The sequence below is a fragment of the Periplaneta americana genome, chromosome 3, assembly GCF_040183065.1.
Source record: "Periplaneta americana isolate PAMFEO1 chromosome 3, P.americana_PAMFEO1_priV1, whole genome shotgun sequence".
Lineage (NCBI taxonomy): Eukaryota > Metazoa > Arthropoda > Insecta > Blattodea > Blattidae > Periplaneta > Periplaneta americana.
In genome coordinates this window covers 107910776-108054954 of record NC_091119.1, presented here as the reverse complement: position 1 = coordinate 108054954, position 144179 = coordinate 107910776, and the positions used below count along the sequence as shown (strand labels likewise).

The following is a 144179-nucleotide window of genomic DNA, read 5'->3' as shown; positions in this document are numbered from 1 at the left end:
CCTAATAAGGTAATTAGCCCAAGCGGAATTTGAACTCATTCCCTAGCGCTACTTCTGAGCACGAGTCCCGCTCGTTAACCGCTAAACTGCGACAGTGGCCATGAAGTTGTAGATTTTCACCATCAAGATGCTGTAATAACAGTGCAATAGAAAATCTAATTGCCAGACTTTTACATAGTTGCTTATTGCTCATCATACGGATCTGAGTTTGAACTTCGGCAGATCCTGTGGGTTATATGGTCGACAAAGCGGCTATAGAGCACACTTTCTCTAAGTATTTCAGTTCCTTCGTCTACTTCAATTACATCTTTACATCGCAATAGCTTCATATTATTCTCTCTGATGAACTTCTACAGTTGAAAAGGAACGCTAAATAAAGAACTGCTAAGAAGTTCCTATCAAAATTAAAAAGTGGAAGTTTCCCAAGTAGGTGTCCACGCACGTCTGCAGATCTAGTCATTACCTACGCCGTATGACTTCATTTTTATATGAAAGAACAAGTTTATGTGGCATCTGAATAATTACTGTACAGCGGTTAGAATCTCTTTTTAAAGCAACAAATGAATAACGTTAGCATACTTTTCCAGCAAAGCAACATATAAGCTAATACTGTGCACATTATCATCTTGCAAGTGCCAATAACTCTGATAAATGAACTTGTTATTGCTAATATTAACTCAGTTGCGTTCTAAGATGCTATTTATTATTTAACATAAGACTGTGTGAACAAGAATCATAATTTCTTTATTATATATGTACATTCCAAATGTATCTGAATTTTATACAAATATTATAAATCTTCAGAAATTACTTTTCAAAAGTAACAAGCGACTGTAGCCACAACGAAAACATTTTTACTCAGGAATAGAAATTTAGACTATTAGATGAACTGTATGGATATACTTTCATTAGTTTGAGGAGTGGATTTCATAATGTTCATTTTTAATAGTAATCTTTTCATTGACAACTAAATATGTCAGAGATGATGTAACTTAGGAGGCAAATATCAATTTGTTCAAAAACAAGAGAAGTAACTTCTGGCAGTAACCAGTGGCTCAGCTGCGCGACTGTTACTTGTGCAAAGCATCTCGTTCACGCAGACCACACAGAAGCTACTACCTTGGCATGGCAGACGTGACGTGAAGAAGAAGCAGCAGACAGGAAAACTTTTAACAAAAAATTGTTAAAATGTTGACAAAAGAAAGGTGGACACAGACACAGCAAAAGAAGACAGAAGATGCGCCGGAAAGTTTTCGTGTGAAGCAAAAGTTTGGATTTTTTTGTTCTTTTTTATTGGTTTCGAGAAAAAATGAATGGATATATATTTGCTATGTTTAGTAGCCTGTGAGTTCAGCGAAGGTCGAGTCCAAGTCGTCGGTAATCGACTTGTATTTCTCCTTTTCACCGAACAGATTGTCTGCAACAGGAATGCAATGCCATTAATATGTTAGCATCAGCAGCAAGCTCGCTACATCTGACAAGGCTTCTCAAACTTACAGTTAGTCCAACAAAAATTATCCCTCCTCTCAACCTCCACATAATTACTTTACATTCAAAACAATAATCCCAGATACTCATTTTTAAAAAGGTAAACAGACTATTGAGCAATTCTGGCGAAAATTTATTCTCCTCTGCAAGAAATATAACTTAAGCTCTAGTAGAGTGTAGTTAGACGCTTTAACGTCTGAACTACTAGCCTCTATTCTTAAGATTTAATTACTTTCATAATCATCAAAGCATCATCTTTCGAGATCTGGGCTCATCTTGACTCGCTATATTCCCAATAATTTAAAATTTTATAGCAATTATTAGATCCTAAGTTGCTGGCTGGCCATTTGGTTAGAATGACACAAAAGTACCGTTGGAAGCAATACAGTAAAAAATTAATGACTCGCTACATTCCCACATAGTTTGCAATTTTACACCAATTACTAGAATCATAATTTCCTGGATGAGTACTTGTCTAGAATGGCACAGGAGTACATACCTACGAGAATTTGGAATTTTATACCAGTTACTAAAGTCATAATTTGCTGGCTGGCCATTTGTCTAGAATGGCACAGCTTACCATTCGAAGCAATGAAGTAAAAATTCTTGACTCGTTACATATCCACATAATTTGGAATGTTATACCATTTACTAGAGTCATAAGCTGCTGGCTGGCCATTTGTCTAGAATGGCACAGGTGTACCATTTGAGGCAATAAAGTAAAACTTCTTGACTCGTTACATACCCACATAATTTAGAATGTTATACCATTTACTAGAGTCATAAGCTGCTGGCTGGCCATTTGTCTAGAATGGCACAGGTGTACCATTTGAGGCAATAAAGTAAAACTTCTTGACTCGTTACATGCCCACATAATTTAGAATGTTATACCATTTACTAGAGTCATAAGCTGCTGGCTGGCCATTTGTCTAGAATGGCACAGGTGTACCATTTGAGGCAATAAAGTAAAACTTCTTGACTCGTTACATGCCCACATAATTTGGAATGTTATACAAGTTACTAGAGTCATAAGCTGCTGGCTGGCCATTTGTCTAGAATGGCACAGGTGTACCATTTGAGGCAATAAAGTAAAAATTCTTGACTCGTTACATGCCCACATAATTTGGAATTTTAAACCATTTACTAGAGTCATGAGCTGCTGGCTGGCCATTTGTCTAGAATGGCACAGGAGTACCATTTGGACCAATAGAGTAAAAGTTGAGTCATTACAACTACGCATAATTTGAAATTTTGCACAAATTACTAGAATCATAAGTTGCTGGCTGGCTATATGGCTAGAATGGGACGTTCAAGCAAACATTTAACAGAATAATGCGTTACCACTTAGTTTGTGTACTTGTTTATTTAATATTTTACTGTTGGCAAACTGGTCATTGAATACGTTTTCTATGTCATAGAACCGCATTCAAATTCCGATATGCCCAACTTATAAAATGTGATGGATAAAGAAAGATATTGCTTTGAATGGTACTGTAGGAGCTATTTCTCCTAAATAAGTTCTTGGCCTTAGCCTTGCAACCATCACCACATATAGCAAGATACATCTAATCAACTACTTGAACTGAATGTAGGTTGAGGTGAAGTTGTGAAATCATAACTGCATGTGAATTATATCTAATCACACATAAAATTAGTTTTTATTTGTGTTATTGTACGGTTTCATATACGAATTCAACCAAATGAGCCTTAGTGCAGAGTGAGATGGGATCTGCTTTGGAAAGTGCTTGAGGAATAATATCGCATTGTTAGCTAGCACAAAGGCGTTGCTTTGTCCGCAGCAATGCTGCTGACGTGGCCACATTGCGTGCATTCTGTTTAAAAAGCCTTGTCAGTATTAAAGACACGTATAGAAACATTGTAACCATATTTCTAAATTAAACTTTCAACACATATACATTAAAATAAGGCTGTGAGTGACACACTCCATGCAGATAACTCGTCAACACACAAGTTCTCCGTTTCTGTATTCAAATGTATATTTCAGTAAATAATATTTATTAAAATCCCATAATTTCTCAATAATCTCTCACAAAACTAAGAGTAGGTCAAAATGTAGTGATTTAATGATACAAACAAAGATTGAATTCATTTTACTGAATATCAGTGTGCAGTTACAGAGTATTATCACAGTCTAGTACATACAGTCACGAAGCTCAATACTTAGAGAATATGCATCCAATGACAGTTGTACGTTAGTTGCTAGCCACTAAGATCGCTACTATCATACAATCTATTGTTCCTAATACTTTCAGTTGCTAACCGGTTGGAGCATTGTATCGCGAGAAATGCAAAAAAATCACCTCAAGCTTCGTGACTATAGGTACTATACTGTGGTATTATACACAAAAAAATGCTTTCTTATCAAAGAACTACTAAGAGGTCCAAGAGACAGAGTTCTTGTTAATGTACTTCCATTATCTAATTTAAACCTCTTAGCTGTGCCCATAGCGCCTGGTAGTAATTTATTTTCAAATATATATATATATATATATATATAAATCTAAGTAGAGTAATTGGAAAGTAAAATTAATGTTGTATGGGCTGACCAATGTGCCTCAGAATGTCCTCTTAAAGTCAAATATTATTTCCTTCAAAAGAAAGAGGACTTTTAACCACGATAAACCATTATTCGACACGTTACAACACTTTAGTGAAATGCTTCAGAGAATGTTTGTCGATACATTGTGAAGTCTGTAGGCCTACTATCTCCCATATACAGAGCTGCACTCAATAGAAATATTACTTGTCAGCATGAATTTTTCAATTTATAGACATTAAGGGGTTAGGTACAGCTTACAGCAGTAAATTGTTTGGAAGTATTCAAAACTTTTTCCTCCATTACTACATTTTGTACAATAATGAAAATTGGTATGTATAAAACACTGTTCTTCTGCTATAGGAAAAAAAGAAATATTTTTACGATTTAAAATATGTATATATCTATTTTTTTTTTCAAAATTCAAAATCTTGGCAGTTCACTGTGCAGTGATGAAGCATTTCCCTCATAGGTCATAAACTTGTTAGTTTTTCATGTTCGCACTCTTTTATTTTATTACTGAAACTCATGTTTACAATATCATCCTCTTTCAACTACATTCCTTAATAAATAATATTTTTTTTTATTTTGTGTGATAGAAAATACTGATATTTAACCATTTTTAAAACGAATTTATGTTTTATCAGATAATCTATCAAAGATAGAGAAGTGATCTTGCATCTTGGATATGACATGCATAAATACACACAAAAAATTTCAACACAGAATGTTGGATAGTTTTTTAGTTATGTGGGAAACGCATCACCACTGCACAGTGAACTGAGTTTTGAAAAAAAAAAATAATAATTTTTTTAAATCGTAAAAATATATTTTTTTTCATATAGCACATACTGTGTTTTACACATACTAATTTTCATTATTGTACAAGATACAATAATGGAGGAAAAAATGTTGAATATTTCCAAACTTTTACTGCTGTAAGCTGTACCTAACCCCTTAACTTAATCTATTTTGAAACAAGGAGAGCTGTTACCTTAAAATCGAGTGAAGAGATACATTTCTGATTTGTTTCTCGGGGACATAAATTCATAACAGACTTATTCAGCCGTATATTGTATGTAATATGCATAGTTGTCAACGTTGTATTAATGTATGAAAAAATTGCTTTACTTATATTGTTTTTATTGATACCACGATTTGCCTAAAATTGGACATTTAATAATTCGGGTAATAGGTTGGCTGCTTTCTACACTGAACTGTGACTGTTCACTGGGTAAGCATTTTATCTGAACTGAGAGATGACTTCCTTTCCCGAAATTTTAATCAACATCATATCATGCTGACTTGATTAGATTACTACGTGTATCAATCGTCTGTGTGAAGTGTGTCACATAACTGGTATGGGTAGGAGAGGCATGAAGGGAGACATCCGATTATTAATGAAAAGTTCCTTTCTAAAACTGCTGGCGACGTATGCAGTTCTCCGATACTCCGTTAGGAATTTTACTCATTATAAACAATCGAAGTAACGAAACATAACATCATTATAACGGATGGTGCCAATATAGCTTAGCATTAATCAGAAATGAAGGACTCTGAAGCGGAAGTGTTGCAAAATACGAATATTTTATTATTTTGTGCAATTTCATTAATGCGTTCTTGAGTACACTACAGTTTCTGCAAAATAAATTATAACTATTGAAAAGAACAATTACCTTCAGGTATCTTCTCCTAGTATTCCTTAAAATATTTTGAATACCAGTAGGCCTACTTATGTGAAAACATTTTCGCATATAAATACAGGTCTTTAATTTGTACAAAATAAATTTACAACACTGCTACAAGCGCTGTCAAGAGACAGCTGGAAAGTATTCAGTTAAGGGGTTAGGTACAGCTTACAGCAGCAAAATTTTGAAAATATTCAACATTTTTTCCTCCATTACAATAATGAAAATTAGTATGTGTAAAACACTGTCCTTCTGCTATATGAAAGAAATATTTTTACGATTAAAAAAAATTGTTTAGATTTTTTTATTCAATTCACTGTACGGTGATGAAGCGTTTTCCATATAACACAAAAACTGTCCAAAATTCTGTGTTGAAATCTTTTGTGTGTATTTATGCATGTCATATCTACCAGATGATGCAAGATCACTTCTCTGCCTTTGACAGATTGTATGATAAAAAATGAATTAATTTAAAAATTGGTCAAATATCAGTATTTTCGTCTAACACAAAATTTAAAACAAAATGTAATTGAAAGAGCATGATATTGTAAATATGAGTTTCAGCAATAAAATAAAAGAGAGATAACGTGAAAAAGTTAACTAGTTTATGAGTTATGAGGGAAACGCTTCATCAATGCACAGTAAACCGCCACCATTTTGAATTTTGAAAAAAAAAATAAATAATATTTTTAAAATCGTAAAAATATTTTTGTTCATATAGCAGAAGGACAGTGTTTTACACATACCAATTTTCATTATTGTACAAGATACAGTAATGGAGGAAAAAAAATGTTTAATATTTCCAAAACATTTACTGCTGTAAGCTGGACCTAACCCCTTAAGAAATGTCTGAAATTTCAATTCGCATGATAAATTTCTCCTTTCTAAGAAAATACTACTACCGTCTCTTCTTTAAAGTGTCCAACGCATATTTTATTATCATTTATTTAAACAATATTTATTTACAGGCATTTTAAAGAATAAATTTATCTTCTCTTGTTTTATATTTTCATTTGTATCACAAATAAAGTTTAATAATAATAATAATAATAATAATAATAATAATAATAATAATTGGTGTCTTACTTGATTCTAAATTATATTTCCATGATCATGTGCAATATATTTATACCCATTCATTAAGAATGCTTGGTCTAATTAGATCTATACGGTAACTTATTCTTTTTCTACTCCTATGTGTTTGTTAATTTTATATTATACATTGGTCAGATCCAAGCTTGAATATGCATCTGTAGTATGGAACTCTATTACTTCCACTGACTCGGCTAAGCTTGAGAATATTCAAAGAAAATTTATTTCCCTTTGTTCTTTTAGATTTTTACCTAATTCTGATGATTATAAATATGAGATTAACTGCAAATATTTTAATTGCTGTAGTTTATTTGCCAGACGTCAAGATCTTGATTACTTATTTTTTTGTAAAGTTCTTAAGGGTGATATTGATTGTGAATCTTTCCTAAGCAATATCAGTCTTCGTATTCCTGCTAAGGGTTTAAGATATCATAAAATGTTTTACAATAGAAATTCTAAATCTCTCTCTCCGGTCTGCAGATGCATAAAATATGCTAATTTGCATGGATCAAGCTTGGATCCATTTAATGTGTAGTATATATTTTGAAGTTTTATATCAGTTTTCATTTATATCTTTTGTTTAAATATGTATTTTAATATTATCCTCGCTCATTATGCTATGTAGTTTAATCATCCATTTTATCCCGTCCATTCATTGTCATTATTGTCGTTGTATTATAATCTTGTATATCTTTGTAATATTATTTTATATGATTCCATTCTTCATTTATGATTCCATTGTCTCATTTGTAATTATCATTTTAATTAATTGTCATTAATTTAATTATTTCTTTGTACTTTTATTGTAAATTATTGCTATTTTTTTTACATTGTTTGTGCTGAACTGTAATTGGCCTCTGGCTGTTGTACAGCACATTAAATATAAGTAAATAAATAAATGAAATAAATAAATAAATTATTATTATTATAACAATAACCCGTGGCGCGACAGCCCATGAAGGACCATGGCCGGCCAGCCGACTGCTGGTCTCACGCCCACATACCTAGTAGAAGTGAACAATCTAAACCAGAACGGAGGTATCGTGTGGTCATCACAATGATTCCTCAGCGTTTTTACTCCGTAGATGGTTTTCGAAACCAGATTTCGCTACTTGTCGTAGTTCTCCAAATTCATCATGGTGTTGAGTAGTCACTGGTCCCATACACTGGACAAAATTTCATGAGAAAAATTTTCCCATTTAGAATTAAACCAGCGCTCACTCCATAACTGAAGTCCTAGACATGATGCCTTAGACAACGACACTACGGTGCAACACTACAAATTACGTTCACGTTTAGACTACACAAATTGTAATATTATTTGGAAGTTTACCAAAAAATCTTTACCATAATTCTATATTTTCACACTGAAATACCGCAAATTTCATAACATATAAATTTCCTCGTGTGTAAAATTCAAATATCTCTTAGCTAATAATATTTTTACTCCTACTAATTTCAAACGTACGAGTACAGTATTGCCCAGCCGTGCTTCTCCGCAATACACAGATGTCGGAGATGTTGCCTAACCTCATTACTACCTGCAGATCACGCACGGGTCAGCTAAAATGAAAGTACTGTAATTCATCGGAGCGTGGAACAGAGGTCCAAGGGTAGAACGACTTCAACTTTGTCCTCTCCAACCCTAAGCGCAAGATTTAGATGTCTTGTAAGGACGGAAACAACAGGATGCAAAACCAGAATGCATTACGGAAAGGAAGGTGAAATGAAGGTTAGCTTGTTTGGATTATTGAGGTTACGTCACAGCAATATAGAGAGGTTTAGTGAATAAGTGCCTTAGAATGCCATGACATTTCATAATAGATGCATTTAGAAGTTGCTTTATCAGGTGAATAATCAAGCAAGAATCCTCTTCACATTCTCCAGCACAGACAGATATCCTAAATTTTTCTGAAACTGATTTTCTGCTTATGTTACCAGAAACGGATATTGCATAGCCTACTGTCATGAAATTGAGAGTGTGACTGCGGGCAGTTTGAACTTGTCATATTCATATGCCTTTTTAATAATGCCCATAACGCCCAGATATAATCCGAATTGAAAACATTTGAGCTATATATAGATAACAGCAGAAATTTAGTTAAGAACATTGTAACAAATTCTGTCTGTGTTATTTTGATTTTCCAGTGAACCACTGAACATTAAGTTGTTAACAAAGCTAAAGTTTCTTGCTTTATTCTGCACCTGAAAGATATTTTTTCAGCATAGTGAGAGATTGTTTCAAACACTGAAGCATAGTTATTATAAAATGCTATAACATTCTAAGTTAATACTGGAATAAAGTACTAGAATAGCGTCGGTATTACAGCTATCTACTTTAAGAGCTATTACATTTATGTTTAAAAATCATAATTCCGTTATTGCCATGACTACAAATGCTGCCATGACTTCAAAAAATGAGCCAGAATACCGTTAAAATTAATTCATTAAGCTGCCTTAAAAATGAAGCAAAAAGCAAAAAAAAAAACAATGCCGTTCCATCTAGAAATCGACATGATCGTTCTTGCAACAAAATCCCCGGCCGCAATGATAGCAGAGGTGTAGAAATACTGACACATGTCTAGATTTTTGGGATATCTGAGGTCAGGATTTGCCCAGTGAACTGTTCAAGTGTAAGGGACTCATCTTCATTTCCACTTCAATCGCATGTTCACATGATGATGATCTGTGGTGGAAAAGATTTGAGGATACTCCGTGGTCTTTGTCATTATTCCACCACTGTTCTATATTGCATTGTCTCCCATATCATGGTTATAATTGATGAAGATAATGGTGAAGATGATTAGGGCCTACTAAAGAATATTATGGAAATAACATTAAATATGATGCTAACAACGATATAAAAATGCTAATGAAAATACATACATGATGATGATGATGATGATGATGATGATGATGATGATGATGATGATGATGATGATGATGATGAAAGAGAAAAGCTGATGAAAACTGCTATATAAAAGAGTTAGAAAAAATAGCCTAGACTATTTCGTTTCTGTATCAGTTCATCAATGCAGAGTAAGAACTAGCTGAATTGTAACCCATCAGATCAATCTATCACTGTAATATTGTCGATTTTATATTATCACTTTTGTTTTGTCATCGATGTCGCATTTGTTCGCTGCTTGATAGGCTACTCAAGTATTTAAAAGGTGATGGAAATTGCAGTGTATCCATTACAAATTAGCGAGGAACACCATAATGATCAATATAAAGTATATATAAATAATTGAACAACATCAATTTACTCAGCATCAAATACATTAAATAAATTTACTTTCACAGGTTTTCACTTCCATAATATTGTACGCGTAATTAAATTCCCATTTTTTTAACTGCATTGTATTCATAATAAAAATGAAATTTAAATTATTCCGTTGTTTCTTTCGGTCATAAGTAGTTAACACTAAATGGCTATGGTCGTATTTACAAAAAATATTTACATTCTTTCTTCACGAATACAATAGAACGTAACAGCGATTGAAATATGATACGATATGTAAGATGTATATCAAATATGGGTATATTGTCCAGTAATATTATGCGTCATTGCCTTCATTTTATTAATAATTAATTAATTATTCTATTAGCTAAATAATCGTATTAATACTACGCGAGAGTTTATTTTCCTTTGGAAAAATTTAAGAGCGCGACAAAATGGAAATATCTTATGAGATTACCTATGACAAAAATGTTAGTGGTAATAATGAAGGAAATGAAACCAGTCAAGATAAAAGTGGGGAGGTGATGATGATATTGAAAAAAGTGAAGCAAAAGAAACGCTAATGAAGATGATTATGATGATGATGATGATGATGATGATGATGATGATGATGATGATGGAGAAAAATAAATAAAAAACTGATGAAAATAAAAGTTTTAGTGAAAATCTGTTAATAATGAAGAAAATGTAACCAGTTAAATAAAGATGGTGGTAGTAACGATGACGATGTAGAAAATTAAAAAAGGAAACGTGAAGATTTGAAGATACGACGGAAAATAAATGAACTCGTGTAAATAACGACTATGATGATAATGGAGAAAAAATAATGAGGATGAAGTGAGTGGTATTCTTTATTATAATTATCATTATTATTATTATTATTATTATTATTATTATTATTATTATTACTGAAAATTAAAAACTTGATATATGTAATAATGGTGGTAATTATGATTATGAAAGGGAAAAGCAATGAAAATGAAGATCGAACGCAGTGGTTATTACAGTGTTATTATCATTATTATTACGATGATGAAAATAAGATGATAATGCTAATGATGAACTGATAAAGGAAGATGATAAAGAAATGTGGAAAAGAATTCTTCTACAATATAATTAGCTGTCACTTCCGTTTCGAAGCAGTTTCTAGATGTTTAGACGACTTATCTATATTTTGCACTGTCCTCTTAAGTTAGTTTAGTGATGTATGGTTTTGGACATACAGCTCATGGCTAGTGAAATCGTAGGGCGAGACCGAACAGTTCACCAGGTAAATTCAATGGGAGTTGTACACAGGGACCACAAGGATGGAGGCGTCAAGGCGCGGGGCGTACCTTCAAGCCTGTCAACCTCCTTCTGGAGCTTCTTCACGGACTTCTCAGCGAACTCTGCACGGGCTTCAGCCTGCAAAAATAATACACACTCATGTGGGTTTTCATTCGTGTTAGCAACGCGTTTAGTCGAGCATATCTACTGCATATCGGTGACATACTTCATTCATAGTAGTGAATATTTACGACGCAAATTCCATAAAAACAAAAACACTGAGTATAGCCAATCATAAGAGTTACAAAAAAACTAAAACAAGTCTTCTTCATACCCTTTTGGTGTATGGCTTTTTGTGTTAAATGCAGGTATCTCTCTGTCTTGTTTAACTGGTTCGTTATTTCACAATTAAAACTAGCCACAAAAACTGAGAGTTTACTTAAAGTTTCTGTCAAGGAATTGTAAAAGGCTTCCTTTAACATGAAAGCACCTACGTAACTTTCATAACTGCTGTTAATTTTCATCATGAATGAAGTCAAGATTTCTCATCCAGTGAGAATTATTACAGCGAAACTAAGAAATGTTTCTACCAGTATTACAATAGACAACATTTATAAACCTCTGAAGTGTATCAAAACATACAGTTGGCTTCACACAGAATTCAAGTGATTACTCAAACTTTCAGAAGTTTATTCTTATTGAACTCCATGAAGGCGAGTCGGAATCAGGAGAGTAAAGTTCTTATGCCTACTAGCAAGTAGTAGTAAGATATGCTTGAGTTTCTTTATCCACAAGGAAAAAAGACTAGTGTTCTCCACACCAATTTGGGAATTGATGCTAAGATAAAAATCATTTGCCATCTTCCGGGTTTGAACCGGTACCTTTCTAGTGCTTAACATGACACAGACTAACTGTCAAAGTAGTATATAAATGTGATAGTTTTACTCCAGAAATGCTAAAATAAAATTAAGGGGAAGCAGTGAAGTAACGTGGAACTCACCTCCTTCAACTTGACAGTCAGGGTCTTGATCTGGCGCTTGTACTCCTCTACTCTCTGGTTGGCCTGTAACACAAAGCACGTATACACCTCAATGTCTTTTATGTTGTTGTTTTCTAATGCCAGGCGTTTGATAATAAAGTCATTTGACCTCTTTCACTCCAATATTTTTCAAAGATATTGTCATAGTCAGTCACTGAAGCACAGATTGTGAGGTGTTTCGAATCCATTTCTTGATTTGAGTTGCATAATGGGCAGTTAGGGGACTGATATATTCCAATTCTATGCAGGTGTTTGGCCAAACAGTCATGGCCTGTTGCCAATATAAACAAGACATTAAAATTACCCTTTTCATATCGGTAAACCATGAAGAGATCTGCTTCTAAATTTTAACAAAATATTGAATTTTAACCTATTCAAAAAACTAAATTAGGCTACTAATGCACGTGAAATTTATGGACAAATCATCTCAACATATTGTACAAAAATTCTCAAATCCCGGTATTCGAGAGTAAAACAACATTATTTACAATTGTTTAGTATTGAGAAAATGCATTAATTTCTTATGGCTACTTTACGAACCGGCTTAAATTTTGTGATCGCTGTAATCACGTATATTTTATTAAGCTAATCTTGTACGGAGCTGCTTTACCTATTAATTTTGTAAGTAGCTGGATGACTTTGTCTCAAGATTATGGCCACCCTATAAGTTAACTTCAACACGAAACACATCAGTTACTACGTGAATAGACGCATATGTCTTCATTTTGAATATCTTTTGCCACAGATGTTAATTACTTAGCATTGCCCGGGAAGCTGTGGACGAGAGTAAATTTGCCTAAATAGACACTTTGTGCTCCAATGAATTCCGCCACACGTTGGAATAATATGTATTTATTTCTTTTAAATTTGTTCTTAATTTTCATGACATAAGTGACATAATTTTGTACTGTCAATTTTAATTGGTGCTTTTCCCTGTTATAAACAAATAACACGAAACGGATTGGCAGATCACCTGGTTAAGAAGGGTAGGCTACTGCACTAACCAAACTACAATTCCCACTAACATGCCAGCTGCAAAGACAGTGACGAAAAGAACGATAAGAAAACGCCAAGAACAACGCGCACGAAAACATAGCAAACGCTTAAATCTGGAAAGATGGTGACTGTACTTGGAAACAAGAACAAACTCTGAAGAGAACTATAGCTTTATTCCGTTTTAACACTTGCAACAACTGTCTTGCAGCCCACTTAATAGGATAAATATTTTAGAATCAGAAGGGTGTACGATATGCCAAAAACATAACACCAAACAAAGACAAACACCTGCTATACTGCAGAAAACTTGATCCGACACATAAGACCATGAAGAACATCAGCCATCAATACTGGGATACTAGAAAGCTGATGAAATGGACTCGATTAGCCATAAGCAACAACAACAAAAGCAAGATTCATATTTCTTCTCTGTGAACTGTGAAAATATGCTAAAATATGTAAATAATATTGAGAATTATGAATACTATATACCAAAATTGCATTATAGCAATGAAACCTAGGTTCTAAGAGAACAATTCAACGATCTTTCCGAAATCGGATTGGACATTTTTAGAGAAGTTTCCGGTTACAATTTAAAAGATACGCAATGTATTTTGATATCAGAACTACGGTATTTCAAAAACAAAATTTACTGGAAATATGTGTAGAAAAAATGGAATCATCATATTTACAGTATGAAAGAAAAAGGATAGAAAAACTAGCTTGTAACAATAAATCACACTGAGAGAATCAAAAAGAGATGAGATCAAAATGAAGGTTTAACCGACTTCAGACAGCCTACATGCTTTCAGTTTTTGATAATGATAATTATTACGAACTTACGAGTTTACAGCATGAACACTTGAAGCTATGTTGATAACATAAAATGTATATAATATGCTCGTCTTAATTTGATTATAGTCGACACTCACCTTCTCCTCAGAGACCTCCAGAGATTTCAAGCTGTTACCGACGACTTTCAACTCTTCCTCAAGCTCCATGATCTTCCTGCAAAGCGTAAAAGTACAGTTACAAAGTCGAAGTCAATGAGTCTAAGCTACGACTTGACACTTGGGAATCTTAACTTACGATTCTCCGGTCTTGACTCGGTCCTCAGCCACTTCCAGCTCGTCTTCAACGTTGGCCAGCTTCTGGGTGACCTGTATGCACAGACAAGCAATCACAACTCCTGACCAGAAGAGTGCTGCATTCACTACTCTCAGATCAGCAAAAAAATTGTAGTAAAATAGCAAGAGAAAATAAGTACTGGTATAAGCATTACGGGACAATTAGTATATGAGTTACCGGTGCGTTATCATTATGATACAAGTGTATACTACAATGGTGCCTACAGCTAATGCCCGAATTCTGGGAACAGTGGATAGATAAAATTCTTATAATTGTATGATTTAAAACTTCCAAGATGTGAAAATCTTTACAAAATTAAGCCAGACCTGGAGAATAGTTCTATGTATCCGATGAAATAGATAAGTTCTCGTTGCATTACTTTCTCTAATGATAGAACCGACACTTACGATGTTTCTACATCTATTACACTGTGTAAAACCCCAAAATTGTTGCACTAGTGGTAATTGATTTCTATTTTAAACCTGTTCTCCATATTTGATAGACACAGGCTTACGATGAAGCAAAAAACTAAATTTGTAGAGACTTTCTTACATTTCTTATAACAAAAGAACACTCTTCTTACCCTCAGGCAACGGAAAAAGTTGTTTTGAGAAGTAAATGGATTTAATCGATATTATTGTAACCATTCTAGCCGCATCTACAAGTAGATTTTCCTTTTTAACATAAAGTCATTTTCTTGTTCGAGTTTAAAAATTAAATATCTGTCAGTGTGTAATTCTCTTCAAGTATTATTCAAAACTGTGTTACTACAAAAATGTTATGGTCGTGGATTACATTAACAAAGAGAAGATCTAATTTCAGAGTAGATAATCACCTCGTCAGACTTGCCGTCGGCGTCCTCAGCCAGCAGTCTGGCTTCCTTCAGCTGGTTGGTCAGCTGGTCCATCCTCTCCTCATCCTGAAGGCTGCGGTTCTCGAATACCTTGCACATTCTGCAATCAGAGTTAGTTCGTTAATTAATAAAACTTACAAACTAGAATAACACAAAATCATGCATTACGTTTAGAGTACCAGTATATATAGTCATCGTAAAAAAGATCAGTTTCGAATAAAACGTATCATTATTATCATGTTTTCATTTTTAGTGTTGTGTTATTATTACATCCATTGTGCTAGTCTATTGTTGGCTAGAACATTGACATTAATTGTAATTAAATTAAATAAATTATTATTAATGTGATTATGAATTTCCGTAATTAACAAAGTGTTAATCAGTGCAATTATTATACAGGGTCTTTCATAAGTAACGAGTCTATCGAAAAATTAACTATTTTGGATAATTTTTTGATGATGTTCATCCTCAGGAGAAAGAACCCCTCCCGGTGCCGTACAGTCGATTTGATGTTCGAGCCTTGCTAGATGAAGTGTTTTCAGGCAGGTGGATCGGTCGCACAGCCCTAATCCGTTGATCTCCGCGATCACCTGATTTGACTCCCCTGGACTTCTTTTTTTTTGTGGATTCATCAAGGATCTTGTCTATGCGACTAAGCCAAGCACCATTCCTGAATTAGTGGAACGAATTGAACATATGATACAAATGGTTACGCCTGACATGCTCACCAGAGTCCATGAAGAGTTGATACGTCGCTTACATTTGTGCATTCAACAGAACGGAAGACATTTTGAAAATTGCACACCATAATTCATCAACAATTGAAATTGTTTTTACATTTATGTGTTTTAATAAAGGTTAAAACACTAACCATTATTTCGTTTAATAGCTCTGGCGGCGAGGGGAGGGAGTGATTGTTTCCAAATCGACTGTACGGCACCGGGAAGGGTTCTTTCTCGTGAGGATGAACATCATTTCAAAAAATTATCCAAAATAGTTGATTTTTCGGTAGACTTGTTACTTATGAAAGACTCTGTACATCACAAATTAGAATATTAGACTTGAAAATCTTGTGAGCAATAACCGGGAAATCAATTATTGATACGGCAGAATTCAGAACAGAACGATAATAAGGACGTTCAAGATTAAAATAAAAAACAGCGATATATGGAACATAACTAGAGTTGTTTACTGATGAATCCAACGTTTTAAAACGTACCGGCTGGCCTCGTCGGCGGCTTCGGAGGCCTCGTGCAGCTTGGTGAGGGCAGTGCCGGACCTCTCCTCAGATCGCTCCAGATCCTCCTCAATGAGCTGTACCTTCCTGTTCAGCGCCGCCATCTCGCTCTCAGCCTGCAAACATGTAATGTCCCGTTCTATGTTTAATCAATTTTCCAATATTTCATCCAAATGATTAATTTGTATGTTTCCTTGCATATCATGGGAGTTATTCATTTTATCATCGTTACTGCAGTAACAATCTGTGTGCTCATTGATAACAAGTGTAGTGGCAGCGGATTCTAAGCAGCGAGGAAACTGGGAATTGATCTGCGCTTTTATCACTTGTGTTAGCTTATATTTGTCCCCTTGACACAAGCTGATAGTGATTGCATGAGGATAACACCGCTAAGGTACTCTTAAATGTCTAGTACTGGTGCAGATTTTTCCTTAAGATGATTTTGATGCTAGTGTTAGTGGTGATAGTCGTGATGATGGTGGCAGTTGTGATGATGATAGCAGTGGTAATGTGATGATTGTGGTAGTGGCAGTAATGTTAGCGATGCTAGCTGTATGTAATAGTGGTGCTGATGATGGTAGTAGTAATAACTGTGGTAATAACGGTGGTGATGGTGGATGTAGAGGCGATGATAGTGGTGGTAGTGGTGATAATGTGGTGGTAATGGTGGTTGTAAAGGCAATGATGGATGTGATGACAATTGTAACGGTGGTAATAGTAGTAACGTTAACGTTGGTAACGTTAATGGTATTGATGATGATGGCTGTCGTTGTGGTAATGGTGGTGGTGATGGTGGTGGTGGTGGTGATAGTGGTCATTGTGTTGATAATTGTGGCAGTGGCAGTAATGTTAGTGATACTAGCGGTAATAGTGGTGCTGATGGTGGTAGTAGTGATAACTGTGGTAATAACGGTGTGATTGTGATTGTAAAGGCGATGATAAAGGTAGTAGTGGTGCCGAAGGTGACAGTGGTGATAATTGCGGTGGTAATAGTGGTTGTAAAGGCAATGATGGATGTGATGACAGTTGTAGCGGCGGTAATAGTAGTGGTAGCATTGGTAACGTTAATGGTATTGGTGGTGGTAATTTAGTGACCATGGCGATGATGACAGATGATAAAAAGGACAAGAAGGATCAACTTCAAATTATTTTAGTCTGACCCTTTTCTGCTCTTAGTAGAAATGTAATCAGTAGCCAATTTCCACGATTCGCTTAATTGTTTGACTAGTTAGTCAACATCGTATATATTTATTTGTATGCAAATTCCACACAGCCCTCAGGCGAGCTTCGAATTTGCGAGAGACTGCAGGGAGTTTAAGATTTGCAGAATTAACAACAAATCAGAAAGTGAGTGAGTGAGTGAGTGAGTGAGTGAGTGAGTGAGTGAGTGAGTGAGTGAGTGAGTGAGTGAGTGAGTGAGTGAGTGAGTGAGTGAGTGAGTGAGTGAGTGAGTGAGTGAGTGAGTGCTCTCACGTACGGCCTGCAGAGCCTTTTCCTTGGCCTCGAGGTCCTTGTTGGCCTGCTCCAAGTTCTTCTTGGTTGTCTCCAAGTCTGACTCCAGCTGAGCCCGCCTCTTCTCGAGGTCCCGGACATCCTCAAGGATCTGGAAAACACGACGGAAACACGTTAGCACCAAACTTACAAACATGTTTTCTGACACTACCAACTAGCGACTAAATTCTATAGTATTTAGAGGTAGGCTTACTTCATTCACCAAATGTGCACAATTCGACTTGCCCATCTCATGTGTTTCAGTCGTACGATCTGCTTATTTTTAGGAAATGTTTTATTTGTGACTGAGAAACTTATTAACTTTAAATTAATTAAGAAACTGGGAATATAATTAGTATTGCATATCTGTTATCAGAATACGAACTTATTTAATTCATACTAAAGTTTGAAAGACTGCGTATTTCTGTTAAGGACCAAAATAATCTTCGTTAAAAATTATTGACTTAATGAGAATATATCCAAATGCGTATTGCTGTCTATGTTTCTAGTTAAACCTAAAACATATAAATATTGTCTTCTTTAGACGGAGACTTTACAACTACTATACGTAGGGTTGACAATTCTTAGGTTTTTCTCCTAAGCTTTAGGCTTTTTCCTTATATTTTATGGACTGCGTTTTTCTTTTGCCCGTAAGACTGTTTCTTCCTTTCTGCAATACACACACATCAAAGAATTTTATTTTTGAAGTCCCGGAATATTGCAATTACAGTGACATTACATGGATGATATTGTTCCTTATTAATAGTTCTGTTAAATTTTTTGTGAGTTTTATGCCAACATCCTGCATAATCTTGAAAAATTCTACAATTTTACAGAAAATAATCAATATTGAAAGTTACATAGCATTTCATCGAGTCAAGAATTAGATTATTCTTTATTTGAAAATTAAATTGATTTTTTAAGAATTTGTGAACCTTGATGAACTATGTGAGCAATTTTGTGGGAGTAAGGTTGTTTTATTGAAACATAATCATTATCAAGGAAGCGATGTTGGTAAGTGTCTTTATTTATTTCTAAAGTTTATAAAGGAAGTGTTTCAATCATAAATGAAGTCATAATTAAGATTTCTATTAGAATTCCAACTTATAATGTCTTTATAGAATAAGTTTCATATGAATGAAGAATAAATGAACATTATTGTTATAAACAGGAGTTATCCTGAGCTGATCAAAGCAGAACTACAAGTTGTAGCTACTGAATTTGTCTTTCGTTTGTGAACATTTTTACCAATTTGCAAAAGAGGATGAAAAATTGTTAGGAACAGCTAAATCTCAAGAGAAATACTAGAAGGAGTAAATTAAATGTAGAATATGTAAACAACTCTGTTCTATTCAGTGTAATAATAATAATAATAATAATAATAATAATAATAATAATAATAATAATAATAATATATCTCATGGCAAACCCTCCTTTCTTTCTGACAAAAGCCTGGCAACCTTAAATATACGTGTGTAAGAAAGCAGTTGTGCAAGAAGGGTACACGTGCACAAGGGGGCTGATGAGCATTTAACAAATAGGAGAGCCTTTTTAAAGAAGAAAATCATAACCTTCCTTAAAGTGTAGTGTTTTTTCAATTGATCTTATTGCTGGTGTAATAATCATGATGAAGTTCTGGATCACATTCTTCTATATTGTCCATCCATAAACCACAAAAAAGTGAATTAAAATCTTCAGTACCAGTTGCAGAAGACACATCTCTGCAATATATATTGACTACACCCCAACTCTAGCTACTATCAACAGGCATCTATAATTAACACCGATCAAAATACCCCTCATTTTTCATGAAAAACAAAAATTGAATAGACTACAGTGGACTATAATGGACTTTATGTCGTCAGCAAACAGCTGGATACATTAAGAAGATTGATTGAACCCTTTTCTCCAGTTCACTTTGCGTTAAATGAGAGTCCTCTAAAAATGCTATAGACGGAGCCAGTGAACCAATTTTTCATAAAATTGTATTGAGCCTCTTCTGCACATTAGTGTGAAATTCAACATGAAGCTAATTGTGTGAGTTCAATTGTTTGTTCAACTGATTCCATGCAACATGTCGCAAAATAGCGTGAAAACTGACTGAACATGATGAATGATCACCATTCTTTCAGCTTAATTGTACACATTTTCTTACACTATCAAATAGTCATTCATCTAAATGATGATGAAGCCTCACTACATTTTATTATATTAATGAATGTTATTCATCCTAGCGGTGACTAAACACAGCATGCCCTACTGAATCTTTTTACATTTTCATACGTTCACCCATTCGAATGGTCGCCAAGCAGTACTAGTTATTTCCTTATATAGTCATAGGAGACGGCCTCCAGATATGGAGAGTAGCTGCGAATATATTGAATAAGCAGTAGCGGACAGTCGATGAGGACTGATCCTCCAGCTTGGGGGTTGGGCGAAGGACTAACAACCCATCACAGTAAAAAACAGCTTGTTACGAAACCTCAAAATAAGCCTCGGAATGGGACGGATGACAGAGGTTAAGGGTGTTTGAGAATAAGGTGCTTAGGAAAATATTTGGTGCTAAGAGGGATGAAGTTACAGGAGAATGGAGAAAGTTACACAATGCAGAACTGCACGCATTGTATTCTTTACCAGACATAATTAGAAACATTAAATCCAGATGTTTGAGTTGACAGAGCAATTAGCACTGTGGGCGAATCCAGAAATGCATATAGAGTGTTAGTTGAGAGGCCGGAGGGGAAAAAGACCTTTCGGGAGGCCGAGCCGTAGATGGAAAGATAATATTGAAATGGATTTGAGGGAGGTGGGATATGATGGTAGAGACTGGATTAATCTTGCTTAGGATAGGGACCGATGGCGGGCTTATGTGAGGGCGGCAATGAACCTCCGAGTTCCTTAAAAGGCATAAGTAAGTAAGTAAGACATTTGTTGACTCTACCGAGCAATGAACAAGAATAATTTTACTTTGCAGCATTTGCTTATAATAATCATTCTTCTCTCAACCAAGTGATGTTCAAACACAATGTTGGTTCTCTTAATTTTCTTGTATTACAGAATTGTTCCTGACCTTGTCTGCCTTGAGGTTGGCCTCCTTTGCCTGCCCCTCGCAGGTGTCGGCCTTGTCCATGGCACTGTCCTTCTCCATTTTCATGGCCTGCATCTTCTTCTTGATCGCGTCCATGGTGGCTGCTTGTTGTTTCTCCCCCTCTGTTCAAGAAACTTACAACTGCAACAGAATAGATAATATAATTATAACCTCACATAATTGAGTGCGTGATATTTGTACTGTCTATTAACAGTAATAACAAGTGAAACAGCACTACAGCTCAAATTTGCTACACATACGAGGAGAGTCAGTAGGTTACAAATTGAAGTAGCGACTTAAATGAATGAGACGCCTGAAGCTAACATTACTAGACAGTAGTATTACCATGTGCGCACAGCGAAAAATAAGCAGCAGTTGCAAAATGGCGGCATCTCCGCACAAGTGTTGCACTGGGGACTTCATTCGAACACTGATGCACCTTTTGTTTCGGACTGATATTCAATTTGTAACTCACTAACAAGCCTGCGTATTAATATTCTTTTAATTATGGTGAATTTTAAGGGTATCCAATTAGAAGAGATCTGTATCAGCACCTCGAACCTTGACAGGGGTTCCGTATTCAGATGTAAGGCTATCTGAATATTTTCTTGCTATGATTTAATTAATAAGATTCATCCATACATTTATTCCTTCATACATTTACCCTCGATTACAAAACTGAGTCAAGGTAAATAAATCACTGCTACGTGGTATGTGCAGTCTTTATAGATTCTTGCATTTCTTGGCAATTTTTCGCTATTCTGATCTGTTAGAGGTAAATTATTGTTGTATCATTACTTTGTTTTGAGCTGAAAATGATAAACAGTTCAGATAGAAAAATATTTATATTTATTTATATTTTATTTATTTCATCAATCTTTGTTCACGTCATGGCGGGTTAGATGTGTTCCAGTTCTTAATCCGCCATCACTTTCTATACAAACATTACAAGAACAACTACATATTGAACCTATAAGTATCCTCTGTACGTCCTAATAATAATAATGATAATAATAATAATAATAATAATAATAAACTAATAATAAGTATAGCTCTTGTATTTAAAACTCTTACTTTAGCTTTTTCACTTCTATACTCAATCTCTTAAAAATTATTCTGTTAACTTCATTGACTACTTTTCGTAGTTTCCTATCGTGTCCGACTACTCAACATTTATAATTCCATATTCGTTAGAGCTTTGACTTTCTCTTCCCATCTAATTTTAACTCTAAAAAGAAATTTTCCTAATTTATGCAGACTGCTGGCGTTAAGGGGACCATTCATTTTTATAAGCTACTATAGCGTTTATTTGTAGACATTTTTTTTATCCACCCAACTGTTTCTCAAACGCAATATGCATTGCATCTTCCGCTAGTCCACACAAAGGACATTTATCCTTCTCTACGTTCCCTCTCTTATTCTTGAGCTTCCAGATACCTAATCTCCACCATGCCATTCCTGTTCTCTCTTCCCTCGAATTTAGTCTAATATATTCTTCCTGTTCCCAAAACTATTTAACCTCCCTATAGTATTTCAGTGATCCTAGGAGATAGAAAAATATAATATATTTTTTTATTTAAATCGCAACAACTTAACAAATTTTCAAAATACATTTTTAATTACTACTATAATATATAAAATGAGTATTTGGAAAATTTCTGAGTTTTCTTTCCCATTTTCACGTATATATGCATATCCACGGCCCAGTTAAAAAGAGAGACAACTCAAAATTTAAATTTTTTAGAAACCTGCATTTTAAAGCTTCATGAAGGATCGTTGAAATTACTCCAAATTCTGTTAATGATATTTTATATACAGAGTGTTTCAGAAATACTTTGACAAACCTTGGGGGGGGGGGGATGTTTCTCACACCAAAACAAGAAAAAAAGTTCATATAAACATATGTTCGAAAATTCTTGTTTTTTTTTTAATTATTAATAAAAGAACATAATGAAACATGTTAGATATTGTCAGCTTGGTAGCAAGTGTTGAAACTTTAATCAATTCAGAACTCATAACGAAGAAAGTTTACGTTCAACGCGTTTCGAGGAGCAATCCAACAACTTAACTTAAGTTTGTAACCGATAATAATATTAATTTTGTTAGATAATCTGATGATGTTATCGATACAAGTCGATACCGTGTGGGAGCATTTGAAAGGGTGCGACAGTCCATGATCCGACGAGTGCATGCGTGTGTGGAAGCAAGAGGAGAACATTGTGAACTTCCGTGGTTGAAGAGAAATTCAGTGTCCTTTCAGTGGTATGTTATTAACACTCTAGGCCGGTTTGTCGTACGCGTGTACGAGCTTTCTAGGTTAGTTCTGTAGCTTGTATACATGTGTATCAACGAGTTAGATACTATAGAGAGGACAAATACCTCAGAAAGTTGAAGACAATTGAACATTGGTCCGCCATGTTTCGGTTAGTCAAAACAAAGGGGCGTGGCTCGGATGTTGTAGGAAATGACTGTGATGAAGTTAGTATTATTGTGAATTGAGTTACATATTAAGATCATGTTAATAAGTAAAAAGTAAAATACACACAAAACTTTACGTTTTATAACAGCTGTAGGCCTATGTTTTATTAGTTTCACTAAATATAGCCCAGATATTAAATGACAAGCTATACTCGATGCTACCAAAGCAAAGCACCTAAAGACGGATGAATTTAATCGGCAGAAGAAAAATGAATAATTTTTTGACTTCGTCACAAATTTAATTACCTTACAGCTAATCTAACCTAATATGAAATTATGTAATTCAGTGCTCACCAGGTGATTTCAAGAGAGACGACGTATGTAACTAATAGGAGTAAAATATAGCAAAGGTAGTGGCGAAAATTTAAAAAAATATCCAGTAATTAAGTTATTGAGAAAAATTCATTTGAAATTGGAATTAACACAGAGAACTTTTGAAAACTGCAATTATTAAAACTACAAATAACCTCTTAGCATGCAACATAATAATTAAAGAATGACACTAATAGAAAGTTACTCATGATCATAACTCACCACATTTATTGAAACGATAAGATACTTAAGATTAACATTGTTATCAGAAACAACAGGAGCCACAGCTAGGTACACTTCTTTTCGCGTGATGGAGACATCGTGTAGTCTAATATAATTTGAAACAAATATTGATCTCAACGTGTCTCGCAACTAGGCAGAGGCTTTCGCAGAATAAAACTGTTCTTACATTATTTTGAACAATAATGACAAATTGTGTGTGATGCAAGTGCTAACTTTCCTCTTTGTTAACAAAAAGAGCCCTAGGCATTAATAAAAATAAAATTGGAGTAGGCCCTATAAACACAATAAATACTAAACTCTTGATGGTACAAACTTATTAATACAGATATTTCGCTTATGCTCAGTCCGTCTTATCTTATATTCTCTGCGGCAGTGGTACCTGTATTGAGAGGGTTTAATTATCCAGCAACGAATATTATGATTTACGATACATTTCACTTAAATCCGAGGGAATGAGACATTTTTGGAAATTTTAAAGTCTTAATTATTACTTTTTCATTTATAAATCAGCTTTTTACAAAACCTATAGCGAAATGTTTAAATTAAATATTGATGTATCTGAAAAATATAATACATGTACCAACTCGTTGCAGTGTACCTTTGATAAGCACTCCTTGCGGAGGCTGGCGGTACTATAGACCGCCATGTTTTTTAGGGAACGATCCATAGTACTGTTGGCCTCCGCAGTGAGCGCTTATCAGAGGTCTTCAGCCTCTCTATAGTATCTAACTCGTTGATGTGTATGCATCATGAACGATTACTCAAAACTGGCCACAGTTCGTAATCTATTGGAGATATTTTCATACAGTTTTTTAGTGTTTTGCGAAAGTATGTTTTTACTGTCATATGGTTGTATTATGTTTAACTATTTCGAAAATATAAATAAATAGTGACGTCACGTAAATTAATTCTACTAGGGGATTTAAATACTGCTTCAGCGCTTAGCACCGGGCATTTTAAATACCGGGTTGAGGGTTGAAAGGAAGGATATGTGATATTAATTTAATTGGAGTTCGACAGAGCATGCAAAGAAAAGTACTATGTGCTGATGATGCTATGGACAGAGACATTTTGCGAAAGCAGATTGATTTGGGTCGAAGAAGAACCATTGTGTAGTGGAATATTCCTAATAAAAGTAAAATAATTTTTTCAAAGAGAAATATTAATGAAGAAATTATGCGATGGAAGGGTTAATGTGATAAAATACGGTATTTAGCAGTATTTCATGAAGTTTAAAACGACTAGCTGTTAAATATAGAACACGGAAATGTCAGATAATTCCTTTCCTCTTTATAAAAAATTTGGCTTATATAAAAAATATTCGTGGTAACTAGGAACATGAAAGTGATCGTGAAAAATCATAATACTCAAGAATAGCTCTCTCAACTCCAGATATACTCGTGATTTCCTTAGAAAGTTCGCCTATGGATTTCATGAAATTTATATTCTGAAGAATATAGTCGATTTTTGGCTTAGCTCTGGATTTAGAGAATTGTACTAGCACTCCAAAGCTGTGTTCGACTTCCACTCGCGCTGATTACGTGGTTGGGTTTTTCAGAGTTTATCCAAAACTATAACGCGAATGCAAATCTTCAGACTCATATCGCCGTGTACCATCTATCAACAATTTCGCCGACGATATATGCAACGTCATTAAATGACCGATTAAAAAAATTGAAGTCTTCAGAATGAAGACTAACTGCGCGTGGTCATTTAATTAATGATTCCGAATGTTAATTTTTAAAGACGGATTTGAATTTATTTTGAAATTTAGCGCACAAAATCCATTGGAGTATATATGACATTCTAAGAAGTTCTGATCGCGAACGGATGTCCCAGGGTGTCACAGTTGGCAGCAGTGTAGTTGGTGGCTGTGTGTTTGTGTGTTAAAAATACCAGCACGACCCATATTCGACGCCTTTCCGCGGCTCCAGGTGCGTAAACACCCACAACTCAACGCCTCAGCATTTTCTAGAACTAAAACTAACACATTCCACTGCTCGTCGTGCAAACGATTGTCTCTCTACAAATAATCTCAGCAAAACTTAACATTTTTCTTCAGGTTGTACAACTTCTCCTTCCCTCCCTTGTGCCCTCAATCGAAATGTCGTCCTTTCTGCAGTGAAATAATTGCGCTGTGATTTTATCCCATTGTAATTTATTTTAAACGCTATTATAGCACATCTAACGAATTAATATATCAGTAGACGTCTTCAGTATTTTTCTTACGAAATAATAGGGCCTGTGAGAGATACAGTCGCCATTAACGAGACCCACCAAGGAATTCGGAATCTAAGTTCCACTGCTAGTCTACCGAACTTGATCTCTGGATTTTTATCAATACCTCAATAATGCTTTCTCCATCTTGCTGAGCTTGTTTTCTCAAGTACCAGCGTAACGTAACTCGAAGAGATAAAATTTTCAACAAAAGGAATTGAGAAGACTTAGAAATATGTAATAGAGTGGATGATGTTGAGTATTACCAGGGGCAGGTATTTATGGAGATTAATTTTACCATTTGTGTGTTTTAATATTGGTGTCGGCGGAGATTTTTGAAGATTCATTTGTACTCTTGACGGAGATTAATGGAAATTTTGGAAATACAATTACTTTGGAAAATGAATATTATTTTCCAAATAATTAACATTAAAGGTTCATTGGATTCTAGTAAAGGTGCGGTATGGCCAATAGACAATATTTGTTAGATTGAGACTATATTTAACACCCATTCATTAAAAACGAAAAAGAAAAAAAAAAAACTTGCAAGCCCTCAAATTAACACTTTTCAAATTATTAGTGAAATGTTAAATTCTCCGTCTTTTGAGTTCACTAACGTAATCAGAACACTGGAATACCATGTAATGTGGGCTACTTGGATATATAACAAATTCAAGTGAAAAAAAAAATTAAAAAACTCAGAATATGAAATTCCCTTTTAAACGTCGCAATAGTAATAATTCGTGAATGTGTTCATATTTCGCTATTAATCTCTATTTTGCGATTTGTCACGATTGTTTTATCCGCATATAATTAATCAGAATCACTAAATTCTTAAATATTAGCAAACATCTATTGTATGTCTATTATATCGTGATTTTCGCGATCTCCATAAATACTCGGCCCTGAGTATTACCAAATAAAATGGAAATATCGTTTTAAAAAAAATTGATAAATTGAGGCTTCCCAAGCTAACATTTTACTATAGAGCAAAATTCTGAATCTCGAAACATGCCCTGAAGGCCTAAATCTTGGTAGGCAAAAGAAGACGTGTTCATTAAAGTTCAGTTTTATATATTCTAATATCAAAATTCTGCTCGAAATTCACAGCTATTTAAAACTATAGGCTTCCTATAGATGTAAACATAACAGTTGTAAAGTAAGAACCAATTCAACTTTATTAATTCGTTTCACATTTTTAAACTGCAGAAGTCTTTTTCTTACTCTTCATTCACCTCATGTGTCTGTTCAGATATAAAGCCCCTATAATATGCAGAAGGAGTGTCAGTTGTGGAGATATTAATGAAGTAATGATGGAATATTGGTGATCCTGGATGTATGAATTGCAGGTGGAAAATGAACAAACCCAAGTGCACGACCCCATTATGCTAGCTTCAGAATTTAATTCTGGAGGGGGAAGAAATATTCAGTAAATTTTATCTGCGGCCTTCATTTTCAGGAACAGGGCTATTTTACGTGCTGCAACTTTTTGATGTGGGTCTCTTACATTCATTTGCTTTTCGAAGGATGCCATGCCAGTGATTTTTATCATCCTCGGCCGGGTTCGAACCCGTGAACCTCTGATACTGTAGAAATCTTAGTAAGCACAAGATCACTAAACACCATAAATATGTAGTATTATGGCAGAGAGAACGGGAATAGCGCGAGAAAACTTGCACACAACAATCTTATAACATTAAAAAATCTCCTTGGACCTATCGGAATTTGAATCTGTGTCTTCCACGTATAAAATCGTCGGTAAAAATTAAATTTTATGAATTGGTGAGAGAAAAAGACAGATAGCAGTTTGTTCTGTTTATTTAAAAGTACTATTCAGGACCACGAAGAACCTTGGGATAATCGGGCGTCCCAGATATAAGGCCAATGTATACTATCCCGCTGTTAGAAACTTTGGCTTTGGCATGTCCATGGATATAATTGTAACCCTAATAATAGCCATAGAAAGTTTAGTAAGAGGCTAAGCAATGATTTCATTTGTTATTGTGAAACTGAATTGCTCCATGATGGAAATGTTCCACAGTATTGTCTTAAACATCAATCTTACAGCACACGTGGGTTTTGAGAATGCAGCGTCTGCAGATATGTTCACCTACATCTCCTTCACTTCTCCAAATTTTGCAGTGATAAATCTCATTTCTGGGATGGGAGACATGTCTAAAACCTGCATTACTTCTGTGGTAGGAACATAATAATGTGAAGACCTGACTACACGCCAGATAAGGAATATAGAGGGATGACACCTCAACCCACATTCTATCCTTACTATCCTCTGAAGTACTTTTGAAAAGTTGCATTCCAAGCAACTTTCAAGTCTCTCTCTCTCTTCTATTTAAATACGTACAGAACACTGATAATAATCAATAGAATCACTCCACTGCAAAAACTTCTGTCAACAATTGATTTTGGGACGCAACAAAAACCTACTTGTCCTATATAGTCGTTCACGGCTATTTTAACAGTAATTTGGTAATACTAATACCTGAAAATTTGCGTTGCAGCAGTCTTAATGTGGATGACAAACAACTAGTTAATTTTGCACGTGACTCTCTCAATCTCGTTAAAATTTTATTATTCTTTATGTGTCGTAAATATACAATGTGCCTCTCTATGTTTTACTTATCGTCGATCACCGAAGACGATATTTTGTATGCATCTGGCTTTCTGAAATTGAAACGTGAAAGATACTACAAGACGATGCAGAATTTTTAACTACTGTATGAGCAGATAGTAGTTACCGTAATCTTATACAAAGCAAATTGTTTACCCTAATCTTATACAAAGGAAATTGTTAACTATATTCTAATAAAGTAAATTATAGAGACAAAAAAAGTATGCATCAGGTGAGTCAAATGGAAATTACAAGCTGACAGACTGAAAGTAAGTTATTTGGAGTGGTAGTCTCCAATATTTCAGTTTTTCAAACGACAAGAGCCACTTAATCTTTGTGCCGTGACACAATTTTCATCACCCAAGTATTTTCACTGTATAAAAATCTTCACAGTTAAAACAATAAGCTTAAAATTTATTAACCTGACACCTGAATTCTAGATCCAGTATTAATTAAAAATAACTACAATTCAGTTTAATCCCAGCTTATGAAAAGTTTCAACATCTTTCAACAATGATTAGATGATCCCAGTCGTAAATCAGGTGTAATTCCCAGAATATCCTGCAGATCAGTGACACTATGAGATAGGATTTTGCTGAATACTTTGATATTTCCTGCCATTCTTAAGATTTTCTTTGTATCACTATACTACTTCAGCAGTTCTATCCTATGCAAAATATAGGATTTGTTAAATAAAATATTGTGTGTATGTATGCCTATGTATGTATGTATGTATGTATGTATGTATGTATGTATGTATGTATGTATGTATGTATGCATGCATGTATGCATGTATGTATGTATGTATGTATGTATGTATGTATGTATGTATATATGTACATGTATGTATGGATGTGTATGTGCATGTGCATGAATGCGTGTATGTGCATGTGAATGTAATGTGTCTATGTGCATGTGAATGTAATATGTGTATGTATGTACGTATGCCTGTATGCATGTGTGTATATATGGTATATATGTGTATGTATTTATGTATGTATGTATGTATGTGTGTATGTGCATGTATGTATGTATGACTGCGTATTCTTGTATGTCTGTATGTACGTATGTATGTATTTATTATGTATCTATGTATTTATTTATTATGTATCTATGTATGTATGCAAGTATATGTGTATGTGCATGTATGTTTGTATATACGTGTTATATATGTATGTATGCATGTATGTGTGTATGTGCGTGTATGTATGTAATTATTGTATGTATGTATGTATTATGTATGTATGTATGTATGTATATGTGTATGTGCATGTATGTATGAGTAGGCATAGGCCTATATGTATGTATGTGTATGTGCATGTGTATGAATGTATATATGTGCATGTGCAGGCAATGTATGTATGTGTATGTGCATGTATGCATATATGTATTCATGTATGTATGTATGTATGTACGTATGCCTGTATGCATGTGTGAATATGTGTACGTGTATGTATGGGTATGTGTATGTATGTGTGGATGTATATGTGCATGTATGTATGAGTAGGCATAGGCCTATATGTATGTAACCTATGTGTATGTGCACGTGCATGAATGTATGTATGTATGTGTGTATGTGCATGTATGCATATATGTATTCATGTGTGTATGTATGTACGTATGCCTGTATTCATGTGTGAATATATGTATGTGCATGTGCACATATGTATGTATGTGTGTATGTGCATGTATGTATATATGTATGAATGTATGTATGTGTACTATGTATGTAGTTTATGTATTTATGTATGTATGCGTGTGTATAAGCATGTATGTATGGATGGATAGATAGATGAATGCATGTATGTATGTAGGCCTAGTCTATGTATGCGCGCATGTATGTATGTATGTATGAGTGTATTACTAAACTTGATCGTTTTCATTCGCTCAGGGAAATGACGTAAGTCAATCTTGTGCTTGACCGATTTCACGTGATTTGGATCTGAACCATTCAGACAGTTCGACGGATCTGACGCGTCTGGAAATGGAGCCGCGATTGACTGCGCGGATTGCGCGGAAGAGTGTCGAGTTACAGAGCGGAGCCGCCATCTTGTCCGTGTGAATCAGTTAATATGTCTGCCGGCTGCTCACAAAAACTGACGGCACTATCCAGCGTTTGTTGCTTATTTTTAAATATCTAAAATTATCTCCCAACCCTAGGAAAAATCTCATCCTTCAACTGTTCGCCAGTCGGCGCTGCTCTCACTCACTGCATGCCGGTACCGAGTACAGAGAGAGTTGGAATTTCACCTCGAGATCATCACTCTGTTTCTTCCGACACCGCCGCGAAGACTGTCTCAATGAACCGATGTCAATTAAATAACGTATTAACATAGGACGAAATACCAAAGCGCGTTTATTCCTGTTGAAGTCTTGAGAAAGTCATCCTCACTAGAACGACTCTAAATTTATACAATTCACAATTTAATTATTTTTTTGTTTAATTTCTCCCTTTCGTATTCTAAAACTAACATTGGTCTGCGTGATATAAAGAGGCGACTTGGGCATGTCTACTTATTTTGAGTCCATAGGCATTAAATATGACTAGGAGAAGTAGGGCGAATTTTACGACACGCCGCTAAAATTAATCTTGACAGTTTCAACATCGACTGCAATCTTTTAATAATTTGTTTGTCTTTATAACTTACTATTACATCAAGAAAACGTGTAATGTAGTTACATATTGTATCCATTCCGGCAGCTCAGTGGTAGAGCGTGGTCTTATCATTCGGCGAACTCGTGTTCAATCCTCGGCGCTGACAGGAATGATGCTTGTGACGGACAGTATCGGCTCGAGAGGTTTTTCCGGACTAATTTTCCGTTTCTCTCAACTTCCCAAGTTTCATTGCAACAGCAGTTCACCATTTTTCTTATTTAATTTGATAAAAAAAATGTGAAAAGGTGGGGTAAAAGCTTTGGTTATATCAAATTAAAATAGATTACCGTTTTCTCTATGCAACGTTCACAATAAAATACTGCTGGCAGCCGGGGAAATCCATTTGACTAGAGTTAATCAATGTCAATCTAATGACCGTTAGATAACTTCCTGAGTCATTACTACTGTATCGCCAGGCCTGAAAGTTCACTTGTGGAAAGTTAATTCAAATAATACGGGATGTCATAAGCATCACTTGTGATAGTAGTGCACAGAAACGAGCCGTCTTAAATAGCTTTCTGTGAAATTTATACATATTCATAGGTCTTCTGAAACACTGTGATATGTAGGTACAATCTATACAGATATATTGTTTAATGAGTATAATTAAAATTGGCTATCTCACTTTGACTAGCTCACTAAGTGAGTTAATATAAACTATCCCTGTAATTATTCTTATCCTTACAGGAGACCTTTGTCTTTATGGGATTCTACAGTCTATTCTTAATGTTATAGTGCAAATAGTTTTAAACGATTTTAATTATCTTCAACTTTATTTAAGGCTTTTACTGAATTGGTTATTTCTTTACGAAAGTTTCAAACTACTGACTATATATATCAAAAAACGTAAAATTTGCATTTATAAAGTAATTTTAATAGTAATGCATCGAATTCTTCAAATTTAGTTTTTAAGAAAGATAGTTTTTATTCATCAGATTGCTCAGGATTTGCTAAATGAAAAGTTACTTGTAAGTGCTGGAATCCCTGAAATTTTGGTTGCCAATAATATTAGCATTAATATATGGGATTTTTTTAATTTAGTGCTCAAGATAAATATTAGCAACAAATTTTATGAAAATTTGTGAAACAGACGTTTCCTAATTGTTACATAAGAGTGCTTTGCCTTTATAAGCACAAGTTTGGGAAATCCTTATTTTGGTTACTATTGCCCCCCACCCATTTTCGTGGCATTACCACAGAAAATGCGATGTACACAATCTGTCTCGAGAGAAAACACAAGCGTGTATGTTTTAAAGTCAGAGTGCGAGTGCTGGAACTGTATTTCTTCCGACAGAACAGAAATAAAAACTTATAAATATTTATTAATGTAACTGTTTAGTGTTGCCATGTTGTTGTTTAGTCAACTGTCCGAAGACAGATTTGAACCTCATAAGTAACACCAATAAGGCATCACTCATGAAGCAACTAGGCCAGGAGATAACGGGGTAGGGTGGCCAGTTTCTTTCCCCCTCCAATGCATACAACGCCGATTAGCTACGTATTCCACTAATCAGACTTCAGATGCATACAAACAATTGAAGAGTTCAGAGCCATAGCGGGCCAAGCGCCATTTATTAAAAACGGAGAAAGCAAGAGTTAAAGTTAAGTGAATACTACAGTTTAATGAAGATTTACATATCATTTAGTTTTAATATGCATACTTTATATTACTTGGTTTATGTTTCCATTGAATTATGGTAATAACTTAATTTTAACTCTTGTCTTCTAAGTTTGTAATATATGGCGCTTGGCCCACTACGGTTCTGAACCCTTCAATTGTTCTTCCTCCGATACATATCGTCAAGTGAGATGTACTGCCTGATAATAGATGTATACAATGTATACATATCAACCAGAACCTCAATCAGAGGTAATGTTGCCATGAATATTAAGTAATTAATTTGTGAGAACAATCTTCTGCCTCTATATCACTGATTTAGGCCTGTCAGTTAATGTACAACTACAACTGATGTTCGTTTGTTCGACATCTCTTTTGAAAGAAAATAGCTATTTAAGTGTCATGATATGATTTAAATTCATTTCGAAGGGAACATTTTTTCTTCTTCTTCCCGCTTCTTATTCTTCTTTAAGAATAGGGGCTTTTGTCAAGTTCCTATATCAATTACATGGGGATTCCGATCTAACCTAAGACATTCTATCACAAGTAGCCGGATTCAAATGGTATGGAGCAAGATTATTAGTTCTCAAGAAAATATACAGGAACTATGCACAAAGCAATGAATACGGACACAGTGGAATCTTAAAATGTTGCAGCTCTAGACCAGACGCCAGCAATGCTTGGGGGTCCCCTCTTCAACCCAGAATGTCGTGCAACTTCATTAAAATGATTATGAATGCGCTTTATGGTAACTTAAAATCACTGTAAAAAAAAAGGGATCTTTTACTTGCTCTCAAATGGATCAATAATGAATCAACAACAATAATGTAGTTCACATGAAAACAATAAAAGCAAAAGTAAGTTGGAATCCTGAAAGTTTTCAAATTCCAAATTGTAAAACAGTACTATCTTCAATATTACAAAATTTGCAATAGATAACTCCATTTTTTATAATTCCACTTCGCGTGCTTCCACGGCAACAAAGCCTTGGGTGACATAATCGACGTCAAGTTCTTTTACGAATGTACTTTATAGTATTTGCTGCAAAACTGCCAAGCTGGACAGTCTCAAATATATAGAAGAGTTTCTCAAGTAGTTTTTCACTTTTTTTCATAACACTGAACCACTTCTCAAATATGCATTACAGATTTTCATACACAGGAATATTCTTGCCGTTACAATATTGATAAATTTGAACTAAAAATTCTCACAATTTTGAAACTCGCCCTACGCTGCGGTCTAGGTTGCCCAGTGATCCATCCACAATTGCATATGCGTTCTCTAAGGAAGATAGTATTCGAGAATACAGAAAATTAAAATGGTTGATATGTATTTAAATCAATAAATGGAAACACTTTTTAGACGAGTATCTAATCCAGTGATCCTCATTACACGGTCCGCGGGCCGCATGCGACTCTCAAAGACATTTATTGAAGCTCTTGGATTAATATTACTATTACTACTGTAGAGTATTCTTTTTCTGAGAATTATTTTTTTTTTATTTCTGTAATAATGTGCAACTAGACGAAACTTTAGTTATCCTGCATCATTACTACAGTATCCTACAGGTGTTTAACAATGACACGTATTTGTTTTCTTAAAGAAAGGCAGTCATGTCTCATGTGTTTCTTAAGTCTTGATATAATAATGGATTATAAATGTTTTATCTGAATACATATTACAAAAGCATGAATTAAAATGTTGATAAATATCCGAAACATTCTAAATCAAAAATAGAAAAACTGAAAATGTTAAAAATGTCCGTAATATCTGAACAGAAAGTAATGTATTTCACTGTAATACATGAAAACGAATTGACAACAAATGCATCGTATCACGTAGCAAAAATTAAGCTATTTATTGAAGCACAGAATTTAAGGAGTGCCTTCTAGCTGTATGCGACACTTTATTTGCTAAATTTCCAAAATTCAAAACAGATTACAGGTGAAATAAAACAACAAATCAACCTGTTCGTATTGATATGATTTTGCAGAAGAATAGCAGAGTTCGTCCTTAAATTTGAAGAACACCAAACTTATGTGTTAGTTATTTATTTTTGTTTATTTTAGTAGGTTAGTTACGACGCTTTATCAATATCTGAGGTTATTTTTAGCGTCTGAATGAGATGAAGGTGATAATGCCGGTGAAATGAGCATTTGCTCATATTGAATTGAGGGAAAACCCCGGAAAAAACCTCAACCAGGTAACTTGCCCCGACCTGGATTCGAACCCGGGCCACCTGGTTTCGCGGCCAGACTCGCTAACCGTTACTCCACAGGTGTGGACTGTATTAATTATTTTATATTTAAACAATAATAATAACAGCAGTCGTTCTAAATACAGTAATAAAAATTCACGTATTCTATTAAGTTTCAATACTGTGAAATGCATTGTGGCTTTTGGTAAATTATTTATCATTTTGGCTCTCTGAGGAATTTCTAGTGAGTACCACTGATCTAATCCAAGGGAGGTCCATCGCTATGGAGTAACCTGAAACGAGCGGGCTCGGGTTCAAATCCTGGTTGGAGCAAGTTACCTGGTTGAGGTTTTTTCGAGGTTTTCTCTCAACCAACTGAAACAGAATTGCTGGGTAACTTTCGGCTTTGGACCTCGGACTCATTTTGTCATCATAATTCCCCTCTTTCTTCATCATCTCCGTTTCTTTCTTAGATTTCAGGCTTGCTCCAATGTAGAGACGCCTACGAACCGCGCCGCTTAACTTGGACCCCGTTGATATGTGGTTATTCGTTGCTGGTGGTAGTGCTATGTACCGTAGGCTCTCCATTGGACTCACAGTAACTCTTGGACCAAGACGATAAGTTCGCAATCTCTCACATCACACATGGTAGACTTTACTGTTTCATAGTCGTGTGGTGCTATTGTTGTTCAAATTATCCTGCACTTCAATATATTGTGTCCTTCGCTTTCGCTTAAGTGGATGTTTCCGATTTCAAACCGAACTAATCCGAGTTTGATTCCCAATTCTGTTTGCCACATATTTCAACGGCGATCTTAGGTCACACTAACTATAAATCAGTACCTTTAGCTGTTTTTGAATAGCTAATGTTGATTCAGAATTCTCAAAAAAATTACACTTGAACGACCCGAGAGTTCCAGCCTTTTCAAAGATAAAATCTTTCAAGTTGAATTTTGATCGCAGTACTTTATAACAAATCGTCATTATTTATATCAACATGACATTTTAGCTGGCCAGCTGCATACTATCCCTGATCAGGGATACTACCACAGTCTAGTATAGACAGTCACGAAGCTCAGTACCTAGTAAATATGCATCCATAGATAGTTGCTAACCACCAGGATCGCTGATATCGCCTCATTACAGACAATGCGAAATAGTATCGGCACAGTATATTGTTCCTAGCGCCCTCACAACTCAAGCTTCGTGACTATATATATTAGACTGTGATACTACTGTACAATATAGTTTTGTAGCGCCATCGTATTATGTTTTCTTGAGTTTTCTTTTTAAAAACAAACTGTAAACCGATCCCAAGTGTCAACTATTGAAATGTTCTCATAATTTATTGCACACTATGCGCAGTCTTTAATTAAACCTCATAATTTTAATTGTTTTTTACAATCAGAACTAAAATTTTATGGAAATATTTGAGAGGGACCCAATGTTGTCATCTTAAAAGTAATGCATCTAGACTTTCTGTTAAATGTCATAACTAAGGTAACCACCTACGTAGGTGAAAAATGAGGAAGAAGAGTGTCAAAAAAAGAGGGACATTTCAGTACTTTGAGGGACATAGCAAAGCGTGAAACTGAGTCGTAATTCTACTGTCTTCCTTCTGTTATAAATACAGTAATAATTGTTTTATTAATTATTACACAGATTACAATTCGCAACAACCAACATCTGACATGAGCCATCAATGGAAAGCAGAAGCAGAAGAAGTGGTGGCAGTGATAAAAATTCGCGCCAAGCAATGCTGCCAATAGGCCCTACTACTTTTTCTTCATACCAAATAGTAAATTTTATAACCTACATGGCAGCACGAGCAACATATTATTGATTGTCGAAAATGAAGAAATAAGACACACGAATATTAGGGCTAACGAAAAAGCACATTTGCGGGCCAATAATGTCCTATTTAAAAAGTCTCAAATTGCGACACTGTCTCGAAGTTAATTAAACTATTACGTTACTTAATATCTTCGGAATCTCATATGAATCACATTTCACATAAATAAAAATTCGCGCCCTTTATTCCAATACTTCAGAAGTTTAATTGTCGTTTGTGTAGCACATGAATGTATCTTAGTTTATTATTATTTCTATTGTTATGTATGTTCATTTACTGATACACATACTATTGTAATTACTTAGTTACTGTAATTAGTGACTTCAAAATCTAGGATCACAAGAGAAGTTACAATATTAGGCTATAAAACAAGTCAGATGGACAGTAAAGTTACAAAGACAACAATGCTCGCTGGAACATGGTTAATGAATCTAATCAAATAAGGTATTAAACTAATTTTTTTGTTTTAAAATGACAGAACGAAGAAAATTGGAAGACCAAGACATAATTTTGTGAAGCAAGAATACATTTTATAAGACTAATCTGTGCAGCATGACATGATGATGGTAAATTACCATAATTATAGTATGTTGGTGTGAACTCACTTAACGTTAAAAATAAAAGAATTAAAGCATTATTGCTACATATAGATGTCATGATACCTGTGCGATGAAATGTTCGAACTACAATTGAGATAATTCTGCGTTACGTCAAACACGTCCCTCACCATTGCTATCAGAAAATCCCTGGAAGGTAACATGACAACAAATTGGCAATCTTGCACCCAGCTATCGTGTACTACGTACTACGATAAAGTCGGTGCACACAGTGATCAGAGTTGCCAACTGCACTACACTCTGGCGAATAGGAAAACAGTCAATATTTTCCATTTATGATCAGTGCTTGATCCAGTCTGTTTACAATATTTCATAAATACCAAAATATCATTTTCTGTTATGTCTGTTAAAATTGTAAATTATTTATTTTGTGTGACAAATCTGTCATAACTGGATATTGAAATAAGAAGATATTATTTTGTTTGTAGGCCTTTAGTGGACTCAAACTTCGTAAACCTCGCGGTTAATATTATGTAGATAATTATTACTATTTATGTGGCTTTATTTATGTCAAAAACGCCGAAGACTAGTAAATGAAATACAAAATCTTATGATAATATATAAAAAGACTGCTTATCCTAGCCAAGGACAGTAGTTCTCCATTCCAATGCACTTTATTAGAAAGAAAATTTGTGAATATGTACACCAGACATAATACAATTATTATCAGTATGGAGACCGGCTACTTTATTGATAGAGCAACTGTCTATGGACTGGAAAATTCCCGGTTCAGTGTCGGGTTGTAGTGGTATATTTCTAGTTGTCAAAACTTCCATAATGGCCCCAGGGTTCACTCAGTATTCTATCAAATTGAATACCGCAACCTGATCTTTCCCTGGATGAAAGGTGATAGGAACGTGATGTTCCATACGCCAATTCATTCTAGTGCCGAGATCATGAAAGCGTGGAGCTTCACCTCCACGCCTTTATGGCGTTTAAACGGGATACTTTTACTTTTATATTATTATTATTATTATTATTATTATTATTATTATTATTATTATTATTATTATTATTATTATTATTATTATTACTATTATTACGCCATATTCAAAAGCGTATTTTTTTTATCCTCTGGAATTAATAAGTCAATATTTCTTATTGACAGAAGGTCTGCATCTTGAGTGATATTTTAAATTGATATATTTATCTTACTTGAGTAGTCTTATTTGCATTTAATATAATGATCAGTTTTTCACAATGCGATATTTCTTTTCTTTTTTAATTTTAATTCGATGCTGAGAAATATCAATTAATAGTAATTCATCAACGTAACAATCGAAACTTGTCTACGATTGTCTACAATAATTTAACCTTGTAAATCCGTGTCTAGGGAGATTTTTTTTTTTAAATTCATTGTCAACTCTGTAACATCTCTTAGTGATTTATGGTTGTGCTCACAGATGTCGTTACTTTGTCAACAATGTGACATTGAAACATGTGTTCAGGTTTCTACCCAACATTAGTTCTGATAATAGCCTATATTGAATTTTTATTTTAAGGCTGGTGAATTAATAACCCGGCATACTATAGTCACGACGCTATTCCCGGCGTGACTCCTCCTCTTTGCTTACATCTTAGGAAGTGACGGCTCTATAAAGTCTAGGTAGGTAGTATCGTTCGCCATTTTTGTTCTTTCGTTGCCGAGCTACCATACGAGGAATCTATTTGCCACACCGTTAAACATTATCATGTCGTAGCTCCTATGATAATAAACCAAACGCACTGTAATTCAGCAAATAATTGAGCGGCAAACAACGTCTTCGTGTGCTTTCTGAGAACGCCAACGAAAGAGCCAAAATGACGGGCGATTATATTAAGTATTTATCGAGCCTTAAGAAATGAATAACATCTTCATAAGCGAATCACAAGACGCACACGTTTAAATGTAGCCGACCTGCAATGCGATTGGCTGCCGGAAATTAGAGCGACGGGACTATAGCAATCACATTCGCATTCATACAAATTTCCAGACTCTAGACATCCAGAGAACTTTTCTTTCTTCAAGCAAAATTCCCCGAAAGATCAGTCCGGGAATCGAACCCGAAACCTCCAGATCTGGAAGCCAGCATGCGTGACCACTATACAGAGAGATTTAAATTTTCATTTTACATACATTTTTCTGAAAGCGACAATTGATATCACAATGCACGGCCGAAATTGGCAACTCTACTACGGTTCTCGGGTATATTCTTTCTTCTATTGCGCCCTTAATGGAATATATAATGTAGCACATATCAGGAAATCTTCACTTCATTTGTCAAATTTTCTAATCTAATCAGTTACGTAAACGAACAAGACCTAAAGTAGACCCATACAACATTTTAACAGCTCGACTTTTCTATATAATAGCGGAATTTGAACACTTCGCCAACAAAAATTTGACAAAATTAAACACTAAAGAGATGTTCTACTTTGTTACATCATAAAAGAAATTAAGAAACTTTACAAGATTGATAAATTGCGTCAACTTTAGAAATAAAAAAAGAAATATAAGAAAAATTGGGTACAACATTTTTAAGAATAACAGAACCTCTTATACATTTTCAAAAAGAAGACTAGAAAGACTTAAAAGATCACACGATTTCATTTTTATGGCGACACGGACACCTAGTCTTGAATCGTGAAGGATGATGATTATTATGATAGAAAACAGCTTGCGAATTTTGGGTTTCTGCCATCTTCATTATATAAGGGGAAACTGCAGATATTTCGAGGGAAGAGAGAAATGCAAAATGTGTGTGGGTCGACAACCACGCAAAGTAACTGATATAAACATTCGATTTCCTTAAAATAAGCTTATTTTGTTCTTGAGTGAGAAAGTGTTTGTTATATTGCGTTATGGAGTATCTAAGAGCACTATACCTGCATAAAAGCATAATTAGACACTTCTTTAGCTTACATGCTTTTCATTATTCCCAGCAAATGTAGCATATGCGAGCGATCTCTACTTTTGACATACTTTTCATTCCTTCATCCAGTGGTGATATTCAGGCGGATCGCACCGTTAAATATTTCATATTGGTAATTGTAGTTTCAATATTCATATTTACTGTCAGGTCTATTAAATTTATAGTAATGTAATGCCACAATGGAGAAAATCCACAAACGATTTGGGAAAACACTGAAATTCTACTTGAAGCAAGTAAAGCGATAGGTTTGGAAGTAAATCCCGAAAAGGCTAAGTATGTGATTATGTCTCGTGACCAGTATATTGTACGAAATGGAACTATAAAAATTGGAGACTTATCCTTCGAAGAGGTAAAAAAATTCAAATATCTTGGAGCAACAGTGACAAATATAAATGACACTCGGGAGGAAATTAAACGCAGAATAAATATGGGAAATTCCTGCTATTATTCGGTTGAGAAGCTTTTGTCATCTAGTCTATTGTCAAAAATCTGAAAGTTAGAATTTATAAAACAATTATACTACCGGTTGTCCTGTATGGTTGTGAAACTTGGACTCTCACTTTGAGAGAGGAAGAGAGATTAAGGGTGTTTGAGAATAAGGTTCTTAGGAAAATATTTGGGGCTAAAAGGGATGAAGTTACAGCAGAATGGAAAAAGTTACACAACGTAGAACTGCACACATTGTATTCTTCACCTGACATAATTAGGAACATTAAATACAGACGTTTGAGATGGGCAGGACATGTAGCACGTATGGGCGAATCCAGAAATGCATATAGAGTGTTAGTTGGGAGGCCGGAGGGAATAATAACTTTGGGGAGACCGAGACGTAGATGGGAGGATAATATTAAAATGGATTTGAGGAAGGTGAGATATGATTGTAGAGACTGGATTAATCTTGCTCAGGATAGGGACCGATGGCGGGCTTATGTGAGGGCGGCAATGAACCTCCGGGTTCCTTAAAAGCCATGAGTAAGTAATGTAATGTCACAATACACATATTTATTTATCAGAAACAAAATCCCTTCCAATAACTTTTTATTCACTCTGTTCCTAATACTTGTGAGACAAACGGTTGTTAATGTTTTTGAATATCACCATTGCCTTCATCTACTACTTCATGAGTCAGTCTTTAACGGTATTGTTCTCTTATAGCTTATGATTAGTAGTAAAAAAAATTGCTGACTTTTTTTCTGTCATTAATTAAAAGTGGGAAAAATATTACAACTCATTATGTTTACTTATATATTGACTGATCTTTCCCCACAATGAACCTCATTCCGCATGTTATTCACATCTGATTTCCTACTTAATGACAAGCTTAATTAAATCCCGTTGTTACTGATTTCATCAACGACAAACGGTGCCAGGCATTTCATACACTAGTATTATTTTATTTAGTTCCTTATCGAACAGATAAATTTGACATTCAAACCATCATACGACTATTTTTGATGCAGACTAATTAACTTCCGTTAATTAAGGATTAAATTACCTCATTTGCATATCGCATTGTTTCTTGGCTATTTAATGTCGCTTTATCGACTACTGGGTTATGTAGTGTCGATGAGTTGGTGGATAGCGAGATGGCATTTGGTGAGATGAGACCGAGGATGTCGACATGTGATTACTTGACATTCGCACTACGGTTGGGAAAACCTCGGAGAAGAACCAACTAGGCAATCAGTCGAAACGGATATTGAACCCACGGCCGAGAAATCAGCAGGCAAATGCGCCTGTCGACTGACCTATATCGGTGACTGGCATTATGTTATTGCATTTGAACTTGTTCCAGACTCTGTAAGCAGCCTAAAGACTTCGTTGTCATTCTTCTACTGACAAAATTATTGTAACTAGCTAATGCGAGTTAGTTTCGTGTTAGATGTCAAATCATTAGGTAATATATAAAATTAGATGTGTTTTCTATTTTTATAAACGTCTTATTTTCGTTAGTATTCAGGTAAATCTAGTCCCATGTGTGCACGTATAATACGGAGGGGATATATATATATATATATATAAATCTTTTTTTTTTAATTTCTCCTCTTTTTGAACTTATATCAGTTAATAAAATTATAATTAATTTTCCATTAAATTTGTAAAAACATAAAATATTTAATTATAATTAAATTACATATAATTATCATTATTAGTAATAAGCAATAAATAAATTCTAGCTGTATTATTGACATAAAAATAAATTGTTGAGCCATTACAGCTTAATTTAATGAGTCTATTTTCGGGGCGGAAGAAAGAACTTTCTCTCTTCTGCTTCATTAACCTGAATAATAGGTATAACTGAAATTAGTTTCCTTACTCAGTCACATAATTGCATTTTCCTCTCAATTATACTTCCATCGCCGCTTCACTGCCGAGGCAATTTCCTCAATTTTTGCTCTTTATATTTCACATTATACTTGCTGCATTAGGAATCCTTTTTTATTTACATATTATATACATGCATAATATGTGAAAATAGAGACCACCTATATATATATATATATATATATATATATATATATATAATGTATTTTTCTACCAAAGTAATTTTAGAAATTTTACTTCTTTCTGTCATCTATTTATTTAATACATTGACGTACAAGTGACAGCTATGAGATTGAGATCTTCAACATACATACATAGGTACAAATTTTGGACACTTCTTCAATGATGATTTTATGACTGACAAAATAAATTAATTTCCTTGATTCAGCGGTACACATACAGTACCTGTGAGCACTGTACTTGTGCTCTAAACTTCCGAGTGCCGGCTTACCTGTTGGAATGGCGGGCTGAGTGCTAGATAGCAGCAAAGTCTCCGGCGCTCACGTCTAGAAGCCCCGCTAGCACTGGCGTCGCGGCGCGGCCGGGACCTGCCCTCCTCAGCGGCTCCCCGGGAGGGACCCAAAAATGGCGAGCCGACATCGGGAGGGAGGGGGCATGAATGACACGAGCTCTTATTTTTGGAGGACACTTTAATTCGCGTCCGGAGGGGAAGTGCGTGGCCCCAGCTTCTCGCAGGAGGAGAGTGACTTGACCACCCCTCGCTGGAGGGTGAAACAGCTGAGCGAGAAAAATTCTTCCAGAAGTCATCCAAAACAATTAAAGCTGACGTCTTCGATTGCCCTACACTCAGGGTCGTCCTTACAGTCACAGGACAGCCCGTCTCACTGACTTATTCATGAGGAAGACTTTGGTATTAACATCTTATGTAACAGAGACAAGAGAGCATCAATAATTTTCCGCCTAAAAATTGAATATTTATTTTTCATCTTCAACAAAAAATATAGCCTACTTCTTATATATTTTACTTTTATAAAACTTACCGAATTAAGAAGTAATAGAAGGAATTTTAGCAGCATTTATTCTGCTGTTTTCACTTCCTAATCAAAAAACCATTATTAATCATTTTGGAACTAATACCTTTGTTCTTGTGGCTGTTATTGCCAAATGAGCGGATATTGATCATATTCATTTACTTCTTCATTCTCAGTATGCCCCTGCTAGATCTAGATAAATTTTCTTAATTGAAAAATGTGATCTGGATCTCTATTACAAATTACATTATCATAACAGAATGATAGAAGGAGCATATTATTTTGTTGTCACTCCAATTCTAGGTCTTCCAACCAACACTCTATAGACCTACGTATTTATGAATTCACCCATACGTGCCACACGCCCTGCCCATCTCAAACGTCTGGATTTCAAAAAATGTTCCTACTTATGACAGGTGAAGAATATAATTCGTGCAGTTCTGCGTTGTGTAACTTTCCATTCTCCTGCGACTTCATCCCTCTTAGCCCTAGATATTTTCCGAAGCACCTTATTCTCGAACACCCTTAACCTCTGTTCCTCTCTTAAAGTGAGAGTTCAAGTTTCACAACAATACAAAACAACCGGTAATATAACAGTTTTATAAATTCTAATTTCCAGATTTTTTGAAAGCAGACTGGTGATAAAATCTTTTCAATCGAATAATAGCAAGCATTTCCCATATTTATTCTACGTTTAATTTCCTCTTGAGTGTTGTTTATATTCGTTGTTGTTACTTCAAAGTACTTGAATTTTTCCACCTATTCAAAGGATAAATTTCCAATTTTTATATTTCCATTTTGTACTATGTTCTGGTCACGATACATAATCATAAACTTTATTTTTTTGGGATTTACTTCCAAATCTATCTCATTACTTGCTTCAAGTAAAATTGCCGTGTTTTCCCTAATAGTTTATGGATTTTTCCTAATATATTCACACATAGACAAGCAGCTGATATAACCCGTTCAATTTCAATCCCTCCCTGTTTTCCTGGACCTTCCTAATGGCATACTCTAGAGCAAAGTTAAAAAGTAAAGGTGATAGTGCATCTCCTTGCTTTATCCCGCAGTGAATTGGAAAAGTATCAGACAGAAACTTGTCTATCCGGACTCTGCTGTAAGTTTCACTGAGACATATTTTAATTAATCGAACTAGTTTCTTGGGAATACCAAATTCAATAAGAATATTATATAAAACTTCTCTCTGAACCAAGTCGTGTGCCTTTTTGAAATCCATATATAACTGATGTACTGTATCCCTATATTCCCATTTTTTTCTCCAATATATGAAGCATGCATTTCCATAAACGTTGTAAGTGCCGAAACCGGGAGAATCTATTTTTTCACATATATCAGTTGTAGGTGCCCTGTTTGACAATATTACGAAAGGTTATGAAGAAAGTGCTGCTCCAAGTAATAAAGTTGTGCACTTTCAGGTTGTGCAAGTCACAGCGTTGTATGTACTGCATAAAGCTATTTTTTGTTCCTACTGTAAACTTTACAAATTGGCACTTACAACGTTCTGGAAATGCACGCTTCATATGTGGAATACAAAAAATCTTATTAATAGTCGATCTTTTACGCCTAAAACCACACTAATGATCTCCAGTAATTTCGTCTACATAAGAAGTTAATCTTCTCAAAAGAATAAGTCACATTACTTGCTTCAAGTAAAATTTCCGTGTTTTTCCTCATAGTTTGTGAATTTTCTCCAAACATATTCACGTCATCCGCATAAACAATCAGCTGATGTAATCCGTTACATCTCAAATCTTCTCTGTTTTCCTGTACTTTCGTAATGACATATTATTATTATTATTATTATTATTATTATTATTATTATTATTATTATTATTATTATTATTATTGCAGAATTCGAAACAAGCACGCTTAACCACCGCTTTGCGAGGTCGCTGGCCTTGGAGGAAGTGCGAGTCCCGTCGCATCTTTGAGCACCCGATATCGATGTTACGGAGCAACGTTGGCGCTGTTCTGGCAAGAAACCTGAGTTAAATATAGCTGTTCAACTCATAACTTCAATGAAGTGTCACCATCAGATCCCGCATGCGCTGCTGGAATACTTCAGCTGGAGACCGAGAAGCTTGCCGGTCCACCACTCCCCATTTAGCACAAGTTCATCTTGGTTTACTCTAACTAGAGTTCAGTAGGAGCATCGGACACCTCATCGCTGTGCTTTATAATCCCATACTTTTATTCCGTTCAGTAAACAGAAGGTTGAAGACCTAACGTCGATGAGTCAGCAGTGTAAATCAAACCGAGTTTTGTACGATGAGAAACATACAAATTGAGAACGTTTCCATGAACCGCATTTTCGAAAAGAAAATAATAACAACATGGCGGCACGCTAAACTTGCACATCTTCTGCCAAGATTTCACTTGGCATGGTAACTCTGTAGCATTACTGTTGCAACAGAGCAAGCGGAAAGTTACGTACTGGAATATCCTGAGTGTGGGCGTAACTTCATTCCGTCCATGAATTCAGGTTCTTTTCTCTAATTTAACTAAAATGATCGTCGTGATGTACAAGATCGAAGGATAATATTTTTCTTAGATTTCTACCTTTTCTTTAACTTTAAAAATATCGAGAAATGCATATCTTTACGTGTGGATGCGGAAGTACCGGTCTGCTGTCTTAACAGACGCATCTGCATGAACGGCAGTCCTTGTATTCCCCTTGTTCTCTTTGTCTACCTCTTTTTATCCTTGTATTCCCCTTGTTTTCCTTGTACGCCCCTTTTTCTGCTAATGTTTCCCTAGTTCTCCTTGTAGACTATATGAAGGGTTGAGAGCCATAGTGGGCCAAGCGCCATCTATTAAAAACGAAGAAAGCAAGGTTTAAAGCTAAGTGAATACCATAATTTAATGAAGATTGATACGTCACATAGTTTGAATATGCATACTTTATATCACTTGCTATATCTTTCATTAAATTATAATAATAACTTAATTTTAACCCTTGTTTCCTTCGCTTTTTATTTATGGCGCTTGGCCCACTATGGCTCTGAACCCTTCATATTTCTCTTGTTTTTATTTCATTTCCCTTAATCTCCTTAACTTCTCCTTGTTATCTTTATCTTTTCATGGTTCTCTCTGTCGTCCCCTTTTTCTTATTGTTTTTCCTTATTCTCCTCGTCTTCTTATTCTCCTTGTCTTCCGCTTGTTCTCTTTGTCTTCCCTTTCTTCTCCTTGCATTATCTGTAGCTTCCCCTTGTCTTCTCGTTCTCCTTGTATTCCATTTGCAGCGGCGAGAGGGGAATGCAATTTTATGTGACGGACAATTCCAAAGTACTCCCCCTTCATACGTAGTGAACAGAAAGACATAATTCTATGTAATCCAACACTCTTATTTTCACTTAACTTTTCCCTCATTTCATATAATTTCGTCTTATTACAAATAAAGTGCACAGAGAAGCATAAGAGTTTATTCATATTAGATTTATATGTTTCTCCGTAAAATGCTCACGACTAAGGGCCATTGCCGATGAAGAGGAAGCATGGTGTCGCAAGATCCATCAGAAACGCCTTGTTGGCGAGACCCGCTGATATGGTGAGGTGGCATGTAAGATCCGATAACCGTTAAGGAATTCTCTGAGCCTGTCTCCTTGATATCTCTGAGATAAAAATTGTTCTACAGTTCCTTCATCACACATCTTCCTCCATGAAGGTTGTATAAGCAGTAAGTCGCAGTACAGAGTTTCCGTCCACTTCTCCGCAGAAGATACTGTTAGTCTTGAAGAAAATTACCAAGATGCCTGGCCATTATTCGAGCAGCTAACGATTTTGTAATGAATGATCGAGTTTCGACAACCGACAAATTTTGTGTGAGAAAGCGGCCTAAAGCCAGGTTTTTTAAAATACTTCGATAATAAATAATTCTTTCTGAATTCATTTTTTTAACTTGAATGAATTCAACTAATAATGTTAATAACAATTCTTTACTTGTGTTCAGTTTAAATCCTAGCCACATATGAAGCGCCTTTAGAGAGGCCAAGACGCAGATGGGAGGATAATATTAAAATGGATTTGAGAGAGGTGGGATATGATGGTAGGGACTGGATTAATCTTGCTCAGGATTGGGACCGATGACACTAATTTTAATATATTCAGTTTTGTGTGTCGTTCCCTAAAGCAATTATACTGTTACATCTTGTTTTTCTTCTTCCAGACAATCAGTATTACTTTTTACCATGTTCATTATACACTGTGTTCACTCAAAAAGTATACAGAAGTAACAGCTTATATCGTAACTTGGATAAGGTTCATTAAATAAATTTCTTCTGCATTGTATAAAGTAACTGAAAAAGTTTTTATTTCCACTAGTAGATTTCAGCATGAGCACCATTTATAGCTCAACAGGTACCAAAACGATACTCAACCTCTCGCCAGGTGTTCACCAACATATCAGGTGTTATAAGTTCAACTGCTTGAATGATACGCTGTCTCAAATCAATCAAATTACGAACTTTTCTGTTGTACACAAAATTTTTAATAAATCCCCACGCAAAAAATCGAAAGGAGTTAAATCCGGGGATCTAGGCGGCCAGGAAGTTGACCCGCCCCTACCAATCCAATTTCTTGGGAAGGTTACATCCAAAAACATTTTAACATTTTGATGGAAGTGTGGTGGAGCACCATCCTCCTGAAATATTAAACCTGGAGGAAATTGCGGAATAGCAAAGTTCTCCATCATATCAAGGTACGTGACTCCCGTCACTGTAGGTTCCATAAAAAAGAATGGGCCAATTACTCCTTTTTTGTGCATTCCCAACTAGACATTGACTTTTGGCGAGACCCTTTCATGTTCAATCACTCTGTAAGGATTCTGAGAGTCCCATATGCGGCAATTATTACGATTAACCTTCCCGCAAACGTAAAAAATTGCTTCATCACTGAATAACAACAAATCGACATACCTGAGATTTTCATCGATACGCCGAATCATCTCATCACAGAAATTAGCTCTCTTGCAACAATAAGCTTGAAACGAAACATTTCAAACAACAATGGCCATGGAAAAGATATGAAACGAAATCTTGGAGAGTTTTTCTATTGATTGAGCTTTATCTTAAGGAATTATAATATACTGTTGTGAAATTATAAGCTATTATTTCTGTACGCTCTTAGTGTGGACACGGTGTACTTATGCCCACTAAATATATAAGATGTCTGATTTAAGCCGTTCATTTTTGTTTAGGCAGCCCAAATATCACTCCAGACATGTGGGCGGTATTTAATGATTTCGCAGGCGGAATCAGAAGTGTGTATAACGTCCACTGACATCGTCACGTGAATGTTACGAATTTTAGTTTTCGTCTGATAATTTTATGTTAAATATGTGCAATCAATCTGTTATGCTAATTATTTATTTTCTTTCGATTTTCCAACGTTCCTTATAGTCCCGCTTTTCATTGGATAGTGTTTTATTGAATCATTTACTCTCCTCATACCGGTACTATTTCTTAATACGTAAGTTACTGCCAATCCCTCAAATTAATTTGTTTTGTTTCATTCGGAGTAGATAACGGACATAATAAGAGGGTACCTGTAAATAATAGACAGCGTAAATTTTAACACAATTTATTCACTTGTTTAAAGTTATTTTGAATTTGTCACTTCCAGCGACATTATCATGAGAATGTCACAACTTGGGTAGGCCATGAAAAACGTTGGATTCAGACTATGACATACCAAATGGTATACGACATACGAGAGAGCTACTGCTGTGGAACATTCTGATTCATAAGTTGTTTCATAGATTACATATTTTCGTTTTAAAGTAGTATTAACTAGAACCGTCTAGGATCACCTGCTATCGAAGTTCAACATTGAAGAGTACGAAAAGAAGAACCGGGGATCGAACTCTCACAGGCAGTCGAAATATTCATAGAATCCATTACTCTGCTGAGAGCCATCAACTACCGTGAGAGATTCGCATATTAGAAATTAATGTTTCTTTACTCAAACGCATGGTTCTAAATCAACCTGTCAGCCGTCAATCAGTCAACCCATTCATATCTATTTATTATTTAAGCTGTTTTAAATCATTATTAAAACTACGAGTTAGAGAATTTCAACGACGAAAAGTGTCTACCCCTAGTCGTGTTGTACGTGATGCCTAAAACAATTTATGAACAATAATTTGAATCAGACACTCTGTATAGCATGAACATTAGAACATTAGAATGGCCGTACGACTTCATTCATCCATGGTATTTTATGAATAATCATTATCATCCCTGGCTCGACAATTCATTTCTATCTAGGCCGCCTCAAGAAATTTCCTTCATCTGTCGCTATCAAATGAAGCCATTTTTCAGTTCCTGAGTTCCAGATCATTGGTATCGCCATTCACCACAAAAATCCAGCTCATTCTTAGCCTCCCATTATTTCTTCGGCCCTCTACTTGAAAAGTTATTTTCTTCCCTTATTAGTTTACCTTTCTTATCACAAATTCTGTCTTTATGAATAGTAGTGCATTAAGAAATTGTCAAATAATGTATGTATGTATGTATGTATGTATGTATGTATGTATGTATGTATGTATGTATGTATGTATGTATGTATGTATGTATGTATGTGTGTATGTATGTATGTATTTATTATACACTACAATTGGGTATACACCCGATGGCAGTGATATATAATATACAATAATAACATTACAATAAATATTAATAAAATTTACAATAATTACAGCAATAAAAAAGTAAAATAAACGTAAATTTAATTCTAACTGTAATTAAATAGATGCAATAAACCTAGTACTATAAATAAAAACAATGCTCTAATAACGTCTACAATAAACAAAAGTAAACCTAACTTATAAGTACTTCTATTAAACCCAACTTTCTAAGTAATTACATATCACCTTAATTAATTACATATCATCTTAATTCATTACATATTAACTTGATTAATTACATGACCAACTTAGATAATTACACTGCACCTACAATTAAATTTTCAGTCTAATCTTCTCAACCTTTCCTTAAATGTATTGATTTTGAGAGAACCACCCTGAAAGATTGCCGTAGGTAAGCTGTTCCATTCTACCATTGTGCGGTTAACAAAGCAAAATTTTGCTACGTCCGTTCTTTGTTTTCTGCATTTAAACTTCCTAATATGATCAGCCCTGCCTAAGTATGATGGTGTTACTAATCTAGCATTGATGTCGGTCGATGCTTTGTGTCCCATTTGTGCCTTAAACAATGCTGTCAGTCTGGTTTTTCGTTGCCTCGATTTGAGAAATTCCCACCCTAAGTCTTTTACTATCTCTTCACCATGTCCCCTTCCTATTTTGACATGTTTTGCAGCCCTGCGTTGGACCTTTTCTATTGAATCGATTTGGTTTTTGTCAATCGATTTGGTTTTGTCGAATCGATTTGGTTTTGTCAATGGAAGTGGCAATGTACATAGGAATTCGCCGAGAAAACGTGCTCAATATTGTTTTTATACATAATCAATTCCACATAAACTCACCGGCACCGCATAACATAAACCTACATCGAGATTTAGTGGGTTGTTACTATTCCCGCCCTTCACTGAGTCCTTCTAACAGAAACTTTTTACTATTACATACTTACATACACACACAGCTACATACATACATACATACATACATACATACATACATACATCCTACATACATAAGTGTTCTGCCCATGGACAGGTCTTTCACTGCAAACCCAGCATTCTCCCGTCTTTCCTATTTTCTACCTTCCTCTTTGTCTCTGCATGTGATTCACATATCTTAATGTCTATACTTTTCATTAAGCTTGCAACTTATTCCTGCGTTGGTTTCGTGGTCTAGACCATTATCCTATCACGCAGGCGGTCCAGATTCAAGTCCCGGTCAGATCTGGGGTTTTTCATTTTAAATATTCATAGTAATACTTGTGATAGACAAGGTCGCAGTTGAGGTTTTTTCTTGGTGTATCATTTCAAATTCCTATTATTAAACTTTCTTGAAAAAAAATCCAAAGCTTTATTTCCGGGAGATTTTTCATAGAGATCTTAATAACTCAACAATAAACATCAGCATGTTGAGTAACAAAAAAGCACATATTTTGGGAGAAACATTAATGTAAGTCCTCACAACTGATTAATAAAACAGAAGTAGTTTTAATGTGAATGGGGTCTCTCACCTTTGGTGCCTTTGGACGGAAAACTACGAATGAATAAAATTCCAAAGAAATTACTATTTTTCTTTTTATCCGCAGTGGAATTTGATCATTTTTTCATTCTGAATCTCTTCTTGACTTGAGTTACCTGACCTGCTAGGCCTTTATTACGACTTCGTGACTAATTTTTCCCATTGCACTTGTAATTTAAAGTTCGATACGGAATTCTAAAGCCATCTATCCGAAGCACATACTTTTACCACTCAGTTCTATTTGTATTCATGTGTTATAGAAACAACACAAATTGCAATTTCTAAAGAATCTGTAGTCTTTTCTGCTTATACATACTCGGCTATTTTCCTTATAAATATAATAGTATTTTCTAAATGATTTTTCTTATTATTGATATTATTGATTGATGCTCTTTTTTTTCAAACTCTTCCTCTATTTTGTAAAAAGCACCTCCCAACCTTGTACTATTGAGGAAAGTTGGCCTGAAAACGCAGGAGCTAACTTGTTCAACTAGTTTATCATGTACTGAATGTGATATACTCGTATGTTTAGTTTTATTTTATTGTTTAACTTATTGGGAGAATCTCATAGAGGCATCTCGTCAAGACTTGTCTTATTTTCGAAAACTAGCCTAAATGTGTGAGAAATGGCATTGACGTATGTTCGGTTGCTGTGTGTTTACGTTCTGCAATGTGTGTTACCCTCGCCTGGCGTTGCACCGCGTCACAATAGTGGAGAGTTTCCATCAGGTCAGCGCGAGATCTGTAGATCGCGCCAGCTCCGCGTTTAGACGGCAGAAAATAGCGGTGTGACGTCACCAGATGCGCTCAAGTTACGAGAGGCGCCCCGCGCACGGAAATAGCGTTGACACAAATAAGTGACAAGCAACAATGCGCTCCCACGTCGCCATGGAGACGGTTTTGTTATGAGGCCATTTCTGCTTTGACACTCTATACATAAGTTCTACTTCGGGCTGCTTTCCAACGAAAAACTACTTGTAGTTATTCGTGTATTGTTCCTGGTTTGTCATTGGGTCGCCCTTAAGTTGTTTTTATTCTTTGTATTTCCTTCATACATCATTTATACTACCATGTTCCCATCATTGTGTTTGTTATTAGGCCTAATATTCAGGAGCACATATTCGACTTCATGTCATAATTTTGATTGTCATGCTCCGAGTCTTCCCGCATTCTAAGTAGAATATGTCTTTCCCCGCACCGAGTATGGACACCCATTCTGGGATCCATGGTGAAACAAGAAATGACAAAATTTCAAATATGTACTATAATAATACTATGAGCCACCACCGGATGCTAATATTATTAGTAGTTAGACCATGAACCAATGTAACTTGTATGACCACACCCAATGGCGTCACCTCCCCTCGCTACAGGTATGAGGGCACCGAAGTTGCATATAAAATTAGCCATGCAACATGGCCTCACTCAGTAATATCTCGGCATTCAGAGCAGGTACAGACCCGTATGACCATTCATTTGATTTGTAATCGCGAGTTCTCCAATATTAAGGTGATAATAGACACGTTAAACTTTGAATGAACCATAGTGAAAAATTTATCGTGAGCTGGAACGAATTTTGGAATGTCGTTTCATAGAGAAAATATATTACATGCCCTTCATTAACTACTTCTCTTATAATAGATCCATTCTCTCCATTTTTAAACTGGAACAAAAATAAAACATTCAAACCAACACAACTGAAGTTTCATTCCTAAAACTGGATTACGTACTTTATGTGGTGGCGTATCAGTGATATAGCACAGAATTATTTTTGTTTTTTTTTTATTTTAATTGAATAAAGTTATCATAGAAATTATTGTAATGCTGTAAAAGTCTGTTTCCAGTTTTTCACCAAAATACACGTTTCCGAGGCATCTAAAATCAGTAGATTTTGAAATAGGTACTCCATCACATCTATGAAAAATGTTTCAGAACAAATTACTTGATTGCCTTCTCATTGATTGATGGAAATATAATTTGAGCATAAATATGTATTAAAAAAGCAGACCTAACCCATAACAGGCTCCGAAAGGCCCTTAAGATGGTAGAATGTCAAGCCTCCAATTCCACTAGGCAATTGCACAGAGTGCCAGTAGGATGTCAGTCCTATGCACTGGCTGCTTTTGTCTCCAAGGAAACACACTGGTACTTATTTATTTTAGAGGCTGACTGAATCCTTGGACCATAGTGCAGACGATCTTTCAGCTTGTAGCAAAACACCTTAACAGCAAAGCTATTGCATGCCTCGCACTAGACATATTAAAAACAATTTGTGTATTTATTGTAATAATATTTTGTAATAAGAATAAATACAGAAGCGCTAAATCTATATAAAAAATCATTCCGTTTGCCAAATGATTAGGCCTGTTATTGTTATTTTTCATTGTTCGATACACTCTTTTAATACTTATAATCACTGAAGCCTAGGCTTCGGACAGTGAAGGATACCACTTTGAAACTAGTCAGTCAGGTAAATTGAAAAAGTTAACACAGTAAAGATATGATAAAGTTATTCAGTGATTATCATTGGTTTTCCTCAAATATCACTCCTATTTGTGACATAAAATAATAATTAAAAAACACTTAAGAAATGGAGGAAAATAATGAACTTCAAAAATAATGTTCAGTGCATCTGATATGTTTTAAAAATATATTTAAATGATTGGTTGATCGGCAAACTTACTCATGTTAAATTACATAAGTAACTGTGGCTTACAGCTGTTTTGGTGTTTCTTCACACCATCCTCAGAGCCTACTAGATCTCGGCGTCATCTCGAACTTCGCTGCCTGTTGTGGGGGTGCGTTTGCGTGTTCAAAAGTGTTGAGGCTCTGAGGATGGTGTGAAGAAACACCGAAACAGCTGTAAGCCACAGTTGCTTATGTAATTTAACACGAGTAAGTTTGCCAATCAACCAATCACTTATATATAAGTGTTAAAAGTAGTGTACGCAAGATTCAAGATGGATAAAATTATTTATGATCAAGTTTATCTCAGCAGTTAGGTTTTCCCCAGTTTGCTTAGAAAGGCATGATATATTTAACTAAATATGGCTTTATAATTTACAATATACACTACTTGACAACCTAAAAAATTAAAATAATATGAATGAATATTGTAGGAAATAATGTGCACTTAAAGTGTGAAGTACATTTAGCAAAGTGAGATAACAGATAATTAGTTATGATCTTTTTCCGCATTTGGATAAGAAACCACTTAGGTTTCTTTTCATGCCACTGAATTCAGAATGATATAGTGTATAACCATTGCAATGTTTCTTCCACTCTGATCACTAAAAGCGTATAAATATTGAACTAAACAATTCTACTAGAATTCTTTAATCTTATAGGAATCACTGCTCAGTCCCCTTAAGCATCACATGATTCTAATCAACTCTAGTCGAACAAACTCAGAAACAAGTCCAGAGTTTTTCTTTTATGTTGGATAATATTCGTGAGTCATTACGATGAAATAGGCAGATTTTCGCTTAACTCTGATGGAACTCCGTCTTTGGATCAGGAATTTGCAAGCGGAGGCTAGACTTACTGCCTATCGATCAGTGCATACAGGAAATTGGAAAAAGCAGTTATTCAACAACTGGACATACCTCCATTTTAAATTTCCTGGATATTCCAGTACTAAGTATGAGGTCTAACCTAATGAATACCCAATACTGTTTCTTCCTTCCATTCAAGGCAACACCCGGATTTCGGGTAACAGATGGATCCTGCATAGGGACACAGTCTGGTGTAGGCATCTATGGCCAGTCTCCTAGGACTAACATCACTATAAGCCTCGGAGATTATTGCACAGTTTTCCAGGCGGAAGTATTCGCCATCCTAAACTGCGCACTTAGAGGCTTGAGAAGGGTTACCATGGTAAACGAATTCTCAGCCTCACAGACAGAAAAAGTGCTTCAAAAGCACTTTCTTCAGACCAGGTAAAATTCAAATTGATATGGGATTGCCTGAATGCCCTGTTTTCTCATAACAGGCTAGAACTTTGGTGGGTACCGGGGCATCAATGCATTCAGGGAAACAAAAATGCAGACCAATTGGCCAAAAAGGGTACAGACATACCCTTTGCTGGACCTGAACCCGTGGCTGGAATCAGTTTACTCCCTGCCAAGACCTCGGTTAAGACATGGATCAAAGACAGACACCAATTTAGGTGGCAATCTTACCCTGGACAAAAACTGACCAGGAAACTGGTCTTAGATCCAGACAACTCTTTCTCCTCATCTCTGCTCAATTTGGACAGAAGAGGAGTGGGAAGTGTTGTTGCATTAATTAATGGACATGGTCGCATCAGGAAACATCTACGCACAGTGGGGCTCAATAAAGAGGAACCAATCCGTCGAATGTGAAAACAGGAAGAGGAGACTGCCTTGCATATCCTGTTTGACTGTCCACTCCTGGAAAGGAAAAGATTTTCCCTTCCGATAACAAGGAAAGACTTAGGAACGGACACTAATGCTGGCCAAGATACTGTTACTAGTCCAAGGAACAGATTTTGGAAGACAATGCTAGTGTCACTTCCAATAGGGATGCACAATAAGCATTTGTGCAGGAGGCCTTCAAGATTCCTTAAAAACTCCCCATAACCTTGGATCAGGAACAGCTTTAGGATTTTTAACCTGGAGGGCAGAGGTGAGGCGAGACATTAGCTTGAGGGTACTACCATAGTCTAGTATATACAGTCACGAAGCGTGAGTTTATGAGGGTACTAGGAACAATAGATTGTGCAGGTACTATTTCGCATTGTCTGTAATGAGGCGATAGTAGCCATCCTAGGGGTTAACAACTATCTATGGATGCATATTTACTACGTATTAAGCTTCGTGACTATATATACTAGACCAGTGGTCGTCAGCACTCGCTGAAATGTGCAAAAGGTAAGCGGAGCCATCCCATGTGCCCCGTCGTGCAGCAGGAAGAGGTAGAGAGCATGCCCACTAGCAGCTACGAGTGCACCATGTTGCACTGTGTTCTCCATGGGTAAGAGACGCAAGCTCCAGGGTGCTCTGTGCTGACGACCCCTGTACTAGACTGTGGTACATTAAAATACCATTGTGAAATGTTAGTGTTATAATAAGCTAACTATTCGTGTTTGTAAAATGCTCTTACATATGTATTTAATAATTTTTTATAAATTCTTCTTCTTCCTCTAACGTATTAACCTAGTGGCCTGTTACGATCTCACTCCATCATTTCAGCAGACAGCCCAAAGATCTTGTCCTAAAGGGCAGTAATTTAGTGCTTTACGTGGTATCCTTGTTGTAGGCATGGATTTTTTATAAATTAAAATATAGGCTATTAATAATTTATCTATCTTTTTAATTTTATGTCCAGATTAAAAAATGTATAAGTTTCTTACCTCAGTAGGAATGCTAGTATAGATGTGTCTGTTGTTCTGGAGAACATAAAATGTTCTACGACAGTGTCCATTTTGAGGTTCTCGGTTAATTTCCTTTCATTGTAAAGAATTATTGCCAGGCTGCTTAAGCGCTTGTTTGCCATCTGGTTACCGAGGTGTGTTTTATTCTTTGCATACACGAAAATGAAAGTTCGCACGAAGCACTACAAGATGGAATTGTCATATTTTGGTATTTATTCCGATAAGTTCGTAATTATTAAATTAATATGTACTTTATTTTCAGTCAAAATAACTTACCACATGACACCGATTGAAGCAGCAAGAAATTTCATTTTTCTATATAGGCGTAAGTACACTTTTAACACATATCACTGAATAAATTTCCAATTTCTTTACCGTGTTAATATTTAGGATTTACCTTCCTTGACTAGTTTCGAAGTCTTGCGCTTCACTGTCCAAAGCCTTTGGACAATGAATCACAAGACTTTGAAACTAGTCAAGCACGGTAAATCCTAAATATTAACATGGTAAAGAAGTTAGAAATTTAATCAGCAAGTTATTTCACTTTTACATGTATAATGTATGCAATGTAATATATTTGTCATGAACGTTTTCGCCTTGTACGACATCTTCAGATGAACAATTAGCAATATCCATTAGTATAATATATTAATTGTTTATGTAATATTTAGCATGTGAAATTAAAGTGTAAATGTATTTATAATACCGGTACAGTATATAATCTATGTCGAAGACAGTTTATGTGTAGACTATTAAAATAATAATTTAAAATTAAATTAAACTTAAAATTAAATCATTAGTATACATTTACTGAATTACAAATGTGTAAGTCTATATACATTGTGCTGAAATTCAGCAGTGCGTGACCAACTTCATGGCGCTGTTGGCAGTGCTGTAGTTGGGAAAACTTTTAAGTGGAACTCACCTTACAGTTTATTTCAGAAGGCCCCAGATTGTCTTATATGTAACTTTTTTCTCTGGCTGTCGTTTCCTACATGCTGTTTCATCTCTACTTCACCTTCCAACTCGCAACCACATTTATAGATAAGGGTGTGGATTGAATTCTTGAAGTGGAGGGCCAGCACCTACTTGCAGGGAAATTAGGAGAGCATTTCTGTTCTTTGATATTACTTCATTCCTTGTGCTGAATGATCTCACACTCTGATGTTGAAATTGGCAGTGTCGATTGTTCATTTTAAAAATCACCTCATACCGTGTGAGTTGTGAGACGAAGAAACAACACCATTCTTCACATTAGCAATTTGAAGATAATTTTTTTATAATTATGAAAAAAAGACACGCATGTTTATGAATTCATGGCTGTGCATGGTAATTAATGTAGTTGTAGAATATTGTCGATGTTAAATACGTATGCCTACAAAATATAAATATGGAGATATATTAAAGTTATATTAATCTAGTGATTAATTTAATTTAATTTGAGGATCAGTGAAATTTTTTTCGGTTTGAAAGGAATCCGTGATCAAAAAAGTTTGGGAACCACTGCCATAGAGCATGTTTAATTTTACACTTAAAGATTCCAACAAAATGGTCCAAGTCATAGCACTGGATGTTAGTTTCATGCTTGGCCACTTTATCTGCTCCTCCATTACCATATAAGTTACCTCACTGTGCTCTGAGATCCAAATGAAGTATACCTCATTAAAAGGGGTGATGTCAGCAGCAATTTCAAAAGAATCCATGCTGTTTACTTTGCGAAAACATAGGACAGGAATTCAAAATTGTAATTATATCTTTATGCTCGACCATGCCGAAATGTAGTAATTATACACCTGGTAGCAGCCCTTTAATGACCTCATTAAAGTACACCTATTCATTAAAGTTCAGGTGTTCCACCAATCAGAAAACACCATTGTAGCAATATGAAAGCGCAAGTATTGATTATTCTTGGATATGCAATCGAAAGACAACTAGCGAAACGTCACGGAGGCTGGAAATCCAATACTGTCGCAGAAGGTTATGTTTTGTTACTATAATAATTAGCGTTAATTGTAAATAATATTCAAATAAATTCAATTTGTCATCTCGTTTTTCAATGTCTAAATCAATTTCAAGGTTATATTAAGATTAATGTTTATTTTACTCTCTAAATTATATCAAGGTCAATGATATTTGTTTCTCGGAAAAAATCAATACTTTCGCGTCTGCACACATCTCACAATTTACGAGATATTGCACAAGGTCAGTTCCGCTCCCCAGTCAGATAAGAATAACATGAATACTTACGAATAATTTCAAGTTAGAAATATGGTCGAGCATAAAAAGTCGTATGAAACTTGCCTATAATGGTAATTAAGAAAGCTCGTATGAAAATTATGAAACGAGCACAAGCGAGTTTCATAAACACACTCGCGTCTTAATTACTACCATTATAGGCTCGTTGCATAATGTACTATTATGTCTCTGAAGAGAACCCAGTTTTTAAAGGTTGAATGAGGATGCAACTGGTGTTGTTTCTTTGGACTTCGAGTTAATGGAAGGCAATGAAAGAGACACAGTCTAAACAGAGGTCAGGTCTTTCAAGTTTTGAGATTCAATGTTTGGTTCACTATATCTTTTATTCTTAGAAGATGTTTATCCTTATTGCCTTTAATTTTTCAGGTCTAAAAAGAAAAAAAGTTTCCACACTTAAAAAACATGCAAATCAATACCAAGACAAGTGAATTTAATTTAAATCACTGCAGCTTTTCAAGTATTTAATGTTTCATGTTTCAGTATTATTCAAACAAAATTTTCATTTCACCTACAATATGTGCATTTTATTAACATATGCCAGAAAAGAAGTTAAATATTCATCATCATCATCATCATCATCATCATCCTCCTTCTCCTTTAATTCCTCACCCTCGGGCTTGTAATGTCTCACAATATGCTTCTTTGGTCTTCCTCTCCTTCTTTCTCCCTCCATTCTCACTACATGTCATAACCATCTCAGCCTAATAGATTTAATAAAGCTCACTATATTCTATTTATTCGTTCTTTTTCCCCAGTCTCCCCTATCACACACTGGACCATAAATCCTACGTACAATTTTCCTTTCAAAGATGAGAAGGCTATTCTCATCTTCCAGTTTCATCGTCCATGTTTCTGCTCCACAAGTAAATGAGTATTCTATATAGTTTAAGTTTTGTTCCTTTAGATAGCATTCTTGATGTGAACATGTATGAGAACGAGAAATAAGTTCTATTTCCATACATTATTCTTTTATGAATTTCATTCTCCATTTTACTTTCATTATTGATGGACGACCATTCATATGTGAATTCTTTGACACTTTCGAAATTATAATTCTCAATTTCAAAATTTACTACTCTTTCATTTCTCTGTTTATCCAATCTCATATATTTTATTTTTTCTTCGTTTACTTTTAGTTAAATATTGGTATGATTCTGTAAATGAAGACGAAATATACCTGGGTAATTGGTTGCTAATAGTTGCTGAACCTGTTATCTGCAAGAAAAATAGCGTAACTTATTTTCGACTAAACAGACATCTTACAGCTTTGGTAAATTAAATACAATAATATTTTACAATTTATTCAAGAAAAGAATTAATCTTCTATCACAGTTGAGTTAAAATTTTCATGAGTTGCCAAAAGTTTCTATTATGCATATACTATGCAACTGGATAACTCGTGTGTGTGTGTGTGTGTGTGTGTGTGTGTGTGTGTGTGTGTGTGTGCACACGTGTGCATGTGTCTGATCTGGAAGTAAAGTGGCGAACCTGGTGGAACTATTTGCTGCCTTTGGCATCGATCCTGGAAGATGGATTTACATTGCAGAAGAAGGGATAACGACAATATCCCCATGAAAATCTGTCCAAAACGCGGTCTTCGTCTACTACGTTCAACATCAAGAGTGCTATGAAACTCACTGGATTTCAAGAGCTTACTCACGATTGCTGATATCTTCTAAGGTTTTACGAATCACGGTCATGCATTACAGGTGAAGCAAGAAGAGATTTTTGCTCAAAAAATCTACACTTGGGGTTTCCAACACAGAGTCCGATTTTTTTGCATGTGTGTTTCAAAAGGTACAGTACACTGTTTGTAAGGATGATTACTTATGTGTATGTGTGTGTGTGTATCTAATGCTCTGGATTTAACAATGAAGTCATCATCTTCTTGCTTCCCAATATTTTGATGGAAGGTCCACAAATGTCCTAAGAGTTTCACAATTAGCCAGGTGCTCCAGCTCCATGTCCTCTTCTCTGGTGCACAGAAACTATTTAGGTGAATTCAGTACTCCAATACGATGGAGGTGCTTACTGAGGCAATCATGACCAGTAATCAATCTAAACATGGCCACGGCAGATTTTCGAGGTATATCAGGAATTAGTTTTGGATCTTTGAATGATTCTTTCCATTTTGAATTTTGATGTTTTGCCTGTTTGCTGTTACTGTTCCCCTCAGGGGAACCTGTAACGCCTAAAGGGCATGTCCCCAGGTGGCGGATCGGGGAATACCTCTCAGAAATGAGTGGTAGAAGAGAAATCAAATATCTCCCGCGAACCAACAGGTAATTATCTATGCTAGCCTGTCATGGCATAGAGATGCGTCCCACAGGAGGCAGAGGTGGGAACGGTCGGTGGACTCAAGTAAGCCCTCCCGGCTAGGTCTGAAGGACCCGCTGACCAAAGACAAGTGTGGTCCTCCTTTCATATAGGGGGTTGAGGAAGGACAGTACAAACGCCAACTCTTAAAAACATGGTGTCCTTCAACAAAATGGTTAAAATCAGCTCATGAAAATGTTGATTACTTATGTAGGTAGGTCTTTTTCAGCATTATGACCTGATAAGTGATAAGGATTTACTGTGGGAAATTGTAAGAGCATGTAATAATATCAGAAGTGAGGTAGGGAAGGACTGGCTAAGGAATGACTTACCACTTAAGAAATAAATTCCATTGGACAGACAATCAATGAACGCACTATGATCACAAATTGAGGAACTGTCATTTATTAAGTTATTATTTTCAACAGTCACACAATATAAACAATACAAATTTGCACCATTCATACTACGAACTCAAATATGTACAGATTTAACTAAAATATATTTGCGTTCAAGATGCTGAAGTCTTTTTATTACTAGGAGGTTGTTGTTCGTTCTCTTCCCATGGTCGTGGCCCTCGAATATTTTCCCAGTTATCAATATCCAGCTGAAAATAAAAAGTTTTATCACATTACCATCACCCTTTCTGTAAAACTGAGTCACTAGAAAATTTCTGCATTTTCCATTCCATTTTTTTCTTTTTGAGTATATTTTCTACATGAGATTTTCTCAATGGTTTCAAGTATTCAATTAATTTATTTACTTTTTTACATTTCGTCAAAGCTTTTCCTGAAAGTTCCTTTTCTGATAACAAACAGGACACTCACAGAAATTAAGAGAAATGCATTTCATCTCTCTAATTCAGTTCTGCATTTTAATTTCTTAAATTCACCAGCCTGTTGAAAGCTGTTGCTCGTAAAAATGATCAAAATGACAAGTTACACAACAAAAGAAAAACAGTTTGTCCAACTTACAGACACTTACATGATCAGTTCTATTAATGAACAAAATGATTTTAAATGTGTGGTCTGTCATTATATGTAAAGCTGTAGATATCTAAGAATAGCACAACGACTTTGTTCCTTTATTTACCCAGCAGCTGACAGTTCTCACCTTCTTGATTTTCTCATATTCACTTTCTAAAGTAACTTCACCAGGCTTTTTCATCTTCACTCCGTGCTTTTCTGCCATTTCAGGATTAATGGGACACTGCTTGGAAAACTCGTATCTTAAAAAATAAACAGAAAACATAATTGATTAGTTTTACAATACTATATCGGATTCAGTCCATTTTATTGTTACTGGTACCCCCCCCCCCAAAAAATAGAAAAATAAAAAGTAAAACTTTATCAAGGGAAAAGTGTCATTATACAAACCCATTAATGATTATTTTTGCAATTTCTTATTCTCAGTTGTTACATTTAACAGTATATTTACGATAACAAATATATCTCAAGAATCTTGGGCTAGTGGCGTAACTGACTGCATATGGGTCCACCTGCAAGAAACTCAGAGTAACGAGAAAAAATCATAACCTTATAGGTCTAAAGTTTACACTACTGACTAAGAGATTAGGCTATAAAATTACATAAGAACATAACTGACACTAGTGCTATGGAAAACAGTCACTAGAAATCAGGCATGTATCCGAAAAGGGTGGTCAGAATATCCAGACACCTCCAAACACCACCGAAAACTGTTGCTGTGAATTTTAAGAAAAACGTGAAATTTAAAAGTAGCCTATTCTTTTCTTCTTTAAAATACCTAAAACAAATATGATCTTTTGAACACTCCCAAATAAAATTCCTGGACATGTGCCTGCTAGATATACAGAAAGGAACAGTTAATGTCTAAGCTAGAGTTATATCACAGTCTAGTACATACAGTCACGAAGCTTGAGTTGTTGAGGTTGCTAGGAACACTAGACTGTGCAGGTACTATTTTGCATTGTCTGTAATGAGGAGATAGTAGCGATCCTAGTGGTTAGCAACTATCTGTGGACGCATATTTATTACATATTGAGCTTCGTGACTGTATATACTAGACTGTGGTTATATATACAGTTCCTCAAAAAAGGAATGAGACAACTCTTGGTCGTCGAAAGTTAAAGTTCTACAGCGCAGTTCATGCGATATCGACATAGACAGGAAGACATCTGGTCGTGCATGTGTAGGCCTATTTTCATCGTACTCTAAAGTACACATCAGTGCAAAATGTTTTCAGTTGTCTGTCTATTTATGGTGTAGGTCTCTTTTTTACGTCCTTGAACGTTTACCTTTTATGAAAGTTTGAAATATATCGTGTAACACGAAAGTCATTCACCAAAGTGGGAGAACAATATTAATTTTGAAATGACAAATGTAGACCCACGCCAAAGACAGCAAGGAACATTGTAAGGCCACGACAAGGACAAAGATCAGGATTACAATAACATATTACAAGAAACACGACAAACACCACGACAAAGATTATATTAAAGTTTATAAATATTACAATTTGTAATTTCGTATTGTCTGGGATCATTAACACTTAATCTCAGGACTCTGCAAAACTCTATTTCAAAGTTATTCAAACAAAAAAAGTCGTTGGTATAGACTAGGAATCGAACCTGCTCTCTGTTGCACAATATGCAGAAGATTTATCGTCTGAGCTATTGAGACGACACAAAAGTTTTCATTTCTGTGCGGAGTGTCGATCTAGTCAAGAAGGTTCAACTGTGAATGTAACTACACGATTTATATATATATTTAATCTATTATATACGTCATATTACCATTTCTTTTCGCAGTTTTTAAGTGAATTTCGGAACGATGCTAGCAACAAACAAAATAGCCTGAATTTAAGTAACTCAAATATTTTGTTATCTTCTATATGACTGCTCTAGTCTCTGATCATGTGCAGTGTCTTACATCTGAGACTTAAGAATATTCCATTGTCTCGTTCCTTTTTTGGGGAACTGTACATATATAAAGAAAGACACTCTTTCAGCTTTCCCAATAACGGGACTAGCCTCACTGGACAAAGCATAACTAAGAAGATCGAATATTCCATTGTCTCGTTCCTTTTTGGGGGAACTGTACATATATAAAGAAAGACACTCTTTCAGCTTTCCTAATAACGGGACTAGCCTCATTGGACAAAGCATAACTAAGAAGATCTTTTTTCCTTCCTTTCTTCATAGGACCAAATTAAAAAGTATGAGAGTGCACGTCTTTGCAAGGAATTTTGGGACTTATCTTAACATTTATGTTAACTGCTAGCCTAAAAGGCTACATGTCTCATTTCAATTAATGTTCCAATGTAAGTAATCTCTGTTGCGACAGCCCAGGAAGGGCCATGGCCGACCAATTGACTGTCTCAGCAGAGGTAAACGTCACCCAACCAGTATGAGGGTAAAGTGTGATCAGCAGGATGATCCCCCCAGCCGTTGTAGCTGGTTTTTGAAACCGAATTTTGCTACCAGCTTTCCAAATTCATCAGGATGCTAGGTGGACATCGACCCCATACACTGCCCGAAATTTCATCAGAAAATTTCTTCTCCCATGAGAACCTAAACCAGTGCTCATTCCATAATGCTAGTCCAGGCATGATGCCTTAGACCACGATGGGGACAATGACGCAATCAGTAGTTAAAAAAATATCAGTGATGAATATAGCGTGTGAAAACCACTTCATTCTCGTAAACAAAATACGCTTATCAATATTACGTAACTATTAAATCAGTACAAAATACCAAAATCCCAATTTTCCACTGCCCCTATACGGAAGCGCGCCCAATGACTAGATTTAAATGCCTATGTTCACATTACATGAGGAAAATTGAAAATTACTATCGCTATACGTTCACTTATGTTGCTAGTACATTGGAAGAGGAAAGGAACTAGCCACCGTACCCCATTTCTCCTGGCTTAGTTGCCTCATGATAGATGCCTTATTTGTGTCACATACGAGGTTCAAACATGGGATTCCCCAAACATGTCTTCGCGGACAGTTGACTAAACAAAAAACTTTCACTTATTATTGTAGCAATATTTTTCAGACAGTCACACTTTATATTTAAGTCGTTTTTCTTTGTAATAGTTAATAGCCCAGTTTTCAATTTTGCTCTTACTAATTTCTAATGATCTATCTATAATCTATATGATCTCACAGGCAGCATTTCAATATTCTGTATTACCACTCAAATACAGTATATAATTAACCGGAGTGTCTACATTATACATTACTATCTGGTAAGTTGTGAACGAATTTATTCATTGTTGCATAAGTTACTGATTTATTTAGGCCTAAAGCATATTACACAGAAATTCTGCTAATAATTTATTATAACAATATCCTAACCTCACTTTTATCACATTTATATTCACCTTAATCTTGTGAATTCTTTCAGACCAAATGATCCCCCAATTACAAATACAAAGAAAGGTACTCCATAACGAAAAAATTTTTGTTGTGACAAGTCTTTTATTTTCTGAAGAACTTCCATCAGACACCTTATGTCTTTGACCACACTTCCCCTTTTTCACCTGTTGGTCACCAACCTTCACGTCAATCTCTATAGTTCGTTTTCACGTAATACACAATTTATACATGATTATGTGATTACAATAATTATTGCAGAATTGTGGTTAGCGCCGTTAACGTCCGGATATTCAAATGGCCCACCCCCGATAATGAAAATGAAATTGAAAAGCTGCAATTTATTGTTATGAAATGCTAAGGTCTTGAAAGAAAGAACCCAGTGTCGTATATTCTTCGACTTCGAAGTTCGAACAACTTTGGTTTCAAGGCACAATCCGCATGGAGAATTTTCCGATGGTCTCGGAAACTAAATTTTCAGCTGTGCCAGAGCCTTGCTGTGCAATCATGAAACTATTGTAAAGACCGTTGCTTAAGAGAAAGACAAGTGAATAAGTTATAAACACTAAACTCATTGCAAAATACAGACAAGTGTATTAGAGAACGATATAAATAACTACAACATTTGCTACAACGTCTTTGTAGAGAACATATAAAATGAAGTAATTTCTAAATTAAAAAAAAAAGAAAAAAAAAAAAGAGCATTATAAAATGTCGTGTCAGTTGATTATTTTCCTTGACAATCGAAATATAAACAATATGAACGATAATCAACATTATCGATACACTATGTCCAAATCGTGAATAATAACTTTCAAATACTACAAAACGTACATATCGGATACGTTTAGAATAATATGCTCATAAATTACAGTAAGCTTATTTTAGAGTATGAAGTTAAATATGTTGAAAAATATAAATATGTTCTTAGTATTTACAATTAATTTGTAATTCTTCATGTACAAAATACAGACGGTGCGGTGTAATATACCGTTAGTTTCAAGAGAGATCAGAGATTTATTCGTATAATAAATAAATGTAAGTATATAGATCCACGTATGTGCTTAAAAACTGAAATTTAATTATCATATGATACACTACCATTGTTGGTTTAGAGAGAACATTGTTTTATTTTATTATTATTTATAAGCTATAACGTTTTAAAGCATTGTTATGAAGTGCTAAATTCTTATATGACTAGGGTTTAAGAAAGACTTAACTTAATTTCTGTATTGTCTCTTTTAGTTTATTGTCGTCCATAACCTATAGTTATTAAACTTAAAACGAAGGCCTAAATTGATAGAACTGCGATACTGTAAACATAGTTTACTATTCATGGTAGAGGTTTGGGTGAAACTAGCGCTGAGATAGTTCCGGTGATTTCGGAAGTGGAAATCGTTGAATTTGTAAGTGATTTTTTGTGAAGATGGAGTTGAGCGTTTATGCAAGGCATAACAAAAGTCTAAATTAACCAAATCTAACCTGTCACATTATGCACGGTGGATAAAAGAAGTACGAGTGTAATTACGGTAATGGAGTTACTTCAGAGCTAGTTTGTGCCATTTCTTTACAATTGCGTTACCACGTTAAGGTATAAATATGTACAATTTAATTTAGTCATGTACCGTAAACAAAAGAAAAATTGAGTGCCGACACCAATTTCGCACCGAAATAAAGGTGAAAATGGTGGCCGGCAGAGAGGTGAGGGCAGGCGATATTGCTCCGTCGAGGTGGAAGGGATAGGCGACAGAGAAAAAGCGAGTTTTTGTAAGATCGAATCATTGACAGGTTAGATTAGATTTTTGCTACGCCTTACACTTGCATATACTTACAATTGTCTAAAAATGTCACTGTCTCACTGAAACCTCTCTCTCCCATGCTATCCCGTAGTGTCTTTAGTGCTGGTCCTTGCTATCTGCATTTCTTTGGTAACGTAATTGTAAAGATTTATCCCCCAAATGAAAGTAAATGTAAAAATAAATGTTAATAGATTATAGCTAAGACACGTTTATTTTATAGCTAGCTGTGTTTCAATAATGAATCCACTTTCATGTTTACTGGATAGGTATTAACAATATTTTGTACACAGGTTATTGTTTAAAGAAAAATAGCAACAGAACTGTGAAGATTTTCATTGACTAAATGATCTGCCTGTATATTCAAACATCAGAGAAAATGTAGTTTAAAATCGAAATGTTATACTGAAATCGTACCAGTTTTAATCCTAAATAGAGTCAATTAGATAAATTCTTTGAAATTTGTTATGTACAGATACGGAAATAAAATTTGGAGCTCGTACAAGTTTCGTTTACAACACACTGCGCATGTGCAGTAAACAAGAGCCCATGTGTATATGCTACTTGTTGACAGTCATGCGAAATTGTTATCTACATACAGGTGGACTCCCATCAAGACTTGCTTCAAATTTTAATTCTGTATCTCTACATATAAAGACAACTAGGAGTCATTTTTTCCTCCGAGAACTTCGATTTCACTCGTTATTCCGCCATTTTCGTCATATCATTAAATCACCCCTGAATAACCTCATAGTTTCAAATTGTTGCAGCTTTTGTAGAGGCTTATCTACCTAGGCCTACATGTGTCTGGCAGCAAAAATTGTGTTCGGTTCCTAACTTATTGTGAAATGTCAATAGGCTAAGTTACCTTTTCTTTGAGTACCGTATTTTTATTTCTTCTGTCAGTAGTATCCTATTATTTCTTCTTTTCTGATATTTTATTATCTCCCTATTGTCCATTGACAGTGATTTTGTTAGAGAGATGAATGTAATAAAAATAACAAGGAGTAATATTTCACTCACTATTAAACACTAACAAATGTATTGATTTATTTTTCAGCCATACATTAAGAAAGGATGCCAAAGAAAAAGCATAATCAGAGACCTGTAGTAGGAATTGGGGAGGAAATTCGTATAGCTGTAAATCTCTCACTGAAGAAATTTCTACGTACAGAAGAAAATAAAGGTAAATTTACTTTAAACTTAAATACCGTACTCACAATCTGCCTTTAGGGGTAGCCTATAGTTTAGGTGAACATGTGTTTACAAGGTATGATAAAAAAAAAGTATCCAGACTAAATTTGTTGAAAAGAAAACTCCAAAACTTACAGACTTGAGACTTAAACATCTTAAGTGTAGTCTCCCAAAGCCACACACAGCCCAATAGTATTTCTACTGCTTGAAACATTTTTTGAAGACTTCTCCTTAACCCTGCGCTTGTCACTATGGGCCATATTCATAGACATTTTTAGCACGGGCTTCCAGTGGGTGATCAGCAAACTAACGTTTTTCGTATTCATAAGCCAGTGTTAGCGATATGATATGATATGAATCCCGTACAAGGAATCAGTCGATAGCTGGGGCTAGTTTAGCACGCTTGTAGCATGGGCTAGCGAAATGTCTATGAATAGCACCCTAAATGAGCATTTTGTTAAGTATCAAATTAAAATGACAATCACACCAAAATGAAAGGGTTTGCAAGTTTGTCCCTCTCTTTAATTGACTGTATACATGTTGACTATTACCTGCTAGAAGAATTTTCTTCGAACAATTCACGGTACTCTGTAGAGAGAATATTTGTAACTCAATTATAATGGAATAGTTACTATCATGTCTTCGTAAAGTTTGTATGGATTTATTATTTATCTTCAGATGTTTCTAATTCTTTTCTGGGACGCAGATATTTTGTCAGAATCTTTTATGAAATAAAATAAAAACATGTAGCCTATTTTGTACTACAAATGCTAGTTGAATATAGGCCTACTAGAGCTGGGAAGTGTTAAAGCAGATATGGACATTCTTTTCAAAGAAATTAAATATTGTGATACATCAGAAGAAAGTCCCAAGTCTTAAGAAAACACGTATTGTTACTTCACCTCGCTATTTCATCTCTCTCAAAAGTTATAAGAAAAAAAATTCAGTGCTGAGTATGCGACCATTCAAACAACATTGTTGTTGTTTTCTAATGCCAGGCGTTTGACAATACAGTTATTTGACCTCTTGCACTCCAATATTTTTCAAAGATATTATCATGGTCAGACATATATTGTGGGTCCCTATCACCACACCATGGCGCGAGTAAGGAGATGCACTATCACCTTTACTTTTTAACTTTGCTCTAGAGTATGCCATTAGGAAAGTCCAGGATAACAGAGAGGGTTTGGAATTGAACGGGTTACATCAGCTGCTTGTCTATGCAGATGACGTGAATATGTTAGGAGAAAATCCACAAACGATTAGAGAAAACACGGGAATTTTACTGGAAGCAAGTAAAGAGATAGGTTTGGAAGTAAATCCCGAAAAGACAGAGTATATGATTATGTCCTGTGACGAGAATATTGTACGAAATGGAAATATAAATATTGGAGATTTATCTTTTGAAGTTCAAATATCTTGGAGCAACAGTAACAAATATAAATGATACTCAGGAGGAAATTAAACACAGAATAAATGGGAAATGCCTGTTATTATCTGGTTGAGAAGCTTTTATCATCCAGTCTGCTGTCAAAAAATCTGAAAGTTAGAATTTATAGAACAGTTATATTACCAGTTGTTCTTTATGGTTGTGAAACTTGGACTCTCACTTTGAGAGAGGAACATAGGTTAAGGGTGTTTGAGAATAAGGTGCTTAGGAAAATATTTGGGGCTGAGAGGGATGAAGTTACAGGAGAATGGAGAAAGTTACACAACACAGAACTGCATGCATTGTATTCTGACATAATTAGGAACATTAAATCCAGATGTTTGAGATGGGCAGGGCATGTAGGACGTATGGGCGAATCGAGAAATGCATATAGAGTGTTAGTTGGGAGGCCGAGACGTAGATGGGAAGATAATATTAAGATGGATTTGAGGGAGGTGGGATATGATGATAGATACTGGATTGGTCTTGCTCAGGATAGGGACCAATGGTGGGCTTATGTGAGGGCGGCAATGAACCTCCGTGTTCCTTAAAAGCCAGTAAGTAAGTATTATCATGGTCAGCCACTGAAGCACAGATTTTGAGGTGTTCCGAATCCATCAAACAACATTGTATGTAGCAACTTCTCCTGGGTTAAATAGCCAACATTATGCCATATCTCATTAATATTTTTGTCATGATGGAGTTGATACTCGCCACTCACGTGTAATGTCGACCTTTTGCAGTGAACTACGTCCCTCAAATGCTGCAAAACGTAACATCACTGTAGTAGGTCTACTACGTATTGATTGTCTAGTCTGGTGGAATTCACATTTTACAGTGTTGGGAAAATCCTTAGAGAAATTCTAAAGGATTCAGTTCAAATTTTGAAATTTCATCTCTATTTCAAGTAATATGATTTCACTCTTACTTTAATTTTCTTTTGAAATTTATTGTATGTATTTTCATTGTTTCATTGTAAACTTTTTTTACCGGTATGTATTGTTTTCTGGATCCTTGTGGTAACCCTTATTGAAGGGCAGATGGTTTTATTTTGTTTTATAAATCCGATATATGTTGTTGTTTTCTAATGCCAGGCGCTTGACAATAAAGTCATTTGACCTCTTGCACTCCAATATTTTTCAAAGATATTATCATGACCAGCCACTGAAGCACAGATTTTGAGGTGTTCCGAATCCATTTCTTGGTTTGAGTTGCACAATGGGCAGTTAGGAGACTGATATATTCCAATTCTATGCAGGTGTTTAGCCAAACAATCATGGCGTGTTGTCAATCTAAATGCAGCTACAGACGATTTTCGTGGTAAATCGGGAATTAACTGTGGATTTTGATGCAGAGAGTTCCATTTTTTCCCTTGGGATTGTGTTATCAAATTTTGTTTGTTGAAGTCTAAGTATGTAGATTTAATAAATCTTTTCACAGAGTAATATGTAGATTTAGTAACAGGTCTGTAAGTAGCAGTGCTGCCCTTCTTTGCTAAAGCATCAGCATTCTCGTTTCCCAGGATTCCACAATGGGATGGTATCCATTGGAATACAATTCTTTTATTGAGTGATATTAATTGAGAGAGATTTTATTTATTTCTGCTGTTTGAGATGAAGGCGTGTGTTTAGAGACTATTGATAGAATAGCTGCTTTGGAGTCTGACAATATAACTGCATTTTTAAATTTATTGATGTGGCATAGAAGATTCCTGAGACTTTCACTTATTGCAATGATTTCACCATCCGATATATATAATGTACAATTCCATCAAGATCGGAAAAATAAGAACTATCAGCATCAACTTGGCTTCACTGTGGCTCTGTCATGTTTTTCGATTTTGGAGAGTCTGGAGTCCTCCACTGTGAATATTGGATCTTAGTTTCGGCATTATATGTACCACAATTCGTTACGTTATTAATTTTCTTTATTTTTTATGTACTCAAGCATATGACTGTCAGCAGACACATGACATCTTTTTTTGCTCATCTGCGAGCATTTTGACACAAATTTGGCTGGTGTAGCTCGTGGCCAACTCTTCTGTAAGAAGTGACAGAATTGAACTGAAACTAACGTTTAAGTTCAAAGATAAGTTATGACGATTTCCTCACACTAATGTGCACACGGTTTCCATATTTCTTTCATTTTTGCTGATTGCAGGTCTACCAGAACATTTATCACTCTCAACAATTGCACAACCAACTTTAAAATGTAAACTTGTGCACAACTCATAATATGCAATGGGCTACTGCTCATAAGTTTGTGTAACTTTTTTATTCAATAGTACATTTCTTTACAACTTTCGTCAGGTTTTGACAGATTCTTTGATCGGTTTTTTCTAACATGAAAAATGTGATGAACAGCTAAGTGAACACACACAAAACGAAACATTAACTTATTGTAAAAAATCCAACAAGAATGAGAAACGTGATAGTGGCATATGCACATTAATTATCAATCAAAAAGTGATAAACTGTTTCTTGCTGGGTCACATTAGGCCTACCCATCGGTTATGAAACCAGTCTGGATACTTTTTGATCAGAATTCATATTTTATTTTCCATTGAAAGTAAGTTATTTTAGTAAAAAATATCTCATAATATATATTTGAGAATGTAAGAAACCGATATTTTCTTATTAAAACTCAAATAAAATATGATAAAAATTTTAAAACATTACATGACTCGACATTTCAGGTGTGTCTTCACAGTAAGCTATGTGTTCCTCCAGTAACATTTATTTATTTAGATGAGTTAAAACTTTCCTACCCTTCATATTTACATTTCTGCAAGTGCTTGTTTACCATCATTTATAGAAATTTACTATGACTGTGGGGAAAATGAACTGGCCACCCTACTCTATTATCTCCTGGTCTAGTTGCCTCATAAGTGGTGCCTTCCTGGTACCACTTGTGAAGTTCAGTCCTGTTTTCGGACAGTTGACTAAACAACAACTATTTATGACTGTTATGACTGTTTCTACTGAAAAAATGGCACGCAAAGAATTTTATGTCTGGTGTATTGTGTCTATATGCAAAACTTCACTCTTTCAAGTTACATTTTATACTTCACACTACATTTGCTATTTTTGCTAGAGTGGGTTGGGGAAATTTGGGTATGAAAAACAGCCTTTTTTAAATTTAGAGACCCTTAGCCTGTTTTTATAGGTCAGTACTGTGACTTTCTAGAATGATTCTATCGCATTTTCAAGTATGTTGGTCTCTTCTTATCATAATAACCCTAAGTTTAACTATACTCAATTTACCCCATGGATTAAAAAAAATTAAATTATGGTATATTTAACGACGCTCGCAACTGCAGAGCTTATATCAGCGTCGCCGGTGTGCCAGAATTTTGTCCCGCAGGAGTTCTTTTACATGCCAGTAAACCTACTGACATGAGCCTGTCGCATTTAAACACACTTAAATGCCATCGACCTTGGTCGGGATCGAACCCGCAACCTCGAGCATAGAAGACCAGTGCTATACCAACTACGCTACTAAGGCCAACTACCCCATAGATAAAGAAATTTGGGTATAATGTGTGTTATTGACGTAAAACATGCTTTAAAGTGTCCCCAGCCATAGATTAGTGTATGTATCCTAGAACAGAATGTAGAGGTTAGATGGCATTTAAACATTTTAATTAGGCCTAATTCAGCCAATACTTTATTTCTTGTGAAGGTTTATTTTGTAATTTTAAAATACCTCACTAATATCTTCCATTAAAATCAGGGCCAGAAAACACTTCGGATATTTGTCTTTCACCAATCCATAACTTGTGTATGTGGCATGATCTGAAAAGAAGAACTAGGTTAGTTGCCAATTTATAATTATACCCAAATTACCCAATCTACACATGCATGAATTTAGTTACTGTATCACAGCCAGTTCCCCAACAATATTACTTTGAATATGATGTGTCATTTTATAGACTGGTAAATAAAAAAAAAACACCCTACTTAATGGGCATATTCTTCAACATTGTCCACATAAGTTTTTCATCCAGCACTGTGCATAAAAAATTGTCTTACATTGCAACAATTATTGGTTCAAGGAGAACCCATTCAGGTAACTTATTTTGTGATGTTGTTGTCATGGATATCGGCCAGTATAAAAGGAGGAAGTTACCATTAATGTACCAGTAGTATAGTATTGAATTGTTTGAATTACATCTTCCTGAATCCTGCATCAACTATCATTTCAGTTTGGGATACAAGAGTAAGCCTTAATGAACAGTTAAATGCAAATCAGACAGCGAGAATAGCTTCAATCTTAGTCAAACAATACTTAGGTTCTAGTTCACTGTGTCTATGCAGTAAACCGAATGTGTACTGTGATGTCACACCCATTTTCAGGTGTCTTCCTAGATGTCTTTTTCAGTGCCAGAGAGGCTGAAAATCGATTTCTTCTAGCATTGTAAACACACTTCTGTAGATTGGAGGAAGATAGGGACTGGAACATAGCTGTATTTACCAAATTATGAACTGGTTTAGACAGTGCAATTTTATTCTTAAATATTTAATTGGAAAAATTTCGATGTAGGCCTATTATCACAATTAACAATCCCACAAAACTTCAGACTTTGTGAATAGCTAGACTGTTCAATATATATCATAAATACTGAAATGGAACATTTTTCTTAATTTATGATAGAGTTATTAAGGCCACAGAATTTCATTACATAGTCACATTTGAATAGAGATTATTGCGAAAATTAGCATGTGTGTTATGTATTTTTGTTGAAATCTTAAAATCCATATGAAGAGTCCACTGCAAGAATGATGGATGTCATTTGGAATACATTTTTCAGGAGAAGTAATTGAAAGTTTGAAATGCTTAGTGCTAAAAGCTTAACTGTGATTTTCCGATCATTACTGGACAATGACTATCAGTGTTAATGCCATATAACTCTCTATGTATATTCTATATGTCTTAAGCTATGCATTGACAGTCTTGGTTCATTTTCGACAAGAAAGTGACATCGATCATTCTTGCAGTGGACTCTTCATATGTTATAAATTCTCTGTGCTGTACTGTTCTCTCAAGAAAATAATAAATGAAAACATTATTGTAATATATTGTGAAGGAAGATAGGTAGCACCTTCATTATTGTAATGAATGAACTTAAACATTAATTATATTAATGTTTGTATGTGTTGCATTGTCTACAGAGTTCGAGTTCCCCTCCTCCCTGACGTCTGATGAGAGAGCCTACATTCACCAATTGGCCAAAGAACTTGGTCTTCGCTCCAAGAGCAGAGGGTAATATATTCATGAAATCATTATTATAATATGAACATATTATGGAACCCCATATTACATGAGTTTCAGCTGGCAATATTTTGCTGTTGTAGAGTACACTGCTGAACCTTCTGTTAGCTTGTAATATGCAATTTAACCTTGTTCAATTGGTAACATATGTATCAGTGGCGGCTCCTGCGTATTTCTTAAGAGGAGGAAAGAAGGTAGCAGGACGAAATGACACCTTGAATGAAACATGCTACAAATTAGCCAACATGCACACATGTAAGACCAGGTAGTGTTGGGGTTGGCCTTCCCTTCTGTATAGCAATATAATCTGTTCTTGTAAACTGAGTTTCCTAAATTTTCCATAATATATAATGTTTTCACTTCCATTCATTGTTGAATAATTGGACAAATTAACAATTACAAGGAAATTCACAACTTCGCAGCATTTTTCAAGCACACTACAGCATCACACGTATTGGAAGAGACTATAGCTACTAACACATAATCGGAACCGCGGAAATGGGAATGGGAAATAATCTGAGGAAAGCGAGAACACTGCACCCACCCACGTGGTCTGTGTTGCCACATGTACATTTTACAAGTTCAGTATCACATGCTTTTGAAGAATACCAGTTCTTGTAAAGTCATACTACCATTATTGTTCAAAGTTGCTGATGGCCAATTTTTTATGTTGAAAATAATGTAGTTTGGAGTACCTACTTTAAATTAAAATATATTTGTACAAAACTGACAACTTGGCTGTTGCCCTGTCTAGCACACAATGAATGGAAGTGAATTTAAGGGGCCAAAAAGATCTGTGATACTAACTTCCTCTTTGTTTTGTATAAACTCGACTTCAACTTTCAAATATCCTTCAAAGTTTCAAACCATGAATAGTAGCCTATATAAATTGTAATGAAGAATATTTTTGATTTATAATTTAAAAAAAATTATATGGTGTCTTTCATAGCGTTGCATTAAAACTGTTTTACTGTGCCTCCTCCTAGGTGTGTTATAGTCTGGTTGAATGCAAGATCGTTAGATGGCAGCGGTAGCGAGCTTGCTGCACGAACAGTCGGTTTCTATTTCCCGCCCATGCGCTGATTCTGAGGAGTATCTCCTCCCTCTCCGTTGATTTACTCGCTTTAAAACTCTGCTTCTTTCTCTGGCCGCTAGTGCGCTGTTGTCTATGTGTGTTAACTGCAATAAAGGAGGAATGGATTGGCTTTCCTCCACACAAACAATCTCGCATCTTTCTCACAGTTTTCTACCAGCACATGAGCACGCATCGTTTAAAACTCGATCAACCGAGGTTTTCTTATAGCTGTGAACTTAAAAATTATCGAATCTTCCTTGAATTACAAGGCACATATTTCATTTGGTATTTATTTTCAAAGGAAGAAAAATATGAGGAGGACGTTCCTCCCTTCCCTCCCCCGAGGAACCGCCACTGATATGTATCTGTAGAGTTTCTTTGCCATTACTACCCATGTTTTGTTATATCATTATCACTTTATCCTTTGGTAAATTGTGGAGACATTGTAAATAACCGGCTACTTAAACTGATCGATTAAGGTAATAGAATAGAATAGAATATACTACATAATGAACAGAATTATGTATATGAATACTAGGTGAGTTAGGATAATCCTGAGCGCTCACTCCTGTTGGGTCACAGTCTAATGTTAGAGGATCTGAGTTAGTTAAACATCTCTGAAACTTCAGTCAGTTCTAAATGTTTACTCACTTTTCGTTTTGATGCTGTCAGCCTTGAATTGATTATATTATCAGATAGTTAATATCAGCTGTAGTTTACTGAATCATATCGACATTCCATAAATTATATGTCAGACAGGTTCTTCTTTTAGCCAACCAAATTTTAGCTGGAGTTTTCATGACACAGTCTATGGCATGAAGAATCTCTTGAGTAAAACTATCACAACCTTCGAATTGGTCTTTTTCAAGGTTAAAAGCTGGCCTTCTATGCCCAAGGTTGCGGGTTCGATCCCGGGCCAGGTCGATGGCATTTAAGTGTGCTTAAATGCAACAGGCTCATGTCAGTAGATTTACTGGCATGTAAAAGAACTCCTGCGGGACAAAATTCCAGCACATCCGGCGATGCTGATATAACCTCGGCAGTTGCGAGCATCGTTAAATAAAACATAACATCAAGGTTAAAGTCTACTTAGTAATGTTATCGAGGAAAATTGAATTTGGAAAGGAATAGAATAATCAGGTTTCAACAGAAATATAAACTCACTCACGTTAATAATGAATACAAAATGTGACTTATTATTATAGATTATGGTGAAATTGTTTTTTTTTTCTTCTTTCCAGGAAGGGTGCCAGTCGGTATTTGACAGTATACAAACGGGAAGGGTCAAGCATCGTGCAGGCTGATGCAGTGTTTCAGCTGGTGCGGTCATCAAGACAGCATGTGTACACTCTGTTGCACAAGTTCCCCCTCACAAACAAGGAGCGGCAGGAACTCCTTCCCCTCACAGAGAGAGACCGCATACTCAATCCTGAGGGTGAGACCATGCTTATATAATGTAACATCGTATGTACTAATTATAATATATTTGGTGCCTGCTTGTCAGTAAAGGCTGGTTCACAATAAATCGGAAACGACAACGGAATGGAAATAATGTTAAAATAAATGTAAGCATTCACAATAGTTAATTGTTAATTGTGAATGCTCGCATTTAAATACATTTATTTTAACAATATTTCCGTTCTCGTTCTCGTTGTCGTTTCCGTTCCCGATTTATTGTGAACCAGCCTTAACAGTTGTCAAGAGACTACTATATATATATATATATATATATATATATATATATATATATACGAGCTCGCAGACTATTTCCTTATCCAACAACTGCTCTGAAGATGACCACAACACAGCGGTCGAAATGTCAGCCACTAACACCAAGACAACGCGGTAGAAGCCCTGAAGCTTATCCACACACCATGTACACCAGCCTCGGAAGCCTACGTGAACACTTAATATCACTATAAAATCAATTACATATTATATTAATGCTGAATAAGTCATAATACCATATAATAATTAAGCATACCTTAATTTCTTCTACTAGGAAAATGGAAGAAAAAGTTTTTTCAGCAGACATGTAACAATTGAGCAATTTCCCCCCCCCCAAACAAAAGAATGTAAATATATTGTGGTTAGGTTGGGCAACTTAAATTTACCATGAATTTCATATGGCCAAAGAAACTTATTTTCTTATTTTATCCGAAATAAACTTACCTTAGGTAAGTGTAATGGATTTAGAATGTTTATGAATACATTCTCTGTAAATAGTATTTATGATCAGAGTATGTGTTATGTCATTATAGTGAAGGACATGAACAAATCGATGGGACGACTGAACAATGGCATTCCACAAGTACCATATGCTGCAACAAACCAAGAGTTGCTTCTGTTCCGGCAGGCACTCCCCATCTGGCCCATGAGGGAGGACATCATAAACCTAATCAACAGTAACCAGGTGGTTGTCATCAGTGGTGAGACAGGCTCCGGCAAAACTACACAGGTTAGTTGTGTCCAAATTCGGCTAGATTCATTGAGGTTTGTGTAGAAGTGAATAGTGTAAAGAATATTTTAATGCTGAATGATATTATTTGAGGGTCACTAGAGTAAGTAAGGTAGTAAGCTAGATAGATTAAATTGCATTGCATTACATAAATGGAAAATATATTTTTTAAACATTTCACAACAATCCATTTCTCCAGCATGTCACCAATGATAATTTTATTTATAGTTTATTTTCTTGAACTATCATTCAAAAGACTCAACCAAAATTAAATAATTTACTGTATACCCAAACTTTTACTTTCTGAATTTCATACAAAAGACGTGCTTTTTAAGCTCAGAAAGTGAGATATCTGACTTCAGTTATAAATTACATGGGATAAGTGCTGCTATCACAACGAAAAAATCGACTTCTCACTTCTCTACTGAAGAAATAGAAGGTACTGGGGCATGGTGCGGCATTGCAGCTGTCAGCATTCCCTACCCTTCCCCCAGAGACAGACAGGAGGTGGGCAGACGAGAAGAGAATTTGTGTTCATTACTGATAAGTGTGCAAGGAAATGTACTGTATACAATGTGTTGATAGCTGAGCTAAGGATCTATGTGGCATTCGGTCTGGGTTGCCCGGTTGGTGTTATACCAGTGATGTTATACTGAAATGAAAACGTGAAGGGTTGTGTACAACCCAGAAGCATACATACTGATCATCCATGACTTCCAGAGTGTTGAAGAGAGTCGTACAGCGAAATCGTCAATCATCCACACTAACCATGACACAGGAATTCCGAACTGCATCAGGATCTTCTTCAAGCACCATGACTGTTCGGCGAGAGGTGCGTAAACTTGGTTCCCATGGCTCAGCAGTTGCCCATATCCACACATCACACAGGCAAATGTCAAATGCCACCTCGCATGGTGTAAGGAGCGTCGAAACTGGGCCGTAGAAGACTGTAAAACCGTTATGTGGAGTGATGTGATGAATCACAGTATACAATGTGGTGATCTGATGGTAGGATATGGGTGTGGCAAATGCTTGGTGAACGACATCTACCTGCCTTTATAGTGCTGACTATGAAATTCAGGGGTGGTGGGGTTTTAGTGTTGTCATGTTTCTCCTGGAGGGGCCTGGTCTCATTGTTTTACTTGGTAAGTCATGGCACAAGCTTACATTGACATTTTAACCACTTTCATGCTACCTATCGTCAAAGACCAGTTCAGGGATGACCATTGTGTCTTCAACTCAACCGAACACCCATCCTTACTGTAGGGCTTGTCGGGAAGTGGTTTGACGACAACAACGTCGTACTAATGGACTGACCTGCGCAGAGTCCTGATTTGCATCTCTGGGATGTTTCGGAATGCCAACATTGTGCTGGACCACACCGACTCACATCAATATCTCTTCTCATTTCTCATTTCGACGCTCGGGGATGAATGGGCTGCCATTCCCCAGGAAGGCTATCATGAAGGCTAAGGTTGGGCCAACACCGTATTGACTGCAAGTGTTCCCAGTGAAGGCTGCCCAAACTTGTACTTCATTTTGAGGTGGATGTCCGGATACTTTTGATCACATAGTGTATGTTTGCGCTGGAAAATGAGACATGCATCGACACGTGTAGAGCAATGACAGATGACGTGGTATAACAGACAATTATTTGAAATTAACCTAATATAAAGCATCGAGTGCATTCAGGATTTTTACAGGAATGTGCTTACATTGTGAAGTGTCCATGTCAGGTAATGGACTATTTCTAAAGGTTTTCTCCTTATGAGTTAAAGCCCAGAATTATCAGCAACTGGCTCAGCCATTATAGTTTGCACTGCTGCTGTACATATTATGTCACAGGATGTTAACTTCACGCACTTTAACACAGCACTGACACCGTATTGTAATACAGCACAAGTGGTAAACAGTAACAGAAACTGATTGAGTAGTGACACAATCATAGAAAATTACATAACCTCCTCATTATGTTATCACTGTGTCTCATTTCATTGTCAGTGGTTCATTATCGGCACCGTCTACAAATCACACTCTTTCTTGACAGCTTTAATTAGTTTTCCAACTGCTTCAAATGTGTTTTCTTCTCGTGTTTAGAAATACAGCAAATTTTTCGTTAAAATTTCGAAAATATATAACAGGTGTGTGTTTTTAGACATGGAACTAATTAACATCATATTCTAGGTGCCACAAAGAGTTTCTTTATCCTGTATCTGCATCCAATGGGAAGGGGTTCAGACGTGTGCGTTTGTTGACATGCTGAGTCTTCTTGTATGGAATGTGAAGATCAGCTTTTTTTGCTAAAATATTGCTCGGTTGCATAATTGTCTAAATAATTAATTTCTCTGACACAAGTTTTGTTATGGGGTTGTTGCCCATACCATTTCATTTATCACTTTATTTTATGTAGGAAATATATATATATATATATATATATATGTTTAGAGATGATTTCGATTAAATTATCATTTGTGTAATTTTTTTTAATTAAAGACCTATTACTGTTCATTAACGATTATTATAATTCATGTGCTCATTCAGCATTGAATTGATCTGTGGTACTGAAACTGAACGAAATCGATTCAATAGTTTAGGGAAAATCATTGTACATGGGCGGACAGATGGACAAATAGAGAATTAAATATAGTATTTCACATTCGTGTCATTTAATTGCAGTGAAATGCCAGTACAACAAAAAAAATGCTATAAGTACTTTTACAATAGAATGTCAAAGAATTGGTATAAGTTGATAAGGGCCATCGGGACAGTCTTCTGCTGTCTACATTACTTGAGTTGTGATGTGCTTGCAGGTTCCACAGTTTATACTTGAGCATTGCCTCGGTACAGGCAAAACTTGTCGCATTATCTGCACACAGCCACGTCGCATATCAGCTGTATCTGTGAGTGAACGTGTTGCTGCTGAACGTGACGAGAAGATTGGCCAGTCTGTTGGCTATCAAATTAGATTGGAGAGCAGGTATGTACTAACAGAAACAAAACTTTGCATTGAAAAGTCTTGGTCAAAATGAAGGACATCTCTAAGAAAATGAAAAGAAGGGAGATCTACAGGGTAGACAAGAAGTCACTTTACACCTACACACCTATTGATCTAATGGGTCTGTGTGAACTCCAGTTTGACTGCAGAGTTGGATACGCTCCCAGGTCCTGTGTGACATTTTGCATAACATCTCTGGTGTTATGGTTGTGAAGGCAGCTTTCACAGCAATTTATAGCCCATCATTAGTTTGTTGCAGTTTATTGCTGCTGTCTCTTTGATATATCCCACCCTCCTCCACCCCGCATAGGCTGTTGTCTGGTGTTGTCAAATGAAACTTCGTGGAGAGCATGCTATTGGTGATTGTGATGGAGATCCATAGTCAGTTCACCTTCTTGGGAAGTTGTTTAGGAAGTGAAGAACAGTTAGCCAAAATGGGTCATCGTACCATTATGCTGATGCTCTACCCAATCCATAACTCAGTTTTCAGTCAGTTGGACTATTAACCAAGTTCGAAGCATTTCCAGATATGTTTCATTAATAAGTTCTTCAAGAAAATATGGTCCAATGACGTAATTTGCAGCAACACTTGCCCACAATCTGATATGTGGTACATTGTGTTCCAGTTGAAGAGGTGGATTCCAAACTGGCCTAAGTCCAAATGACAAGTTATGAGAGAAATGACAAAAACTGATAAAATAAGTTTGACGCCTTTAGTGTCTGCCTATGTTTTTTTCAAATGGATCTAAGTTAAGACTTAGTCTGTTAAATAAACGTACACAGTTGTATGTAGGCTTGAAAAGGATAAATTGAAACGTGAATAAAGCAAGTTTAAAAAAAAAAAAAAGGACTTAGGACACTTTGGAATCTACCTCTTCAATTCCAATATGAAGTGTGGACTTTCCTTTGCCCATGCTGTGTGCGTTTGTGCATGCTGTGGTAAATCATACACTCATCTGTAAATGGGGCAATTGCTTGAGATAAAGCTGCAGGAAACTGCTGAAGCAATAAAGTTCATATGCAAAAACAGATCAAAATAACTTCACCAATAAGTAGGTGTGTTTGTAACTTCACCAATAAGTGTGTTTGAAAATGGTGTTACTTTTTTTTTTAATTTGTTGCATTAATATGCAAAATATGGTGTTTGTGTTTTTATTCATGGCTGAATATTCTCGAGCATCAAAATGAGATTTAATTACATTATAATATCTTAAATACATTTACGACACACAAATTGTATCTTATTTTAAAAACAGTATTATATGTAACAGGAAAAGCAAAATAATATAATGCATACATAAGCAGATACAGTTCACAATCTGTGCCTGTAGAGAATTGGTTATTTGATGCCAATTCTGGAAAAGATAAAAAATAAATATCTTTAATTTTGAAATTAATACTTCTAATATTTCATCTGGTTATACTCATGTTTTGCTTAAAGGAAATAAATAATATCTTTAAATTTGTATTAATATAGTACCAACAGCAATAAAAAAATCAACATTTTCAGAAAAAAATTCTGACAGAAATAAAAGTAGACATATTTATGACTAACAACATAATAAAGTAATCTGATAAACTGAAAAATGTGGGAAATGGAGAATTTACAGGAGAGGACACTATATGGTGAATACTGTTTCAAGTGATGCAGACACAACTGTATTTGAGTGGATTACTTTACAGTTTTTCACTATCTTGAGCTGTGAAACCGGTTTCTCTGTTATTAATGTCTTACCATCTGTGCAGGGTGTCTCCCAAGACAGTTCTTACATACTGTACTGATGGTGTATTGCTACGCACTCTAATGGGAGGTGACTCTACTCTGGCCACTGTGACTCACATCTTGGTGGACGAGGTGCATGAGCGCAGCCGCTTCTCTGACTTCCTGCTCATTGCGCTGCGGGACTCACTGGCCAAATTCCGATCTCTGCGCCTCATCCTCATGTCAGCTACCATCGAGACACAAGTGTTTACAAAGTATTTCAACAACTGTCCAGTAATCTCGGGTATGCATCATCCTATGTTTATGATTAATGTTCTTTGTAAAGATGGTCATACTAGTTATTGCTCTTATCATTACGTATTGTGTCACACTTCAGTACTCACTCATACACCAGTGCCAACTCGATGTATTTCATAGATTATACAGGCCTGCGATGAAAAAACTTTTTAAGAAGTTTTAATTGTCCTTTATGTATTTTTGTGTACTGAAGCCAGAAATCAATGATTTAATAAGAGATTTAGGATTACCCAAGCTAAGCTCTTATGCTCCAGAATAAAAGAAATGAATTTGGTGACATCAAGAGCATTTCTTGATTGTTACAGGAGTAGAGAAGAGGAATTTACTTCCTATTTTTCATAAGAGGGTGCCTTAGTATACCGCAGTGATAATCTTGGTTTGATACAAAACTTTAATGTTCAGTATGAAGTGGATGAATGGAAACTTTTATCAATTCCTCTAAAAGAAATCTGAAGGCAGTAATCAGTGCTTTTGCACAATGACAACAAGTAGGCTTTTTTACCTCTTGGTCACTTGGTAGACCATAAAGAAACTTATGAGAATCTTGAACTGGTTCTTACAAAGATAAAATATGAAGATTATAACTGGATGATCTGTGGAGATCTGAGAGAGTTGTGCATGCTTCTTGGTCAGCAAGCTGGGTATACTAAGTTTCCATATTTCCTCTGTGAATGAAACTGCAGAACAAGAAGCATTTATTGGGAACAAAAACACTGGCCACAAAGAACATCTCTTGAACCTCACACAAGAGGAAAAGCAACAAATGCAAGTTCACTATGGAGAGAAAAAGGTGGGATGAAGCATTTGACTGAATGTGAGTTGTTAATTATGACAATCTAATGGTTTTTGTGTAATATACCTTTAATATTTGCTCCAGGACATGGTTCACTACATTCACACTGCTAAGTAACCACTGCATGTTGTGGAAAAATGGTACGTTATAGAGAAACTATGAGCTCAGTTTTGGATTCAGCGCCCCAAAAAATTATAAATGCAGCATACATTTTTAGAAAAGTTTTTATGACCTTTAATTTTACAGGTCTGTGTTATTTGTAAAGTGAAACATTTGCTGCAGGTATCCCTTTGAGCTGATCTAAAGAATATGGTACAATATAGCACCATTTATTTAATTTTACTTTTTAGTTTGTGTCCACCGAGTTAGCTCTGTGATAGCGCGTCTGCCTCCAGACTAGTCAGTCCGGGTTCGATTCCCGATTCAGGACTAGGAGAAATGGCGGTGCACAACTTCTAATCACTAAATTGTGCACCAATATGCCTGGGTTAAATCCCAAATCTCTCCGCAGTACATATGAAGGGAAGGCATGTGTTAATGTTGATAGTGATTCGTCCGTCAGATGGGGATGTTAAGCCTGGCGACTCCCTTGGTGCTATTCAACAGGAGTAGACTATGTGCTGACACTGGATTTCCCCTTCTCCCTTCCTCACCTTCATCATCATCCTCACTCATTCCCTACACTACATTTAGACGAACACTTACACATACACTCACCCTAGTACACGACATAACTCTTCATAGACACACATCATGCATAACGTGGCCTGCCGAAGTGGTGTGCAACTTGAAAATGGGTCACAGTCCTGCCATTTATCTGCAGTATGCGGAACTCGAATCACGCAAGTGAAGTGGGTAGGCATTACACACACACACACACACTTTTTAGTTTGTTAATAATGCTTTATCATCAACTAATGATGCTGGTTATTTAATGTCGATGGGATTGGTGATAGCAAGATGGTATATTTGACAAGATGAGGTCGAGCACCATTTATTATAAGGATGATAATGAATTATGATGAAATGATGGTAAGAGAATTAGAATTATTTCGAGAGATCCTGCTTCAACAACTTTTCTTTATCACATATTCCATTTGACCTCACTATGATTTGAATTCGAATCCATAGTGTATAAAGCTTATGCTTTAGCCATTCAACTAATGGTTCGTCAGCTACTGGTTCAACAAACTAGTCTCTTCAATGTGTTCTAATTTGTTTTGGTAGCATTCTCGTTCACGAAATGTTTATTCAAGTAATAATACGAGACTCATCTGGAAATCAACCTCTAGTGGGCTGGTAAATTAATGCAAGAAAGAAGGGAAAGAATTTATTACACTCATACAAGTTTTACATAATATGTTTATGGTTAGCGTGGAATAGCCACCCATCAAGCCATTTCATTTAATGCCGTTGCTGTAATGAGCAAATAAACTTGACCATTACATACCATCAAAATTCTGCTGACTGAAATTCTTGCCTTTTTTTTTTTTTTCTTTTTTTTTTTTTTCTTTTTTTCTTTTTTTTCCCCCAAACTGAAAGACACATGCAGCTGAAATTTATCGGAGGATAAGTAAGGCGCATGATAAAACTTCAGGAGTGAAAGGTGTATGAGAAAATGGTGACTGCATAATGAAGATTGTCAACAGAGGTTGTATATGATGATTGACGATTTTGTTGAAAGAATCGAAAAAGTGGTTCATTAATACAATCTGTTTACAATATCTGAGCTTTCTATAGTCCCGTCGCTCTAATTTCAGGCACCCAATAGCGTTGCAGGTCGGCTACATTTAAACGTGTGCGTCTTATGATTCGCTTATGAAGACGTTATTCATTTCTTAAGGCTGGATAAATACTTAATATAATCGCCCACCATTTTGGCTCTTTCGTTGGCGTTCGCAGAAAGCACACAAAGAAGTTATTTGCCGCTCAATTATTTGCTGAATTACAGTGCGTTTGATTTATTGTCATAGGAGCTACGACATGATAATGTTTAACGGTGTGGCAAATAGATTTCTCGTATGGTAGCTTGGGAACGAAAGAACAAAAATGGCGAATGATACTACCTACCCAGACTTTATAGAGCTTTCACTTCCTAAGACGTAAGCAAAGAGGCGGAGTTACGCCGGAAATAACAGCGTCGCGACTATAGCGAATTTTCTAAATCTAAAAACATGATATATGCCTATGACTAGTAGCAAGAAGGTTAATCGAGCCTCCTGAACAACTTTGAATTTAATTACTATTAGAGGTGAAAAATTCGCTTCAGCATCATAGATCAAACCCGGGTTTTTGGTTCTATGTACCAAGTCCTCTCACCATTTTTCTCCTCTAATATTAATTGTTACCATAACATGTATTCTGTAGGACCAAAAAATAATAATCTTTACGTGGATTCTTCGAGCAACAGTGCATATTACTATACAGATCACTGTGCATATTTCTGTGGAATCCCACCCACCAAGTCACTCAACTGACTGCGCTCCTTGTATAATGACAGTTGACGTAATATAAATGTCAACATACATGCCCAACTTGGAATCAGGCCACAAAGGGAAAAACACTGGAAGAGATGGGTTTGATCCAGTGCTGTGGATTGAGCTTCGGCGTAGCTCAATGGTGAGAGTGCTTGGTACGTAGAACCAAGGACCCGGACTCGATCCCTAGCGGCTGAGCAAATTTTTCTCCTCTAATATTTTATTGTTACTATAACACATGTATTCTATAGGACCAAAAAATAATAATCTTTACGTGGATTCTTCAAGCAACAGTGCATATTACTGTATGATCAATGTGCATATTACTGTGGAATCCCAGCCACCAAGTCACTCAACTGAGTGCGCTCCTTGTATAATAGCAGTTGACTGAATATAAATGTCAACATACATGCCCACCTTGGAGTCAGGCCCAAAGGGAAAAACACTGGAGGAGATGGGTTCGATCTGGTGCTGTGGATTGAGCTTCGGTGTAGCTTAATGGCGAGAGCACTTGGTACATAGAACCAAGGACCTGGGTTCGATCCCCAGCAGTGGAGCGAATTTTTCTCCTCTAATAATAATTGTTACCATAACAGATGTATTCTGTAGGACCAAAAAGTAATAATCTTTACGTGAAACTTTGAATTTGCTTTATTCACTCGTAATACACAGTTGTAAAACTTCATGCACCAGTCACTCCATATCTGCTTCGCAAATGACATTCTGTTTTGATCAGACGTAAGTAATATGCAACCACTATCACACACTAGAATTTTCTTCCTTTTTTTAAAAATCCAACACATAATATTAAACTCCCATAATATTATTTTCATATTGCGTTTTCAGATGCCTATGACTGGTAGCAAAAAGGTTAATTAAGACTTCTAAACTACTTTGAATTGCGCTTAACCTGGAATAACACGCCACAACCTCATCATGCACAAACTTCGCATGCATCATTATAAAATGTATAGATAGTTACAATATCATACAAGATAGTCCGTGACTTTGTATGTTTTAACTTAAAACTTTTAATCGACCCATGATATTCGTTACATTTTGTCTAGTTTTTAAGAATACACATCATATGAAACAAGTCATGTTTAATGATACTGAGCCCTCACACACACACACACACACACACATACATACATATGCATTGGTTATAATTGTAAAGTATGTCACCACAAAGCTCAATATAGTCTTTTTACCTTGTGGAGATTTTAACCTAAAATATTTGAATTGCTATATGTCATTTGTCCCATTTTAATCTGTTTCCATACATACATGTAAACCTGAAGATGACCTAGTCGAAAATGTTTGTTATTCACTAAAATATGTAGTGGGTTACATGCCCGCTTGTATGTGACAAATTTCTAGACTGAACATTTCCTGCAATTTGTTGCTTTTATATTCATCTGACTTATTGGAAAACATGTCATTAAAATCTTGAGCTTGAGTTTTTCTTTGTTCTATGAAATTAATTTCCCTTGTCTTTCGTAGTTTTTTTTATAATTATGGTTACTTTTTCTCTACATAGAGATTTAGATTTTCCTAGAAGATGTCTGTCTGTGCTCTGTGCAGTAGCTTTATAGCTTCTCTTATCTGTTTGAGGACTCAGGATCAAACCAAGGTTTAGCTGTCCTTTGTCTCTATAGGATGAGTGATGATGTATATAGTTTTCTATTCTTTTCAGTGAGGTATCTAGTTGGCCCTTTTTAAGGAAGGCTGATGCTTCGTCAATTGCTTGTTTTTTGGTTTCCATTTGTGTTCCTTCCAGTTTTCTTGAGACTGTAGGGAACTTTATTGCACTTTTGTTCGCTTCTCCTATATTAGTGTAATTTTTGTTCCTATCGGTAGATGTTTTCTTAGAACGACAGTTGGTGAGAAAGAGATTTCTTGTTGTACGAGTCATGTGAAAATGCAATCTTGTAGTGTCAGGCTACTATACCACATAGAATGAAAACATTAGTCACCTAGCCAATCACATGGTTCGTAACATCTCTCCCAGTTCAATCTCTGCACGTTAGTATACTGGTACTGCCAGCCCCTCACATTGAATTGAATATGAGTGATAGCCAATTTTGAAGTGAATGAGATATAATAACAACACCAGCAATGGCAACTTTAGAGTATCCCTTAAAAACAATACTATGAATGTAGAAAAATTAAATCATACCATCTAGGCAAAATTCGGGACAAATGGTGTCCCAAAATGCCTTCAGAAATATCCGGGACAGAGGGTCTAAATTCGAGACTGTCCCGGAAAAATCGGGATGGATAGTCACCTTAAATGTAGACCAGCCTCCTATGACGCATTCTGGGCAATGACTCTGTTGGTAAATTGGTCTACAGAACTGGCTTCATATGGGTGAATTACGAAAAGTCAAGTATCCACCATTAGGAAAAAAATATATATTTTTCCCCCTCTTTTTTGTTATAATTTACCAGTTCACTGAAGTTTGATTTCTAGAGGACCTACATAATATGTTGTATTTGAGCTGAACCATGGAGTACTAAGAGGGAATGTATTTGGGAATATTGAGCTTCTTATTGTTATGGTTATGTTATTAGTGGGAAGTTTGAACTGTCTGCTAAATTGTTCTTTTTCCATAACAATTACACAAAATGTCACTTCTGGAAATAATTTTAAATAAACAACAAAGTAATATGCAGTGAAGTGATTTGATGTCACTGACAAAACAATGTCTCATCATGCATTGATATTGAGTCTTAACTGGCATATCTACTTTTCTTCTTGCTACCCAATATAATTCAAGACGTTCATGTTGAAAGTCCTCTTTTATGCAGTTTTTGGCAAGTTATTTGTTATTCTTTGTCGAAGTTGGTTCAGGTATGTTGCATATTAACACATCATATACGTATCTTAAAGGCAGCCAGATAGCTCAGTTGGTAGAGCAGCTGGCTATGGACTGGAAGATCCAGGGTTCAATCCCGGGTGGTGATGGGATTTTTGTCGTTGTCAAACTTCCAGAACGGGCCTGGGGTTCACTCAGCCTCCTATAAGATTGAGTACCAGATCTTTCCCGGGTGTAAAAGGCAGTCAGGGCATGGTGCCGACCACACCACCTCATTCTAGTGCCAAGATCACAGAAAGCATGGGGCTCTACTTTCATGCCCCCCAATGCCTTCATGGCATGTGAAGGGGATACCTTTTTTTATATGTATCTTAAATGCATCCTATTTTATGTAGACTTCAACAGTTTAAATGTCTGTTAATTCCTTGTGGTTGGCTGATATTTTATTTAAAATTATATAGATGTGTTGATAAATTTTTATAAAATCATTATTTACTTACACACAGAACCATTAAACAGATGTGATTGAATTGTATTTAAATGAACTTGCTACAAATGCATTGGCAAAGCTTCTGGCATTACTGAAACTGTGAAGCAGAATTTGTTGCATCTACTGAAAAGTTCTCAGCTTAAATCTTGTAGCTAGAAGCTTTGTAAAACTGAGCCCATGTTAACCAGCATTAATATCCGTTATTTTGTTTTCAGTCCCTGGGCGGCAGTTTGATGTTAAGGAATATTTCTTAGAGGATATACTGAAACGGTGAGTATGAATGTTCAAAATGCTGCAAAATTAACTTTCACGACCTTACCCATGCCCATCACTAGTACAAGAACCTCTGAGGCTAATCACCATTTACTGGTGGAGTGGTTACCATATTTGCTTGCCCTTATACCCGGAATTCTCTTCTAGATCATACCTGATTGAGGACAGTGACTTAAAATAGGGTGATATTCTCACCTTGATTTCCGTATTAAATATATTAAAATCAGGATTCTCTCTCTTAGGTTTGTGGCATTAAAAGAATTCCCTTTATGGAAGAACCTCATTAAAAATTCACCAGCATGTCTCATCTATTTTAAAATTCACATCTTGTATTCATCACTGTCTGTTATCCTATTAAGGTTGTAACTTAATGTTATTACAGGAATACTTCACGTCACTGCCTATTAGGTAACATGGCTAATGAAAGAACTCCTGTAATTCAAACTCTGCATTGATCTAGAATTTGCATTAACATGTTCTATTCCAACTGAATTTGATTGTATTTTGTGCAATAAACTCTGAGACTATTTAATTATACACATGTACGAATATTGATTGGATCTATTATTAGGCAGTACCATCTCATTTGACGATATGTGTCAAAGGAAGAACAATTGTTTGTATACATCTGAAGTCTGATTAGTGTAATATGTAGCTAGTCGGCTATATATGTAATGGAGTGGAAAAAGAACTGGCCACCCTACCCCATTATTTCCTGGCCTAGTTGCCTCATAAGTGGTGCCTTGATGGTATTACTTCTGAGGTTCAGACCAGTCTTCGGACAGTTGACTAAACAGCAACAACTGGCTGTAAATAACTGCATTGAAGTATCATTTCGTACTTCGTCAGTGAGGGGCATCCTCTTTGTTCCTCATCATGCACAATGGTTCTCCCTTTCTTATACCTCTGACACATTTTTCTCACATTTCTTCATTCATTACACTGACACTATAAAGTCAACAATCTGCCTATAAATTTCTGCCACGTTCATATTTTGCATTTACTGTAAAAATCTTGTCACCAACTGCACTATATTCACGTTCATTATGAACATAGCAAACCGAGCAACTTTCGTAGAATAGTATTACTCACATATATGCTCCACTTGATGCTAAGCAATGACTGAATTTAATAAGGAAGTGCTACTATTCCTTGCATGGCCTTTATGCACAATCATTTCTTAGTTTCTGGACACACCTCGTATTATAGAGCAATAATATGTTCAGAATTCCGAAATTTGTTCTGATCCCTACATCTACATCTCTTTCCTTTCTTCTCTGCTTGGTTGAATTGAAGCTCTGGAAAATTGAATTTAGTGTTTCCTATGGTAACTTTTAGCAGGTACAATTATCTGTTGGCATATCATTCACAACAAGGTTCTTTTATTTATCTGTGTTAATATGTCTCGATAATAAGGCATATTACTACCTATATTTTTGTCTATGTATTGTGACTTTTATTTCACACAACAATGTTGCTTTTATTCACAACAATAATGACTTTCTATAACTGAATTTAAACACTCACGTCAACAATGGGTATTTCACTCCACACAGGAACACAGTATTCGTTATTGCACCCCACAGACGACAATGACAATTCACTTGGATTATTGAGAACAACAATGTACTGCTAATCTCAACTAATGTTCACAAAGCACTATTTACAAAACAAAACTGTCAGTTCTCAGTTCACAGTTCATTGCCTTAGCTAGTTCTTCTAGTTCATTCTCTCAAGTTCACAGTATATCGAACCCAAGACTTCCAGAGACAGTCCGCTGCACTCGAACTCAAGATTTTCGGACACGCCGCACTCGCCTGGTCGCTGTTACAGTTGCAGTCCTCCTCAAGTCGAACCCAGGTCTCGAAGGCTGGCTTCCTTGACATTCACTGCTGCTTCACAAGACTGATTCGCTGTTCTAAACTGAACTGGCTTGCTGTCGAAACTAAACTGGCTGTGCAGCTCACTCGGGTCTTCTATTTATTAGTTGAACCACACTTCGCGAAACTTCGACCCTGGAAATTTCCACAGATGCCGAGAGGATGGCGCTTCTCGAGACTTCTCCGGATTTCTCCTCTTAGTCGCAGTTGCTTTCTTCCCCCTTCTCCCTTCGCCACGCGCCGCACCACAGTGCTGGTCTTCCTTTCTCCCGGCACAAAGCTGTCAGCATCTACGCAGCTTTTCCCCTCTCTGTGCCACAGCGCGCCTTCCTTCTGCCGGACTTGCTTTCGATTCTCGACCCAGCTGTCCCAGTATGTAAACAGATATTTACTCTCCCCAAAATACCTGATTTTAATTTTGTTTTCAGAACCAAGTATATGAGCAAGATAATGCAGAAACTGAAGGGAGAGAAAGAATGTAAAAAGGAGCAACGACTGAAACTGGAGAAGTGGACCAAGTCTGTAACAGAGTCAGCACAGGAGGAGCGCGCCCTCAGGATTGAACGCAGAGCTATTCCTGCACCTATTTTGGGTCAGCAAAATGAGGTACCCAGGACTTCGCCAATTTTTCCGTAATTTATGTTGTTATTAAGAAATGTGGTGCCTTTATTATTTCTTTTTCTGAATGAAGAGAAGTCAAAATCACTTCAGAATGCTCTACTTCTCATAAGTCATTTATCTGATGTTCATGCTCTAGTAGCTAACATAAGATTTATTTGGACAAAGCAGTCTTGAAGCATATTTGTTCAACATATTTTAGTTTCTCTGCTAGTATCTTTGTTCCATATCCCTGTTATTAATTTATTACAAATTCCTTGAAAATAGGATCGACATTGAACATGCTATCTCAGTTACATAATTATGTTCTCTCAAATCAAGAATAAGATCAGCTTGATTTAATTGTAATTGGACATTTAAGAGAAAATAGGGTTATATATCAAAAGTTGACTTTGTTCCCCCCCCCCGCTCCCCCCTGCTCTCTCTCTCTCTCTCTCTCTCTCTCCCTCTCCCTCTCCCTCTCTATCTCTATCTCTATCTCTATCTATCTAATATATATAAAATCTATACTAATAATAAATCTGTAACCAACATTTTTCTTGTAATTTTTACTTTTTAAAAAATAATTGGTACCAACATGTAAAATTATCGGTTTTTTTTTTCTCTCCATCTGGATGTTTGTTACCTTTTCACGTGATAATGGGTGAACCGATTTATATGAAAATTGGAATATTAATTAAGTTTGTTCTAACTTAGATTTTAGGCTGTATGGTATTCAAAATACTTTATTTAAAAAAGGGATTATAAAGGGGCCTGAATTAAATAAATCGAAATATCGCGCTTATTGATTTTCATAAACAATATTGCATAACAAAAGTTTCTTCAAAAACGATTTCCGATAAGTTTTATTTATTCTATGCAAAATTTTGATAGGACTGATATTTAACGAGATACACGAGTTTTAAAATAACATTGTGTTTTATCAGTGCCACCTCAGACTGTAATGATAATATACTATAGTGAAGTGAAAACAAATGACTTCGTCTATAAGGGGCCTTGCACAATAACAAACGGAATCTATTCATTTAACACTATTTTATACGGTTATTGTATGATGGGATAGTGTTTATCAAATTAACATACAGATAATGTTTGTGTGTTTGTATGAAGTAATCTCAGAAGCTACTTAACCAATTTTTATAATTATTATTATTTCACTATTTGAAAGTGTGGTCTCTAGATGGACACAATGCTATATGCTATTACAGTAACTCCTGAGTGAATCGAGGACAGGTAAGATTAAAATAGATTCTTAAACACAGAAAACTTGATATCTTGTCGCAATATTATATTACTTGATTATTTAAACTTTATTTGGTCCACATAATATACTCTAATTTTATACACCAGTTTCTTTTTATCCACAGAACGTAATAGTATTTTTAAGAGTTTTCTCGTAAAGATGAGTATTTTCCTGGGACCAAAAATGCAGCACATATGGAGTAAAAATTAGTATTTTACCATTGAGCTCGCTGGAGCTGAGTTATTTTACAATGTGTCGCGAAATAGTGTTCCTGCGCTCATAATTTACCCATATTCGTTTCCTGTGTGTGTGTAACCATGCAAGAAATCTACAGCCATGTTTCGTCTGAACACTGGCCATGACTGCCTTGTAGCTCATCTCCACAATATAGGTAAATGACTTCAAACAATGCATCATGAATTCGGTCATGAAGAAGGAGCACCTTGTTAGAATGCAGAAGCCTCAATCACTTGCAGGCACTGACTTTAACCACATTGTACGGAGAGGTCAGAAGATTGATGGTTATAAACCAAGCAGCCTTCCATTAGGCAAGAATAAGATGTAATATTAACTTCATTGTAATAAGTTCATTCTCTTTGTGTACAAGATTGACTGTGTTCCAGCAGCCAGTACCTGAGAAGATGGAACTAGAAGCATGGCTTGTGGAGGAGATGGATCGCTGTATCTCAGAGGCCTGGCTGTCAGGATCAGAAGATGCCTTTACACAGCTTCTACATCTCATCCTTTCCGAGAATGTATCTGTAGATTACCAGGTATTGTGTTTGATCTACATATATCAACACAGTTACTATTGGTATTCTGTTTTTTCTTCTAATTTTAATGAATATTATGCGCATGGCATTGATTTATTTAATTTATAAGTAATATGAGGGTGTAATGATAGTAAAAATTATAATCTTTACCCCCAGTTCAGTAGCAACTGTGATGAAAGGAACATTTCGTGGGCATCATACCAGAAGGGCATATCAACGAATGCAGCATTACTGACACATTTGAATAGAACCTATTTATGTTCGAAAACAAATGTTTGAGAATTACAGTGGGTATGAGGAAGAATCAAAGAATGTACTTGTTATGTAGACAAAGATAGAAGAAATTATTCTATATTTAAATGGCTCTAATGTAAAGTTACAGTTTTGTTGATATGCCCTTCTGGCATGATGCCCTCAATTTGATTGTAAGAAGTTATGTTCATTCTTCACTCTGCTTACCTTGTAGAGTAATATTTTTCTACATGGTCTTGATGTACTATAATTTTTAATATTTTAATATAATTACACAGTCAGTATCTTATTGAAAGGTGATATCATTTCGTCATCGTTAAGGTTCGAATCTTCTTCAAAAATAGACCTTTGAACAATTATATGTTTTACAAGTCTTGATGATGACGACGACGGTGGAGAATTGTTGGGATATCACAAGGGAACCAGAGTACCTGGAGGAAACCTCTGTTTCCTGGACCCGGGCTTGTCCAACACAAGTCATAAGTTCATGGTATAGCAGGATTTGAACCTGGGCCCCCTGTAAACTGAGTACTCCAGCACTGAGCGACCATGGTGGTTTGTTCATAAAAATATTCAGTCTAGCTAGTTCAGTAGAAATGTTTAAATATCAGTTAAACTTAGCAATCCCTTCTCATTTTTCATACTTTGCTGACTGTGTGTTCAGAAATTGAGCCACATATCTAGCAAAGACTTATGGAAAAATTTGAAGGATGAAAATTGTTTTTTGTGTATTTCTCTGAGCAGACTGAATGCTTTGTGTATGTAAAGTTCCTTTGATAGATATAATTCCTTTGATCATAGTGTGCCTGTTGCAGGGATCTGTTCTTGATATTTATACTCAGTACCACTAATCAGTGTAAAATATTGAGAGTATTTTTACAAAATCTCTGAATAATAAAACATAACAATGTTCTTCAATGAAGGCACATAGGGACCTTTTCTTGAGTGCATTATTGGAATGGTACATGAAAGTATAACCAGGCTGTGTATTGACAAAAGCTATTGCTTCTTCCACTATACATGACAATGTAACTCTCGATAAAAAAAAAGTCGGCAAAGTTGGATTTTTATTGATACATTGACAACAGAACTCAATCCATTTTCTAGTAACTGCGAGGAAAGTTCTCTTCTTGCATCTGACATAACTGGCACCTCCTTGAAAAATTCGAAATTTACATGGAGTGCTAGGAGGTTTATGAGAGACCTGTATTTTCTCACTTCTAAGGTGAAAATTGTTACTTGTGCACTTCATGCTTTAAGTTTTCCTACAGATACAAATCACACAGTGTCAAATCAGAGATACATCTGACTTTAGTTCTGTTAGTGTATGACGTGATGCATTTTCTCCCCTCTCGAAAACTACGTTTTGTTTTATTTAAAATCCTGTATATTGTGAGAAGGATATATCCTGTGAAATATTCTTCTTGTTATCCGGAATGACATAAATAATTTATTGTTTTTCTGATCTGTACCATATGCTCGATATGATCACATTAAGCACTGACAAACTTTTTTTTTAAGTGAATTTATGCAAAATATTGTTTATTTGAACTTGCAACACATGTGACAATGCTCTGATTTTCTTTGAAGTACCGTATGGTCCAGATGTGTTTTATTGTCGAAATGTATGTGGCATGTTCGTCAAGTGGAGAGAGAATCTGGCTATACAGTTTATGTGTTATCTTTAAAGTAACACTGCAGAAGGAGGTGAATAGCCAGGAACATACTTCGACACCTTTATTTCTTGGTATTCATTTGATAAAAGAGCCGTTTTAAAAGTTATTGCAAAGAGAAAACACTCTTTTCTCTGCCCAGCATAGAAGTTTATTGCCAATCACCTTCTGCTGTATTGGCTTTAAATTATGGACAATATTTGGTAAAAACATTTTTGTACAAACTGTATATTATCCTTTGACACACTCATATTCTTGAGATCAAGTTGGATACAATGCAGTACATTTCGTCTATGCTATTTTTTATTGTATTCCAGCATTCACAAACGTCAGTAACCCCTCTCATGGTGGCTGCAGGCCGGGGCTGTCTCAACACAGCAGAGCAGCTGCTGAATCTAGGTGCCAACCTAAATGTGAGAGCATCCAATGAGTGGACTGCTCTGGACTGGGCACGCACCATGAAGCAGAATGAGGTCATTGAGCTCATCGAGGCCTATATGTGAGTTGCTACACAAATGATACAAGAAAATTTGCTCTCATCTAGTACATTCATTAGGGGACAAGAAGCTAATCCAGAGCTTGAATTTGTATCTGACGCAGTCAACCAATAGCTGTCCTGTAGGCTAGTTTATGAAAAAAGCATATGTGTGTATATCTGCCATGATAATCTGAATAATGAATCAGTATGCTTAAGTCTTTGTTCACCAGATTCATATGCATATGCCAGACAAGGATACCTCAACATTGTAAGCTGATCCTTAAATTTGAAAAATGAGCCAAAATTAAGTTATTCATTGATCAGTCAGAAACCATAAACATCAATTTCGATTACTGAAATATTGAGCTTATCATTACAGCATATTGATCTTTCATATTACATTTATTTAGGTAAATTAGTACATTTTCACACTAGAAGTGGAGGCATGTATTTACCAGTAATTGAATATAAACCTCTATAATACATGCAGTAATAAGACATTTATTCGAAGGATCTCTACACTTGTTTTATTTAATTCATCACCTGGCAATACCATGTATTTGCGCCTTAATTCTGTTTTGTTTAAGGATATACTTCGTTGTATAAATATTTATATAAAAATATTATGGGTTACAAAAACCTCATGACCTGGAAATCACATGCAAACTGTTTGGCATGCCTATAACTGAGTTTGTAAGGATTAATGTTGTTGTGGTTTCCTTCTTGTAGGAATACAGAACTGAGCAACTGTCCAGATTTTTTACTTGCCAGTGAGGACACAGAATTAGGGGAAGAGGAGAAGGAGCTGTTAGACATTTACCATCACAGTTTTAATGATGAGAACATCGACATGGATCTCTTGATGGCACTTCTGACTGATATTCACACTACCCAAGACAGAGGTATTGTTAGCTAGAGTCATAATGTTGTTGTTGTTTTCTAATGCCAGGCATTTGACAACAAAATAGTCATAATGTGCAGTTTTATGTACAGCTTACTATATAAGGTAATTACTGGTGAGACACTCATGAGATAACGACTAAAGAGAAATGAATATATTTTATATTACCTATATAATTATATCCATTGTAACATAAGAGGTCCTTCAGATTTGATCCATTAACTGAAGGACACATAAAAAATTGTAAATCAGACATTCCAGTTATCACAGATGTTACATTTTTACTGTTGAAAATGAAATGACTTTTGTCAACTTTTATTGTTAGAATAAATTTAGAAAATCAGTATCATTTTACAAAAAAAAAAGTTGTTGAATAAAATGTTTATTATTGCAGTAAATAAAGAAGTCTCCATTATTGATGTTACAAGATTTGTGAATTCACTTTACACCTTATTAACAAAAGGTGTAAAATTCAGGTCTCTGCCTCAAGCAAAAAATATATTCATTCTCATAGTGTCCATGTGAAAGTTATGCACATCTCATGGCATCCAATTAGTTCACAAAAACATAATCGGTAAATATTTTATAGCTGTTTCTTCCATGTCACTGATGTCACACATTTTGTCACGAATGTTACAGATGAGTTAATGTCCTTCACTTTTTTAGTTTCAAAACAACTATAACATTTCTAAATCAAAATATTCAGCTGAACTGTAAGATTGACTGTTATTAACCCAAAGTACTGAAAATAAATGGCAGAAAGAATAGAGTACAGAGTAAAAAGTTCCTTGATCCTGGAGTCTGGAATTAATAGTCCAGACTGAAAATATTTCTTAAACAATAGCTCCTTGAAAAACATACACTTAACACGTGATCTCTCTATGAATAAGTGCTGCAAACTTTAAGGAAACAGAACAGTACCTATTATCCAGTCAAGATCACTTAGATTCAATGTCCATAAAACTTGTGAAATGTTTTCTTTTTGAAAATAAAACATTAGAATATTTAATTTTAGAGTCTTATCTATGTCTTACACTAATAATAAAGAAATATTTCTGAAAAAGACTTTTTCATTGGAATTCCCAGGTTGCTCAGAATGGCTGAAATGTAGTTTTCTGAATCCATCCTAGGTCAGAAACCAAACTGGAAAATCAGATCTGGACATTTTGTTATTAGCAGATATGGTGTTGGTAAGTGCATGCATTGGCAGCATTTTGTTTATTCCAGGTGCAATTCTTGTGTTCCTTTCTGGATATGATGACATTGTGACTCTGAGAGAGAGAATAATGGCTGAGGATAAGAAGCTAATGGAAGTCTGCAAGTACATTCTCTACACCCTGCATTCCAACATGCAGGTTAGACAAACTGGAGTATGAAAAGTAGTCGTCAGAGTAGTTGTTCTTGCTATGTAGGCTATAAATAAATTACTTTGATGCCTGAGGTAAAATTATGAATTTCGAGGTTACGATGAAAATGCATCTTTTAAGCATTCCATGTAATGACCATTTCCATGTTGTTTGACAATACAAACAGAAGTGATAATTGTTGGAATCTCACAAGAGGGCACCAAGGAAGGTACAATATTGTTTTAATTGTGAAGTAATTCTTGTGTTAATTTACTAAGTGGTAATCTACTAGGGTGCTATGCATAGACATTTTGCTAGCACATGCTACGAACGTTATAAACTAGCCCCGGCTATCGTGTGATTACTTGTACAGGATTTATATCATATCATATTGCTAACACTGGTTTATGAATACAAAAAACATTAGTTCGCTGATCATCCACCGGAAGCCCGCACTAAGAATGTCTAAGAATATGGCCCTTAGTCTCTTGCATGTACGTCATACACATGTAACACTGAATCATTGTTGAGAATTTCTCTGTTTATGAAAAGGTAAATATGTTATGACAGAAATAATAGCGAGAAGAAAGACTGTGATTACAATTGAATATGAGTGAGATCTTCAAATGTTAAGTTCTGCTCTTTCAAGTTATCTTATTAACTAAATAAACATATGTTCTCATATTCTCTTTGTAAACATATTAGCGTCATAAAGTTGACACACAATTTCTCATATTGTTTACATGTTATAATAATTTAGTTGTTTTCACACCTGTGAAGTAATGGTTAGCGCGTCTGACCTTGAAACCAGGTGGTCCAGGTTCGAATTCCGGTTGGGCACATTACCTGATTGAGGTTTTTTCTGGGGTTTTCCCACAGCCCAATATGAGCAAATGCTGGGTAACTATCGGTGCTGGACCCCGGATTCATTTCACTGGCATCACCTTCATTTCATTCAGACACTAAATAACCTGAGATGTTGATACAGTGTCATAAAATAATAATTTAGTTCCTTTGTCATGCTCCAAATGAATTTTTTTTTAATCTGTGGTGCGACAGCCCATGAAGGGCCAAAGCCTACCAGCTGCTGCTGGCCTCACGTCCACACGCCTCAGTAGAGGTGAACGATCATCCAACCAGAATGGAGATATAGTGTGATTAGCATGATTATCCTCTCAGCTGTTATAGCTGATTTCTGTAAATGGATTTCATTACCTAGCGTAGCTCTCCAAATTTATCACAATGCTGGGTGGGCACCACTGGCAGAAATTTCATGAAAAAATTCTTGCTCCGTGAGGACTCGAACTAATGCACATTCCATAACGCGAGTCTTTAAAGCATGATGCCTTAGACCACCATGCTTACAAATGATATTACTGTTTGTAATTTTTTTTCTTGAACTGTACCTTCAAAGACCTTTTTAAATGAAATAATCTAATATGAATATAAATAAGAACTTTAGTTTTCTAAATTGCACATAAAAATGACATTCTATAGAAAGTAAAATCTACCTTAAAGTGACCCTTCATTAAACGGAAATTTGTGTTAAACAGAAATATTTTCCAGCTCCGTGACTAGGGCTGGAAAACATGTTCAGTTCCCTGGATTAAATGGAAACTAATGCGAAAATGAAAATCAAAATAAGTATTTATATGGAAAATTTTCAGTGTTCCAAAGTGTATTATTTAGAAAAAAATGTAGACATTCTATACATTCTACAGACCTTTGCGCCTCAGTGTTGGAAATTCCTTGTTACCACAGACAAACCATTGTATTCATGCATAGTTCATCTCACTTGGAACATTTACAGCCAATTATCACCTCCAAATTCAAGCAGGTATCTGACTGTTCTAACTCATTATGCTATTCTAAGAGGAGTTGAAAAGTGGAGCTACATACATTACCTTTCTCCTTCATAGTTCTTTTATTGCTTGTTGCCTTGCTTACAGAATTGTGTACTGTAATTGCCTCTTGATTGTTACGCATTTCTCACTTCCCATACTTGTGAATGGCCAGTCACCTTTGGAATTCATATTTTAATGACACAATAGTAACTGCAGTATTCATCCATGATTGCCTGTGTTAAATTTACCCCTTCATATTTCTTAGTTTAGTCTGGCAGTTGTCTTTATGTCTTCAAAGACAAGAGTTGTGCTTGATCGTAACACGAAGGAAAAATGATTCATGCGAGTGAGAGAGGTAAATTGTCTGTTAAACAGATCATAAAGATGTTCGATGTTGGTAAAACACAAGTGTACAAAATTCTGAAGAAGAAAATGGACATTTTGAAGCTGTAGGAAAAACTGCACTAATAGAAAAATAAAGGGAACTGAAGAAAACTGCATACGAAGACATTCATGAAATAGTGTGAGAGTTGTTTATCAGTGTCAGGGCAAAAAATGACTGCATGTCAGATCCTGTGGTACAGAAATATGCTAGAAAGATATCTTAGTATGATTTCTCAGGCTCAAGTGTTTGTGGAAAGTCAGGCAGCCAAAGATGTAAACTGTGTGCAGAAAAACCTATTTGACTACTGGAAAAAATAAGAAAAGTGAGTAATTATTTTTATATTCAGAGTAATGTTTGCAATTACAGTGTGAATAAGTAAATGAGTAAGATATTTCATCTGAAGTAAGTGAATGTCCCTGATTTAATTTTTATAATATACCTCCACTAAATGGAAAACTGGATTTGGTGGAAAATATCCTTGGTCCTTTGCAATCTGTTAAGGATAAGTTTTACTGGGAACCCAGGAACAAATCCTGGCGAGTTTCAGGGAATTTGTGGTGGACAAAGACAGTGCTTAGTGGTAGATTTTTGCGGGGTACTCTCCCATTTCCCTTACTGGCATTTTGTCATTAATCATCATGTGATGCTATGTATACTGCCTCCCATGGTACACCAAAGGCAATGCTACAGCAGCAAAACAATCTCCAGTTACAAGACGTCACTCCTGGAGGGAAATGCTTGTCTGAATGACTCAAAGTCAAGTGTCCACCTTTGGATTTATAAAATAAATAATCCTAAAAGTTTTTTTTTTTTTAATCCAATGCCACCAGGTTGTCTTTTCGACATTTTTGGTCTTCTCTCCTGGCCGTGGCTTAGCTGTAACCCACTTCTGAGGTTGGAGCGCCTGGAAGGCGGAGTTACATTACCCCGATGATGTGATAGGATGATTATGATAATGTGGTGCCAGGAGAGGTCTTAAATCTAAACTTAACCTAAATTCCAGACCATGGACGAACACAGGAACAATCCCCTTTAAGGAAAAATTCCTGTACTCTAACCGGGAATCGAACCCGGGACCTTATGAACTATAGCCAGAAGCTCTGACCACTAGACCAATAATCCTAAAAGTAAGACGTTTGATTTACGTATACACTGTGACCTGTAACAAATGTGTTTTACTTTATGATAGATGTTAATCCTATAACAAAAAGGTACACTTCACTAAGGGTAGTGACTACCTGGTTAGACCTAAGAACTTTTGGGACTCTGACAAAATTCGCAAAGAAAAGTTGAAATAATTTTGCATACCTGTATAATTAATTATTATGAAACCTGGGAATCTTGGGATATTATACTGGGCAAGTCATATTTATCTCTTCATCTAATGCAGGAATAAAAAAAGATCGTAAAGATTTGATTTCGAGCTTGTTGCTGTTTTGTGTTTTTGACTTCAAATAAAGATCTATTATTTTGTATTTATTTCATGCACATCACTCATTGACTCAGAGACACTGTATAGTGTATATGAATAAAATTCGGCCATTAGTTTAAGATACATTGCTATACATAGATGAATGGATAGATGACATGTCCAAAATCACTTTACCTGTACCAGGGATGCTGAAATCTTGTACTTCTCCGAAAATCTTGAACTCCATATTTTGTATCATCACAACTTTCTATCTTATGCTTCTTATACTGAATAACAAAGTAAAAATAATATGTAACATCCCTATTATAGATAAGTGATCTTGGCTTTCTGTCTGAAAGCATATGTTTTTTTTTATAAACTTTAAAGCCTTTTGTTCAATAAGAAGTCAAAACACAACATTTCGAATATTATATCTTTCTTTGAAGTGCCATGTTGTTCAGACATATGTGCAGCAATAGAATCCAAAGAAATCCCAATCTAAAAACTGTAAATCACTGAGGTAATACCCATTACTATCAGTATTTAGAGTTACTGCAATTGTAAATTGAGTACAGATAGGGTTTTGTTCTGAGTAGTTACAATTAAAAATTCTGCTTACATTTAAACTTATTTTTACAGACAGGTGACCAGAAGCGGGTGTTCCGTCCTGCGCCACCTGGTGTCCGCAAAATTATCTTGTCGACCAATATTGCTGAGACAAGTGTCACAATCGATGACGTAATGTATGTCATAGACTGTGGCAAGGTGAAAGAGGTGAGTGATATCTACAAGCTTGTAGCATTTGTTATGCTTGTGAAAGAGGGGTTAGAGAGTTTTTTTGTGTGCTTTACTGTATTGTATTAGACATAAAATACAGTGTGAGTCACGAAGTTCCCCCCCCCTCCAGTTTATGGAGGTGATTCTTGAGGTTATTTGGAACAAAAATGTAAATAAATTAATGAGATCGCATTCATAATTACGGAGTTACAACATTTTTTCGAAATGCGACACAGAATGGAGTGCTAGGAATGTTTGTTGCCATAACTACGTGCACCCTTAGATTACTGCATCTGGAGTTGGATGAAAGACATTATGTATCAGGTTAAGGTACAAACATGTGAAGAGTTGCTTCAATGCATTCTGGATACCGCAGTAACAATAAGGAATAAACATGTGAAGCTGTGAAATGGTACACGTGGGGTTCACATCCATGTGGACTATTGCCTTGAGATTCAGGCATTTTCAAAAATGTGATTTAAATCCACTCTGAATGAAAGAGACTGATACATAAACAATCAATTGTTTGTATTTTAATTATTTGCATAGTACATAATTTCAAAATTATGTTGCATGTGTTGCCAGAGAATGGTCAATTCATTGAGGGTGATTGATCTTCGAGGACAGTAAAAAATCATTTAGAAGAAAAGTGAAATTGGGAGTCTCACTTTGTGGATTTAGAGCTTGTAAAAGCACCTTCTCTCTGTGTAATAAGCCTTCAGGAAAAATTTAGTTGCTGTTTCTCATCCACGTCAAAATACAAGTCTGGTAGTCGTCATCCTCAATCACTCCGTTATTGGAAATAATGAATTCTGTCTTGCAGGTGATTCCAAACTTAAAAATTAAATTCATCACATTATCACGATAACAGAACTCGGGAACATCTAAATCATCTATCTGAAGGTGTTACAAATCAAGCAACCAGCATTATGTCTGAAGACTTTGAACATAACATATTGTTGCAGAAATCGTTTGACGCATTGTCAGGAGTGTGCATGTTGCGTCCAGTGTGGATATCGCAAGCTTGTGCCCATCAGCGTAAGGGTCGTGCAGGACGAACTCACCCTGGAATCTGTTACCACATGTTCTCCAGCATCCGCTACAAGGCCATGCAGAAGTACCATACCCCCGAGATACTGAGGATGCCACTGCAGGTAACTTGAGTCCAAGTTCATGGAGATTTCTATCTTTCACTCAAAGTCATTAACACTAAATTCTGTTGGGAGACTTTTCAACTCCATAATGTATTAGTTAATGCAGGGCTTCTGAAACTGTGGTTTGCCACTACCAGAGTTATAATGTCTTTGATTTGTAGAGGATGTGAAATGCTAAAAAATTAAATGATATGCATACATTTATTCACAATCATGATATTGTTATGCTGTCTGGTAGTTACTTTTAGTAAACCGTGATGCAACAGCCCATGAACGGCCAAAACTGACAGCCAGCTGCTGGCCTCACGTTCACATGCCTCAGAGATCATCCAACCAGAACATAAATATTGTATGGTTAGCATGATGATCCTCCCAGCCATTATAGGTGGTTTCTGTAACCAGATTTTGTTACCTAACATAGATCCCCAAATTCATCATGATACTGGAATGTCATTGGTCCCATACATTGACTGAAATTTCATGAGAAAATTCCTTCCCCATGAGGACCTGAACCAGCATGCATTTCATAACACGAGTTCTAGACTTCATGCCTTAGACCACAATGCTATGGCATATGATGATAATTACCTTTATGTATACTAATTAATATATAGAGAAGCGTCTCTGTTGGATGAAAATGACAAATAATATAATGTGTGTATTGTATGAAAAAAAATTTCTTTTAGATATTATGCAGTCTGACAGCTTTTATGTGCACTAATTAATATATGAAGAAGCATCTGTATTTGATAAAAATTACAAATGACGCAATGTGTGTTTTCTGTGAAAATATACAGTGCGTATACTAACTGGCTCCGCAATGAAACAAGAGGTAGTATTCGACCTGGCAGCGATGTAAAGTTTGTACTGTGAAGTGTCTGATTTGAATGTAGGAATATTACATGTCCTGAATCATTTCCCTCCAGCATTCAATGCGGCCAAGGTCATTGACTCTACCTGCACTGATACCAACACAACTTCTTGAGTCCCCACATTCTGCTTGCCACTTCTCCTGCGGAGCCAGTTAGTATATGCACTGTATTTTCGTTCATAATTTAAAAATTTCACTTTAATGTGAGAGAGTCAGTTTGAAGCCTGTGTTGGGAATTATGACTTTAGAATTGCTGCAAATATCGATGAATGGTTGTTTAATACAGTAGATGAAAACTCGATGTCAGCACATATTGTGTTGATAATATACACGTAAAACATCTTAGTCTTTTCTGGTACCAAGTTGTGGAACAGGGTGTAGGAAAGTGAAACTTAACTCCCCTGTCAGCCAGAGAGCAGTCATTACTTTGGTAGTGAGTAACTTGCATTATTTTAACCTATATAAAGCGTATGTGATGTACTAGTTGGTCCAAGCTATATTTACCAAGGAATTCCTATACTGTTTTCGCTGTAAGAAAAATCCTAATGTAAACACAAGCACATGGCTGTCATACCCGTGATTGACTCACAGTCGAAACATTCACACAATGCAGGAAAATATAGTCCGTATTTGGAAACTAACATCTTGTATTATTTGAAAATAAAAAATTGAATTCTAGTTGTTAAATACAATGAAATATATAACTTCACGCATATGTAAAATGATATGTAAATGAAAAGCTACTTTTATATTTTGTTATGTACTATGAACGCGGATGAATACCAACAGTAATACCGAGGTAGTCTGTTCTTGTAACAACTGGTGTTACTTGAGCTCGTAGTTGTTCACGTAAGCACGTGGTACTGAAGTATGGCTTCTGAATCCTCGGTGTGTGTGGTTATTGAACATAAAAGTGGAAATCCTCTCACGAGCAGAGAAAAACAAATAGTCTTAAATGTATATAATAAATTAAGTGAGTTTTAATCACAGTAATTATAAAGTAAATGTTTCCTAAGCAAATGAATGCATAGTAGTGAGTTTAGGCCTACTTGACGAGTAACTGGAAATGTTTAACATGAAACAGAATGTACAACAGTAGACAGGAACATGTACTGAGAATCTATGGCGCCAAACAGCGGCCAAAAGCCTCACTTCAGTCACGTGCTACTGTTTATATTAAGATTTTTCTTACAGTGAAAAGATTAGCTTAATGCTGAAACATATGAGTTATACATGTACTTGACATTACTAGTTTTCGGTTTTTTTTTTTTTTTCTTTTTTTAATTTATTATGAGTTTGAAAAAGGGTATTTATTGTTTTTGTTACATTATGCCAGATTGTTACAGTAGAACGTAACACAAATGCACTACTTTAATTAGAGTTCTAAAGAACACACACACACACACACACACACACACACACACACATATATATATATATATATATATATATATATATATATATATATATATAATGAGCTTTTTGGTTGGAAAATAGCATTTTACTGTTAAATTGCTATTAAATAGCATTTTTCTCGTGATTTCGCAATTTTATACGAAATTCGCATTTTTTCGCACATTCAATTCTGCTAGAAAATCATGCTAAATCACCTTAAATATGAAGAAAAATACTTTCTACCCCACAATTAAAAAATTCGCGGATTTCGCAAATGCATACACATACACTCACCCTAGTACACGACATAACTCTTCACAGATACACATCATGCATTACGTGGCCCACTGAAGTGTTATGCAATTTGAAAATGAGTCACAGTCCTGCCATCTATCCGCAGTATGCGGAACCTGAATCACGCAAGTGAAGTGGGTAGGCATTAGATACACACATTTATCAGTATATAAAGTGAGAAATATTGGACAGTGAAGCTGTGTAAATGTATATCTTTGACACTATTCCATCTCTCTCTATAAACGATTAGAAGTGACATCCTAATTTTAAGATCATTTTGTAATTTTTTTTTACATTGAAATGGATGGCATACTGTAAGTTAAGAATTAAAATGAGTAAGACACTATGATGCTGAACTGTGTTGGACAGGAATTGTGCCTGCATACAAAGCTACTGGCACCTGCAAATACTCCAATCGCAGACTTCTTGGCACGAGCTATTGAGCCACCCTCATTTGTTGTGACTAGAAATGCTGTGCAGCTTCTTAAGGTGAGCATACCCAATATCTTGCATTGAGAAAAAATTGTTAGTTTCTCAACCATGTCTGAGATTTAATGTCCCCAATAGTTAACATTATTTTGAAGATTCCATCATCAGTGTTAACCAAGTTAATGTATCGACGTTTCTAGGTCTTACACTATACAACCCTGGATGGGATATGGAAGTAGTTCCAAAATATTGGAAATGTTAAGTCTCAGCACACAGTTGTAAACTCGCATTAAAATAAATATCTTGGAAGGTACAAACTTATGTATCTTGTTCTATTACCTGTTATGTATAATCTGTTGTTGTGTACCAGACAATTGATGCATTAGACTCGTGGGAGGATTTGACAGAGTTGGGCCACCATCTGCTGGATCTGCCCATTGAGCCACGCCTAGGCAAGATGCTGCTGTACTCTGTGGTTCTCAAGTGCCTGGACCCAGTGCTCACAATTGTCTGCTGTCTGGCCTACAGGTAATGTTCTAACCATTCTCCTTGGCTTGTGGCCTGTGTTTCTAATTTAGGTCATCAGAGACTCCCTTCATCTCTTCTTGGGCATCCCATTCACGTCTTCGTAGTTTCATTCACGAATTTCTGGTTACTATTTTTTTATTACATATTTTTCTTAAAAGAGAGATTTCAATTAATATAGGCAAGGAAGGGCTTAGAAGAGAAATTAAAACACCCATAAGTCATTTAACTGCTCTGTAATTACAATTTTCTTATGCAGACACACAATAACATTTCTACAAGCTGAAATCAGAATATCTATGCATGATCATCCCTTGTACAGAAATTGATCACAAACATTTTGAACAGGTTGGAAATTTTGCCAAAACCTGTTGTGTATTCGCAAATCCATTCTAATATATTTCTTAGAAACGGTATTTTCCTCAAATCATGGCTTCTTAAAACCAGGAATCAATTAATTAAAATGTTTTTATGGTGGTTCTGCCAGGACTTTAGAAACCATTCCATAAAAACCGGAATTTCTAAAATCAGGTTTTACTGTTCTTGTATAATCCTTATATTACTTGTATTGTATGTTATACTTAATAATTTAAGATGTTAGCCATTCAATTTGTGGGTACCTTCCTTCTGAAGTCTTCATTGCTATTGATATCTTAAGTTCTGGTGGATCACATGATTTGTTAATTAGTTGCAGTAGATGTGTGTGGTTTTCTTTCTCTTGGTATTGTATAGGATTTAAATCAAATTTCTCCAGAACCAATAGGAAATTGTCACATTTACTTAATTATGCAAAACTCACTCATTTCATTTCTTAATTTGATATAAACTCATTCGGTTAAGGCACTTGCCTGCTGGTCTGAAGTTGCACTCGGGTTCGATCTCCGCTTGGGCTGATTATTTACCTAGTTGGGTTTTTTCCGAGGTTTTCCCCAAACATAAGGTGAATTCTAGGTAATCTATGGCGAATCTTCGGCTTCATCTTGCCAAATACCATCCCACTATCACCAGTCTCATCGACACTAAATAACCTAGTAGTTGATACAGCGTCGTTAAATAACCAACTAAAAAAAAACATAAAATTTATTTCACTCATTAAAACTTTGTATAATTAGCAAACTAAAAACATGTTCATTTTTTATTTATTGTCTCTTTAAGTGTGTAGTTTTAGAATTAGAACTGATAGTTTTATAGAGAAAGGGCATATCAATGGCCTAGATCTAATATTACGTATGCAATTTTTCCAAAATTTTCAGGAGAAACATGAAACTTTTTATTATTTATACATTCTGTTTGAACCACTGAAAATCAAAATAATAAGTAAAAAATTACTACATTCTTACAGATTATTATGATTTTCAGTGGTTCAAATAGATAGAATGTATAAAATGTAATAAACAGTTTTATGAATCATTTCAAGGAAAAATTGTTCCGGAGCCAGATATCGATCCCAGGACCCTTCACTTAGCACGCGAACACTCTACCGACTGAGCTACCCCAGGAACCATACACGACATCGTCACAATTTTTCCTTTTTATATCCACACAACTCAAATGAGCTGACAAGGTGCCAGAACTCAACTATGAGTGCACACAATACTGTGTGACTTAATTTGTGGCTTTCTGTTAACATACCTCCAGTAACGAATGTATTATACAAATCTGGCTTTCAGGTAGTAGCTCCCTGCTTTACAGGGAGCTACTACCTGAAAGCCAGATTTGTATAAAACAGTTTTATGTCTCTCCTGAACATTTTGGAAAAATCACATACATGGTATTACAGTAGATCTAGGCCATCGAATATTATTGATTGCTTTTGTTCTGAGAACTTATTGTGCACTGATTGATAGCAGAAATGTTTATTTTTTTAGATTCTGCAGTGTTTAAACGTTTTTTCTTCCAATTATTGTAACTCCTTAATATGTTTTTCTATCTAAGCCAACTACATGACTCTGTGACATCGAGAGACCCACAAGACTGTGAAATTACGTCATCTGCAATTACTGTGTCACAAGAATTTTCACTTTGTTCCTACATTAATTTGTAGTCAGATATGTCAGATGTGCCAGAGACATCTAGACTGAAATGTTAGGGACAGTACTTCGGCATTTGAGAGGCGCCATTGTAATTTTGCTAACACATTCGATTAATGTACATACTGAAAATTAAGCAACACAGAACCAGCAGTTTTACTTCCCTCCTAGAGAAAGTCGTACTATAGATTTTCTTGCCAGAAAAATATATTGCCCTTTAATGGGTTTGAACCTATGAACCTTGGCTCCAAAAACTAATACAATAACTGTTAAGACTATGGAGGACAACTCTCATTATTGTAAATGTACATAAAAACATTTTACATTTTGATGAGAGAATAAATCTAATTTTGTGGATCATCATAACATTGTTACTGTAATATTTATAATAATAAATGTGGACAAAATATTCAAATTTTGGTTTGTATTTAGAAATATGTACATACAGCAATGTTTGCAGATAGTCCAAACCACACTTTATTCTAATGATAAGACAGTGCTCCCTTCTTTGAAAGCTTCTGTGCAATATATTTGGTATATTGTACTGTCCCATAAAGATAACCCAATAAAATATGCTTGCATACTTAAAACTCGAAAATGTATAATACTGTTTAGTTTGCTTTAAAACTATTTTATTGTAATTTATCCTGCAGAGATCCATTTGTGCTGCCTGCACAGCCCTCACAAAAGCGGGCATCCTGTTTGAGTAGGAAGAAGTTTGCTGCAGGCACATACAGTGACCATATGGCGCTCCTTCGTGCTTTTCAGGTAAATATCCCTTTCTGTTAGGTCCCTAGACTGTGTTCCATTATGCTAGTAGGTTCATAATCCACAGTTAATTCCCAATTTATCACGAAAATCGTCTGTAGCTGCATTTAGATTGGCAACAGGCCATGACTGTTTGGCCAAGCACCTGCATAGAATTGGAATATATCAATCCCCTAACTGCCTATTGTGCAACTCAAACCAAGAAATGGATTCAGAACACCTCAAAATCTGAGCTTCAGTAGCTGACCATGATAATACCTTTGAAAAATATTGGAGCCCAAGAGGTCAAATGACTTTATTGTCAAATGCCTGGCATTAGAAAACAACAACATCATTATGCTAGTAGGTTATTTATTAATTGTTACTAATTTTAGTAATTCTTTAATTTTAGTATTACTAGTAGTAGTTTTTATATTGTTTTCAGCTGATTATATTTGCAAATTAGTCACGTTTATTTAATTATTACACGCATGCATGAATAATAGAATTTTGTAACAACTTATTGTACAATAAGTAAATTGCACAATTTACTTGATTGGGTTTTTCCCGAAGTTTTCCCAACTGTAAGGTGAATGTCAGGTGATCTCATGGCAAGTAATTCTTAGTCTCATCTTGCTATCAACAATTTCACCGACTCTAGATAATCTCGGTATTGATAGAGTAACATCAAATAATCATTAAAAGTAACTGATCAACATGAATTGGTATCAAGTATTGTATCAGTAGATATAAATATCACACAGTGCAGTGATGGTAAGTCAAAAGAAATGTTCCTTTTCCGTAGGGTTACCATATGAAAAAAATGGAAAGCAGGACATTTCATCTGAAAAAGCAGAATTTTCCACAAAAGCAGGACATGATAACGTGACATATGATATGATGCTTATTTTCAATATATTATAAATAAGGTAAATTATTAATCCTAGTGCAGGTATACAATGGAATTTATACAGAACTGTTAATAATCATTACTTAAATCAACTGTTTGACTGTACAGATTATAAATACGTTTATACCGTAAAATGGGATGCATAGGAACGAAGTTTAATTATTTTTTATTTCTTTGTATCAAAGATTAAATATAATAATAAGAATGTTTATGTTTTCATTCATAATGAGTGAACAAATAAACACTCTTATTATTATGTTTACTCTTTACTTACTTACTTACTTACAAATGGCTTTTAAGGAACCCGAAGGTTCATTGCCGCCCTCACATAAGCCCGCCAGCGGTCCCTATCCTGTGCAAGATTAATCCAGTCTCTATCATAATACCCCACCTCCCTCAAATCCATTTTAATATTATCCTCCCATCTACGTCTCGGCCTCCCTAAAGGTCTTTTTCCCTCCGGTCTCCCAACTAACACTCTATATGCATTTCTGGATTCGCCCATACGTACTACATGCCCTGCCCATCTCAAACGTCTGGATTTTATGTTCCTAATTATGTCAGGTGAAGAATACAATGCGTGCAGTTCTGTGTTGTGTAACTTTCTCCATTCTCCTGTAACTTCATCCCGCTTAGCCCCAAATATTTTCCTTAGCACCTTATTCTCAAACACCTGAACCTATGTTCCTCTCTCAGAGTGAGAGTCCAAGTTTCACAACCATACAGAAGAACCGGTAATATAACTGTTTTATAAATTCTAACTTTCAGATTTTTGGACAGCAGACTGGATGATAAGAGCTTCTCAACCGAATAATAACACGCATTTCCCATATGTATTCTGCGTTTAATTTCCTCCCGAGTGTCATTTATATTTGTTACTGTTGCTCCAAGATATTTGAATTTTTCCACCTCTTCGAAGGATAAATCTCCAATTTTTATATTTCCATTTCGTACAATATTCTGGTCACGAGACATAATCATATACTTTGTCTTTTCGGGATTTACTTGCAAACCGATCGCTCTACTTGCTTCAAGTAAAATTTCCGTGTTTTCCCTAATCGTTTGTGTATTTTCTCCTAACATATTCACGTCATCCGCATAGACAAGAAGCTGATGTAACCCGTTCAATTCCAAACCCTGCCTGTTATCCTGAACTTTCCTAATGGCATATTCTAGAGCGAAGTTAAAAAGTAAAGGTGATAGTGCATCTCCCTGCTTTAGCCCGCAGTGAATTGGAAAAGCATCAGATAGAAACTGACCTATACGGACTCTGCTGTATGTTTCACTGAGACACATTTTAATTAATCGAACTAGTTTCTTGGGAATACCAAATTCAATAAGAATATCATATAATACTTCCCTCTTAACCGAATCATAAGCCTTTTTGAAATCTATGAATAACTGATGTACTGTACCCTTATACTCCCATTTTCTCTCCATTATCTGTCGAATACAAAAAATCTGATCAATAGTCGATCTATTACGCCAAAAACCGCACTGATGATCCCCAATAATTTCATCTACGTACGGAGTTAATCTTCTCAAAAGAATATTGGACAAAATTTTGTACGACGTCAACAAAAGTGATATTCCTCGAAAGTTACCACAGTTGGTTTTGTCCCCCTTTTTAAAAATAGGTACAATTATGGACTCCTTCCATTGTTCAGGTACAATTTCCTTTTCCCAAATAGCAAGTACAAGTTTATAAATTTCGCTATATAATGCACTCCCACCCTCTTGTATTAATTCTGCTGGAATTTGATCGATACCTGGAGACTTGTACTTTTTCAGATTTTCTATCGCAATTTCGACTTCTGAAAGCGTGGGTTCGGGTATAAATGGCTCAGCAGTTTGTATTTCAATTTCGTCCCGATCATTTCTATTTGGCCTATGTACATTTAGTAGTTGCGCAGAATAGTTTTTCCATCTGTTTAGGATTGATGGAGAGTCTGCAAGCAAGTCACCATTCTCATCCTTGATCACGTTTACCCTTGGCTGATATCCGTTCTTAAATTCCTTTATACCCTTATATAAATCTCGAATGTTTTTATTCTTACTATTTGTTTCTACCTCATTCAGCTTTTCCTTCAAGTAACCTCTCTTTTTATTCCTAAGTGTACGACTTGCTTCCCGTCTTTCATTGAAATAATTATCTCTCTTCTCCTCAACTGGATCCTGTAAGAATTTCAATTTTGCCTGTTTCCTTCTTTCTACTACCATGCAACAATCTTCATCAAACCACGGTTTCTTTTTCTTAGTTTCATAATAACCTATGCTCTGCTCAGCTGCAATTTTGATACTATCTCTGATATTTTCCCACACGCTATTAACATCTAATTCTTTCTCAACTTCGTCGGAACTTTCTAAAGTGGCAAACCTATTCGAAATTTCGACCTGATAATTTTGCTTAGCTTCCTCGTCCTTTAATTTCAAAATATTGAATTTAGTAATATTAACTTGTTGCTCTACTCGCTTGGCTACTGATAATCTTTCTCTTAATTCTCCAATCACCAAATAATGGTCAGAATTACAGTCTGCACCCCTGAAAGTTCGAATATCTACTATACTAGTATGTCTCCGTTTATCTATCAAGATGTGATCTATTTGGTTGTGTGTCAATCCATCTGGAGAAGTCCAAGTATATTTATGTATATCCTTATGGGGGAATGTTGTACTTTTGACAATTAAATTTTTCGATGTGGCAAAGTTGACTAATCTAACTCCATTGTCACTACTAATTGCGTGTAGGCTCTCTTTTCCAATAGTTGGTCTAAAAATATCCTCCCGTCCTACTTTAGCATTGAAATCTCCCAATAAAATTTTCATGTGATATCTAGGGAACTGATCAAAAGTATGTTCCAATTCCTCATAGAAGCTATTCTTTATATGGTCGTCTTTCTCTTCTGTAGGGGTGTGAGCATTTATAACTATGATGTCGCACCATCTACCCTTAAGTACTAAATATGATAACCTGTCACTGATAAATTCGACCTTTTTTACTGCTGATTTTATTCTTTTATGAACAAAGAATCCTGTTCCTAATTGGTGATTATTGTTTCCTTCCCCATAATACAACAAGTAATCTCCTATTTGTGATGTGCCATTCCCATCTAACCTAACCTCTTGTACTCCTACGAAGTCTATTCTATATCTAGCTAGTTCTTTTGCTACTAATGTTACCCCTCCTGTTCTATAAAGACTAGTTACGTTCCAAGTGCCAAATCTCAAATCCTTATTCCTTTGCTGTGGTCGTGCCAGAGAATCAGTCCTATTCCGAGGCTTATTATAGGGATACGTAACAAGCTGTTTTTTACGGTGATGGGTTGTTAGCCCTTCGCCCAACCCCCAAGCTGGAGGACCACCCCTTATCGGCTGTCCACGACTGCTTATTCAATATATTCGCAGCTACCCTCCATATCTGGAGGCCGTCTCCTCTATCCACAACCTGAGGACGCGCCATGCCGTGGTGATAGGGACCCACAATACATGGATGTTTACTCTTTGACACAAAGAAATAAAGAATAATAAAACTTCGTCCCTGTGTCTCTATTCATCCCATTTTATGGTACCTTGTTTACTTTTCTAATTGCTGGTATTTCTATGATGATCTAATTTGTTTGAGCAAGGAATATTGTTTGTCACCCATTAAGTACTGTACTTGTGGAAATCCACACGAGATAGATGTCTTAAATTAAATTTACAAACATAATTCCGTTAATGAACTCCAGACATATGTGGTGTCTGGAAATTGACGAGGGAAAAGCAGGACAATTTCTGATTTTCTATAATGTCTGATCAATTGTAGGACATGCACCTAAAAAAAAAAAAAAAGCAGGTCTGGGGAAATCCAGACTTCTGATAATCCTACTTTTTCTAGGAAATTTTGCCATAATATCCACAGATAATATAAAAAGGAAATTATTGAACATTTTGACCAAAATTCGAGGAAATGTCATGATTTGGAAATATGTACAAAAATTTGTATTATAACATTGGCAAGACATTACCTTTCACGAAATAAAACAATTAAAATAAGTTTCAAGCTTTTTAACTGTGGATACTATTCAGCACGATGTGCTCCTTGTAGGTCTATAATGTGTACTAAAGTTAACAGCACAAAAAATTGGTACAGTGAAACCTGTTCAAATCAGAACCTGAATACTCTGGAATCCTGTCCATTTTGGAACAATTTATTGGTCCTGGCGAAATTCGTACGTATTATGTGTAATTTGTCCTGATTAAAATGGAAACTGTCCAATGTGGAAACGGAAACTGTCTGATACTGTTCAAAACTGAAATAATACTTTGGACGCACTGTTTTAATGTAAACTATATTTTGATACAATGTGTAATTTCAAGGATTTTACGAAATATTAGGTCACTAAGATAAAAACAAGTTTTCTTTGGTAAATTTTAGAGGGTGCGAGGGTGTGTTGTCCTGTGATCATAAATTTTATTCCCTGTTGACTACAAGGACGAGTCCCTTCAAAGATTCTCAGTGCTTCACACTGGTATACTGTCATGTACTGTTGTTGGGCAGAATGCAAAATGTAGTGATTTCGTGATATAAAAAAAAGTTGCGTTAAAATGTGGCACTATTATTAAGTGATGAAGTAAAAATTGCCGACTTAAAGGAAAATAAGAAACTAAGTGTTGTTGAAGTTCCTTTGTGGAAAATTCAGGTGTAACACTTTGAAAAATAAATGCGGTTTCATGAGTGAGTGACTTGCGTTCAATAATGGGGACATAAAAAGAAACAGAAAACAGCTGGTTATGTGGAAATAAATGAACTGATGTGGGAGTGAGTTCTTCATCCCTTTCAAAGACCATGCCAATTTCTGGACCTATTCTGCAAAGCAAACCCTTGAACTGTCAAAAAAAAAATTAGATAAGCCAGAATTCAAGGCTTCTAATGGAAAAAAAAATTGGGACCATGTGACTTCCATCTTGAACAGTTTTTACTGTATAACCATCAACTATCAATATTCCATATTGCAATGAGAATAAAGAAATAATCGATCCATAACTATAAATTGAAAATGATAAGTTTAATTTCAGTATCTGACTTATCAGTCAGTATCATAATAATAATAAAATAATCCGTGGCGCTACAGCCCGTGAAAGGCCTAGACCAACCAGCCGACTACTGGCCTCACGCCCACATGCCGAAGCAGAGGTGGACGATCATCCAACCGGAATGAAGGTATCGTGTGGTTAGCACGATGATCCCCCCCCCCCCAGCCGTTATAGCTAGTATTCGCAACCAGATTTCGCTACCTATCGTAGCTCCCCAAGTGCATCACGATGCTGGATGGACACCAATCCCATACACTGGCCGAAATTTCATGAGAAAATTTCTTCCCCCATGAGGACTCGAACCAGCGCGCATTCCGTTAATGCGAGTCAGTATCATCTATACTAATAATAAAACTATAAGATAAATTTTTCTGATAATTTTCGTTTTTGCAAAATAGCCATCCTGTGTTTACCCTTCTTGTACTACAAGGTACTTCATCAGTGTAGGGAGTTGAGGGAAATACAGACATGAAACAGAAGTTCTAGTGAAGGAAAAGATCACTTTTTTCAAAATCACTTACCACCACTGCCATAGTATCACATAGATTTCAAAGAGCTTCATTGCATATGAAAGTAATAAATTTATACTGATGAGTGAGTGTTTGCTCTAGACATGGCAGCATGCCCGAGGCAATGGTTGGGAACGTGTGTTCTGTGAGAAGCACTTCATATCAGCAGCCACAATGGAGATGGTGGTGGGTATGCGCACACAGCTGCTGGGACAGTTGCGGGCATCGGGCTTTGTGCGGGCTCGTGGTGGTGGCGACATCCGTGACCTCAACACCAATTCCGAGAACTGGGCAGTAGTGAAGGCTGCTCTTTGTGCTGGAATGTATCCCAATCTGATCCGAGTCGACCGGGAGCACATGCAGCTGAGGACACAGTGAGTGTGCTTGTTATGTCATTGCATAATACTTAAAGAAGGCATTGACACCAACTTGTTCTAGGAGGACTGTTTGCCATACAAATCTCGTGATCTCTGTTTTCTGGAAAACGTGGTATAGTGCATTAGCTTTTCATTTGCTTTGTGCTGATCGTAAGGATGTCATTGAATTATGGAGAAATAGTAAAGTGATAGCAAGAGAAACGAGTATCCTAATAAATCATGCTCGAACATAGTCAGTGTTCTTCACAAGCTTCATTTCGACTCCTCAGAATTTTTGCTTGGGGTCTTTAGTGTAGAGAGTAGTCACACTAGCCATTTGATTGTTACTGCATCAGCTTGTTAGTATAAGCAAAAAACACGCAATTTTATTTTCTTCATTATGGCAAGTGTTCTATGTGGCTTTCAATAATTTCATCACATGCCTTTCTGCTGGCTGTTCTGGGCTGTGTTCTCATTTGAATTATGGATTTGTTGGTTGTAAAATATATGTTTATAACTGACTAAGGATTATGCTGCATTGTATACACTGATTCTTCCTTACTTAAGATAAATGAGATTGAAAAAGTGGCTTCTGAACAATTCTGCTGGAAGTCAGAATCTGCATTCCCAATCTCTCTGACAATAATTAAGATAGTGTTCTCTAAACAAATTTTCATAAAATTTACCAGTTGATGAGTGAACAATACCAAATTGTTTGTAAGGAAAGGTTGAATATCAGCATCCTCTACAAATAGCTTCTAAAATGTGCAACTCATGGTAAGAATTTGATTCGTAAGAAAGCACATGCACAGATTAGATTATTTGAAAATTCTGACTTTCACAGATGACATTAGAAATAAAAAGAACAGAACACATTTCGCATCACCATCCTGATTTTACATACTTAATAGGATATATGAGGGGCATTCAATAATTAATCTGCAATCTGTCACAAGCACACGTTGGAATTCTCACCCGAAATGTCCTTCTCCTTGATGACAATGCTAGACCGCATACTGCAAAGCAAACCCAATACCATATTGCACGCTTTCGCTGGGAGTGCCTTGAACATCCACCTTACAGCCCTGATTTGGTGCCTAGTGACTTCCATCTATTCCCAAAACTGACGAAGGAGTTGAAAGGTTGCCATTTCCAAAATGATGGGCAATCAAAACAACAGTGCGAATTTTTTATACAGAGTCATATGCTTTTTGAAGATGGCATTCAAAATTTGATATACAGATGAAACAAATGCCTCAACATCAAAGGTGCTTACATAGAAAAGTAGACCATGGATGAAGTTAAATAATGTGTAAAGAAGGTGAGTGTAAATTAATAACAATAAATTTCACAGCTACGGGAAAATTACTTACTGAACGCCGCTCGCATATTATGGAATTACTAGTTTCAGTAGTTCAGGTACTCCAAACTCGAATGTCTCAACTTCAACGTCTTGAGTAGCTTCCATGATGTTCAAACAAATGAGGAGTTGTTGAAGAGGAAGCACAATGAGTCTTATGAGTGCTTTAATTGCACGTAGATTTGTTTCAATCTTCATCTTTGTATCTGTTCATTCACGATCTTCCTTACATGCTTTTAGTAACACACTGTTACAGGAAGGAGTTCCGTGTCATGTTCCATCCCTCGTCCACATTGCGTGAGTGCCCTAAATCTCCTCGCACATCTGTTGCTGCATCACATTCTGCCACAGTTGAGGCTCTCCCATCAGATTGGCTCGTGTATGAGGAGATGAGCCGCTCAGGGCGGTTATGCCACGTGCGATGCTGCACACTGGTCACACCCATTACAGTTGCTCTGTTTGCTGGACCAGCACGGATGCCATTGGATGCTGTATCAGAAGCAGAGAGTAAGTTGTAAAAATATAATATAACGTTCCTGTACAGTAACTTTTCTCTGTAAGAAAATAAAAACTCGAGCTCAAGAGATGCTTACCTCTGTTCAGTATGAACTCATATATTTCTGAAGTGCTTTTTCTGGACTTTCCTTCCAGAACTTAATTTCCTTTTGTTCTATCCAGACCATCTTTGCTGCTTCACCATGTCATTAGTAGACATCGGATTTTTAGGCACTAAAAATTGCAGTTTTAGGCGCCTAAAATAAGCTCAAAATTTGTAAAATTAGGCTCTATTTTAATGAAAATAGGCATTTTAGGTACATCAAGGTATCATACTTATTTCTTTCACTGAAATTTTTAGTTATACACTAAAAAAGTATGTTTAAACAATAAAAAAGAATACTATGTTATATTTATAAACAGAGCTGCACAAATTTAATATATTGAAACTAATGAAATAATGATTATTGATATCAAGATTACTCATTTTAAGTTATTGAAATTCAGTTCCATGCTCAGACTTTATTATAATTATCTGCACTGTACACCACCAGAATTTTTTCTAAATTCTCCACAGTTAACCTTTGCCTTTTGTCACTGAGAATCATTTTGAAAGCAGAAAAACTTCTTTCAACCGAAACTGATGTGAGAGGCGCAAATTTTAAACTAGGTACAATAGAAACATCAATACTTACTGGAACATTTACACTTTCCCCCGATATCACTCTTGATACTTTTTCCAACAGTGAAAATCCTACATTCTTATTTAATACGTTGTCCCACTTATTTTTAACTTTTTTCCCAGTTTCGCCCAAAGCAGAATGTATGTTCACTTGAGCTTCCTTTACTATTGCTATTTGGCTACAAAGAGATTGTTTTTCACGTTCTAATTGTTCAATGCTTGCAGGTATGAAAGAAAAGTTTGATGTTATGTAGGCAATATCGTTTTTCACTCGTGAGTCATTCAGACAATCTTTCAGTGCTTTCACACACGCTGCACTATCAGTTTCAGGTAATTTATCAATAACTGTGACCACTTCTTTAAAATACTTAGAATAATACACCACTGACTGAATCCAGGTTCCCCATCGTGTAACAACCGGCTGAGGTGGGAGTGGGATATCTGGAAAGTTCTCTCTGAATATTGAAATCCTGGATGGGGCTTTACAAAAACATTTTTTTGTGTTAGAAATAAACGAATTGACAAGAGGAAATTCATTCCGGATTGTTTCAGAAACCCTGTGAAGGCCATGTGCTAGACAGGTTACATGCGTGAGGTTAGGATAAAATGTTTTAAGAAGTGGAGCTGCAGCAACCATGTATGAGGCAGCATCAGTACAAAACAACAGAACTTTAGAATCGTCTATATTACCTGAGTATAAAGACTTTAGGCCTTTATTTACAAAATAAGCAATGGCTTGGCTATTCACTTTCGAAAGTTCCTTAACACATACGAGGTGTGGAATCGAAGGTCCATCAGGACTAAGTTTTCCTACTACCATATTTGCTATATACTTATTCATAGGATCTGAGGTTTCATCCACAGAGACCCATATGTAAGAATCACCTATACCCTCCCGAATGGAAGCTAAAGTTTCATTGTATATTCTGTCTAAGTAATTTTTTCTTAGGGTCGACTCAGATGGGATATTTTGTTTGCAGTATTTTTGTAAAAACTGTCTTAAAACCGGATTTTCAATTGCATTCCAGGGAATGTTAGCAGCAACAAACGCTCTGGTTAAATCAGCATAGAAATTGCTGCTGAGATTGGGTGAAGTAGGCTGTGTTAGTAAAGTTTGTTGCAGGTGATTTTTCTGCTGAGCTTTAGCCTTATGAGCCGCTCCTTGCACATGCTGCTTTAGGTGGCACTTCTTTTCTTGCGAAATCTAAAAATGTAAAGTAAACTGAATTAAAATAAAATCCTAAATGTTGTATTGCAGTATTTCTATCACAAAGTTAGTGGGTTCGAACAATCAAAATTTTAATGACCTGCAAATACTTTAACTATCGGAATTTAAAAGGTTAAAGTGTAGTGGTCTTAAAAAGAATTATACCTCAGGATAGCTCAGTCAATGTAAAAATATTATAGGCCTACTCATTAAAATTAATGGAATTTATATATTTCAACTATTGTTACATACCTGTTTGCTACAAATCTTGCAGAATATTATTTTTCCATCATAAGTGAATTCTGAATATTCTGTTAGCCATTGCCGGATCAATGTAGATTTTGCACTTATATTTTTCGGCATTATCGCGTTAAACTTCACAGGAAAACGTCCTACACTCAAAACTTCTCAACACAAATAAGGTGAGGGAAAGAGCAACTGTTAACGAGCATTCAAATGAACCGTTGTTATTGAGATTCAATTGGACAAAAATACAAAGTTCCACTTATTGTTGCATTTCCTGGTAGTGTTAACACTAGGAGGGCCATTCTTTTAAATATTTTGTAACGGTTTACCCTACTAATTCGCAGTTTTACGACTTTTCATAAATATTTCAAAAACACTCTTTCTCCAAAAATTGTGATTTTATGACACTCTGAAGGGCAGTACAGCTAATCGGTTTCAGACCGAAAACAGTCATTTTTATAGTATAGTATATCTCTGAATCGGTAGCAGCACATGTTGTGATTGTTGCCTGCTTCAAAACTAAGGTTGGTTCTTTGTCGGCATTTATGCCTCCAAACATGTTAAATTCGGTGAAATCTATTGCGAGTGTCGTGAGATTCAAAACATTTTGTTTCCTTTATCAATGGTTTCATGGCCGGTGTGAAGCAAACTTTCCACTTTTTAAATGCCTTAAATTTTGCAGTGAATGCATGTATAAATTATAAAAAGTAAGAGTAAAATGCGAAACTTTACAGTGAGTTAGGCATTTTTAGGCGAATATTAACAAATTAGGCTCTAATAACCGTTTTAGGGCATTTTAGGGCACTATAAAACTCTTTGAATACCTTTCAATTTCCATGAAACCCAAATATTAATAATTATTTTTACTTTTCTCCTAAAGAAACAAAATAGGCATTTGCCCTAGAATCCGATGTCTGGTCATTAGACTCTAAATAACCTCTATGTTTTAAAATGCAGTTACTCATTTATACATGTGAATGTGTGTTGCAGTGTTCAGAGCAGATGGTGCAGTGGAAACAGAGAGTGACAGTGAAGTAGAAGAGCGACCTGATGGCCAGAACACCACACTCAAACTGGATGAGTGGGTGGTGTTCCGGGTAGATGCTGAAGCTGCACACTTGGCCTTGCAGCTGCGACAGAAATGGCACTCACTATTTTTGCGTCGCATGAGGGCTCCTGCCAAGCCCTGGTCTCAGGTAGGTTTTTTAACTTTGGAAAATAAAATCGTATAAATGAATCACATTTTCAACATAATTTGTCACCTATTTGTGTGCAATCTTTTTCCTTAAACATTTGAACCACTTTTTCTTGTATTTAATAATTAACCCTTCAGTACTCTTGTGGGGGACACCAGTCAACCAGCGTGCTTCTTTTCATTGTTGTATATCTTAGAAAGGGTTTACAACGGAATTTTTTTACTCATTTCTGATCCAATAAAAACACTACAAGTGGGATTTGGAAACGTTACAAGAGGGTAAAATTACTCAGGATTATATGTGAAATGTCCAGGGATCATATAAAAAGAGCATAATGAATGGGATAGCTTTGTAAGTGGGAACATATTAACGAGATTTTACTGTATTTTCTAAGAGCTGCGTAATTTCGTAAAGAGTCTACGGTTTTATATATACTGTATATTGTGAAACTGTTGTTGAGTATGAGTAGAATTATTATGTCATGGTTGTGGTTATGGTTCGTTTCAAGTAACCATGATGTTGAAACAAATAAATAACAATTCGAAATTTTCTCGGGCTTCCAGCCAGGTCATAAGTTGGTGATCCACCGACGTTTCGAGGATGTTCATCTTCCTCATCTTCAGGGTTAAATAATATCTGAGGGTACCCAGCTCCTTAATTTATAGTGCCAGAGGGAGGAGTCAGCTGAGGAGCTGTGTGCCGATTGGCTGTTATTAGTGCGGACCGTGGTGAGAACGCGGCCGACGTGTCGTCTTGCTTTGTGCTTTTCGGCTGAATGACCTTGAGTCTCACGGTGGGCTCGGCGGACGAGTTCTCATGTGTCCTCCGCTGATGACGGCCCGTCGTCCGGGCTGTGAGAAATTTAATAGCTGGTGTCCATGCCGCGTTTCCTGGCTACATGATAATTCGAAATTTTCTCGGGCTTCCAGCCAGGTCATAAGTTGGTGATCCACCGACGTTTCGAGGATGTTCATCTTCCTCATCTTCAGGGCATGGGCACCAGCTATTAAATTTCTCACCGCTCGGACGACGGGCTGTCATCAGCGGAGGACACATGAGAACTCGTCTGCCGAGCCCACCGTGAGACCCATGGTCATTCAGCCGAAAAGCACAAAGTAAGACAACACGGCCGCGGTCCGCACTAATAACAGCCAATCGGCGCACAGCTCCTCGGCTGACTCCTCCCTCTGGCACTATAAATTAAGGAGCTGGGTACCCTCAGAGATCATTTAACCCTGAAGATGAGGAAGATGAACATCCTCGAAACATCGGTGGATCACCAACTTATGACCTGGCTGGAAGCCCGAGAAAATTTCGAATTATCACATCGCCAGGAAAGCTTCAGTAGTTATTTCAAATAAATAACACTTCTTACATTCAAAATTGGGCATAACTTTTTACGTACTTTATACATTACATACATACTTACATATACAAGGAGTTCCTGTGTAGACCAGTCCCACTCCAGTCTCTACCTAACAAAATGTGCTGACGGGCAGTGAGTGGTCATATGTTGGTGTATGAACAAGAATGCAGACCCGTCCCACTCCATCCTCCACTGTTCAGCTTCCTTGGGCTGGTGTTCCACACTATAGTCCGGGTCAGCTTACTTAATACCCTAAGGGTGAAACCTAATCATTTTTCCCCTATTACTACATATGCTAGTGGATTATAGTGATTTTCTAGCTCTCAGGTTGAATTTTCTTTTATCAACTTCATTTCGAATTTCGGGTACTGACAAATATTACAACTGGCAGTCATTTTCTAACTGTTAAGTTGCAGCAATCACTTCACTTTGCAATAAAGTAAACTTATGAAAATGTAAGTACCTAGGCTTGTGCATTAATAATTAATTAGTAATATCGGTATTAGTATTATTATCAATACACATTTCTGTTGTGTTGTGATTCCAATTCAACTCTATATTCAGATAAGTGTAATTAAATAAGAAATGACTTATAGACCTACTTCGTATGAAATGTGCACATACAGTAAATATATTTGACATTTTAATGAAATTCCTTCGTGTTCAGATTTTTATTAAAATGTCCAAGAGAGGAAATAGTATGGTAGCGAATTCTTCAAGAAAGAAAGTGCTTATAAGTATTTTAAGTAAGCTATACATTCGGAATTCGTACCAATCATTCCACGTGATCAAACTACATTTTTAGGTTAGGTCTCCTGATTTGTAAACTGTTTAGTTAAAGCAATGAATTTCTTGTTGCCAAACAAAATAAATTGTAATATTAAATCATACTAATCCTAATTATAGTGGCCACGTTCAATTAGTAGGCTAGTGGTGTCAAAGAGGACGGAAGCTTTGTAGTTTCAATAATCTTAATTATGTCGCGCTGTCCATTGTCGTCAAGTCTTTTGAAGGCCGCTCCAATACTCCACGCGGAGTGTATGGACGGAAGCTTTGTAGTTTTAATAACTTTAATCATGTTGCGCTGTCCATTGTCGTAAAAGTCTTTTGAAGGCCGCTCCAATACTCCATGTTATATTAATATATAGCAGCAACAAACAAGACGTGGCAACGTCGCATTTTCATTTTATTATCGGTGCATGCAATAAAGACCTACAAATCTTAAAAGGAATGCCGCTGCCTAATAATTAAACGAGGCTACTATACCAACGTAATATGCGAAAAGTCCAGGAGGAAAATATACTATTTTATAATTTATTGAACCATTTAGAAAACACCTCGCAACATAAAGATGAGATATGGTAAATAAATAAGACATTGTTATTGTTAATTACTATATTATTATTATTATTTCAGTATGTAGCATTGTGATTTTTCCCTCTGTGGTGATAACTGGTATTAGTTGGCAACACTGAAGAGATGGCCAAAACGGAACTTTTAGGAACTCCACTTACGTGATCCTTACTATACCATGATATAAGCTGGCAGAACATGACAACCTGGGACTGGTCTGCATAGGAACTCTGTGTGTGTAATGTGTGTGTATGCATGTACGTGGCTATGTTTCCATTGACACTACTTAAAACATCTTTAGATTTTTGTGAATAAAATCCACCTGACAGAAAATCTTAAAACTTCGTGAGCATAGTAATTGTATTGTATGAAGAAAATCTTTGAATAGTTCCATTGCTGATTGTGTTTTGTATGTGCATTAATGAAAAACTATGTCACAACTTGTAGATACTATAAAGACTGTCGGAATAAGATGCATATACATTTTTACCAAATAAAGTGAACAGACATTAACTCATTCTTGTGTTGGTTGCCTTAAAATCACAAATGCTCAAAATAACCACCACCGTCACCACTGCCATCAATGCATTGTTGACAATGATATGGAACAGAGCAACATGTGAGCTGAATTGTTCGTGGTGGAAATGCAGTGCAGGCAATTTCAATTTCATGTCTCAGTTCATGCATTATTCTTGATTTTGTGGCTTAGATGTGATAGTTCATTGCCATTAGGTCAGGAGATCGAGATATCATATATATCCCGGAAAAAATTGGTGTGACAATGTGATTTTGCACCAACCTGCTGAAAGTAACACCTTTCGTCCAAAAATACAAGATAGGACATCTCGCAACATTGTTAAGTAAACCACACCTGTGACAGTTGCTTCAAAGAAAAATGGATGTCATTGATTTGGAGAACAGACTGTACCACACTTCTGACCCTGGTAGATTTACTGCTCGTTCTTTCATGTATACGTGTTATTGAAACAGAATGTATGTATGATCTATTTGTGTTCATTTGACATGGTCTGGTATATGTAGGTGGATGAAGCAGTGGTGAAGACCATAATCAACGTGCTGACTGCTGAGGAGCAAGCTCTGGGGTTGCAGCAGCCTTCTGGAATAGGCCAGCGACCTCGTCCCATGACAATTGATTATTACCCAGCTGGTGAGTTTCCCTGGAATAGTGCTGATAGTGTATTTGTCAAAACTTATTTAGTGTACAATTTACAGTTGTTTAAAAATGGTAGTCCATAGAAACATGCATAAATTTCATAGAAAATAAGAAGCAAATATCTCTAATCCAGATTATATCAGGAAAAACCTGCTGTATACAGTATGCTATCATGAAAATTTATTTGGTAACCATTCAGTGGAAACTTACAGTATTTCATTAATAGTATGTAATTTTATAATAATAATAATAATAATAATAATAATAATAATAATAATAATAATAATAATAATAATAATAAAATGACAACGAAGTTGGACTGCTTGAAATTTTTTTAAGCAGGAAAAATATTAACTGAGAATGGTATCAAAATTCTAATGTCTCATTTGTTACATAGCACACATCTATGCATATGTGTATAGTAATTTCTTAATAACCATATGCATTTGAGATAATTTTATAATAATATTTTGCTTCTTATAACCAAATGCAGTGAAATCCCTCGTATCCAGCCTCAAATAACTGGCAATTTCAAAACTGTGTCACTTTTCTTCTTACTTCTTAATACGTGTGCCCAGCTATAAGCTGATTACATGAAGTCCACTGTAAATCAAATATGCAATTTTCCAGTGCTGTGGATTGCCGAGAATTCAATTAAATGTAGTGGGACTGCATTGGTGTTACTGCAGCTTCAGCATCACTTTTAAATTTAAAAAAATTAAAATACGAGGGAGAATCTGTAAATAAGTTACAAATTGAAGTAGCAACCTACATATCATCGCCTGAATGCAAGAACTAGGTAACTCGAAATTTGCGTTTTTTAGTTACCTCTTTTATAGCATAGCAAAAATCGCACAAAATGTAATCCAGGATCTAGGTAACTGATCGAACGATACCAGCGACATCTATTTTCCAATATAACAAATAGGTAAAAGAAAACGAGACATATTCCTTAGTGCAATAAATAAATAAATAAATAGGCAATGTCACAAAATATGAAAAATCAAGTTACCTAGTTCTTGCATTCAGGCGACGATATTTGAATGATGTGCCTAAAACTAACATCGCTAGATGGCAGTATTATCAATGTGCATACAAACAAATCAAAGAAACAGCCATCTAGATAGCTAAATTCGCATTGGAAAGTGAGATTGGAAGCCACCATTTTTAAAGCAGACAAGAACTGAGTTCGCTACACATATTTCTGTTATAATGCTGTATAGATGTGCAGTATACATATTGAGTGGTATATCACAAAATGCCGATGTCATTTGTCACTTTCGCATGCACAAACCACAGATTTAAAACCTATCGAGATTGCTAACTTCGCGCTGGGAAGTGAGGTCAGAAGCTGTCATTTTCAAAGTGGGTAAGAATCTGTTCTGGCTCCACAGACTTCTGTTATATTCTATATACTTAGATGTGCAGTATACATACTGAGTGTGACGTTATCACAAAATTCCGATGTTATGTTCCGCTTTGAGTGCACAAACCACTATTAGGCATATATAAGTAATATGTACTTTCTTGCCCACTCGATAAATGGCAGAATAGCTAATTCACGACCTTAGTTCCTAAAGCTTCCGAGATGGCCAATTAGCAATCTAGATAGATTTTAAAATAGTAGTTGAAAGATGGCGGCACCTTTCATGAGTTTATCATCTAAAAATATTAAAAGAATTAACAATCTGAAGAGTTTCAAACAAAACACTTTTGTTAAATAAAAATGTTTATAATGTGCAAGAGTATTTGGATAAGATTTTATATTTTTATCTGTAATATAGCATATTGCAAAGTGATTCTGTTTTATAGTGTATTGTGTATGATTTTATGTATTTTTATTGTGTAAATTCTTTCTTTTTGACTTAACCTACTACAATTGCATTGCTGAATGGTTGTAATGAAAGAAATTGAAATTGAAACATATAATGAAGCAGTTGTTTCCATTTTGGAGTTTCTGTGTCGCAGTACTTCACTTCAGACAGAACACAAAAAAAAAAAAAAAATGAGGATGCATTCGCTGTACCACTGTGCATACTACACCAACTGTTTCGTCATTGGTAATAACTTAGTTGGATAGTTTTATCTTGTTCTATTGTGCAAAATGTTTAAATGCAGATATCCATTGTTTTATCAGGGAAAACAAGGAAGGAGAACTTACCTATTTAGTTTACTACTAAAAGCTGTTCTTAAGGACTGGACTAACTGTTGCTGATAAGTTCCTCTTCCATTGTCTTCTTTCTTTAAGATGAATTCAAAACACTGGGTATCTATACATCTACGACACAGTGTAAAAGCTAAAAAATCGCGTACCTCTCCAAATACTGTGGACGTATTAAAACATATGTAACCATGTTTTTTTTTTATCAGGATCCCGGAGGACTGTAGAGGAAGGAGAGGCACATGACGAGAATGTTTTTCTTGGAAACATAGAAAACAGGAGTGGTTTCAGGCAGCAGCGAAAATACGAATATTCAACCAAAATGCCAACTGACCATGGTACGTGAATAATCTATTAACTTTTCTAATAATATTGAAACTCGATTTAGATAGATAGATAGATAGATTTATTCGTTCCATAATATTCTTACATTTGCTTTATAGCATAGAATAAAGAACATGTCCAATTCTTACGTTTAACAATAAAATGCAATACATATAAAATGCAAATATGAAATATGTACAGAATTAATACCTTAATAACAATATTTTATACAATGTATTATGTTTACCATTTAATAGTATTATAATATTTACACAATACTGTGAAATGTCAAGAATTCATCTACAGAATAGAAAGTGTGAGATATTAAGTAGTTTTTTAGTTTTACCTTAAATAATGCAGGGTTTTGGCTATGATTCTTAATGTCTTCAGGAAGACTATTGAACATTTTTATCGCCATGTAACGTACTCCCCTTTGAAAGCATGATAAATTTGATGATGGCGTATGAAAATCATTCCTTCTGCGGGTGTTTATACTATGTATGGCTGAGTTAGTTGGAAAATTTTCTTTATTACATAAGAGGAAATTTATTGTAGAGTATATGTATTGATTTGTTAAGGTTAGAATCTCTAATTTTTTTTTTTTTTTAAATAATCTACATGATTCTCTAGCCTTTGCTCCAACTATTATTCTAATGGCTCTTTTTTGTAATAAGAATATATTTTTACTATCTACAGAATTTCCCCAAAATATTATTCCGTAGGACATAATGGAATGAAAATAGGCAAAATATATTGTCTTTAAGATACTGCTGTTTAGAAATTGTTGTAAGACCTAATTGCGAAGCATTCTGAGCTAAGTTTGGGGGTTATTTCTTTGATATGATTTTTCCAATTTATTGTATTATTAATATGCAAACCAAGAAATTTGGTTGTTGATGTTTCTAGTAGAGGTATATTGTTGATAGTTGTGTCCAATGTTTCAGAGATTAAATTTGAAGTGCCTTTAAATTGAATTATGTTAGTTTTATTAATGTTTAATGCTAGTTTATTGGTTTAAACCAGTCATAAATTTTAAGGAGAATTGTTTCTGTTTTATATTTGAATGTGGCAAAGTTCTTGTCTGTAATTATGATACTTGTGTCATCTACAAATAGTATAGACTAAACAAATAAATAAAATAAAATCAATAAATTATAGAAAAATCTTTTTTAACACTTAGATAGCCAATGTTTAGAATAAATTCCTTATTCATTAATTTTAAATCTCTAATTGAGGCATTCTCTGCAACTAGAACTGAACTACAAAATCTTGAATTCAGCATTTGATATTTTATATCTCGTATAACAGCATTGTACAGAACGACATTCAGATGTTCCTAGAGGGCGCTGTGTTTGTTGGAGGGAAATAATAATTTTTCGCGGAGTTGTGCAATGTATGCTGAAAATGGAAAAAACGATGTAACATGTGTTAAGTTGTTGCTCCAGAGAACGCCTCAGTTGCATCAGAAAAGTGACATGTACAGCATATTATTAAATTGTGTGCATGAATTGTTCAAAACAGAATTTATGACTAACAGTTTTTTAATTAAATAGTGACTTTTTAAAGTAAAAGTGACTTAAAGGCCTAGTTAATATTAAAAGTTAACTATATTTTGAGACTCTGCTACATGTAATGCAAAATCCCATCTCAAAATTGTATAAAACTTGAAAATTTTCTCTGAAGCTTAATAGGTAATAGAATGTCTCTGCAGTGGTTTTCTCTCTTTCTCTCTCTCTCTCTCAACATAATATTTTATAGTTCTGTGTCACAGTCCTCAGTGAGCAACGAGACAGTGTAGAAGGGTGACAGCTCAGCTCCTGCAATAGTAGCGAAGTGAGGTAGTTGATCTGAAGAGTGGAAGAAAGTGTGAGGAAAAGAATTGCACATAATGGATACAGTGAGCGTAAGGGCGAACATCGATGAAATAAATAGGAAGATAGAGACTCTACAGGAGGAAAATAATAAGCTGAAAAGAAAATTAAAATATTTGGAATACGAACAAAGGAAGAAAAACTTGATATTTTGTGGTGTGGAAGAAAAAGACAAGGAACAATCTTAGGAATCTTATTAAGTGATTGTGAATATGTGTTGGGAATGGTTAGGACTTGACATTGGGAATGGACGAGTGAAGAATGTTTTCAGATTAGGAAGAGGAAAGAAAAACAAGTCAATATTGGTGAAGTTCCAAAAATTAATGACAAAAGAAAAGATTTTGGTAAAGAGAAAATTACTAAAAGGCTCAAATATTAGTATAGAAAATGACTTCGAATATGAAGTGAGATGTACGAGAAAGATTTTGGTACCTTTTTTGGTTGACGGGAAGGGGAAATGAACATTTTGCAAAGCTATACAAAGATAAGCTCAAAATCGATGGTGAGTTCTTTGACGTAGAATTTTGCCTAGAAAGTATAAACTGAACAGAATTAAAGGAAAATGTAAATAAAGAGAAAAGAAGAGACCTGAAAGCTGAAAGACAAGGTAAGAGATGTAGTGAGGAAACATTTGAGGATAGAAATGGTCGAAAAAGATGGACATGGAAGGTCAAGAACACAAGAGAGTGTGGAGGTGGTTAAACATCTAGACACAGCAGATTCCAGTAATTCCACAGGTGCAAGGCCAAGAACCTCAATGGACGTGATAACAAAGATAATTAATGGAGGGAATGATGTCAGAAAAGAGTGGGGAATAGCGGCTTGGAGACTTGGGGGGGGGGGGGGAAGCATTGATGACGTCATTCCAAAGCTGAGCAAGAAGAAAGGGGCATGAAGATGTCAACTGGTGAAGTCAAGAGATGGCCGGGACTGAAGATAAAGGGAAAACAAGAGATAGGTCGAATGGTAAGGGAAGCACTGACAAGAGAAGCAAAGATGTAACAGGAAAGAAAAACCAACTTACAATTTAAGAAAATGGTGAGTAAGTGGGGAAGAAGTGGCAAAGGTTATTGAAAAAAAATGGAAAAGAGCGAGAAGATCACAATTTTACAAAGGTTGTGAAGTGTATAAATATAGTCTAAAGGTAATAATTGAAATAATGAAGTAATGTAGGAAGTAACCATGATACATGCCAATAAGGTCTAAGAAGTAGAAAAGAAAGGTTGTAATGATTGGAATAGTTGGTGTAGTGAAAATGAGTCTGGAATAAATAGTAAACATAGTGTGAGGGATAGGGAATTAGATATTTCAGTCTCTGCATTAGATCCTTATCCTGAAAACGTCAGTAGAGATCAAATTTATCTGAATCTGGAATTCTGTTGCAGAACCAAATGTTGTACTAATTTTATAATAATTCAGTACAAGATTTATCAGCACTGTTACAATTAGTCATGTCATAATCATAAGCACATTATTGGTCAACTGTACATGTTTGCCTGCTGATCCAGAGTTGCTCTCAGGCGTGAGTTTGATCCCCACTTGGGCTGATTACCTCGTTGGATTTTTTCCAAGGTTTTCCTAAACTGTAAGCTGAATATCAGGTAATCTATGGCAAATCCTCGGCCTCATCTCTCTCATTTAATTACCTTCTTGCTATTACCAATTTAATTGACGCTAAATAACCCAGTGGTTAATACAGCATTGTTAAATAACATCATCAAATTATCTAGAATTTGGCTGTATAACCCATGCCAACATCATTCATCCAGGAATCTCTTCATAGGACACCCATGACTTCTTATGCCGTATGGCCTTTAATTGAGAATTAATTGTGGAATTCTGTCCCTTTTCATTCTCCATACATATTAGATCCAGTTAGTTTTGTATGGGTATTAATTTTTGTCAAAATGGATTCCAATTTGAATAATAATAATAATAATAATAATAATAATAATAATAATAATAATAATGGGACGAAAACAAAACTTAAGCGATCACCCTAAATCCAGAAGATTATTGTGTAAATGTGATAGAGAAGAAGTTGTGGACTAATTGAAAGTAACTCACATATTGTACAGAAAAATTGGTAGGTCCGTAATACAACTTCAGACTGATCATAACAAATTGACAACAGCGATCTTTTGTTGGGATAAGACTTGAATGCATAATTTGTGTACAGGTATGTATATGCATGCTGTGCAAAAAATAGAGAGAGAGACAAAGAATTCCATGTACGTAGTTCATGGAAAGATTATTATAAAAATGTTTCACAGATGTTCGGTGATTTACTGCAGTTTTCTGCTGAAGTGTAAGCTGTAACTCTTTTTGAGTGATCATTCAATCCCTCGATAACGTTTTTTCTAATCATAAGAGAATGTGATAAAGAGAGATTCGTTCTCCACATAACCACATTGACTCTCTGAACTATAGTTGTTTTTTCATAAGAAGAGATATGTGATGAGTGTACAGTTGTGCACATGTACACATTTGACTAGTGTAATGATTCTTGATGATGTATGTAGTTTATGTGAATCTGATTTCTATACCCATAATTTGTAAAAGGTATAATGAAATTTTGTACCTATTTCTTATAAGAATAGGTAACTGTGGAAGAAAGTCTACTTTTGTTAGCATAAATCATTGATCCATCATTGGTGGGTAGCCTTTGCAATTTAAATAAAGAATTACATGAGAGTTGTGGGATTCAGTTGCAGGGGAACGCTCTGACTCTGGGAGTGTGAAGTCATTTGGCAGTGGGAACATGAGTGAGACGCCTTCCCCCACACCATCTCACGGTAGTGCTGGTGAAAACACGACCTTGGCGAGCAGCCCTACTGTGGTAGGAAGTGGTCCAATTGCCTCGCGCTATTTCGTCATCAAGGCTGGAAGTTTGAAGACTATTGAGGCATCCCTCAGTCGTGGAGCATGGGCTTTCACACCCAACACTGAAAGGAAGATGACACGAGTCTTCAAGGTGAGATATCCTTGATGTTCTTAAGTTTGTGAATTCAAGATCTCGTTAGACCATCGTAATATGTTATATTGATCTGTTGGTATTAAGTAAATTTTATTGTAGACAATGTATTGTAATGCTGAAAAATTATGTATCGAAATGCTGAACGAAATGCCTGTTTTCAGCATACTTAATACCAAAAGAATGGTCTTCCATGCCAGCATTCCATCCCTCCATCCATCTTTTCGGCGTGTTTTACTCAACTGTTGCACTAATTTTGTTGCTGAACAGTTTATCTGAAAAATACATAATTAAAATGACAGTATCCTAACTTTTTTATAGAAAAATATTGAATTATTTAAACAAAAATAGTACACAAATTGGTTTACTTTTAGTCATCTTAAAATTCTTTAACATAAGAAATGTCGAATGGAATATTTCGTATTCGTTCAATATGTCAAAATTAATTCTAAGGGTAGGTAATATATTCATTTGGTTACTGGAGCTAAGTTTCCGTAGAAATATTCCCAGAAAAATGACTGCCGGTATGCACAGATTATCTTTATTGAATCATCACAGTAGACATACTGTGTGAACTTCGTAAAAAGAGGCTGATTTTTATTTGTAGTCCAGTCAGACACTCCCATCAACCAAATGAGACAGGAGAAAGGAAGACAAAATTCTGCGTGACTCAATATATTTGAAATACAGTACTAATTTTGTTTTAAAATTGTTATGGAATGGCTGTGAATTTGTAAATAGAAAGACTTCTGTTAAGTTAGTCACAAACAATATATTTGAAACAGTTTTACATAAAACAGCAGCATTATCACTACTGTGTAAAACAAAAAAAAAAAGAGGGAGAAAATTTATTACTTCACATTGCTTTCATTTCCGTATACAAAATGTTTCAGGATAACTATTCCTAATTTTCAGATGTGATAGAGGGCATGTAGTGAAACATTTTTTGGTAATAAAGTAATGTCTAGAAATGCTTCCATATTGAGATATAACAGTACCGGTAGGGAAGAAATAAACATTTCAAAGAATGAAAAGTAACTTGTTTATTTAATTTTAATGTTTGATTGCTATATGCACGTTTATTAATTCAACATTTGTAAACCAATGCATTTTTAATGATTAGAAATTTATAAACAGATCTGACACACAACGAAAATAAATCAATTTCAATTGTTTTCATGATAACCGAAATAGCTAAAACACATTTAAAGACAGCCATGGACAATAAATAATAAGTGAGTTGGCTCAGATGGTAACATTCGCATTTGGGAGGTCCCGGTTCAAATTCCATGGCCAGCAATCTGGTTGGGGTTTTTCATGGTTTCCTTTAGTCATAAATGCAAATGCCAGACTGGAAATTTACATATCATGATTCATCACCACCTCAGTCACCAATATCATAAACGCTAATGAAAATCTAAGATCAGTTAAATGATCAAGCCATCTGTAATCTGTAACACACTACAATAGAAACAGGAACTCAACAATAGTAGAAACAGTCTACTGATATATGCAAAGATCCTACACACGAGATATGACCACAGGTGTTAAATCATTTATAAATAAATTTAACAGAAATAAATCGGTTGAGAAGCTTTTGTCATCTAGTCTTCTGTCAAAAAATTTGAAAGTTAGAATTTATAAAATAGTTATATTACCAGTTGTTCTGTGTGGTTGTGAAACTTGGACTCTCACTTTGAGAGAGGAACAGAGGTTAAGGGTGTTTGAGAATAAGGTTCTTAGAAAAATATTTGGGGCTAAGAGGGATGAAGTTACAGGAGAATGGAGAAAGTTACACAACGCAGAGCTGCACGCATTGTATACTTCACCTGACATAATTAGGAACATAAAATCCAGACGTTTGAGATGGGTAGGACATGTAGCACGTATGGGCGAATCCAGAAATGCATATAGAGTGTTAGTTGGGAGGCCGGAGGGAAAAAGACCTTTAGGGAGGACGAGACGTAGATGGGAAGATAATATTAAAATGGATTTGAGGGAGGTGGGATATGATGGTAGAGATTGGATTAACCTTGCTCAGGATAGGGACCAATGGTGGGCTTATGTGAGGGCGGCAATGAACCTCCGGGTTCCTTAAAAGCCAGTAAGTAAGTAACAGAAATAAATAAATAATAAGGTCAATGAAGAGTTTACTTTTACCATATTATTTAATTACAGAAGCATTTCCATACACCAATTTATTAAGAAAAAATGCTTAAGTACATGCCCTCTATCACATCTGAAAATTAGGAATAGCTATTCTGAAACACCTTGTATAAGAAATACTGATAGTATGCATAAGTTCTGTTTAATTGGTGTCTGTTATAGGAAGGCAAGCGTGTGATCCTGGTGTTCAGTGTGCAGGGTAGTGGTCACTTCCAGGGCTATGCTCGTCTTAGTGGAGACAAGCCCGATCTCAAGACTGATGCCGCAGATCAGTGCTTGGAACTAAGTGGCCCCAACCTCAGCCCACCTCTTCCTGTTGAATGGATTAAACGTGCAAACATTCCCTTCCAAGCCACTCGTCACCTGCTGAATCCATACAACGAGAACAGACGAGTTCAGACAAGTCGGGATGGCCAGGTAAATAGGGAACTCTCTTATTATTTTGTCATCAATCAGTCAGCCACAAGGATTGGGATTCCTAAATTGTGTACTGGTTTCAAGACTAAAAGAATTTATTAAGCTTTGCATCTATAGAAGTTCTCTATTTGATATCACCAAGAAAAAGGCTCTGATGATTATCTGTTGTTACTAACAAGGACAAGGGAGCATTATTTATGACTTGATAAATTTATACTGTCTAATATATGAATTAAAATAAACTATACATAAACGTCGTGCTAAAAATTATCCTTAAAGAAATTGAAGTCCAGACGAGACAAATACAACAGCACACTTTGTGCCTTAGTAATCTGACTTAGGCATAAACACATAAACGAAATCCTAAACAGAATAGGCAGTACAAGCTTTGGAACTTTCTTTCCTTCACCTATAGAGAATCTGTCAGAGTTATCCTTTTAATGGCATACAACATGCATTTTTGTAACTGGAAACATATTTCCTTTACACAAATTCCACAATTTGGGACATCTGGCCGACATCTTAGGCTGACCACTAGGATCCAGAATACAAAGCAGAGGTTAAATTAAAAATACAATATGATTGTGGAGAGAATACGGAACAATGATAAATTTAAAATAAAGTACAATTTGATTTCGGAGAAACATGAGATGAAAGTATATTGAAGAGTAATGAAATGAAGTAAAAAAAAAATATATATTACGTAGTACTATACAAGTGACTGTGTAAAATGGATAATGAATCTCCCAATACCATTAGACAAATTTTGTTAATATCCTCATTAGAAAATTTAAGAGAAAGGAGAATGGTTTTGGTTAACTTAAATGAAGTTCCCCTAGCGCCAAAAAGAAGTCCTTTCACTTCCCATGTATTAATATTCATTTTGTATCTCTCACTGAAGTGAGGAATACATGGGTTGTAAATAGACTTCTTTTAATGTCATTGGCCTGTTGATCATCCTTCCCAAAACAGACAGTGGGGTCAAGAATGAGGCTTCTTTGATTCTGGCAATCGATGGCTATAATGTCTGCTCTTCTCGTCGACCCATTCTCAGCCAAGCAGTGCAATACCATATTTTATTAATTACTACATGAGCTCTTACCTTAGTAACATACGATTTATACTTACGAAAATGTTAACACAATGAAGAGAAAAGAGGGAGAGAATGCATGTAAGACTGTTTGTCAATCAACAGTGTTTACATTATTCAACAGAATTAAAGAAAGCTTGTTATATAAAATATTTCCTATTTTGAAGTTTTTTACCTACACTAAATGATTGATTTAATGCATCCTTTTTGTTTTTTAAATTTAATTTTAATGCATGCCTTCATAACCCCTCTCTTTCCCCGCAGGTTGAAACAACCCAATATTTAGATTTTTCACCTGAAATTAAAATTAAGACATATTTGTAATATCAAGCACTAATGACTGCTTTATAAATCCCCTTTAGGAAATACATTCTCATAATTCCCCTCTAGTGTTTCTCAGTCAAACATTCTAAGAAAAAAGGAAGGGGATAATGCAATAATATGTAAGTGAAGTAAGGTAGGTGAATGACGAACAGTCAAATACTCACCATTAGTAAATAAGTAAAGTAAGTACTATCAATGGAAATGGATTATTGGAGGCAATCTGCTAGGGTATTACTAGACAGAATTAGAAATATTATCGGAGACAAAATGGAAATTTGAATAAATATTTTGGATGATTAAAATTTATTAACAATAAAGTTTATAGGTATGGACAAGTTATGAGAATGACTAAAATTTATTAACAAGATAGTTGATAGGTACGGACATGTTATGAGACTGAAAGCCACCACAGTGATCTAGTGGTTAGAGTGCTGTACTTATAATCTTGTGGACACAGATTCGATGCCTGGCATACCCCCGATTTTTAACTTGTATTGGGCAAGCCCATGATTCAGTTAGCGGTTTTCTTTGGGAGCTTTGGTTCCTCTGTGTCATTCCTGTGAATTATCATCATCATCATCATCTCATCTCATCACAGATGTAGTGTAAACCAGCCTCCTATGGTGCACCTGCTCAATGACTGTTGGTAAATTGGTGTATATATCTGGCTTCATATGATGGGTGAATGACAAACAGTTGAGTACCTGCCATTAGTTTAAAAAAAAAAAAGAGAGAGAGAGAGAGAATATTTGAGGACAGATTGTCAAAAACATATGATTGGATTCCAACCAAGAAGAAAGATAAAAGGTCGAACACGAACAACCTGGAAGACTGGTATTTTAGAGTCTGTGAAGAAAAGAAATTTATTAGCTGATTAGTGGACAGGTGCAGAATGGTACTTTGCTGTTAGAAAAAAATCACCTTCTGTAAAGTAGTTTACATTATTTATCAAATTTACGAAGGCTGTTGAATAATGAATAATAATTAATTTTTTGTGACATCATACATGTATTTATCCTCCAAATGTTTATTGTCTTTCTCAAAGTAATTCCTGTTGGTTGCAATGCACTTGTCCCAGCGTTTTTGCCAGTGTTCAAAGACATGCTGGAAACCATTTCTTAATAAATCCATGAGAATCGCCTCCACAGCCCTCATCACTTTTTCTGAAAAATGAAAGTGCATCCCACAAAGGTGTTTCTACAATTTTCGAAATAAAACAAAAAAAAAAAAAAATCATATGATTCCAAGTCTGGACTGTAGGAAGGATATTGAACATTTTGTACTACATATGAACAGCACATTATGGAAGAACAGATTGCCCACAAGCCTGCTGTAACATTTCATATGCCTCAGCACACGATTTTTTAAGACTTTAGCAAAATTTCTGAGCAGCATATTGTTCTTCACATGTCAACTCCACTGTTCCTTAGGTAAGACTAAATGTGTCACAACTTGATCGATTGTCACAGGTTAAAACTAGAAATAAACTGAACAATATTAATTTATTATGTAAAAATTGGAGATTTATCCTTTGAAGAGGTGGAAAACTTCAACAAATGTAAATGACACTCGGGAGGAAATTAAACACAGAATAAATATGAGAAATGCCTGTTATTATGCGGTTGACACGCTTTTGTCATCTAGTCTGCTGTCAAAAAATCTTAGTTACAATTTATAAAACAGTTATATTACCGGTCGTTCTGTATGGTTGTGAAACTTGGACTCTCACTTTGAGAAAGGAACAGAGGTGAAGGGTGTTTGAGAATAAGGTTCTTAGGAAAATATTTAGAGCTAAGAGTGATGGAGTTACTGGAGAATGGAGAAAGTTACACAATGCAGAACTGCACGCATTGTATTCTTCACCCGACGTAATTAGGAACATTAAATCCAGACGTTTGAGATGGGCAGGGCATGTAGCACATATGGACGAATCCAGAAATGCATATAGAGTGTTAGTTGGGAGACCGGAAGGAAAAAGACCTTTGGGGAGACCGAGACGTAGATGGGAGGGTAATATTAAAATGGATTTGAGGGAGGTGAGTTATGATGATAGAGACTGGATTAATCTTGCACAAGATAGGGACCGATGATGGGCTTATGTGAGGGCGGCAATGAACCTGCGGGTTCCTTAAAAGCCATTTGTAAGTAATAGACGAGGTGTTATACAGTAGTAACAATATAACGCAAAATTTAAATTTTAAATTCAAAGCTATACAGGTAAAATAATCATGACCATTATTAAACTGTATATTAATTTGACTCGATTCAAAGCCCAGTTGATTTGTCAGAATGTGATGTTAACATTGTAAAAAAGAAAGTTTAAACTGCATGCAGATACAACAAATTTTCTCTTATCCCTAAAGAGCTTCTCATTAAAATATTGATATTAATTTCATATTTCATGTCATTTTATAAATAAAGTTGCAGAGACCTTTTCTTTGCCTTTACATGTTTAGACTCAGGCAAGGAATAAAGAAATGAAATGTAACTGTTGATGCCAAGAATGCAGTATTTAAAACAACACACTACCACGTAACTACTTACTAGGTTGTATGTAGCTAATGCATTATGTCATTATCCTTACAGGAGATAGAGCCCACAATAGGAGAGGCGCTATGCAGCTTATGGGACAAGGTACCACCCTTTGTCCCCAAGTCCACTCTGTTTGGCTCTTTGAAAACGTCTCAAGATGTGCCAGATACATCGTCGTCCAAAAACATGGGCTACCATGGTCGTCCTATTCGGGGATACTCATACATGGGTTATGGCCCAGGTTACCAACATTATAACATGAACTATGGCCCTCGTGGCCAACATCCAAAGTAAATGCTGAAGCTACTTATTGGCAGTGCCAATATTTTTGGCACTTTGCCATGCTATAAGACTGATAACAGTATAATATTATTGTTATGAGCTTAAATTGGTCTAACGTTATCCCCTCCCTTCAATTCTTACTTTTGTGATGCTTATTTATCTATTTTCTAAAGAAAGCAGATTGTTGGACCTCTGCATGGAGTGCATACAGAATGGAAATGATACAGGTGCTGTCAAGAGTTTGTGTAAATCTTCAAAAAATATTGAGATGTTTAACTTTGTTGGCCTATTCTGAACGGAGAATTTACGTAAATATAGAGGGGTACACGTTTTTAAAATCACTGATAAATTTGTCGAAAATAATAGTAATATTCGACAGGAGTAGGCTACATGCCAGCACCGGGTTTCCCCTTCTCCCTTCCTCACCTTCATCATCATCCACACCCATTCCTTACACTACACTTACACGAACACTTAACATACACTCACCCTAGTACACAACATAACTCTTCATGGATACACCTCATGCATAACGTGGTCCGCCGAAGTGGTATGCAATTTGAAAATGGATCACAGCCCTACCATCTATCCGCAGTATATGGAACTCGAATCACCCAAAGTGAAGTGGGTAGGCATTAGACACACACATATATTTAATTTTCCTTAGAATTATTAATCTTGCATTATTTCCCTTAATGTTTGACTCTGAAAGTCAAAAATATTTCAGCTTTCTACACGTGAAAACCTGACCAGCTTCATGGTATAGTGTCAGAGATTCTGGCTACAGTTCATGAAGTCCCGGGTTCGATTCCCAGTTAGAACACAGGAAAAAGTGTTCGTCTATGGTCTGGAGTTTAGGTTAAGTTTAGATTTAAGACCGCTCCTAACACCACATAATCATGATCATTCTTCCATATTATCGGGATAATGTAACTCTGCCTTCCAGGCACCCTAACCTTAGAAGTGGATTACATGTAATTCACTGCCAGGAAGGGTAAGTAGGGGGAAGGGGGGAACATGTGAAAACCACATGGCTGGTATTTGACAATCATGTGTCATTAAACATTTTCTTTCCAAAAACATGCTATAAGTATTATACATAATTGTCATCTTTAATGGTTGAATGCTTATCAAGTGTGCCGTTAGAGCTTAAGTTTGTGGATTGAAATCCAATCAAGACAATAGCTTTTAAGATTAATAGTCCATAGTTTTCTTGAGTGGGAAGTAAGTCTGGGGTTTTTAATTTACTATTAAAAATATAAGTCTCTCAATGAGAGG

The 144179-nt window shown here is 35.6% G+C and overlaps 3 protein-coding genes across 6 annotated transcripts in view; 1 reads left to right on the top strand and 2 right to left on the bottom strand.

Annotated features, from left to right (window-relative positions):
- Positions 1 to 43884, bottom strand: part of Tm2 (tropomyosin 2) — a 46108-nt gene extending 2224 nt beyond the window's left edge. Inside the window, exons 1-10 of one of the 2 annotated variants that reach the window (XR_011331362.1) lie at positions 43675 to 43884; positions 21150 to 21308; positions 18066 to 18191; positions 16571 to 16704; positions 15334 to 15451; positions 14460 to 14530; positions 14303 to 14378; positions 12336 to 12398; positions 11404 to 11473; positions 1120 to 1417 (exon numbers count right to left, since the gene is read on the bottom strand). Coding sequence is in view for 1 of the 2 variants with exons in the window: in XM_069821220.1 (XP_069677321.1) it covers positions 11404 to 11473; positions 12336 to 12398; positions 14303 to 14378; positions 14460 to 14530; positions 15334 to 15451; positions 16571 to 16704; positions 18066 to 18191; positions 21150 to 21263 (772 nt within the window). In the remaining variant the exon portion in view is untranslated. The remainder of the gene's footprint in view (positions 1 to 1119; positions 1418 to 11403; positions 11474 to 12335; positions 12399 to 14302; positions 14379 to 14459; positions 14531 to 15333; positions 15452 to 16570; positions 16705 to 18065; positions 18192 to 21149; positions 21309 to 43674) is intronic. The other variant, XM_069821220.1, reaches the window with a different exon arrangement.
- Positions 43885 to 62744: 18860 nt separating this feature from the next.
- On the bottom strand, positions 62745 to 66857 carry l(3)neo43 (cytochrome c oxidase assembly protein COX16 homolog l(3)neo43). Its single transcript, XM_069821219.1, has 3 exons — positions 66723 to 66857; positions 63469 to 63583; positions 62745 to 62962 (listed from the first exon to the last, which is right to left on the bottom strand). The coding sequence occupies exons 1-3, from the start codon at positions 66839 to 66841 to the stop codon at positions 62867 to 62869; spliced, it is 330 nt and encodes a 109-aa protein (XP_069677320.1). The 5' UTR covers positions 66842 to 66857; the 3' UTR covers positions 62745 to 62866.
- A 124-nt stretch (positions 66858 to 66981) lies between these two features.
- LOC138696360 (3'-5' RNA helicase YTHDC2-like) lies at positions 66982 to 143295 on the top strand. Of its 3 annotated transcripts, XM_069821215.1 has the most exons (27): positions 67447 to 67587; positions 67687 to 67752; positions 69571 to 69696; positions 76305 to 76395; positions 78721 to 78914; positions 79741 to 79937; positions 82748 to 82914; positions 84679 to 84938; positions 91747 to 91801; positions 94113 to 94290; positions 96169 to 96318; positions 98561 to 98742; positions 99451 to 99623; positions 100850 to 100977; positions 105248 to 105382; positions 106351 to 106539; positions 109469 to 109588; positions 109899 to 110056; positions 112737 to 112851; positions 119428 to 119699; positions 121298 to 121548; positions 124662 to 124867; positions 128628 to 128754; positions 131131 to 131259; positions 135825 to 136090; positions 138419 to 138673; positions 142674 to 143295. In XM_069821215.1, exons 3-27 carry the CDS (start codon positions 69588 to 69590, stop codon positions 142911 to 142913), a joined length of 4347 nt encoding a protein of 1448 aa, XP_069677316.1. In that variant the 5' UTR covers positions 67447 to 67587; positions 67687 to 67752; positions 69571 to 69587; the 3' UTR covers positions 142914 to 143295. The 3 variants fall into 3 exon arrangements, with proteins under 3 accessions (XP_069677317.1, XP_069677316.1, XP_069677315.1); XM_069821216.1 differs by having other exon boundaries at positions 66982 to 67752; positions 96172 to 96318; XM_069821214.1 differs by lacking the exon at positions 67447 to 67587 and having other exon boundaries at positions 67615 to 67752.
- The last annotated feature ends 884 nt before the right edge of the window (positions 143296 to 144179 follow it).

Bases quoted from the DNA above. Each gene is read 5' to 3' on its own strand.
- LOC138696360 (XM_069821215.1), top strand. From the start codon at position 69,588: ATGCCAAAGAAAAAGCATAATCAGAGACCTGTAGTAGGAATTGGGGAG. The intron at 100,978-105,247 runs GTTAGACAAACT...TTATTTTTACAG, and splicing joins CCCTGCATTCCAACATGCAG to ACAGGTGACCAGAAGCGGGT. The intron at 121,549-124,661 runs GTAAGTTGTAAA...TGTGTGTTGCAG, and splicing joins TGCTGTATCAGAAGCAGAGA to TGTTCAGAGCAGATGGTGCA.